The sequence below is a fragment of the Salmo salar genome, chromosome ssa27, assembly GCF_905237065.1.
Source record: "Salmo salar chromosome ssa27, Ssal_v3.1, whole genome shotgun sequence".
NCBI classification, from domain to species: Eukaryota; Metazoa; Chordata; class Actinopteri; order Salmoniformes; family Salmonidae; genus Salmo; species Salmo salar.
Window position 1 is genome coordinate 22043206 of NC_059468.1, and position 129295 is coordinate 22172500.

Consider the following 129295-nt stretch of genomic DNA (forward strand, 5'->3'; position numbering starts at 1 on the left):
TTAAATTTGACATGAAGGCATTTTATTCAAATTTATTGAAAGTGGCGTGGATGGAAAAACATGTGATGTCATCAAAGGAATGTATACAAATACAAATGTGCAGTCAAAATTGGAAATAAACATACACATTTATTTTCCCAAGGCCGTGGAATGAAACAGGGGAACAATTTGAGCTCGAGTCTATTTAATATATACATGAATGGATTTTCAAAAACACAACAACAATCAACATCTCCCGGGCTCACTATTAACAACACAGAAATACAATGCCTCCTGTATGCAGACGACCTGGTGCTGCTGTCCCACAAACAGAGGGGCTACAGCAACAATGACATCATCTGCAACAGTTCTGTTAGACCTGGGCCCTGCCAATCAACAAAATAAAAAACTAACTTTATGATATTCCAGAAAAGATCTTGATGTCAGTGAAACCAAGATACATTTTTACTGGGCTCCACTGATACAGAACAAACACTTACACATATTTGGGACAAAAAAAGAAGCTCCACAGGCAACTCCAACCTGGCCGTGAACTGAAAGACAAAGCAAGGAGGGCTTTCTATGCTATTAAAAGATCTATCAAATTAGACATACATGATTAATATCCGAAAAAGAGCCACCAAGTTTTAAAATAATTTATAAACACTCCTACCATTACAAAGCCCTCAACTGCCAAGAGGTGACCATAGAGAAGTGTCCCCTCAGACAGCTGGTCCTGAGGCTCAATTCACTAACCACTACACACCCAACAAAGCCTCAGGACAGCACTCAGAAAATATGGCCCAACCAAATTATCGCAAAGCAAAAATAAAAATATATCACCTATTGGAATCGAAGTAAACTTCAATGCTATTTGGCTCCACACAGACATTACATGGTGACAGGCTATCTGGCCACTTTGACTGATGCTAACTACTGTATGTACAGACTCATTCTGCCCTCAGGAGGAGGGTCAAATTGTGACAGATATTCTGACATAAGAAATACATTCTTCCCTAAATTATAAAACAATACGAAGAATTTGAAAACCTAAATTATAAAGACAATCTTAAATACATACTTGGTGAAAAAACGAAATGCTGTGTTTTGGCAGCCACATTTGTGGCCTCCTGACAACCTGAGGGCCAACTAGTGAAAAATACAGTGTGATTATTCATCTTTGCCTATTATTCCTAACAGTCTGGTATATTCCTGTCTTTGACCATGGTTGTTATATGTTTACTTTGACAATATAAGTGTTTTACTTTCCATGTCAAGAAAGTATATGAGAGACAGAGAGAGACAGAGAGAGACAGAGATAGACAGAGAGAGACAGAGGGAGACAGAGAGAGACAGAGATAGACAGAGAGAGACAGAGGGAGACAGAGAGAGACAGAGAGAGAGATGTGACTGCAGATTGACTTTGCAAATACGAGTTGAAACGTGGCCCATGACCTTTTGATCACTTTCTGTTTCTTGTAAGGGCGTTTCTTACAGCGTGTTTGTGGTAGTTACAGTAATAAATAAAGCTAGGTGGTCTTACTCTGCTACTCAGGAGGAGAATATGTAATCAGGGATAATTACAGAGAGGACGTTTTACAAGCCTTGTATTATTGTGTCAATGACGCCAGCTCCGTTCTGAGATTCACAGACATGATTTCCCTATGCTTCTCCCTCATGGAATGCACCACTCTGTACTACTCTGGTACTGTCAGGTGTAGAACCACTCTGTCCTAATACCAAAATGAGCTGTCATCCCCTAACTACAAATATCAAGCGTTCCCAATGCTCTTTGAGGAAAGCGTAACTTCCCCATAGTACTTGCACAGCAAGTACCAAATACATAGCTTTTACGATGATACAATGAAGGGATATCTGATACAATCATTTATGTTACCATGTAGCCGCTGACTGGAACAGGCCCAATAGCCTGGAGGAGAGGGGATTCCTGCAGAGTGTAGAGCTTGTATTAGACTCAATATAACATTTTATTATGCCTCTGTTGTTACTGACTTCCTGTTTCCTGTGAAGTTATAGCTCCTCTGTCTGTGGCCTTATGCTCAAAGCATTTCATTAATAATGATTAAAGCACAATTTATTGACAAGTAAAAAACATATTATACTAATTATTAAGGAAAAGTCATTTTTTATATTCAATCGGTGATCTAATCATAGTAGACACTATTTATTTCATTATCCTAGGCAAATCATTTGAGACACAATTTGTCCTGAAAGTGATTACATGGAATCTAGCAAATATATAAAAACATGAACTTATTTATATTTAGTTCAGTTATCCCCATACAAAAATATATTACATTGTCATAGTAATCCTTTACATACTTTGAAAAGTAACCCAGAGTATAGAATCACTATTTATATACATACTCTTGCATTTTCTGTTAATCTAAACATTATGATTTGGACAACATATTCAGCTGTTGAGAGAACTCCTCATCTTAGTTGTCAAATGCGGTTCTTGTGCGATTTGATCTAGGCTCATTCTGTCATACAAAAACACATACATTCACAAACACATCCACCGTGGTCAATATTTGCCAAACCAGTTGCACTGTCTGAGGAATCATTCCATAGCCTTCTCCATATAGCTGCATTAAATACAGCAAACACATTGGTGTCTTCTAAACAAAACTAGTGTCTGTTGGTGTTGTTTCTGAAGTGGGGGCACAGAGAGACATTCCAACCCCTCATAGATGTACAGAGCCCCCCTGGCCAGAGGGCTCAGTTCAGTATTTTTTAGGCTGTTCTTCTGCCCAGTCCTCCTGCCCAGAACGTCCATTCTTCCCTTCCTTTCCCTTCCTCCTCTTGGGCCCCTGGAGTGTGGAGCCCTGGCCCTGGGCCTGCCTCACCTCCAGCTCTGACTTCCCATTCCCAGAGTCATTGTTCTGCCTGGAGTAGCGTTTACACTTGCAGGAGGTAACCACAGTGATCTTATAGGTCCTGGAGCTTCCGTCCTGACACTGCAGGCTGATGCGCTGGGTCCGTGTCCGGTCGATGACGCAGCGCCACTCCTGGGCCTCCCGCCGGCTCCAGAACTTCCCGGTGTACCCGGGACCTGAGCCGATCCAGTTGGGCAGCAGGTGGGAGGGAAGACACTCCCCAGCACAAACCAGCTCCTTGATCGGGTTCAGGCTGGTGCACTGACCATCTGAGATGTACTTGGTGGAACGCAGCTCTCTGCAGCCCACCTGGCTCTGTGCCTGACCCTGCTCTGTGATGGAGAGGGGAGGAGAGAGTGTTACATTCTGTCAGATACATATTGCATGGCATTATCTACATGACATTGCAAATACTTGCATTTGATTTAGTTTGGAGTTTGCACTTTTGGATTATTCCATTTGCTGCTCATAAAGATTCGTTTTGACAGGAACTGCGGCATGATCAGGGTCATCTGAATGACTGCATGAGTTGACAAGAGGTCCAACACAATTCCAAATTCTGGAACTTCCTCCCATTCAAACACAAGTCTATGATTTATATTTCATTTTCATTTATTCCCATTCATGTCTATGGAAAAGGTGCCTACATAAGGAATTAAATAATTCCAACTGTCAGGATCGGTGCGTACAATGAATCTATATGAATCGTCGAATCAATACATTTGATATGCGCATAAAAATGCAATTCACCTTTCCGCGCAGCGCTGGTCAAACGCCTTCCTCCGTTGCGTGCTCGATTCATTGATACATTACTACTCGGTGTATCCTGGACCGTACTGATCAACTGAGGGTTTAACTTTTCCGTTGCGCTGTTCTTGGCAGCTTGACAGTTACTTATAATAAGGCAGAAGAGCGCGAGCTGGAACACGCACGTGGTAAGAAGCATCCCTGCAACTCTCCGCAGGCAGATAGGCAGACAGGTAGGTAGGTAGGTAGGTAGGTAGGTAGAGAGTGATGGAATGTATGTGCCGCGGTCTAACGGAGGAATTGTGTCGTTATGAAGTTACTTGTCGTTCAGTCGCTTATATACCCGCCGCTTGTTTTGGCACGACACAGCGCGCATGTAGTGCGTACATTTTATGAATCAACTAGGCGTTTTCACGCATAGCTACGCCCACTGAAGCAAAGGGTAATGCGTTTTGTTTTGTGTACTCCTCCAAAGTAGAGCCTAGTCAACACAGACAAGTAATATATATTTCTGTCAATATAGTTTGATGAATGTTGCTTTCCCTTATGGATAGGACACTGTCACTGGATAAAACTCGATCGAGACCTTTATAACGGCTTGTAATAGATAGTTCATTTTGGTTTGTTGACCAGTTAACGGTGTAAATAATTGATTCATGATTGCATTAATGTAAATTATAAGTAGACAATAAAAGAGTTTGCCAAAAAGGTTGTGGGTGCCACATGCCAGAGGCATATCCTTTGATAGTCTATTTCATAATGATTTGTAAGTTCAAGTTCATATTTTATTCAATTTCTGAACGGGTTGATTTGGTTTAGCAAGGGAGGTCAGCTGGAGACCCTGCAGTCAGACCAGGTGAGTACTTAGCTCTGGTCCAGGGCGATAGTGAGTGTTCCTAGAATGAACTCGCTAATGCCCTGGACCAGAGCTAGTGAAGACTGTCGATCTCATGTTGTGTTCTCGGATCCAGTGACGTCTCCATCTCTGCAGGACAGGTGCTTCAGGTGAGCTCACCAACACGATGTATGATGCATTACCCAAATTAGAGAACAATAGAAAGGTTCCGATCTCCTCCTTCATCCCTCCATGTATCCCTTCATCCTGCCGACTCTGTGCCCCTAAGAACCAGGGTTCTCTTTCACTCCTTTCCCAGGGATCCTTGACAAAGAATTCCCCCAATGTCTCCTCAGCTATGTTCCCTCCGTTGATAGCAGTGAAAATAAATCCACTGTAAAACTCTCCAGGCTCATTCCATATTGTTAAGCAGGTCGTTTTTCTTTGGGGGGGGGGGGTCGATGGAGAAACGGGGGATGTGGTGGATGGGGAAACATGATGATTGGTTGGATGGGGAAACAGGGTGATTGGTTGGATGGGGAAACAGGATGCTTGGAGTGGATGGGGAAACAGGATGATTGGAGTGGATGGGGAAACAGGAGGATTGGGGTGGATGGGGAAACAGGGGGATGGAGAAACAGGGGGATGGGGTGGATGGAGAAACAGGGGGGATGGGGTGGATGGGGAAACAGCGGGGATCAAATCAAATTTTATTTGTCACATGCACTGAATACAGTGGGGGAAAAAAGTATTTGATCCCCTGCTGATTTTGTACGTTTGCCCACTTGCAAAGAAATGATCAGTCTATAATTTTAATAGTAGGTTTATTTGAACAGTGAGAGACAGAATAACAACTAAAAAAATCCAGAAAAACGCATGTCAAAAATGTTATAAAATGATTTGCATTTTAATGAGGGAAATAAGTATTTGACCCCTCTGCAAAACAATGACTTAGTACTTGGTGGCAAAACCCTTCTTGGCAATCACAGAGGTCAGACGTTTCTTGTAGTTGGCCACCAGGTTTGCACACATCTCAGGAGGGATTTCTTCCCACTCCTCTTTGCAGATCTTCTCCAAGTCATTAAGGTTTCGAGGCTGACGTTTGGCAACTCGAACCTTCAGCTCCCTCCACAGATTTTCTATGGGATTAAGGTCTGGAGACTGGCTAGGCCACTCCAGGACCTTAATGTGCTTCTTCTTGAGCCACTCCTTTGTTGCCTTGGCCGTGTGTTTTGGGTCATTGTCATGCTGGAATACCCATCCACGACCCATTTTCAATGCCCTGGCTGAGGGAAGGAGGTTCTCACCCAAGATTTGACGGTACATGGCCCCGTCCATCGTCCCTTTGATGCGGTGAAGTTGTCCTGTCCCCTTAGCAGAAAAACACCCCCAAAGCATAATGTTTCCACCTCCATGTTTGACGGTGGAGATGGTGTTCTTGGGGTCATAGGCAGCATTCCTCCTCCTCCAAACACGGCGAGTTGAGTTGATGTCAAAGAGCTCCATTTTGGTCTCATCTGACCACAACACTTTCACCAGTTGTCCTCTGAGTCATTCAGATGTTCATTGGCAAACTTCAGATGGGCATGTATATGTATTCTTAAGCAGGGGGACCTTGCGGGCGCTGCAGGATTTCAGTCCTTCACAGCGTAGTGTGTTACCAATTGTTTTCTTGGTGACTATGGTCCCAGCTGCCTTGAGATCATTGACAAGATCCTCCCGTGTAGTTCTGGGCTGATTCCTCACCGTTCTCATGATCATTGCAACTCCACGAGGTGAGATCTTGCATGGAGCCCCAGGCTGAGGGATATTGACAGTTCTTTTGTGTTTCTTCCATTTGCAAATAATCGCACCAAATGTTGTCACCTTCTCACCAAGCTGCTTGGCGATGGTCTTGTAGCCCATTCCAGCCTTGTGTAGGTCTACAATCTTGTCCCTGACATCCTTGGAGAGCTCTTTTGTCTTGGCCATGGTGGAGAGTTTGGAATCTGATTGATTGATTGCTTCTGTGGACAGGTGTCTTTTTTAAAGGTAACAAGCTGCGGTTAGGAGCACTCCCTTTAAGAGTGTGCTCCTAATCTCAGCTCGTTATCTGTATAAAAGGCACCTGGGAGCCATAAATCTTTCTGATTGAGAGGGGGTCAAATACTTATTTCCCTCATTAAAATGCAAATCAATTTATAACATTTCTGACATGCGTTTTTCTAGATATTTTTGTTGTTATTCTGTCTCTCACTGTTCAAATAAACCTACCATTAAAATTATAGACTGATCCTTTCTTTGTCAGTGGGCAAACGTACAAAATCAGCAGGGGATCAAATACTTTTTTCCCCCACTGTACATCAAGTGTAGACCTTACCGTGAATTGCTTACTTACAAGTTGTTGTCCTGGCACCACACTGCCAGGTCTCTGACCTCCTCCCTATAGGCTGTCTCTTTATTGTTGGTGATCAGGCCTACCACTGTTGTGTTGTCAGCAAACTTAATGATGATGTTGGAGTTGTGTTTGGCCATGCAGTCGTGGGTGAACAGGGAATACAGGAGGGGACTAAGTACACACCCTTGAGGGGACCCATGGTGTTGAGGACCAGCGTGGCAGACGTGTTGTTGCCTACCCTTACCACCTGGGGGCGGCCCGTCAGGAAGTCCAGGATCCAGTTGCAGAGGGAGGTGTCCCAGGATCCTTAGCTTAGTGATGAGCTTTGTGGGCACTATGGTGTTGAACACTGAGGTGTTCCTTTTGTACAGGTGGGAAAGGGCAGTGTGATGTGCAATTGAGATTGCGTCATCTGTGGATCTGTTGGGGCGGTATGCGAATTGGAGTGGGTCTAGGGTATCTGGGAGGATGTTTAGGATGGGCAAACAGCGGGGATGGGGTGGATGGAGAAACAGGGGAGATGGGGTGGATGGAGAAACAGGGGAGATGGGGTGGATGGAGAAACAGGGGAGATGGGGTGGATGGAGAAACAGGAGAGATGGGGTGGATGGGGAAACAGGGGAGATGGGGTGGATGGAGAAACAGGGGAGATGGGGTGGATGGGGAAACAGGAGAGATGGGGTGGATGGGGAAACAGGAGGGTGGGGTGGATGGAGAAACAGGGATGGGGTGGATGGGGAAACAGCGGAGATGGGGTGGATGGGGAAACAGGAGAGATGGGGTGGATGGAGAAACAGGGGAGATGGGGTGGATGGAGAAACAGGAGAGATGGGGTGGATGGGGAAACAGGAGAGATGGGGTGGATGGGGAAACAGGGGAGATGGGGTGGATGGAGAAACAGGGATGGGGTGGATGGGGAAACAGGAGAGATGGGGTGGATGGGGAAACAGGGGAGATGGGGTGGATGGAGAAACAGGGATGGGGTGGATGGGGAAACAGGGGAGATGGGGTGGATGGGGAAACACGGGAGATGGGGTGGATGGAGAAACAGGGATGGGGTGGATGGGGAAACAGGGGAGATGGGGTGGATGGGGAAACAGGGGAGATGGGGTGGATGGAGAAACAGGGATGGGGTGGATGGGGAAACAGGAGAGATGGGGTGGATGGGGAAACAGGAGAGATGGGGTGGATGGGGAAACAGAGGGATGGGGTGGATGGGGAAACAGAGGGATGGGGTGGATGGGGAAACAGAGAGATGGGGTGGATGGGGAGACAGAGGGATGGGGTGGATGGGGAAACAGAGGGATGGGGTGGATGGAGAAACAGGGGAGATGGGGTGGATGGAGAAACAGGAGAGATGGGGTGGATGGAGAAACAGGAGAGATGGGGTGGATGGGGAAACAGAGGGATGGGGTGGATGGGGAAACAGAGGGATGGGGTGGATGGAGAAACAGGAGAGATGGGGTGGATGGGGAAACAGGAGAGATGGGGTGGATGGGGAAACAGGAGAGATGGGGTGGATGGGGAAACAGAGGGATGGGGTGGATGGGGAAACAGAGAGATGGGGTGGATGGGGAAACAGAGGGATGGGGAAACAGTGGGATGGGGTGGATGGGGAAACAGGAGAGATGGGGTGGATGAAGAAACAGGAGAGATGGGGTGGATGGAGAAACAGGAGAGATGGGGTGGATGGGGAAACAGGGGAGATGGGGTGGATGGGGAAACAGAGGGATGGGGTGGATGGGGAAACAGAGGGATGGGGTGGATGGGGAAACAGTAGGATGGGGAAACAGGGGGATGGGGTGGATGTGGAAACAGGAGAGATGGGGTGGATGGAGAAACAGGGGAGATGGGGTGGATGGGGAAACAGGAGAGATGGGGTGGATGGGGAAACAGGAGAGATGGGGTGGATGGAGAAACAGGAGAGATGGGGTGGATGGGAAAACAGGGGAGATGGGGTGGATGGAGAAACAGGGATGGGGTGGATGGGGAAACAGTAGGATGGGGTGGATGTGGAAACAGGGGAGATGGGGGGGATGTGGAAACAGAGGGATGGGGTGGATGGGGAAACAGGAGAGATGGGGTGGATGGGGAAACAGGAGAGATGGGGTGGATGTGGAAACAGAGAGATGGGGGGATGTGGAAACAGGAGAGATGGGGTGGATGTGGAAACAGGAGAGATGGGGTGGATGGGGAAACAGAGGGATGGGGTGGATGTGGAAACAGAGGGATGGGGGGATGTGGAAACAGTGTTATTACATTTACATTTTTACATTTTAGTCATTTAGCAGACGCTCTTATCCAGAGCGACTTACAGTAGTGAATGCATACATTTCATTTCATACATTTTTTTTCTGTGCTGGCCCCCCGTGGGAATCGAACCCACAACCCTGGCGGTGCAAACACCATGCTCTACCAACTGAGCTACAGGGAAGACCATAGGTCTTATTACATAGGTGGTGTTAAAGACAAAGTCTGGAAAATGTGCATAGCAACCAAGAGGAGGTCGCCAACGAAAAATGGAAACAATGGAGTAATTGGGAGATGTAGCCGTATTTGTTTATCAAGGACTTTTGTCTTTATGACTGGCTGATACATGAATAACAATTCAAGGTCACTGTCTGCACTGTGAGAATGTGTCATTAGAATGAGCTCTGTTTCATGCTCACTCTCTGTAGAGAAAAAGTCTGACTGCATATTGTATAGAACCATCGCTGTAGCAAAAAGACCATCACGCTTCAGTACCCTTTGAACACTGCCAACAGAGTGCAGTAGCTCTATTACCAGTCATCATCAATGCATGGATGGTATTAAAGGGGAAAGCTGCCATCTAGTGTCCAAAGAAATATGGGCATATCCCCATAGCAACAATGGACAATGAAGGAGAATTATTAAGGCACTCTTTATTGACGTCATTGAAAATGTAAAACTGTCAACCAACACAAAAGCCAATTAGCTGTAAAGGGTTTTCCAGCATTAAAAAGTCAGATCATTATTGGATCATCATTCTACTCTGTGACATGGAATGGTATTGATACATCACTGGCAAGACATCCGTGTCAAAGGGAACATAAAAATAATGATAATATAATGTTCAAATTATAACAGGAATACACAACTTAACAATAAAGCATAAAGAAGCCCTTAATATTGTGTTTTCTACCCATGGCCATACCGAAATAATAATAATATGACATGTATTGTTCAATAAGGTGGTCCCATTGCAACATGAGAGTGGATTTTTTAAATTACTACAGTGAGGGATGAAATTGTTATTTCAAGACATTAATTAAAGAATATTCAAGGCTTACATTTTAAATAAGAGAAGGAATTTGCTCAAACGACATACAAACAAGAAAAGAACACCACAGCTAATCCAAATACAAGTCAATGGCTGCATTTACACAGGCAGCCCAATTGTGATCATTTGCCCAATTATTGGCCAAAGATCTGATCTGACTCATTAAAAGACCAGTTATTGGCAAAATATCAGAATTGGTCTGCCTGTATAAATGCAGCCAATAGGCTGTACATCATATGCACACCCTGTATACTTCAGCCTCCCCTAGCCAAATAGACCTCATTGTGTCCATAGTAACAATCCTTCCTTAGGCTCCAGTCCAGCTGCCTGTTGGGTAAAGCATTCATCCTCACTAGCCACTTTCCCTCTAATCTGGACATCATGGCCAATCAGTAGTACTGCTGATTTGTTTTAATCCTTCTCCTTTAACCAGGGACTGATTCAGACCTCAGAAATCAGGTGAATGGAATCAATTCAGTTTAATATTCAATAAAACGTTATTATTAATATCACTGAACTCTGGCCAATAAGTAACATTCATCAATGAATCAATTAACTACCCAGTAGAAAAGAACACCAGCAGTCCCTCTCATTCCTGGTGGCAGGATGGTGGTCCCTCTGAGGATGTGGAGGGGCAGTGCAACTGGTCTGGTGCTGAGGGACCGGGACAACCTGATGACGCCATGCGCTCCTCTGCCTTCAAACACAGCTCTGCCAGGAAGCTGGCTGTCTCCTTCACCATGTCATTCTCCTCATCTGGACCCAGGATAAAGAGGAGAGGGGTAAAGCATGTCTGGAGCACTATAGTACACTGTAGTATAGCTGCAGTAGGTATATTGTATGTGTTTTCAACAGATAGGAGTGTGTAGTTTACCATTGAGCTCCCTCAGCCTCGGGGCATCCTTCTCCTGCAGTCCTTTACAGATCTTCTTATGGGTGAACCAGTGGAGTCGCTGACACATCAGGCCACAGTACGTCACCTGTAGTAGTAATTGGAAGCATTTATTAATCATTTTATAGGCATTCCTAATGGTGTATTCATGGACGTTATCATTAAGTGTAACCAAAGTAATAAAGAGGGAAACGATTGAGAGAAACCCTGTGCTTGTGTATCGGAGGTCGGAGGTGGTTTTCGTACCATTTTGCAGAGGGAGCATCTCTTCTCTGCCCCCCTCTCTCCACACGTAGCACAGAACTCTGCGTCTATGAAGGCCATCTTACCCGTGAGAGCCTGGGTTAGCACCGAGAATGCTGTCGGGTCGTTACCCTGGAGACAAGAGAAGCAGTGGAACATTGAACAGGAAACATTCCCATACAGAAAGGAACATCAATTGTCAATATAATCAGAATTCATTGAGCATGATCATGAACTCCTTAAAAAGGTCCAATGCAGCTATTTTTATCTCAATACCAAATCATTTCTGGGTAACAATTAAGTACCTTACTGTGATTGTTTTCAATTAAAATGATAAAAAATAAACAAAAATAGTTTCTCAAGCAATAATTTTGCTAGGATTGTTTAGGAGTGGTCTGAGTGAGGGACCTAATTGGGGGCGGCAGGTAGCTTAGTGGTTAGAGCTGACAAGGTAAAAATCTGTTGTTCTTCCCCTGAACAAAGCAGTTAATCCACTGTTCCTAGGCCGTCACTTTAAATAAGAATTTGTTCTTAACTGACTTGCCTAGTTAAACAAAGGTTAAATAAAAAAATAAAATAAAAATTGCAGGAGCCTAATGGAAGGGATTGGAAAGTATTCAGACCTCTTGACATTTCCCCAAAAGATTTACATTACAGCCTTATTCTTATCCTCAGCAATCTACACACAATACCCCATAATGACAAAGTGAAAACTGGTTTTTAGACATTTTGCAAATGTATATATTCTTTAAAACAGAAATACCATATATGCATACGTATTCAGACCCTTTGCTATGAGACACGAAATTGAGCTCAGGTGCATCCTGTTTCCATTGATCATCCTTGAGATGTTTCTACAACTGGATTGGAGTCCCCCTGTGGTAAATTCAATTGATTGGACATAATTTGGAAAGGCACACACCTGTCTATATAAGGTCCCACAGTTGACAGTGCATGTCAGAGCAAAAACCAAGCCATGAGGTCGAAGGAAATGTCCGTAGAGCTCCGAGGCAGGATTGTGTCGAGGCATAGATCTGGGGAAGGGTACCAAAACATTTCTGCAACATTGAAGGTCCCCAAGAACACATTGGCTTCCATCATTCTTAAATGAAAGAAGTTTGGAACCACCAAGACTCTTCCTAGAGCTGGCCGCCATGCCAAACTGAGCAATCGGGGGAGAGTTCCTCTGTGGAGACGGGAGAACCTTCCAGAAGGACAACCAACTTTGCGGCACTCCACCAATCAGGCATTTATGGTAGAGTGGCCAGACGGCAGCCACTCCTTAGTAAAAGTCACATGACAGCCCGCTTGGAGTTTGCCTAAAGGCACCTAAAGACTCTCAGACCATGAGAAACAAGATTCTCTGGTCTGATGAAACCAAGATTGAACTCCTTGGTCTGAATGCCAAGTGTCACGTCTGGAGGAAACCTGGCACCATCCCTACGGTGAAGCATGGTGGTGGCAGAATCATGCTGGGGGATGTTTTTCAGCTCAGGGACTGGGAGACTAGTCAGGATCGAGGCAAAGATGAATGGAGCAAAGTACAGAGAGATCCTTGATGAAAACCTGCTCCAGAGCTCCCAGGACCTCAGACTGTGACAAAGGTTGACCTTCCAACAGGACAACAATCCTAAGCACACAGCCAAGACAACGCAGGAGTGGCTTCGGGACACGTCTCTCACGTCTCTCTTTTGAGTGGCACAGCCAGAACCCGGACTTACAGGTGTGCCCAGCTTGTAGCATCATACCCAAGAAGACTCGAGGCTGTAATAGCTGCCAAAGGTGCTTCAACAAAATACTGAGTAAAGGGTCTGAATACTTATGTAAATGTAATATTGCAGTTTATCATTTTTAATAAATTAGAAAAAAAGTGTGTGGATTGATGAGGGGAAAAAAATATTTGATCAATTTTAGAATAAGGCTGTAACCTAACAAAATGTGGAAAAAGTCAAGGGGTCTGAATACTTTCTGAAGGCACTGTATATAACGTTCAAACTAGCTGTTATTGGCAGAGGTTTGAAACTTTATTTGTTGTTGGTCTATTGAAGTAACTGTCCAGTGTTTCCAGATTTCTATGAAATATGACCTATAATTAATTTCAATATAGTGAAATAGTTTTCCTTACAAAAAATTATAATTAAGTATGTTAAAAATCAGCTTTTCTGTGTTGGAATGGTGTGGGCGTACCCGAACTACAGAATGGTGTGGCCGTATACCGGTCATTAAAAATATTCATGAAACACATAACAATTACAAGAAAATAACAGAAAAATGTATTGGATAGTTACAGGTTAGAATGCCAGCAATGCAATCAATCACTCACATCAACCACTGTCAAGAGAAACAAGATGATGCACTGGGAGTCTACACGAGTAGACCACTGATTGGCAAGCTCATTGATATATTCTCAATCAATTTTGAAACGGTCTGTTTGAGACACAAGTTTGAGGTGCAGTTTTTTAAGTGTTTTTTTTTATCCTATTCATGCTTTGGACACAAATACGAGTACAGGATTAGTCAACAACATTATTTGGGTATGAGTGAACAGAATCTGAACTTTTAAAAGTGAGATTTTCACTGGACAATTACTTTACCTTAGCGTTTTAATGTAAGCTTGCGGGATCAGGTGGCTTTGCAAGGCTAACTTTAATTTATGTCACCTGGTGATGGGTGCCAGAACTCCACCCATGCAAAACGTGCTGAAATTTCAGGCGGTCTTTTCAAACAGCTCTTACACTAAAAGGGTATTATCATAATTTTCAAGAATTCACAGTATTATTCCAACCTCATAGTGTGGAAATGTACAGTATATAAAACACCGGAAAATCACGTTTTGGACTGCACTGCCCCTTTAATATGTAAATGTGACGTTTAATAAATGTTGCGCAATCCAATCAATCTTCAATTGGTTAATTTCCAGAGAGGACTAATTAAGTGAGTCCGTAATTGAGTCCATAGGAGGAGCCTTACATTGGATAAGACCGAAGTCAAAGGAAAGTTTGAATCAATGAATGACGGGAAGCTCACTCACAATCTCCACTGGTGCAATGCTCCTGACCAGCTGCTGTAGCAGTGCGGCTTCACAGTAGGGAAACTTCCTGATGCAGTCTCTAATAAACTTCTCCTGGTACTGAGGAAAACCATCTCCATCCCTCCCCTTCAACAGGCTGAGAGAAGAGACATACAAATTAAAACAATTTAAAGACAATGACACATTTTAATTGTCTAGGGAACTGTCTATACAGTTTACATACAATATTCATGCAATATACAGCACTAAAAATAAACTATGAAACACATAACAATTAGTCCCCAATGGTTAGCCTGGGAATTTTGTGCAATAACAGAAAAATATATTGGATAGTTACAGGTTAGAATGCCAGCAATGCAATCAATCAATCACATCAACCACTGTCAACAGGAACAAGATGATGCACTGGGAGTGACACACACACACAACACACACCTCTTGATGAGCACATCTAGCTTGTCATCACGGTCCAGAAGGAAGGCCATGCATTTCTGCAGCACATAGCTAATGTAGTGCATCTTCATGGCCAGGACTTCATTCATATCCTGCTGCTTCACACACTGCTCACACAGCAGGTCCATGACATGGTAACACTTCTCTAATGCTCCCACGTCCACCAGCAGAGGGTTCTCCCTGACCAGCATCACCAGCTAAGAAAGGGGGGAGGTGTGGAGGAAAGTGTTAGAGAGAATATTAGAAAGAGAGAGACGGAGAAAGAGTTAGAAAGACACAGTGGCAGAAACCATAGATTAAGTACTGACTGGTCACTTTGCAATGCTACTGTATAAACACACGCTCCTATGACTTCATAACTGTCTCGGAAAAACACTTGGAAATAACTAAGTTGCAATCTCATCTAACCGACATATGACAGCCACAAGGTGTGTGCAGTTGGTTAGACAGCCAAAACAGTTCGGACTTTTCTTGTACATTGGTGCACAGCCCCGACCGTAACATGACTTTAAGTAAGCATTTCGTTGGACGGTGTATACCATGTATATCCTGTACATACGACTAAGAAAACTTCAAACTTTAACCATGACTTTAGTCAACAGGCTAATATAGCAGAGGTCTGAGAGTGTTACAGTGGCACCTCTCTCTGTGTCCTGCGTTCACGTCCAGACAGATAGATATATTTAGACAGATCTAAAGTGGGCAGCGGCACCACGGGCGTGTGACTGCAGCCTGCAGCGGGTGAGGGTTGATCATGCAGAGAATGGAATTCAAAAGGACACTAGGCTATCCAAGCCATAGTGGAATTACAAAATAATAGGGGGACTTGGGGGGAAGGTGGTGGCAGCTGGGTAGCCCATAACAAATCAGCCTTCCATCCTACCCTCCAACAAAATGCTAATATCAAGTGTGCCCCCATCCGCACTTTCATAATTGCCAAAGATATCAATGTGCACTAAATAGGTGATATTGTGCCATTTCAGGGAAGCAGCCTTAGACTACTGGAGAAACTGAGTAAACCAAAGCCTATTGGGTTCCAGGAAGCTATAATGGCCATCTAAAGTGTCTTAACAACACGATCAAGCCACTCCACTTCCCCAGAGTCAGATGATCTAATATATACATACCATTTGTATGTCTCTGGGGCAGTTTGAAGGAAGTTGAAGGTAGTTTCTACTAGCTGCTCCTGTAGACTTTAAGTCATTGCGCTAGTTAGCGATGGCTTCAGAAACTATCTTCAACTTCCTTCCAACTGCCCACAGAGACATACAAATGTTATCCATGAGTTCATATGACTCTGGTCTCTTTAATGCATTTTATTCTCTATTTTACATAAACACTTGCACTAAAAGCAATCTCGTAGAGTGTGCAGTGCACAGAGGTTTAAGGAGAGGGTCGTTTTTGAAAATTTAGATAGGAACCATTTAGAATTCAATGTAGAATATAATATCTCCACCTTGACAGGGTTGAGGTTGGAGGTCATGATGATCTTGTGAAGCGGTCCAGCCAGTTTGGGAGGCAGTTTTGCTTCTCGCTCCAGCCCCTGAGGCCTAGTGTAGTACTCCAGCCGCGCTCGAGAGAAGAAGTTGTTGATCACTGTCACACAGTCATGCTGGCCTGAGAGGTGGGACAATCATCATCATCAAAATTATCATCACCATCATCATCATCATCATCTTAATTTTCATAATCATCATAATAAACCCAAAAGTTTGGGACAAGGGGACTGATATCAGGGCTGTGGTTAATTTGGTTTTCAATTCAGCTTATTCAGAAAAAGTCACAAAAAAGCTGTGTATTTGCAGGAAAAGACCTGTGTGAAAGAAGTTTAAGGCGATCACTTCTTTACCCACGAAAGCAGCCATCTGAGCAGCCGTGCGACCTACTGAATTGACCAGGTCTGTCTCTGCACCCGCATCCAGCATCATGGAGGTTATGTCTGTCTTTCCTGGGATAGGGCAAGTTATGGCAAAGTGTAATTGTTTATTAAATTCTTATATAGTGCTTATGAATTAGTTATTTATGGATTATGAATGTGTTATGAAGTCCTTTTGTAGGTACCCTTCAAATAAAATATTACCAATATCAAAATATTGGCTAAATTACAGTATATGCCATATGAAAAAGGATGCCTGCCCTGGACTAACCTGAGAGTCCAGCAAACATGAGGGCTGTGTATCCATAATCATGTTCATTACAGTTGACATCTGCCCCGTGCTGTAGCAGCAGACTGCACATGTCTGCCTGGCCCTTGTATGCTGCGTGCATTAGGGGGGTCATTCCATACTGAGGAGAGACAGAAAGGATCATACTATCATTTAGGGTACTGATTCTACTGGTATTCACCTGGTAGCCTACTTGTAACAGCTTCTTTGAATGAATACTAAAGAAACAAACAAGTAAATCATTGGTTATGCCTGTTTAATTACCATAGTAAATACCTGGTACTTTTTGCACTGTAAAATAAAGTGCTATGGAAGTAAGGCAGGAAGAGACAGTTACTGTTACATGTTTATCCACACAATACTCAAACGTGACAATCATGTCAGAGCTATACTGTATTGAGTTGATAGGCCAGGCTGAGACTGAGTGCGCATATACTGTCAAGCTCTGCTGCTCCATCTGATTTTGACAGACTGGACACTCTTGTGCCACCTTTTCTTTTTTTTTTTTACATCCTGCTCCCACACACACCCACACACATACACACATACATACACATACACACATATACACACCGACGTGGTCTGAAGTAGTCTGTGGGTTACATCTAGTGGCTGGAGTACTACGTCCTGCACTCAAGAGTCTCAGCCATATGTCTACATAACAATGGAAAACATATGCTGCAGGCCTTCACCCACAGAATGTTATATATATATATGTCTCCATGGCTACACCATCCCAATAACATCACTATTTACTTTGTGTCACTAACGCCCTATAGGTTTGTCAGACTATGTCAAAACTATTAGCGGTCATGCGTTGAGGATTTTTGTGAAATAGACTTTTAAGTGACATTTACGTGTTTTACTGTTCTAAACATCTCAGGGATATTGTGGCTAGTGTATGAATTGCTGTAAGCTAACTTGTACACAGATATATTGTGGAAGAGAATGACAAATCTCATCTTAGCATTGACTAATGACACAAACAACACAGGTAACTTTGCCAGAGTTTTCAACAACAAGACTCCCAAGCCCCCATCCATACAGTACCTCATCCAGACAGTTGACTCTGACGTCCTTGGACCCCAGCAGCCGTGCAACCTCCTGCACATCGCCTGGTTCACACAGAATAGAGACTTTAGATATAAAATGAAACATGCAATACCTCTTATTAACAATATATCATACAGTATCTATAAATGATCTGTGCAATCTCACTTTATCTCCCCATAGGTATACTCTACAATGAGGTTTTTGCAAGACACTGTGAATGTGAAAAACAGGTGCACTCCAGCAGTTTGGTATAAAATTATTTAATTTGTCATAATGTGTGTTGGTGATGTATGGGAAGTATTGGAATTTTTACTATAACATTATTACATCAAAAATGTAGCCTACTGATAATACATTAATGCCTGTGGAGAATTTGTTTGATCATATTTTCAGATTCAGAGTGTTTAATAGTCACATGTACAGGGTTGCAGGTGTGATTGCAGGGTACAGTAAAAGTCTTAGGCTTCGAGCTCCAACATGCAGGACTAAGTGAGAAGAAACAAATGAAAATAGCACTATATACATAAAGACAACTGTGCCAGTGATGACTAAATAAATGTCCATTGGGGTGGAGGCAGAATGTTGAGGGAGTGAAGTGGAATGACTATAACGGGAGCATGACCATTGAGTGAAATAAAAACAATAACATTTTTTTTTGTAAGTAACATAAAAAGTAATACAACAAGTAATATTTGTGTGACAACGGAAGACAGTACTGTAACAAAATGCATTGAAAAAAGGAAAATAACAGAAAAGTGTTTACAAAGTCAGCCAAAAAAATAAATAAGAAACTTACCTGCAGCAATAACCTGTAATATTTCTCGCTCAGCTGCTGAAAGATCTCCTTTCTTGGGAGCAGCCATTCTCTCTGTTGTTAAAATTGTATTTATATTTTCTCAATTCACAAGTGTTGACGAACAATATCTTGCTGTGGATGTGTGTTTATCCCAAAATCGTTACACCATTTGGCAGGCACAGGCGTGACGACAGTAAAAGGTGATGGACTTCACCAAATGTATAATATGTAATTGAAGGGAAGTTAAACCATCATTGGACTACACCACTATGTAAAGAAAAGAGGTGACAGATTGTCCACTCACTAACTTAAAATGCATAAATGTGTTCTTATTCCTCTTTACAATTTTAATAGCTTGTAATAAATGTATTTGGAGGAGAAATATGCCATATGTTAATGTTATAGTTTGGTATATTTAATTCTGTCTGGATTCCCCCTATACTGACGTCTTTGGTTTAATCCGGCTGTATTTCAAGTGTCTGGCCACTCTAAGGCGTTTTGATAAGTGACTGTTCTTGCTTGTCGTCGTTCATCTCAACTTGTTGTAGAGTCATCCACTGCAAGGTAAGTCCCTCAAATATTTCACATTATGAAATGTAATGTTTAGGCCTAAATGTTCAACTTTATGAGTTTGGCTAGGTTTGGTGACAAGTTTAGCCCCAGTTCTCTTAAAATGTTTGTTTGGCGTAAGACATTATTTACATAAGTACATTTTTGACAAATATATATTAACATTGGCTAAAGTAACGACGTGGATAGCTGTGATTGCCATTGCCAAGCTGGTTCTGCCCACCGTGCGGTGAGTTACAGGTGCGCCGTCCTCGCATCGGTTGGCCGGTTTTGGAGATGCCAACCGCCATGGGCTACTGTACGGTGTAGCCGCTAACTATGTATCATTTAAACAAGCTTCATAAACATTATTTGAGACATGATAGTGCCCACAGTCCTCCAAAGACATAATAGCCTACTGGAGAACGAGACTGGCATATTTGGGTATATTTGGAATTCGATAGTCTAATAACACGCAGCTCTCTCTGCACGTGCACAGATTATCAATGATCCAAGAATAACGATCGAGGTGACCGCTCAGCACCCTCCCAGCACCCTCTGCCGCTGAACTCTCTGGAGGGCATTAAAGAGGCTATAGGAGAGGATCTTCATTTCAGCCAGTTTGCTACAGCAGGAAAATAATCCTGCAGCAACGGGAAATGGGAATTATTATGTGGATTATGATTAATGAACATTTATGTAGTTGATACATGTTTCTTAAAGGAAAATCAAGTCTTAAACTATATATATAACGTTAGTATTTCGAGTCACTAAAATATCACCCATAATATTTTTGGGGATAGAAATGCGATTTTGTTTTGTTGCAAAATAAAACAAATTATTATGGCTAACTACAAGGAAATTTGAAAAGACAGTTCATGAGCTCGCCTTGACTAAGGCTTCTCAAAAAGCTTTATGTCAAGAAACTTAAATGCAGTGTTGCAGTAAAATCATCTAAAGCAAATTTGGTGATGGACAAAGAAAATGAGGCATTAATGATTTCAACATTTTTAATATTTATACATCTCTTGTGATGCGGTTCTGAGCAGCACTGATGGATGTGTTGACATGACAACTGCATCATAGTTTTGAGCGACCTTTCCCCGCCTTTTGTTCCATGCTGCCTGAAGACCTAGATAGCCTGTAACTTGTTAATACCAGATACAGATAAAAGTGGAGATATAAGTACAGTATCTTTGTCATAGATGAATAGTGTAAACTTTCTATTATAATTGCTGACAACCTACAGTCAAATTATGGCACCAGTAGAGTAGCAATGTATTTAAATAAATCACACCCCTCTGGAAACACGCATTCTCCGTTATTGGTTACAAGGCTGTACATATTTAAATTAGGTAAGAGAATATCATGTTTCTATTGGTGTATTAAAATGAGAGTTGGGGTGACGTCACCCCATCTCCTTAATAATTCCACCTCCTGAATACAAGTGTTTGACATGGGGTAGGGGACCAGTAACTTTATGATTAAACTTTATCAATGTAGAAGCAATAGTAATTTTTCATACTTTGGTCATCACACTTTCCTCTGGTTTCATCCAAATATCATAAAATCATGTTTTCCATGAAATGTGGACTGTTCATGGCCTTTAAATTTCAATGTGGAAATTCTACATTTTACACAAGTTTTACATTTCCTGCGTTGCAGGAAAGTTTTCCTGCAACAAGGTGATCAAATTAAGATCCTACATCTGTATTGTTGTCCACTATCATGAGGCTGATGGCCAGATAGGACGCGGGCACTCATTCATGGAAGTGAAGTCTCTTTCGCTCACACAAAAAGAGGTGCGTTCTTTTATACTGTAGTCTTGAAACGTAAAACTAGTCGCATTTTGTTGTCACCCTCTCGTACAAGCACACCCTTTCTGTAATTCTTATCAGACAGACTGAGCTCCACCGAGGCTGTTGAGTCTCCTCGTCACCATTCTCTGGCCACTGTTGCCTGCTTCCAGGAATTGTATTTATTTTGGGCATTGAATGTCAGTTGGATAGACCTACAAAGCCTGTGTTTGTGCGTCCGTGCCTGTTGGTGACAGGCAGCCTGCTGGGTGTGTGTTGGTGGCGGGGGAAGGGGTCTGTGTAACATGGCACTGGTATGTGACAATGCACATGGCTTGACATGTGAAATCATAAGGGGAGTTGTTGTTGAGAATACTGGTTGTGACTGACCATATAAAGCTGTGGTTATGAAACTGGTCAGATGTTACAAGTGCAGCCTTCCACATCAAATTGGTTCTGTCATGGAGTCTATGGAGTACAGAGGAAGAGTCTCTTGTGACCGACCATTACGCTGAGATTTGGCTCTAGGTGCCTAAATGAACAGAGGAGTAATATTGTGAAAAGGGGGTTGATTTTTGTCTATTTTCTTGTGATCAGACAGTGTAATAGGCCTTTTCACAGGCAACCTGTTTGTGAAAAGGAACATTATTCAGATTGATTGTCTCATCACAGAAATGTCAGATTTTCTTCTCCTTTTCACAATTTTACCTCGGAGGTGACACGTAACTCCATCTCCTCCTTAGCAGAGGTCTGTGTGGAGGTTAACATCAGGTGAGTCCTGTTGACAACATCTTCTACACTGATAATTGCTGTGGGATCACTACCACCATCCCCCAGGGCCTTAGCCCAGCTCACTGTGCTCTCCCCGGGGGCAAAAAGACTAAAACTGTGGGCATTGTCAGGTGTTCTTTAGAGGTCTTAGAGGTACAGAGTACACAGTGTGCACAGAGCTATAGGGAGACAAGAGGCTCACTCTAACCTAACTAACCCTAACCACCAAATATGATTGCACCTGCAGCTAAAATAATGCTTTATAGATTATAATAAGCATGTATGAGCCTTTACAATGTCTTAACACTTAAACTGCCAGGCCTTCCTTCCGCCGTTATTACGCCAATGAGAAGCCATTTTGACTGCAACATTCTAACAATCTAAACATTTCATATGCTGTCAAAAAAATGGTACGTGTTTGGAAACCTCATAATTGTCTCTTTCTGATGATACAATATAGAAATCCTATTGGTTAGAGCGTTGGGCCAGTAGCCGAACGGTTGCTGGCCCGAGCTGACACGGTGAAAATCTGCCGTTCTGCCCCTGAACAAGGCAGTTAACCCACACTTCCCCGGTAGGCTGTCATTGTAAATAAGACTTTGTTCTTAACTGACTTGCCTAGTTGAATAACAAAATAAAAAAAGTGACTTTGTAAAAGGATTTGGAAAAGTCACTTTTGCACTCCAGGGGAAAAAAGCCCTCTTAAACGGCTTAATACACAAATTATGTTTGTCATATCAAAATTTTAACAACATACATGTGTTAAATAGATGTAAAAAAAAAAGTCAAGGACGGAGGGTGGCATGAATTGTCAAATGTGACCGACCGCCTTGATTTCGGTGTTATGTAGCAAAATTTGAAATTGTGTTTTTTACATTGGATAAAAGTAGAGTCTCAGGGCTACAAAATCATACATCATACACTGCATTTGAGGAACAATGGGAAAGTAATTCTGCTTTGAAAGTTGATCAACTTGTAACCTCACTTTTGAGAAAATGGCCTTTGTATGTGTTGGTGCCTACTGGAGATCCTTTGTCTACACCCATCATCATTCACACCCTCTTAAGCTTCAGCCCCACCCATCATTTTAACCTCTATGGGCTAGGTGGGACGTGACCGTCCCACTCTATTCAACAGCCAGTGGAAGAGCGTGGCGCGAAATACAAAACATCAAAAATGCAATAATTTCCATTTTTCAAACATAGGACTATTTTACACCATTTTAAAGATAAGACTCTCGTTAACCTGTTATGGCTAGGGGGCAGTATTTTCACGGCCGGATAAAAAACGTACCCGATTTAATCTGATTATTACTCCTGCCCAGAAACTAGAATATGCATATAATTATTAACTTTGGATAGAAAACACTCCAAAGTTTCTAAAACTGTTTGAATGGTGTCTGTGAGTATAACAGAACTCATTTGGCAGGCCAAAACCTGAGAAGATTCCTTACAGGAAGTGCCCTGTCTGACCATTTCTTGCCCTTCTTGATTATCTCTATCCAATACAGGGCATCTCTGCTGTTACGTGACACTTCCTACGGCTCCCATGGGCTCTCAGAAGGCGGCAAAAAGCTGAATCGTGGCTTTGCAGGCTCTGGCTGGAAAAAAAGTAGCGCATTTGGATAGTGGCCGGTCACAGTACTATGAAACTCAGGCTCGTGCACGAGGGGATCCCATGCTTTTATTTTCTCTCTTTGTACGTATACACGTTTCCCGGTCGGAATATTATCGCTTTTTTACGCGAAAAATTGCATAAAAATTGATTTTAAACAGCGGTTGACATGCTTCGAAGTACGGTAATGGAATATTTAGAATTTGTTTGTCACGAAATGCGTCGTGCTCGTGACCCTTATTTACACTTCGGATAGTGTCTTGAACGCACGAACAAAACGCCGCTATTTGGATATAACAATGGATTATTTTGAACCAAACCAACATTTGTTATTGAAGTAGCAGTCCTGGGAGTGCATTCTGACGAAGAACACCAAAGGTAATCAAACTTTTCTAATAGTAAATCGGAGTTTGGTCAGGGCTAAACTTGGTGGGTGTCTAAATAGCTAGCCGTGATGGCTGGGCTATCTACTCAGAATATTGCAAAATGTGCTTTCACCGAAAAGCTATTTTAAAATCAGACACCTCGATTGCACAAAGGAGTTCTGTATCTATAATTCTTAAAATAATTGTTTTTTTGTGAATGTTTATCGTGAGTAATTTAGTAAATTCACCGGAGGTTTGCGGGGGGTATGCTAGTTCTGAACGTCACATGCTAATGTAAAAAGCTGGTTTTTGATATAAATATGAACTTGATTGAACAAAACATGCATGTATTGTATAACATAATGTCCTAAGATTTTCGAGTATATCAACCCAGACAGGAAGACCACGTCAGTGACTCAACCCACTCAAGTGACGCACCCCTCCCATGGACAGCATGGAAGAACACCAGTAAGCCAGTGACTCAGCCCCTGTAATAGGGTTAGAGGCAGAGAATCCCAGTGGAGAGGGGGGAACCGGCAAGGCAGAGACAGCAAGGGCGGTTCGTTGCTCCAGCCTTTCCGTTCACCTTCACACTCCTGGGCCAGACTATACTTAATCATAGGACCTACTGAAGAGAAGTCTTCAGTAAAGACTTAAAGGTTGAGACTGAGTCTGCGTCTCTCACATGGGTAGGCAGACCATTCCATAAAAATTGAGCTCTGTAGGAGAAAGCCCTACCTCTAGCCGTTTGCTTAGAAATTCTAGGGACAATTAGGAGGCCTGCGTCTTGTGACCGTAGCGTACGTGTAGGTATGTACGGCAGGACCAAATCGGAAAGATGGGTAGGAGCAAGCCCATGTAATGCTTTGTAGGTTAGCAGTCCCTTTGTCCCCAGGCAGTCCACTCATTGACTGAGCTCCTTTTTTCTGCCCGGTTACAGGAGACGGATGAGAACTTTCTGAAGGCTTTTGACAGCCAATTTGAAGCCTTAGGAAGTGCAACGTGACCCCACAGACACTGTAGTTTCGATAGGGATTAGAAAGAACTACAATTCTCAGATCTCCCACTTCCTGGTTGAATTTTTCGCAGGTTTTTGCCTGCCATATGAGTTCTGTTATACTCAGACACCATTCAAACAGTTTTAAAAACGTCTGTGTTTTCTATCCAAATCTACTAATAATATGCATATTCTAGTTTCTGGGCCAGAGTAGTAACCAGTTTAATTTGGGTACGTTTTTCATCCGGCCGTGAAAATACTGCCCCCTATAGCGAGAGGTTAATTTAAAATGCATTTCAGGTGACTACCTCATGAAGCTGGTTGCCAAGTGAGGTAGAATGCCAAGTGTGCAAAGCTGTCATCAAGGCAAAGGATTTCTACTTTGAAGAATCTTAAATATAAAATATATTTTGATTTGTTTAACTTTTTTTGGTTACTTCATGATTGCATGTAGTAACCATGTTATTTCATAGTTTTTGTCTTCACTATTATTCTACAATGTAGAAAATAGTAAAATTAAAAACCTTTGCATGCGGTGTGTCCAAACTTTTGACTGGTGTATAGTACAGGGTTGACAGACAGGACAAGTCTCAGGCAGTCAGAGCATTAAGTGAATTCTTTCTCTACCTCCCTGGCACTGCTAAGAGGGACTCACAGCTGGTAAGCATAGAGTTTTCAACTGACATCGAAAGATTTGCTGAAGGTTTGAGATTTACTGAAGCGTAACTATTTCAATTGTTTGCTAACTATTAGTAAACTGTCACAGTACATTTTGGGCACATTAACACAGGTATAAATAATTTTACCATAGGAAATGTATTTATTAAGATCTAGCCTAGAAATTATGTTGCAGACCTTTAAATATGGTATGTTGACAGAAACCAAGACGTTCTGTCATTAAACGGAATGGTTGTTGACCATGTTGTATATGGTCTACTCATTTCCGATTTCTGTATTTGTTTTCCTCAGGACTTTTATGAATACCGGTAAGCAACAGAAGCCAGTGCTAACAGGCCAGCGGTTCAAGACCAGGAAAAGGGGTGAGTTGTGTTACGACATCTGTCTACGTGCGATGTCAATGCCTAATGTTCACCACGTACAATATGTTGGCAAGACAACAGACAGTGTTAAGTTGCAATACCAGATAATTGAACCTGTTTCTTAAATCAACTGACTCTTTGAGACTGTGTAAAATGTCTTGATTATCTTTTGAAGTCTCACCGACAACCAAATTGTCAATGCACACTTGTAGCTCATATTTCTCCTAAGATCTGCTTCTTGGTAAGGGACCAGCAAAGGGACAGCAGTGTTCTCCTCTACGTTCCTCCTCTTCTCCTGTCTTCTGTCCTCTTCTCTCTCCTCTCCACACATAAACACAGACTATAAACACTCTTCACTTCTAGGGTTCTGTTTCATCTCTCTGTTGTGGCTTGACATTCCCTCTTACACAACACCTACTGCAATCCAGCCTGGCCCCAGACTGGCTCCCAGTCATTAAGATGTTGAAGTTTCTAGAATGTCACAGCATCGTTGTGTGACCATGTCACACCTAGTCTCAGCGTGAGTGGAGCATGTCACTGTCACTGACAGCAGTGACAGGGCAGAGCTGAACTAGCCTGGTCCCAGATCTGTCTGTGGTGTCTTGGCAACTTCCAGACATGACATCACAAACAGATCTAGGACCAGGCTATAGCTGAACTTCCTCCCAGTACAGTGGGTGTTGTTATGAACATTACTCACAGAACAGAAGGACATGTACTGTTGTAGGAACATTTCGTTCATACTCCATGAGGCCCCTTGTTGATTCTCTTGATCCGTGTGTTGATAGCCAGAGAGCTTTTAATGAAGAGGACATCGTTTGGACGATGTGTTCTTTGTGAAAAACAGAGGCTTAAATCAGGGAGGCTAACCCTCCCCCAGGCCAAGTAGCAGCTCGTGTCCCATCAGGGCAGTGTCCCTTGCCTCATCACACCTTGACTGGGGAACTGAAGACCTGTCTGTGACGCTTCCAAATGTACCACTGTAGCTATACAATATGTATTGACTTTTAGCCCGAGAGATCATTAACTAGCATGCATACGGCAGCGTTTCCCAACTGGCGGCCCGCGGGCCATTTTATTTGGACCCCAAGCTTTCTGAGCAAAAATAAATGAAGCAAGCATTTATTTTTTCTTTTTATTGTTGGACATAAGACTGTAACAACATCAGCAAATCCGCTCCAAGTTATTTACATTTTGGAAATTTGTTCCAAAGTATTCCCACGCATAATAGAGAGATCGTATTCAAATGTAAACAAGGTTTGACATGATGTAGTCAAATATTATATCTGTTTGGGCTTCTTGCGGTCAATTTTCAATCTACAAATGATTTGTAATTATGTTCTGTCCCCCGACCATCAGCTATAAAAATAAATAAAAAATTAAATCAGCCCGCGGCTGAAATCTAGTTGAGGGTCCCTGACATACGGTATATATTATGCATGGTTTACCAGACCTTATTTTCTGATGTTATCTGTGTACCTACAGTACAACACTGTCCTCCTCTGCCTTGTCCCTCCCCACCCAGATGAAAAGGAGAAGTTTGAGCCCACAGTTTTCAGAGACACAATCGTTCTGGGCCTCAATGAAGCAGGAGGAGACCTCGATGCTGTAGCTAAGTTCCTGGACGTTACCGGTTCCCGACTCGACTACCGTCGCTATGCCGACACCCTCTTCGACATCCTCATCGCAGGGAGCATGCTCGGTGAGTGGAGGAGTGTAGTGAATTTAGCAGGCAGTGCAACCGGGACTCAAACCCAGGTCCAAGGACTGTCAGTCCATCTTCTTAGCCATTAAGAGGTCTGCACCGCTTGATGTCGCTAGGTGTTATATTAAGGTAGCTACAGGTATGGTTATCTGCACGGTGTCAGCTCAGTGGTGGAACATCGTGGTCCTTTTGTATCAGTACTGTGCACGGTGTTACTGTCTCCCAGCGTCCTTCCATGAACCAGCTGATCGCAGTAACCAGGCTGTCCATTCAGGCAAGGACAAACTTACAAACAGATCACAGCTGGCTTTGTCAGATTATCAGGGTCATTTCCCATTATCAAAGACATCCGGGAGAGACTGTTCTTCAGTAGACTGCAGAAGGCAGGCACCTGCATGAATCCTACTGGGTACCATATCGCTGGATTAGAAAGGAGAACGTTTGTTAGAACATAAGGCAGGAAAGGAGAAATTGTACACTCACTGTACTAGGCTTTAGAAACGTAATTCATGTCCAAATACACACTCTCTTTCTTGCACGCACACATTCACACACGCTCATTCACTTCCTGACATGTTTAATCTGTGTAGAATTAGTTGCTGTCTGTCTCTGTCCAGCTCATACACACGTGCACACACACGCATGCAAACACACGCAGGACTCTCTGCCAGGCCTGTGTCAGTCTCTGCATGTCAATCCCCATTAGCGATAACCGGTTTACCCTGGTCCTATAGTCCTATAATAAGACCCTGGCAGGGGAGAGGCCGAGCAGCACAGAGGGAGACCAGGGATACAGATGTAGGATCTTAATTTGACTTATTTTGTAACAGCTAAATAATCCTGCAGCAACAGGATTTGACCGTTTTTTGCTTGATCGGTAATGTTGCTTGATCGGTTGTAAGGTTATTAGCTGGCCAAAAGAAGCTACAAGAAAAGTGGAACACTGTTAATATGACCATGTGTTAGTGTGAGTTTTCAATGAATGAATCATAAAGCTCATCTGCATTTCCTGCGACGTAGAAAAATTTTCAGCAACAAAGGAGTGAGCAGATTAAGATCCTACAGCTGTACCTGGTAATCCACCAAAATAAACCATCCTCTCAGGGAACCAGATTAGCCTTTAGTTTAGCATGGAGGCTCAGCTCCTGGTTCACACTTCACACACATGCACTCATGAAGGCAACGCATGCAGGAAGTTCAGACGCACACAAAACAGTTTATAGTTTGATTGTATTGTTAATCCACAACAGTCCTTAAAAATGGATTCAAAGTCAACAACGATTGTTAAAGCATTAGATACATGTTGCAGTTTGGACTCTAAGCCCTCAGATACTGTATCCTCAAACAAGAACGGATTAAAACACTGGACCAGGCTGCATCAAGACCCATCCATTTTACAACTAGATGACAGACATGTTATACATACATGTTGTTTTAGTCAGATTTATCAGACGGTCTTATCCAGAGCGATTTACAATCAGTGTATTCAACTAAACTAGGTAAAAACCACCTTACACAATCATTACAAGTAAAAGCTAGCTGTTAAGACCAGAGATGGGAAAGGCCCATGTAAACATGATTTAACCTTTAACCCTGGTGACTTGTCTGTCTCAGCTCCCGGTGGTACGCGTATTGATGAGGGGGACAAGGCAAAGGTGACAGAACATTGTGTGTTTACCACCGAGGAGAACCATGCCAACCTCCGCCGCTATGCTCAGGTTGGTACAGACACACAGACGGACGGACACACATACTCTCTCTGTCTCACCATTGACTTTGTCACATCCTCAAACGTTAGCCAACATTTCCTACCAAGGCCTGGGGGTGGAGGGGATTTTGGGCTTGAGACACCTGCAGTAAAGTGGTATTAGACCTGCTAATACCCACCAAACCCCCGGGAGTAACCAGTTTGTCAACGCTCCACGATGACATCCTTTTAATATAATCCTCCTTGATTAAACTCACTTACTCCTGCACCATCTGCTTGTCTGTCTTTCTTTTGCTCGCTCGCCGACCGACGTCTCGCTCGCTCTGGTATTTCACCCAGTAGATATGGGAGTTTATCAAAATTGGGCTTGTTTTGGAATTCTTTGTGGATCTGTGTAATCTGAGGGAAATATGTGTCTCTATGGTCATACATTTGGCAGGAGGTTAGGAAGTGCAGATCAGTTTCCACCTCATTTTGTGGGCAGTGTGCACATAGCCTGTCTTCTCTTGAGAGCCAGGTCTGCCTACGGTGGCCTTTCTCAATAGCAAGGCTATGCTCACGGAGTCTGTACATAGTCAATGTTTTCCTTAAGTTTGGGTCAGTCACAGTGGTCAGGTATTCTGCCACTGTGTACTCTCTGTTTAGGGCCAAGTAGCATTCTAGTTTGCTCTTTTTGTTAATTACTTGACACATTGGAAATAATCATTTTTGTTTTCTCATGATTTGGTTGGGTCTAATTGTGTTGCTCTGTCTCTCTGTCTCTCTGTCTCTCTGTCTCTCTGTCTCTCTGTCTCTCTGTCTCTCTGTCTCTCTGTCTCTCTGTCTCTCTGTCTCTCTGTCTCTCTGTCTCTCTGTCTCTCTGTCTCTCTGTCTCTCTGTCTGTGACTGAATCTCATGTCCCTCTGTCTCTCTGTCTCTCTCTCAGCCCTCTGTCTGTGACTGAATCTCATGTCCCTCTGTCTTTTTCTCTAGGTTTTTAACAAGCTTATCAGGAGGTACAAGTACCTGCAGAATGCCTTTGAGGAGGAAATCAAAAAGGTAAACTATTCATAGGGACTTAACATGAGAGTATTTCCTAACAGATCTACTTCAGTTTTTCATTCTCCTAAGTACTTGCGGTGATGTCATATCTTAAGGTGTTTAGACATTTTGTATCCTATTGTCTTTAGTTTACATAATTGTCTTGATTGATTAATTGATTTTATCATGTGTAGCTTTTGCTGTTCCTGAAGGCATTCAGTGAATCAGAGCAAACCAAACTGGCTATGTTGACTGGTATCCTATTGGCTAATGGCACTCTGCCCCCGCCCATACTCACCAGCCTCTTCAGTGATAATGTTGTGAAGGAAGGTGAGTGTGTGTGTAGGGGGGGGGTTGATTTCTTGAGGCATATATTTATAGCTATGGTTTTCTTCCAAGTTGTTCTCTTATTCTTGGTATCTTGCAGGTATCTCTGCGTCCTTTGCGGTGAAAATGTTCAAAGCATGGATATCTGAGAAAGATGCCAATGCAGTCACCTCAGCCCTGAGGAAGGCTAACCTGGATAAGAAACTCCTGGTAAGAAACCCTTTAGGCAGTTAGCCTAGAGCAGTCATTTCCAACCTGATGTATAAAAAAAAATCGGAGACTTTGCGAATGGTGGTCCTCAAGCATTTGACAGGGATTTGGTAGTCCCCAAAATGGAAAAGGTTGGGAACCACTGGCCTAGAGGTCAGAGAGCGTCTTTTATTGTGCTCCTATTCTATTTCAGCCACAAGAGCGAGCTGTTGAGTCAATTTTTAGGGTTGAAGGTCAATGGAAGTTGTTTGAGCCTAGACTTGTTGTTTCTCTAGGAGCTGTTTCCTGCCAGCAAGCAGAACGTGGAGCATTTCTCCAAGTACTTCAATGAGGTGGGGCTGAAGGAGCTGTCAGACTTCATGCGTGTGCAGCAGTCTCAGGGAACACGCAAGGAGCTGCAGAAAGAACTGCAGGAGCGCCTCTCTCAGGACTGCCCCATACGAGAGGTACAGTACCACATGCCAAGTCCTGCCGTTGTACTCTTGAACAAGCACCAATATAGCTGCATTGTGCCCTACCCTGTGTTTCCAACCCCTCATTGGAGTGTGTTTACCTCTGGGTTGGGTTATATAAGCAAAAATAATACATTCCGTTCTCCACAAGATAATGGACAGTAAAGAGTTATTATTCTGTGGTTCTAGATGGTGGTGTATGTGAAGGAGGAGATGAAGAGGAGTGCTCTCCAGGAGCAAGCTGTGATTGGTCTGCTGTGGAACATTCTCATGAATGCTGTGGAGTGGAACAAGAAGGAGGAGTTGGTCACAGAGCAAGCCCTCAAACACCTTAAAGTATGTTATCATAACATCAACCATTAATAACGTAAATCACTCCTATCCTAACTACTCTATAACAACATGAGAGCTGGTCACTGGAGGCTCTCAAACACCTCGAACACTAACATCAACCATGAATGAATGACTTTGTTTATGGGGTGTGTATCCTCTCCCCTCCAGCACTATGCCCCCCTGCTAGCAGCGTTCAGCACCCAGGGCCAGTCAGAGCTGGTGCTGCTACTGAGGATCCAGGAGTACTGCTATGACAATATCCACTTCATGAAGTCCTTCTCCAAGATAGTGGTGCTCTTCTACAAAGGCCAGTGTTATCTTATACAGGACACTGTTTCACACACTTTCTCTGTAGGAAAAGAAAGGAAGGGTCTCTTTCATTTGGCTTAGTAGTCAGGTTGCAGTCAATTCCATTTCAATTTAGGAAGTAAACTGAAATTTCAATATCACAGAGTGCATTTGGATTTTGTTACGTTACACCCTTATTCTGAAATGGATTTTGTTCAATCTACACAGAATACCCCATAATGACAAAGTGAACACAGGTTTTTAGAGATTTTTGCAAATGTAGAATAAAAATTAAAAAAATGTATTTACATAAGTATTCAGACCCTTTGCTATGAGACTCGAAATTGAGTTCAGGTGCATCCTGTTTCCATTAATCATCCTTGAAATGTTTCTACAACTTGATTAGAGTCCACCTGTGGTAGATTCAATTGATTGGATGTGATTTGGAAAGGCACACACCTGTCTATATAAGCAAAAACCGAGCCATGAGGTCGAAAGAATTGTCCGTAGAGCTCCGAGACATGCGTGTCGGCACAATTCTGGGGATGGGTACCAAAACATTTCTGCGGCTTTGAAGGCCCCCAAGAATACAGTGGCCTCCATTCTTTAATGGAAGAAGTTTGGAACCATCAATACTCTTCCTAGAGCTGGCCAAACTGAGCAATCGGGGGAGAAGGGCCTTGGTCAGGGAGGTGACCAAGAACCCAATGGTCACTCTGGCAGAGCTGTGGAGATGGTTGTCCTTCTGGAGGATTCCCCCATCTCTGCGGCACTCCACCAATCAGGCCTTTATGATTGAGTGGCCAGGCGGAAGCAACCCTCAAAAGGCACATGACAGCCCGCTTGGAGTTTGAAACAAGATTCTCTGGTCTGATGAAACCAACATTGAACTCTTTGGCCTGAATGCCAAGTGTCTGGAGGAAACCTGGAACCATCCCTACGGTGAAGCGTGGTGGTGGCGGCATCATGCTGTGGGGATGTTTTTCAGTGGCAGGGACTGGGAAACTAGTTAGGATCGGCAAAGTACAGAGATCCTTGATGAAAACCTGCTTCAGAGCGCTCAGGACCTCAGACTGGGGCGAAGGTTCACCTTCCAACAGGACAACGACCCTAAGCACACAGCCAAGACAATGCAGGAGGGGCTTTGGGACAAGTCTCTGAATGTCCTTGAGTGGCCCAGCCAGAGTCCGGACTTGAACCCAATCTAACATCTCTGGAGAGACCTGAAAATAGCTGTGCAGCAACGCTCCCCATCCAACCTGACAGCGCTTGAGAGGATCTGCAGAGAAGAATAGGAGAAACGCCCCAAATATAGGTGTGCCAAGATTGTAGCATCATACCCAAGAAGACTCGAGGCTGTAATGGCTACCAAAAGTGCTTCAACAAAGTACTGAGTAAAGGGTCTGAATACTTATGTAAATGTGATATTTCTTTTTTTTTTATGCACTAACTTCTCCTTGTGGCGCTATGCTAATTGTTCCTGTTCTCTCCTCTCCACCCAGCTGACGTTTTGAGTGAGGAGGCCATTCTGAGGTGGTACAAAGACACTCACACCACCAAAGGGAAAGGTGTCTTTGTCGAGCAGATGAAGAAGTTTGTTGAGTGGCTGCAAAATGCAGAAGAAGGTAAATTTAGGTACATTTAAATACAGGTTAAAGGTTACATAGTTACAGGTAACCTAATCAATTACTGAATAGAAAACCATAGAAAACCAGAAAATGATTGTTGAATCAATGAAACTGGACTATTAACATTCTCTAGACTTCCTGTTGTGCTGTAATGTGCTCTTAGCTGTAATTCCTGTTTTCACCACTAAGAGGAGCTGTTTAGTTATATCTCTTGTTTATTTTCCCCTGTAGAGTCTGAGTCTGAGGGAGAGGAGGACTAGAAGACCGACCCAGCAAGGAGTTTCTCTAACTCTGTAGTCTGCTGCATCCTGTGGCCTGTATGTCAGTCAGTCCCCATGTTGCATAGTACGTGTTTCAGGTTGTCTTTAAAGCATTCATGCTACCTATTTAGAAGATTTGCTAGGCTTTATCATATTAGTGGTGTTCCTGAGCCATTCAAGATAAGGCATTGTGAGAAGTATGAGACCGTGTGCAACATGACTGCAGTAAAGATGACCTGGAACACGCCTACTCATAATGTCCGACTGACCAGGGGTCAGACTCCTCAACCTCCTGCTCCAGGCAATCAAAGCACAACCCCCAGCAATAAACCCCTGGACCCCCCGACTCAACTTCACGAGGACAGGAGACTAGATTGCCCAATCTCTGATATTTTGAATTAAAGATTGGGCCTTTAATACAGGTTGAACACATCAGTCAGAGCAGACTCCCTTCACTAACGTTGTTCAGGCATAGAGAGGAAGTCCAGACCTCAATCTGCAGTAGATTGTCATACTTGTTTTATGGATACTCAAATTTGTATGTAACTTGGCAATGCTTTTATCTTTTTATTAATAAAGTGTTTTTATATGTATTTCCTTGTTTTGTTTCTGTATTGTGTTCTTAAATCAGTAGGTTAGTAAATAAGGGTTCTGTCCATGTGTCTGATGGTTAAAACCAACTTCCTTGGCATCTAACTGATTAGTTAGGTACTCAGAGCTGAATGAGAAAGTGGGTGACTGTGAATGCTATTATTGGGAGGAGATGAGAGGTGAAGTTCACTCGGTCATTGTGTAACTTAACCTTCATGCACCTGCTTCTGCACCTGAACAGGCCAGGTGAAGGAATGCCATTGACACTATTGTGACCTCTGTCCATTCCCTATTTAGTGTACTACTTGCCATTTTAGACAACATCTAGGGAGGTAATGAGCAACAGGGACCTCCACTGTAGATGGAGAATTACATCAGTGCCATACTGCTGCATCTACTGCAGGTTCTGTTTCTCAGAGCAGTATGTTGCCTCTAATATTCACTAGAGCCATAACCTGATTTCAGAAAGTTTTTCCTTTTCAATCCAGGGACAGAGTGCACACTCTTTGGGGTTGTCAGTTAATTGGTGCATTTAGGTCAAATGAATGCCTGAACAGCTTTCACTGACAGATATTGTGTTTGTGTTCCTGCATGTGTGTTTTTCATTTGAGGATCTCTGGGTCTCCCCCTTCCCCAACCTGTGTCCTTTTCCTGTCTAGGTTTAGGTGAGCAAGGAAATCCCAGTCATGCAGGGCTTCACTGACCCACAGAGGATGCTTAATTATTCAGGAACTAGGTCTGCCTATCTCTGTAATGTGATGCTGGTCTTACATGTACTTCCTCACATGCACTTTCAATGGTAACCTCACCTAATTAACCAGCTCCAGTTCTCATAAGGATATTTAGATATAGTGTATCATGTGTCCACATCAATATGATACAATGATCTTGTCATTTTTTTGTAGGCTATTTATCTGGAACGCGTACTCAACCTGCACCTGCTGGAGCTGTCTGGCGGTCAGAACGGTCTGAAAGGCGCTACCCGCATCTCTCCGCAATTATTTGCATATCAATGACAAACGTTAGCCTTTAACCAATCAGCTTACTGTGGAAGCTCCATAGCAACCTCCATTCTAGGCATGTCATCTCGCGACTAGACTTTGTAGTGGTGAAATTCATAACCGGCTTGTTTAGGGTATTTTAATTTTGTTTTTACAAGGAATTACTTTATCTTATTATTCGTTTAGACTATTCCAAAAAATCGCCAGGATGGGCTGCGCCGGATTCACCTGCTCCAAGCATTCTCTCTGTGCGCTCAATATCCTCTATGTTGTGAGTATACGGTTCAAGAATTTACCATATGGAGCATTATTCCACTGTAACAGGTTTTGGTTGTTGGGTCGGGTAGACTGACTATATGCTGCTTTTTATGCGGTCTGTACGGGTGTGTAAGCAACATTGTTACCGTGCAGCCTGTTGTAAACAATACATTGGGTCAGACCAGGCTCTCATGCTATTAATTATTCAAACTGAACCGTTGTCTGGAATAAGATCTGCGTCTCCAGTTTGCCAAAGGCAACCTCGGCACGTCAAAATATTAGAATTTATATTCAGTATTTAGGCTACTGAATATTTACAATAGCCTATATTCTTTCCTGTTCATTTCCTGTCTCTCCTGAGTCCTGACACTTTCCAATGCAAGTGTTCATCCTGTCTTTGCTCAGCTCAAACCATTCCTGATATATCTTATCAAGTGATAGTTACTGAAAACAACATATGGGCCATAGTGTGCGTGTGTCTGTAGACTCCATAGCATTCCTGTCCAAATCCTCAACATAGGGCCTCCAATCATTTTGCAGTCTGAGAAATATAGGAGTAATGGTGGCATCAAAACAGACCACAGTGGTGACCTAGATTTAAGATGAATATTCGTTTGCGGGCAAATAAATGCTGTCATGGTGGAAAATGATGTTCCGCTTTTGACTGTCGCTTCTTCTACCTCTAAAAACATGTAGTCTGAGGTGTAGCCTGTGTGCGCTTTAATGTCCTCCTGACCAGTTGTACCATTTGCAATTACATCACTCACTTTGTTTTATTACATAAGCCTATTTGATTTGTGGTCAACTTCTCTCTCTCTCTCTCTCTGTCTCTGTCTCTTTCTCTCACACACTCACACACACACAGACCATGTTTGACTGTGGAGAGTTCATACTTCATATAATGACCCAAAGAGATCTATTGCTTAGGGTCTTGGCTCTCTGTCTCCGTCTGTGCCTGCCTATCTATTTTTCACTGTCTGTCCGTCCGTCCCTCCATTTCTAGATGGTGAGTCTGCTGATGATTGGCATCGCTGCGTGGGGGAAGTGGTTCGGCCTGGTGTCCAGCTTCCAGGTGGTGGGCGGAGTCATCGGAGTGGGGGTGTTCCTGTTCTTCGTGGCGTTGGTCGGCCTCATCGGAGCCGTGAAGCACCACCAGGTCCTACTCTTCTTTGTATCCCAACCTTCCACTAAGGCAGACTTGACCTGACCCTAGACCCAAGTGTATTTGGGGTCTAGGATTTGAATTATGGCTTGGGTATAGGTTTGGGGTTGGTTTTCAAGTCCAGTAGATTGAGGCCTTGGGTAGGCTCCGTGTTAAATTCAAGAGAACTGAAGTTTCAAATAAGCTTTTCAAATAGCTTCCGCAGATCGCCAAAAGGGATTGTCTGAATGAGACAGTTCTCTACACGTCGTAGTCAGCCTGCATAGATACTGCTGACCCCTGACCCCTGCTTCTGGCTTTGTCATTATTACACTATTATTATTATATTATTACATTACGTTATTACAGTATTACACAGTCATTAATCGTGTATTTCGTTCTAGAATATTCCATACTACTAATACAGAAGGATAGAGAAATAAACAGTTGGAGCCCATTGACTATGGAAAATAATTATCCTCCGCCTTCGGAAGTGTGACGAACTGGGTTCAAAACTACAAAAGCTCTGTGTTGACAATGTGTGTATTGGAGTGTTATTCCTTGACAGTGGATCCCAGTATATGATCATCCTCTTCATGGTGTTCATCGTCCAGTTCTCTGTCTCCAGCGCCTGTCTGGCCATCAACAAGGATCAGCAGGTAGGAACACAAACTGCTGTCAATCACAACCTTCGGCTAGGTGCTAGAGGAACAAAACCAACTTTTCAGACAAAACCCAGAAACCTTGTGATGAAATACTGGATGGATACAAGACAACCTGATATCATGATACAGTGTGTCTATAAGGATGTGAGCTGAATTTTGTGGTGAAATCTTAGAGCTAAAGGACCTCCTGTGTCTCTTCTCAGGATTTTCTGTGTTCTGCACTGTGGTGTGTTCCGGTTCCATGCAGTATGGACTATATTTTTTAGAAGTAAATCACTATTTTATTCAGACTGACCTCCATCCGGTTCTAGAACAGCTGACTACCTTAGAGATGTCTGGTCCTGTGCATACAGGCATTGTAATACACTCATACACACAGATATAACTGCATCTATGGTGGTCAGTGCCTGCTGTTGTACCCGTTTTAGGAACACCTGTTGGAGGTGGGATGGAACAACTCGTACAGCACCCAGAGAGATGTGGAGAAGAGTCTCAACTGCTGTGGCTTCTACCACGTAGACAACAACGGGACCTGCGATGCCGTAAGCATTACCAAGCGAACCCTCTGTTGCACTGAATCTGTCTGTTGTCTTTGACCGCTCCTTCACATGTCCCATGTTCTGTTTGTGCATGCCAAGATATATAATTACAATGAAAGAACAAGTTTTTATGCATACAGTTTCTGATGACATTAGTTGCTGTATATTCAGTGTTGTGGTTGTGAAGCAGTTTTCCTAATTAACTGGTCCGTCTGTGTGGTGTTTCTGTGTCCCTCTACAGGCCTGTTTCCCCAACCACTCCTGTTCACCGTGTGCTGAGCAGATCCAGGAGCATGCAGAAGAGGTGCTGCGCTTCGTGGGCGGGATAGGCCTCTTCTTCAGCTTCACTGAGGTGAGATTGCCCTTTATATACAGTCAGGGGAATGTTCTGCTGTATCAATCAAGCAATCAATCAATTTAACTTATATAGTGTTTTAAAATAGTGTTTTTTTCTTTACAGTAAACTAGCCTATTTTGAGGTGCAGTTCATGAAATCTAATAGGTATTGAAAATGTAGCTATATACAGTAGGTGATCTATTTGTAGGTCAGCAGTATAAAACTGGGCCCAGTAATGTTTGTTATTTTGACCTCTGAATGTTTTATTCGTCCTTTTTCAGATCCTGGGGGTGTGGCTAACGTACCGGTACAGGAACCAGAAGGACCCTCGAGCGAATCCCAGTGCCTTCCTGTAACCGTTGGCAACTGCTGGCTTTGTACCCCGCTCTTGGAGTGGCCAACTTTCCTCCTGGAGAGCTACTGGTTGTGCAGGCTTTTGCTTCAGCCCTACTCTAACTGTAACACTAACACAGCTGATTCTAAACAAATTAGCTGCTCATCGGAGCCTTGTTCAGCTGAATCAGTTGTGTTAGTTAAAGCAGGGCCGGAGTAAAAGCCTGCACACCAAGTAGCTCTCCAGGTGGAGGAGGGCTAGCCGCCTGTTTTAGAGGCTGTGTTTGTAAATAAGCGAGTGACGTGTGTGTTTTCACTAGCAGAGCAAAGCAGCAGCCCTTTGTGTGGTGTTACATGAAGTGATTGTTTATCCAGAATGTGGTGTGTGTCTGGAAAATAACTGGATCATGTTCATTAGGCACCAAACGGAAGAAAACTGACAGAGACAAGAGGAACTAGCTTCACTTGTCGAATAAGAAATGCTCCTTTACACTTTCCGTTGCAAAATGTTTTCCGTGGTGTGCCCTAATGAACACGACCCTGCTGTATATTGAAGATGCTGCACGAGCCTATTACCCTAATAGGACACCTTAAACCACTCCCGATCAGAACCATATCCTGTATACACTGAGTGTACAAAACATTAAGAACACCTTCCTAATATTGAGTTGCACCCCCTCCCCCTTTTGCCCTCAGAACAGCCTCAATTTGTCAGGGCATGGACTCTACAAGTTGTCGAAAGCGTTCCACAGGGATGCTGGCCTATGTTGACTTCAATGCTTCTCACAGATGTGTCAAGTTAGCTGGATGTCCTTTGGGTGGTGGACCATTCTTGATACACACGGGAAACTGTTGAACATCAAAAACCCAGCAGCGTTGCAGATCTTGACACAAATCAGTGCGCCTGGCACCTGCTACCATACCTGTTCAAAGGAAGGCACGTCAATCTTTTGTCTTGCAAATTCACCCTCAATGTCTCAATTGTTTCAAGACTTAAAAACCCTTCTTTACCCCCCCCCCCCCCCCTTCATCTACACTGATTGAAGTGGATTTAACAAGTGACATCAATAAAGGATCATAGCTTTCACCTGGATTCACCTGGTCAGTCTTTGTCATGGAAAGAGCAGGTGTTCTTAATGTTTTGTCCACTCCGTGTCTATCCTCTCCTATACAGCAGCTCAGGCTTTGCTTCTGGTGACAAATCTCAAGAAATTAACATTTTCAGATAACACATTTGATATTTGATACACCCTTGATGGGCAAGCGTTCAGTATGCTCAGACCTGTATTAAAGCCTGTGAACTGTGATGTTGTGACTACTGAAGGACTCCTGTATTACAGATGATAGCTGACATGATGAAGAACAGTTAGCATTATTTTGTGCGCATGACGACTGAAGATGTCATTCAATATTTGTACATTTGATTTGATACACTCAATAACTGAAGGACTGAGGGGTGCTGTTGACAAGTGTATCCTGTAACTACATAACTACAACTATTTAAGCAGCTTGTTGTTGCCTTTACTTTAAGTCATTATGTTACACAGCATTTGCATTCTTTTGTGTTCTGAATGTTTATTTCTGTGTAAACATTCCTAATTATTTGAAATCGAAAAAAACAAGGGATACTTAAAGGGATTTTATCTACTTCCTCAGACTCAAATGAATATGTGTATATACCCTTTTTATGTCTCTGTGTCCATTATGAAGGAAGTTAGAGGTTGTTTTGTGAGCCATTGCTAACTAGCATTAGCGCAACGACTAGAAGTCTTTGGGTATCTACTAGCATGCTAGCAGATACCCATAGACTTCCAGTCATTGCGCTAACGCTAGTTAGCAATTGCTCTAGCACTAGTTAGCAACTTCCTTCAAACTGCACGCAGACACATAAAAAGGGTATCCATAAATTCATCTGACTCTGGGGAAGTAGATAAAAGGCCTCATTGCCAAACTCCTAAAGTATCCCTTTAAGAGTAAATTGCTTATGCTGTTTGAATATCATCAGTATGAAATGCTTGGGAAGACTGACATGAAAGAAGAGATGCGCTTTGTCCTGCTGATAGTGTTACAAAGCCTGGCAGTCGATTGTGTGTGTGTGTGTGCGTGTGTGTACATAGGTGCGCGTACTCATGCGTGTGGGTCTGTGCATGTCTGTTGTGTGCTGTTGTATCAGTTACCTTGGCTTGTGCCTCTTGCATGTCTCCTCTACTAGTGTGTACTGCTGCTTCCACCTCACTGGTGGTTCTGTGAACTACAACATACCTGAGCCTTTGTACAAGAAATCTCAATAAAATAGAAAAGTAAAAAATATATATTTCATACACTGTTTCTGTTCTTTAGTTTTCCTTTCAACAATGAGTAACTCAATTCCCACCAATGCCCAGTCAAGTTGACCTATTAGAATTCTTTTCCTGAAAGTTCACTGGGTTTGTTGGGCTGTTTCCATAGAAACCAGTGGCATTCAATGACATTGCAAAATGTAGAGCTCAGCTCACAGCAGTAGCCTAACCCTTTCCAAGAAACTCTAAAATCTCTACAGAAGTGGAATGACAAAATAATGCTTTTATTTGCTAAATGGCATATTAGATTCCCATGAACTTATTACATTACAATATTATAGTACTACATGACATAACTAAGAATAATGTGTGGGTGTGTCATTCCCTCACTGGCCCCGTCCATTCAGGATGTGACCAGGATGTCAGCACTCACTCCCTAGTTACACAAACACGGATTCATGCACACCCACTGTAAAAAAAAAGAAAGTTCAATAGCCCTTTTAACCTGAGTCATTGTCATGAAGGGTGAAAGGACTGAATGACATTGTCCAATGAGACACAAATCATTTCATAATTGCACTATATTTAATAAAAAGACATCTCAGATGTACAGCAATACATTACAAAGACAGGTTCAGGAAAAATAACAGAATTTAAAAAATGGAATTGCGCTTTGTGAAAGTGAAGACTAGCTCTTTCCAGTGCTTAGGTTTACATGGTGACAGTATGCCACTGGCTGACTCCTAGGCTCCAGAGAACGTTCAGAGAATGTTCGGAGAACCTCTGAAGTCGCAGGCCAAAGGTCATGGGGTCACATGATGAGTCAGTGCTTACAACTCAGTCTTCAGCAGCTTCTTGGCCTTCTGCATGTTGCTCAGTACTACAGGGAGAAGGGAAAATGAAGAGTAAGTCACTCAGGAGCAGGTTGTTTCTCACAAAGGTAATATTTTCTAATCTCTGAATTAATTATAAAACAATCTGAATACACTTAGTAATACCTTACATTAATAAAAAACATATACATGTGTATAAATGCTTAAATATTTACAATCTATTAAATACAGATTTATTAAAAGTATGTAAACCGTTAGCATGCAATCAAACAGTCAAAAGGGAGATAAGATCAAGTTGTACTCACAGAGTTTGATGTCAGAAGGCTCATAGGCGTACATACGGTTGGAGTAGCGCCCTGTGATGTCAGCTCTCACTGTCATAGAGGGATCTGAGGAGAGAGCGATTAAGAGAGAGAAAGAGAGAGAGAGGGAGAGATAACTATTGATTCAAATCTGTTGCTTTTGTTTGATGCCATCATAAACAAAATAATGACATTCCTTCTCATGTAATGCTGCTGGGAAAACGTGCCATTTTCACTCACCGACAAAGATGATTCTAGGGACGTACTGGCCATCAGGGGAAAGATGCTTGTCTGTGGTTTCATACTGATAACACAGGAAAAGAAACACATATCAATAATTTGCTTGTTAATACTAAAAGTCAGGTCAACAAAAAAAAAATAACAGTGCCCTAAAATGCTAATAAAAATCTAAACATCATAAAATCTAATCGATCAAAAGATAAGTAATCTATTCTGATAATGTTTTCCAAAGACTTCATTTACAACTCACCACCAGATTGAGGATGATGAAGTCTTCATCAGCCACCTTCTGGATGTCCTTGTCTTCAGCGAAGACCTTCTTCATGGCTGGATGCATGGAAGACATCATGAAAGATGTTATAAAAAGTGTTACATTGACTTAACTTAAGAGATCTCAATAATTGTTTTGTCCACTCCCATACATGGCAGCAGGATGTAACAGGTGTATTCCACCTTGGCAAACAGAGCCATGTTTGTTCTACTACGAGTTTGATAACGGCTGTTTAAACAAGTCCTGGCATCTAATACAACTGAATGATACATCACGATTTGGGAGAATACCTGGACGCAAATAATACTCATAAAAGCCAAGTGAGGGACATTGACCTGTGGTCTGTTCAGGAAGGTGCAACAGAGTGGCAGCTTATTTGCTATAGGTCAGGGGTTAGAGGTTAAAGGTCAGGGTCTTACATGCACTGTGAGGACAGTCCTCCAGGTGGAAGATGACCATCAGAGGCTTGTTCCTATGGAGACAAATTAGTTCTGGTTACAGAATAAAATAGAATAGAAATCCTTGAAATGTATTTGTTTTTTAAGTGTATTTGTCAGCCATCTAGATCTATTACATCAATGTGAAATAACACCTTATTCCCTATTTTGAACTTCATAAAAAGTAGGGTGCCATTTCATATGTAGCCATAAAAGTTTGTTCACTCACTGTGCCCTGGCCCAGTACAGAGCCTCCTCATAGGTCTGAGCCCAGATTAGTTGATCACCCCAGCCTATAGGAGACAGTCAGGAAGAACAGTGTCAGTGCAACAGTTTCAGTACAACATCAAAGAACATTCAGGTAGAGATTATCTCCGACCACACTGATCTTACAGAGCTTTGAGAATGAGGAAAAGGAGAATGTGTACTCATGAATTCATTCATTAACAACACTATACACTGTGATACGCTTTGGAAATAGTAAGGGGAGAGTGTTACCTCTGGAGAGAGTCTGAGGGATCCTCTTCCCCCTCTTGGCGATGTTCTTCTCAGGCTTAGCCAGAGATGAAGACACGGCTACGGCCACCAGGACCAACAGCACCGACAGCAGACCTCGGATCATGATTACTACCTTTCTGGAAGGAAACAGAGTTCAATAAGCATCTCAGAGTAGGTAGGAGTGCTGATCTAGGATCAGGTCCCCACTGCCCATATACGTTTAATCATTATGATCTATAAGTCAAAAGGGATCCTACATCAGCACTCCTATTCTGAATCATTGTGAATACGGGCCCAGATAACACGTCTGCCACAAAACTGCACAGATAGTCTACTTCTATTTGCATACTATTGTAACTCAACAGTATAGCTGAGGGAAAACATTCACATTTTAGTCATTTTCCAGACGCTCTTATCCAGAGCGACTTTCAGTAGTGAATGCATACATTTCATACATTTTTTCTCCGTACTGGACCCTGTGGGAATCGAACCCACAACCCTGGCGTTGCAAACACAATGCTCTACCAACTGAGCCACACGGGATAATATGAATAAGTGCCATACGGAATTACAGATAATTGCACATCTATTCAGATTTGTTCAAGTTGTTGAAGACTGAAAAAGTTCACAGAATTTCAAGGCACATTTACCAGACAAAGGATCAGATGGAGGGATAAGGGATGGTGAAGAGAGATGTGTGGTTAGAGAATAAGGCTTCCATTGTGGTGGAGGTAGAGATCTATTTCCTACCTGTTCTCTGTGGCACCTTTGTGTGTCTCCTGTGTTCTGCAGCTCCTCGTTCTGCTGTGTCCCTCCTCACTCACCTGGACCTGCTCTTATACACCGGCCCTAAGCTCTCATGCTGACCCCTCCCACCAACCCTCACCTCTCCCTCTCTCCTCCCACAGCTCTGATTGAGTGTGTGTGGACTGTAGAGGTAAGCAGCTCTGATTGAATGTGTGTGGACTGTGGAGGTAGGCAGCGTAATGGATTCTAGAACTTTCACTTTCTCTCCCTTCCATCGCTATCGGACACAGGCTTTTAAAGACATATTAAGCCTGATTAAAATGTTTGCCCTAAGTTGGATATGATAGTGTTGTCATGTACGTTTTCATGGAGTTTTACACAAAGAATGTGTAATGGAACTGTTGAATCATAATAGTTGGCTCAGATCCAAGGACAGGTCAGCATTAAATCGAGGAATTTGAATTCGGGACTACTAGTCAGTTCATGATTGGTTCAGGTCAGATCCGTGAGATTGACATCATTCTCAATAAATTAACTTTCCTAAAGTAAACAAAAATATTTAATAGGTTTGAAGGGGGAAGTGCATCCATTTTTACGTGGCCTTATTTTCACTCTTTCTGTGCTTGTAGTTGATCCCCCAAAACATTTTGTTTCGTTAGAGATAATTGTCTGTCACATTTTGTTATAACTATAATACAGTAGGAAAATATGAAAATGTGTCTAAAGCATATTAGAAAACATTCTAAAACACTCCACACCAACTCATATTACACCAGAATCCCATTCTGAATGATGTCTCTGCTCAAATTGTGAAAAAAATGTCTACTGTCCCATAAATCCATATTTGCATCTTGTTGTAAACACCATCATGCAAACATGGATTTAGGGCACAGTGGAACCTCTTATTGTGCAGAGACATCATTCAGAATGGGATTATGATGTAATATGAGTTGGTGTGGAGTGTTTTAGAATATGTTTTAGACACATTCTCTAAATGAATTGTAGTCAATGTCAAGTGATGACAGTTTAGGGCATCAAAAACAAGCACAGAAAGAGTGAATGTGTGAACTTCCCCTTTGGTGTTTGTACTTTTAGTGTAATATTGAATCAACTGTCTGTAGTGATGTAAAGGGATGCTATGGTCATTGTGCACCAACACCATGTTCTTATCACGTTTTAGGGAAGACCCAGATGCAGACAGTGTTGAAGTAATGAAAGTTTATTACTAGAACAGGGGCAGGCAAAACGACAGGTCAAGGCCAGGTCAAAAGGTACAGAATGGCAGGAAGTCTCAGGGTCAGGGCAGACAGAGGTCAATAATCCAGAGCATTGTTTAATTTTTTTATTTCACCGTAATTTAAGTGGGCCAGTTGAGAACAAGTTCTCATTTACAACTGCGACCTGGCCAAGATAAAGCAAAGCAGTGCGACAAAAACAACAACACAGAGTTACACATGGGATAAACAAATGTACAGTCAATAACACAATAGAAAAGTCTATATACAGTGTGTACAAATGTAGTAAGATTAGAGAGGTAAGGCAGTAAATAGGCCGTAGTGGCAAAATAATTACAATATAGCAATTAACACTGTAGTGATAGTGCAGATTGAGGATCTGAGGACCCATGCCAAATCTTTTCAGTCTCCTGAGGAGGAATAGGTTTTGTCGTGCCCTCTTCACGACTGTCTTGATGTGCTTGGACCATGTTAGTTTGTTGGTGATGTGGACACCAAGGGACTTGAAGCTCTCAACCTGCTCCACTGCAGCCCCGTCGATGAGAATGGGGGCGTGCTCGGTCCTCCTTTTCCTGCAGTCCACAATCATCTCCTTTGTCTTGATCACGTTGAATTGTAACTCAGTAACATATTTGAAATTGTTGTGTGATGCATTTATAGTTTTGTTCAGTATTCATTATAGCAATACTTTGTAACATAATATTCTGGAGTCAGTCTTGCTTTCTCAAACTAAGCTGTGAAATGTGCATTGTACTGCCTCTACCCAGAAGCCTGTTTACTTTTATTTTTGGGGGGTGGGGGGATTCATGCCTCTACACCATAGGAACTACAGTGATTACCCCTTACAGCTTTCATTCTCTCCTGCTAAGTTACTAAATAACTCTCCAGCTGTATTGCCTAACACCCTGAACACACAGATTAAAGTGGGTGAAGAAACAAACTGCCACATTGATTTTCTCTGTTGGTCTCATTAACCTTTTACTGCAGTGGGCTAAATCAAGGTCACACAGAGTGTATGAAATCTATTTTGTAACAGAAAAGTATACACCTCACACACATGGTTATGGGCTTAGAAAAAGAAGACGTCACATATAGAGTTGAAATGTATTCAATTTTGAGTTTGCATCCCAATATTACACTATATATATATGTTACAGAAGACTGCAACATAAAACTGTTTGACATAGAAACTGTTTGACATAACATTACACTCATGAAGTCACTAGGTCATTTGACTACAGGAAAAGGTTACTTAAGTAATGGTTGGGTTCGTTTAAGGAACCAGGAAGTGCCTAGACAAGAGGTTATGAATTGAGAGTGGTTATACTGGTGCCCTTACTGAGCCCTCTCTCTCTCTCACTTTGTGTTCTGACAGCACAATCCCCCCTCCATCCACCCCCATGCACAGACCAAGGGTAATGTGATCAGACCAACACCAAGCACCAGGATCAATGGTGGCTTTGTTCAAGTCTCCATCCAGACAGACTGGCCTCTTCAACTACTACTACACCTCAGACTGATTTATCCACTCAGTCTTTTTAACATGGATATGATTGGTTTACTTACACACTGAGTGTACAAACATTAAGGATCCTTTCTCGAATATTGAGTTGCACCCCCCTTTTGCCCTCAGAACAGCCTCAATTTGTCAGGGCATGGACTCTACAAGGAGTCAAAAGCGTTCCACAGGGATGCTGGCCCATGTTGACTCCAATTCTTACCACAGTTGTGTCAAGTTGGCTGGATGCCCTTTGGGTGGTGGACCATTCTTGATACAAACGGGAAACTGTTGAGCGTGAAAAACCCAGCAGCGTTGCAGTTCTTGACACAAATCAGTGTACGTGTTGTTCAAACAGCTGCTACTTTGAGGGTTTTACTTGCAGCTATAGATCTGGATAAGAGCATCTGTGAAATGCAGAAGGATAGGTCTATGTCGTTTATCGCAGCAGACACACTCAGGCCGACATGAATTCTAGTGTGGACGTTGGAGCAGCGGAACGCTGAGCTGTCCTTAAACCTCGCTCTCCCTTACTTCCCTCTCAGAATGCTGAGGTGTCCTTAGCTCCTGAGGCACCGTCTATCCTTCTCGCTGTTCCTTCGTGTGTTTTCCCCAAGTCAATATTTGCAGCGGAGGGCACGGTTAAAGCCACTCCTGATCACACATTGAGTTGTCAGCCACCCGGGCCACCTGTCACTAACCTCGCCCTGGGAACACGGATCTTCCGTACGCTACCATCGTCATAGGACGTAGGAGCTTGGATTAGGATGTGTAATGTGCTTAATGACGCTTAAGAATGTTTAAAGTAAACTGAAACTTTTGTATGTTCCTTAAAAGGGCTTCTGATTATCTGAAACCTTCATTGATATCCAAATATTAAAACATTTAAATAATGACATTCATCTTCAAAAGAAACTGAGAAGAATTCCATTCAACACTGAAACACTTGTTAGATAAGAACTAGAAACAAAACCGTTAATGAACGACATCAACACATAGCAACCCAGATATTCATTTTAGGACATTTATTAAGACATGTACAAAATACTCATAATATGTATATATGTGTATGAATGCGTGTATGCATTTACAGACACATGGATACATACATTTCTAACAAAACAAAAATGGACCTCATTTTGGAGAGATTCAACTCAATCGTATCAAAATAAACACAATAAATCCAACCAAAAACGACATAATTCTAGTCCCACAAGAGACGTGAAGGCCACTGTTTTCACAGAAAACACTTTGAATTAGTTGACCCAGAGAACGATTCCATAGTTTTACCCCGTTGGACATTTAACACTGACTGAACACGCGTCACCCAACTGAAGCCAATACAGTTGTGTGTGTGTGAAGAAACACTGATAGGGGACTGTGTTTCTGTCACGGGGCATACAGGGGGACATTTGACCATCATGTCGTCACATGAAAGACCAGATACACTCGGTGGTACCTATTATAAAGCTGATGAAATATAATCAGAAGCTTCCTGAACTGAAGTTCAGAAAGGAAAACCCTCATTCACTGTTATGTACCCTTCTTGGTAAAAAGGCTCAGTCAAATCAAGCAACACTTTGCCCTGTTGTTCCTTTTCCTGTGATATGCAAACCACTAACGCCCACCAGTAGAAAACAACATGTAGCCTGCAGGCAGCGCTCGTTCAGCGCGTAGGCCAATCATCTAGGGGCGGTTCTGTTAAGTGTTCTCTTCTTAATACTGTTTCTTCCATTTGTTCTGGAGGGGAAATGTTGGAGTCAGGTCTTTTTTAGAGCTAGATAGTAGTAGAAGATAGCACAAGCAGTGTGGTGGGGATGGAGGGACATTATAAATAACAGTTAGGTCCTGTCCTGTCAGTCAGGATGCCTGGTGAAAACAACTTGGATTTGGCCTCAATATTTCTTTTTAAAGTACTTCCTCACTGATAACTCTTGCCTATGGGGAACTTTGCAAATAGCATCAAACAATATTCTTATTATTTGGTCAACTTCACATTCATTGTCTTGTTTTCTGTTGAAATCCTACGGTAGAAAAAGTGGCATGTTTTTCTTGAAGCGCACTTGGCCGTAAATAGGTTTTAAAATGGTGTACTGAGCATTGTCATTTGGCCACGTCTGACTACAGTTTGAAAACTCGAGGGACCACAGTTGAACACAGTGCAACATTCATTCAGGAGAGAGGGCGGGGCTTAGACTCATTCAGGAGCTGAAGGTTGGCTACAGATCCTGTCTGTCTGAGGAACGTGGTCCAATAGGGACACCCAGGGAAGGGATGGCACTACACAACTACAGAGCATAATGATGGAAGATAGGAAGGATCATTTAGCTTAAAGAAGTCTGACTCAATACTTAGTCTGACTTAATACTGGGGAGATCCTGGAGATGTTTCTATTGATTTTCTACCTTGATCATTGCTCACCTCTTAGCTCAGCGCTGATAAATCAGTATCAGATAAATATATAGGAGCTTAGTGCATAAGACAGGGCTAGCTGATAGGCTATATGGGACAGTGACAGACAGCAACCAGAATAGTCATAGTGTGTGGTTACTGTACATCCTCAACCTGAACCAACAGTGTTAAAAATGATCACAATAAAACATCTACATAAACATATGAATGATCATCTCACAGCTATAGCAGTACCTATACTTTACAAAGCCGGGGCATGAGTGTGTGTGTGTGCATTCTTGCGTACAAGCAATGTCCTCCATCCCTGATCGAGGGAGTTTGAGCGAGCAGGGCAAACAAATGGACGTAGGAAATTGAGCATTTCTTGGTGGACATCTTAGGTTGGTGTGTGGAGAGAAGAAAAGGAAGTAGTACAGACATGTCTGATTCTGCCCTGTACATTCAGTATCTTCCTCTGCTACTGGGGAGTCCTCATATCAAAGTCCCAGTCACACAGGAGAACAGTAGCAGAGCTGCTTCTTCAACAGACCTGCACCTTGAGATCACCAGACCTGTGCAGAGCAACTGTTAAGGCAGCAGGACTGCCTTGTCTGTCTCTCATATCTGACTATCTATTGGCTTGTCTTTCACCATGTCTTTCTAGCCTGGTGGGTTGTCTGTCTCTCTGCACCCTTTGTCCCAGTGGTGAAACCAAGCCAGCAGCTCATTCATTCAGAGTTCTGCCACCTAGTGGTGATAACATGGTATTGTCACGTATTGGCGTCAGTGGTGTGTTAGGTGGTCTAGTGCCCGTGCTGCGGCCCGTGGTCGTTGTACTGGTTGTGGGCGGGGTGGTTGGGGGGCAGTGGAGGACCGTTGACGCCGGGGTGGTAGAAAGCACAGTTGCTCTCATAACGGCAGTTTCCTTTCATCATGAAATGGCGACACACCGGCCTTTTGGACATGTCTGGGAGGAGGAGAGATAAAAAATAACAGAGTTGGAACACAACTAGCCAGCCAACCAAACGTCTGTACTGACTGCATCAAGGCTACAAGATGGCAAACAGAAATCAACTTGGTCTTTACTTTAATTGCACTACTGTGGGGCGGAGCCCTACATGGACAATACAGGGCGCCGTTTCGGACTGGCCCTATAGGCATCTAACATAGAAACAGAATTACTAGAAGGGACATTCCCTTTCAATTCAACTCACCTCCCATGTTGTTGTGTCCTCCTCTAGGTCCTCCACGTCCCCTCCCTCTGAAGCCCACCTGTTCCCCTCCTCTCCCTCGGCCGCCGCGGTGGAAGTGTCCCCCCCGGTGTGGCCCCCCCCTCATCGAGTCGTCCCCCCAGTAGTTGCCGTTGTCTCCTCCGTGGCCCTGGGGCGGCGGGGGCCCCATCATGCGGGGGTTAGCGTTGAAGCCAGGGGGTCCGTGGTTGTGTGGGGGCGGGGGGTGGTTGTAGTGGGGTCCTCCAGGGCCCGGGGGCTTGCCTGCAGGAGGGTACCCCACTCCGTTCATGGGCATGCCCATGTTGAGGTTGTTCATGTTGGGCAGGTTGTTCATGCCTGGACCGTGGCCCAACAGGCCCTGGCTCACTGTGGAGGAAAGACATATACAAAGTTAATAATCATTCTACCACACATATCGTCATACACAGTTAAGTGTAGGAAGAAATGGAAGAATACTTGGTTTGTTGGCTTGAATAAGTGTGTGAGAACTGAAGGTGTGTGTGTGTGTGTTGTAAAGGTGTGTGTGTGTACCTCCGGGCGGGGGTCCGGTGGGGGGGCCCTGGTTCTGGGTCTGCTGTAGAGAGCCCAGCAGCTGTTTGATCTTTTCAGAGAAGTCTGGCTGCTTGATCAGGTCCTCAGTAGACTGGCCACCACTAGCTCCCTACAGGAGAGAGAGGGAGGAAGACAATAAAATAAACATCACAGATCAACTTGTTACAGGGCTTCTCCAGGCGTTCCAGAAGTTGTTTAAAACAGTTGCAGTACATAATGCATTAATCTGATCATAATGTCAAAACAGGATTAGTTCATGTTTTGACATTTTTTTAATCTCTTTCCCTTACCATGATGGAGGTGAGTAGCTCCTGTACGTTAACGGAGGGGGCAGCGGGGGCACCAGGCGTGCCCTGGGCGATGTTGCCTAAGTTACCCAGGTTGCCCAACAGGTTGTTGGCCCCCAGGTTGCCCATGAGGTTGGCGAGGACGGGGGGGAGCTTGGAGCCCTCCACCCCGCCGGGGCCCACGCCAGAGCCAGGCTGGGACGACGTGTCCATGGGCTCCATGTAGCTGTCGTCCATCATGGTGGAGTCCTGGAGAGGAGGGAGTTAGTGCACTGGACACAGAGGATGTTTGGAGCATTGTGTGTGTTCTATATATTATAGGTTACTTTTCAATCACTTTGGCGCATTTTTCAGATGCAAAAGTCTTCAAACAAAAGCCCAAACTGATAACACCTGTAATGCTTCTTATTTTATGTTCAAAACCTTTGGTTGTGCATTCATTGGAGTTAAACACATTTTTCGAACTGCTCCAAAGTGATTGACAGAAAAGGGTACATCTCACCTCGTCCAAAGGTATGAGGCGTGGAGGCATGGGTTCGTAGGCCTCAGGCTCTGGTTCATGGGGGCTGTCAGGAACACTGAGGAGGAGACAGGAGGTGAGTTTCCCCAATGTAATGCAAGGCACTTTGAGCACCTGGTAACCCACTAGGCTATAGGAATCCATACGTCTGTCTGTCTGTCTGACCGTCTGTCTGACCGTCTGTCTGACCGTCTGTCTGACCGTCTGTCTGACCGTCTGTCTGACCGTCTGTCTGACCGTCTGTCTGACCGTCTGTCTGACCGTCTGTCTGACCGTCTGTCTGACCGTCTGTCTGACCGTCTGTCTGTCTGACCCTCTCAGTGAATACGTACCTCTCCTTGGTAAGGAAAATCTCCTGCAGGATGCCAGTCTCACGGTCCCTCTGTGTGAGTCTCTCTGTGCTGTTGGCCCCGGCGTTGACCAGGGGGCCGGTGAGGGCCAGGGGCCTCGGGAGGCTCCAGGGTACCCGCTCCTCCATGGAGTCGTGGGACAGGCGTCTCGCCATCTCAAACGTGTGGCGGTCCATCATCATCTCGCGCTTCGCCGCTTCGCCAAAGTCCTTGACCTTGTTGACATTGACTGGAGAGGGGGATAAGAGGGAAGAGGAGGAAGGTGAGAGAGGTGGAGAAGGAGGAGAGAGTTAGCCTTGGCACCCAACATGGATGTGATCAGGAGAAAGGGATATATTTGATTTATATAATTATAAAAAAAATTATCTTGAGGATAAATGACAAAAGAATTGGGGGAAAAACATTTAACAGAACTTAGTAAAGAGTAGATCATGTATTTACTGTACAGTTAGCTAGCTACTGTATTGACAACTACCTAGTTTGACTATACAACCACAGTTTGACGTGCAATTACACACAACACCGACCAAAACAAATGAATTGAAGTTACCGTTAGTTTTTGTTCTCTCACCTCTCTCGGTCTCGTCCAGGTCGAAGTAGAAGTACTCTTTGAGCTGCTCCTCCTCGGCCCAGCGCACGCTCTTCTTCTTCTTGCCCTTTTTGGTCAGCTGACTGTCCTCTTCGCCGCGGGGCTCCGCCAGGGCGTTGGGCTTCTCGCTGCCCGTGTCCATGGCCTCGGGGTCGTCAGCAGGGACGGGTGTCCCAGGCTGCTCCAGGTCTACTGGGACCTCGTGGGGAGGGGTGGTGGAGACCGTCTGGGTCTCTGGGGACAAGGGCTTGGCACCGCCCTGAGGCGACAGGTAGGGGGGTTTACCCTCGAACGGACACGGCTGAGAGGAGGAGGAGGGAGGTAGAGAGATGGGTGAATACTCAATTCCATTTGCACAGCCTTCCATAGATTCAGGTGGTTGAGAGAGGAGTTGTCTGTCTGTCTACCTTGTTTGAGGTGGGAGAGACAGCTTTGGGGTCTCTACCTTCCTTCCCTTTCTTCTTCTTAATCTTGATGCCAGGCACGGGGGCGGAGTTTAGGGCATCCAGGAAGCCTGTACCCTCAAGGGCTGTAGAGAGAAAGGAAAGTCTCTTAGTGACATCAATAACAGTCAACATAATGTCGTGGTAGTTGAGGGGGAGATGGGTTTAAAAGTGTGTTCGATGCACAGCACACTTTTTTTCTGAGGAGTAGGGCACAAAATACATGGCATGTGAAAGAAACAGAAATGTTTGTTTATGCTCTGAAACGGTAAGCTCCCTTGTAGTTTACTGCAAGGTTTCAAGTTTGAAGAAGACCTTCCAGTTGAAACGTTGCAATAAATATAACAATATAGTGTAGGGGAACATATACAACAGTGTGTGGGTATCTACCAGGGTTGAGGAGGTCAATTCCTTTTCAATTCAGTAAGTAAACTGACATTTAAATGAAAACATTTTCTCAGAGAAGTGCTGAGGACACCTGGAATGGGAATTTCACTTCCAACTCACTGGAGTGAAGAGGAATTGACCTCAACCCCGATATCTACTTGTTGAGGGGTCAGATGTAGCCTACTCTACTCGTTGAGGGGTCAGATGTAGCCTACTCTACTCGTTGAGGGGTCAGATGTAATATAGTAAATGCAGTGAATGGGTCAAAAAGATGGGTACATACTTGTTTCTGTTGAGGACTTACGTTGTGCTGGGATGATCTTCACCTTGATCTCCTTGGTCTGGTTAGGAGTGGTGTTGAGTGGTTTGTACTTCTTCTCCACAGGGGGAGCGTCCAGAGGACCAAAACTGGTGGAGAGACCAGAGAAACACGGGTTAGGTTTTCCTCCTTAGGACACAGACAGTGTTTTTATTATGAGAGTTTGAATGAGTAATAATTCCAATATATTCATTACAAATGGCAAATACATGTGCCAAAGAGCGGTTTGATCAGTACTCGAGGTTATCCCATAATGAGGCAGCACTGAGCAGTGGTGTTATTCTGTGGTTATGCCATTTCTATCCTGTTATTGCCTGGTAAGCCGTAGGACGGTGACACCCATACACAATGTGGACATGGATGCTATTGTGTAGTATACCTGGGTCTCTTGAGGACTTGGGCTGGTTTGATATTGTACTTGTCCCCCAGCTGAAGGGCCACGGGGGGCTTCTTGACCAGGACAGGGGTGGGAGCATCCATCTCCAGGCCTGGAAGACAACACACAGGACAGGGTCAGGTCATTACATGGTACTACATCTAGCACTTCAGCCACAGCAGAGCTTCATCTCCACAGTCAGAAACAGAATGACTTTTTCAGAGTTGCATATTACTGTTTTCTACTGAAGGACAATAACCTTATACACAAAATCATATTTTGTAAATGAAAAACTTTTTGGTGATAAATTGTGACGTCAAAGTGTGAGTGTAGTTTGACAAGCGTAGTGTACCTATGGAGCGGATCTTAGCATGGCTGGGAGCGTGAGCTTTGGGCTTCTCCTTCTTCCTCTCCTCCTCTGCAGCCTTCCCTCCATCAGCTGCCTTCACCTCTCGGACTGGCACTTTCCCCTCCTCCTTCTTCCGCTTCTTATCTGAGAGAAAGAGAGAGACGGGGGAGTTACGTAAACATAAAGAGATTACAGTGAAGAGGAGAGTTAGACACATGTTTACATTTTAAACATTTATCAGACGCTCTTATCCAGAGTGACATACAGTAGTGAGTGCATACATTTTTGTATTTTTTCATACTGGTCCCGCGAGGGAATCGAACCCACAACCTTGGCATTGCAGGTGCCATGCACTATCAACTGAGCCACACAGGACTAGGGTCCGAGGTCGAACGTGAATGTGAGAGAAAGAGGGGAAAAGAAGGAACAGTGGAGAGCATGAAGGGAAGGGAAGGAGGAGAGCTACCTGCAGGAGAGGTGGTGGAGACACTCTGGGAGCGGATGGTAGCCATCCAGCCATCCACCAGCCCAGCGGACAGCTTCCTCAGCTCTGAGAGGGAGACACACCATTAGTTACACATCAACCTCAGACACTGTCATTCAACAATTTACATCTACTGCACAGATACCGCCACTATGGAACTCTATTGTCTTGGCCTTGGGTTTGTGAGAAAGCGAATTACAAATAAAATGCTAAATCATTTCCCCGCAGAGGTCTATTAGTCAGCTCAGTGTATTAGAGAGGGTGGAACCACCAGGGAAAAGAAAGTTGTATAAAAAACATACCCTCAGTCTCTCCAGTCTTGCTGAGCTGCTTGACCAGTTTGGCAGTGTTGTTCTGTTTCAGGTGGTCTACAGTGAGGGGCAGTTTCTGCAGCGTCAGCAGGATGAGCTGTAACAGGGGGGTGTTGGTGCTAGTCTTGGAGTAGGTCAGCCACGTATTCAGCAGCTTGTAGCCTCCCACTCGGATAAACCTGGACAAAGAGAAGGGACAGTCACTCAAATTCTGTTTAAATTGCCAATTTTTACAACGTATTTGTCAAAGTGCTTTACCGTAACCTGGCATAGACACCCAACCAACCAAAGAACAAGATGCAGCACAGTGGCAGAGAAAGCTCCCTAGTGAAGTAACTAAACAAGCCAGCCAGACCATAAGCCAATAAGGTTGATCAATTAAGAACAAAAGATGGGAGTAGAACTTACCGGTTGAGAATGTCGTGGGACTTGGTTTGTAGTAGGATATTCAGGTACATACACCTGCTCACCATCTTGTGAGAGGCCTTCATGAGACTGTGGAGAAAAAGACCAAGAAGGAAGCTGACAATCAGAACAAAAGATAGGAGATTGACAATGCTACCATTACAGTCCACACTCGCAACTCAAAATAATGTAAAAAATTATGAAAAACACCAAACAGTAAAAAGTAAATAAGACCAAAAGCACACCATCAATTATTAAAAAAATGGCAGTGTGTTAATTACCTGAAGACTTTGGTGACTCCCTCCAGGCTGCGGAGCTCTCCATCTTTCCCCAGAAGGTTCTCTACTCCCTTCAGGACCTCTCTGGGGTCCACTGGGCCCACCGCCATCTGTGCTCTGAGCGAGGAACAGACAAACACACTTAATATACAGGAGATCGCCTTACAACTCTGGCGCTTACTAAACAGTCATCATTATCATCTCTTTCAATATGCAGCGAAAGTGATGTTTGCACTGCATGGTTCTTCCAGGCATGTCAGATTACACTTTGTTTTGGGAGAGCTCCTTGGAACAGACACCATCCGTTCTTCTCTAGATCCTGCACAAAGCAACGGCTTACAGACAATTCAACATAGGTACTAAACCACAAGACCATTCCAAACTCCTCTCTACCACACGACTGGAAACAGACCGCAGTTTCCTGCTATCCACAAAGCCGAGAGCAACACCGCAGGGGCCAACGTCAAATCACCCACATCTTCAGTCACACTGAAATCTGTCAAAACATAGGGGGTAGTGACATTCCCAGCTAACCCCTCCAAATCTACTGTTCAGCCTCAGTGCTGCTTTCGCATTCCAAATTCCATACTGCAGTGAACACCATGACTCACTGGCTGATGTATTGCCTCATACTTCAAATATTTGCATTTATTTTTCTCTTGAGGGCCGGATCTGTCAGTTGTATGGATTATCCTCATAGCGGAGGGAGAAGGGAGGATAGACGTAGCCTACTGTCTTGTCTCTGTTCTCAGGAGCTGTTGTAAGGCTTCCTCTAAGACAGCTGGGTATAGCCTAATACAAAGAATGCTTATAGGTCATGCTGCTAGTTCATTTTCTGTGTCAGTAATTCAATAGAACACTTTTGAGAGAGACAGCGGGAGGAAATAGGCAAGGAGTCAGTTCAACACAACACATTAGAAAATGACAGGTTGGGCTGTAGTTTAGAATAGGTTCATGAGGACTTCCCCCAAAGGCAGCAATATATTCAAGTAACTGCTTTATTCAACAGATTGTTAAAACATTACAAACAAGTTTCAACAAAACCTTACATTTACGATTGCCTTAACAATATGTACAATCTAGAAAAGTTCATGGTAAGTGCAAATAAAAACAGATGAGTGATTAGGCTTGAATATGACAACCAGTAGGCTGAAAAACTAGTGGAGGGGAAGGTAGTTGTTGGTCTGAGCAGCAAACTTGTAAAACACATACTGGCACTGTACTGTTCTATTCTCTGAAAAATAATCCCATTGAGGAATCTATTGATTATTTTACAGAAATGTTTTTATAGAAATGTCAAAGGCGATGGGAGCTATGGAAGCTAGGATACTTTACTGATGCTGTAATGGTAACGGAACAGGATGTTACAGCCTACGTGTTTGTTAAGTGTGGGTGAATAATACTTTGGGTAGCTTCCCCCTCCACTAATAACAGACACATACTGGTAGCTAAACACCGAGGCGCACACACACACAGACGGCCCTCAAACTGAAAGCCTACCAGTATTCAGTTTCAGGCAGGCGGTGCACTAGACTGGTGGTTGGAATGACTGACCAGCTCCTTCACTGACAGAAGTCTGCAGTCAGTTTACCAGTAGTCTCAGGTGGCTCAGGAACCCGAGGAGTACAGTTGGTTGAATAGAACACAGAAAAAGCCTATTCTATGACAAATGCACTGTACTATTAATTTCAGTTAGCTAAAAGGAACATATTTAACTTCTTGCTTGTAAGTATAAATAATGATTTTAAAGTAATATTAAAGTTACTTGTATTGGTATTTTAAGTGATTGAGCTCCCTTAAAGTTTACAGGACTAGCACGGAACCAGTATGTTAATTGCCTATGATTAACATTAGAATAAAGGGAATATTTGATCTGAAGCATTATCAATTTCCCCCCCCCCCCCCACACACACACACACTACATGTCTACACTGTGGTCAAAAGAAATTCACACATTTCAAAAATATATATATATATATTTTTAAATACATCATAAATTCACTAGTCATTTAAGTTAGCTATTACTATGCCTGCTGGGGTGGCAGGTAGCCTAGTGGTTAGAGCGTTGGGCCAGTAACCGAAAGGTTGCTAGATCAAATCCCAGAGCTGACAAGGTAAAGAATCTGTCGTTCTGCCCCTGAACAAGGCAGTGTTCCTAGGTCTTTATTGTAAATAAGAATTTGTTCTTAACTGACTTGCCTAGTTAAATAAAAATGTATATATTTGAAATGTATGCTTAAACTGAGCAGGACATTGGCTCTAGTAGAAGTGTGTGGTTAAAATAACAAGAGTTAGTTAACCTGTGCTACAGTTCAATATAGGGAACACTTAACTAGTAGACCGAGATCAGTTGGGGATCCAGTGACTACAGATGGATCCTCTATGTATAAAAACGCAATATAATCTCCACTAAAATAACAAACCATCGCTGCAAATTATTACTTGAATTTTTTGCTTAGCCTTGTTCAAACTATCAATCTATGCGTAAATCATAACATTTTAGAGTAGGGGCGGGACTGAGGCTATCAACATGCTTTCCCCCCTCATTGTTCAATATATGTTAATATTTTAAAACTCATAATATGGTTCGACTATGTTCATTATCATATACTTTGAATTACTGTATCCAAGTATTACATGGATAATATCCAAGTATTTCATTTTGAAATGTCATGTGAGGAAATCAGTTGTCTTACCCGTTTAACTGTTGTAGTAGAAGTTTTATATAGTCTCAGAACTCCACAACACGGGACATAACACACAACTCCTGAAAATGTCACAACTGTTACACACGCACAAAGTCAATAGAAAGAAGTTATTGGGAAGACATGAGCTTAGTAAAAAACAAGTCAATGGAGGAATAGATGTGAAGTAAATTAATGTTCATACACACATACAATGGCTTTGGTGTATTAACTGAACTATATAGCAATGCAGTTGAAAACAGTAACACCTGTTATCATTTATCTAGAATGTAACAAATACTTCTGTCACAATAGCTCAAAGCCCTGCCTATACCAAGTGATTATTTTGTTTACATAACAATGTCCTTATCCATGGTTGACAATCACCATTAAATAAAATACTTTTGTTCTATGGGGGAAAATATAAATTGGGAAAGAACAGCCTGTAGATAATCAACTTAATTCATTTGTATATGCCTCCTTTCATTCATCGCACAATGTTCATGATGGTTATATAAGAATATCACGCAGCCGGCAGCCCTTTAAGACAAACTCTGCATCGGTCATTGCATTGCACGCCCTACCCTAGAATAAAGATCCTGTTCAATGACTAGTTCTGGTTAGGGTGACGTTAGGACGGAGGGGGGGAACTAACTACATCTAGGCCCTGCCCTCTTTTGTTAACGGCTTCGTGGCTGCCAGTCTCGAGAACATAAAGAACAATGTATGCCAGTTACATTCGCCACAACACAGTTAGCCTACTATCACATTAGCAGCGCTGGAGGATCATTTACTAGCTCAAAAGAACTAAAGGTGGCGAACCACAACGGCTACCGGCTACATCGAGACGAAACTCGTTCCGCTACTCCTGTCGCTCCAGAAAAACACATTGTTGCCTCGAGTGTTCTGAAAAGACAAAACTACAACGACCACGACATTTTGATGTAGTTCCAACAAAACCAGTCTGCCTTGTACAATATTTCGAATGAGCATTTCCATCTTGCAATCTTTATCCTCAGATTGCCGTATAAATATCGGACACCTGGGGAAATTTCCTGCTTTAACGATATCGACGATACAATGTCATGCGTAGAAAACCACAAATGACCAATTTTTCCAGTGAAATCCGTCATCCTCAAACTAAGCAATCTTTATGTATAGATTGCGGTAGGTGTATATTCCAAGGAGCTCCTATCAATTTAGCAGAGGGAGAAAAACATTCCCTTAACCTACGGCAATCTTTATGAATAGATTGCTTATGCTTAAATTAAACACTTATTATACAGTTTATTTTGATCCGTCTCACACACAAAGAAACGGAGCGTTTCCACTCCGCACTTTCCTGTGTGAGCTCATAAACTAACGCGTTAGCTTTCGCTACAAGTAACTAGCTAGTCCCGTACGGAGACCAGTTAGCGGACCTAGACTAAATCTAGCTACGACTAAACGATTTCTCATTTAATGAATTTAACGTTATGTTCAGATTGGTTTGAAAATCAACACTTACTATAAATACCTCTCCTCAGCGTCTCGGGTAACTATATTATATTGTGCTTTACAGCAACAGATATCTTGTTACATCAGTTTTAAATCGTTAACCGTCATGTTTTAACGTTAACAATCTTATGGCTGGAAAAACTGGTTTTATGGGCGGGGTTGTGGCAGCTAAAAACTAGCTTTTCCTTCTGGAACAAACTGGAGGCAAAAAATAGTAATCAAATGTCCATTACTTGAAGAAAAAAATAGATTTTTGAATTAGGATGTTCAAAGTCCTCGACGGTCACTCTTCAGAGACAAAAGACCTGAAAAAGAGCACACAAAACGAAAAACACATTTAAGATACATTCACTTATTTTCTTTGTGTTCATACAAACCTGAATCTTGGAAGACGTGTCTTATGATGGATTATGGTGAAAATGAATAATTGCGCAGTATTTTTTTGTTTGTTCAAAGTAGCACTGTTTCTTTAGACGTTACTCACCTCAGAACAAATCCAGGAATGAACTAGAAAGGGAGGGACTTGGTATTTATACCCTGTGACGTTTTTGACGTCATACGCGTTTTCGAGCATGCGCTTTCTGGGGTTTTCATGGTAACAAAATGGAGTTTTTGATCACGCGCAGTTGAAGAACGACCTTCATTGTCCATCAAGGACAGAAAGAGGGCGTTGCACACGTTTTGTACATTCTCTTTTCAATTTCTTTCACGTCTCAAGTCTATTGTTGCTTATCAGTAAAAAATTGAATCACTATCAGTGATAACTCACAAAATATGTTACTTGTACTTGGTTATAATATCACATTTGGGTATAAATTCGATTGTAATATTTGTACAAAATGGCTGCGACGCACTCGAGCACGTTGCCTGCCACACCCGCGGACACTATCAAAACCTTGCCCTTAAATTTCAAATGACGAAATGAATAATGAAATAAAATTCATAAAATAGGTTCCTTGAAGTCCAAAATGAGTTTCTTTGGTCATGCACACAAATAAATAATGTGCTACTTCACCTTTCACCTGTAAACTTTCAACCCTCAGCTGTGAAAGGCAAAATGGCAGCATCCATACGAGGCGTTGGAAGGGTTTTATGCCGCGTGACCCCTTTGCTTTTACAGAATATTCGGCAGAATAAGGTACTTCACAATTCATTATTTTCTATAGTGCGTCAGGTAAGCAAACGCTAGGACTTCTGCTGCACACCTACGTTACACATTTAGATCATGAAACAGTGACCGAACTACTGTCGGTAGTTCACTAGCCAGCAGTGAACTACAGCAGCTAATTAAGTTATAGAGCTAGCTAGTTAGAAACATACCTGTGCATCATCCAATACAACACCAGTCATATGTTTCACATAACCAGTCCATGCTAAATTATTAGCAGTATTGTCTTGTGTACAGTACACTGTATTTGCATGTTTCATACTTGACTGACAGTCACAATATTTGTTTGGTTTCTATCTTCCAAAGAGTGTACCTGTCAGGCTTTGCACCCAGGCTGTGTTTCCAGGTGTGCAGTCCAGCCTCTCTCTCTGCACTGCAGCCTCACCTGAGATCCCCAGTGATGCCGCTGAGGCAGAACAGGCGCTTGCCCGCTACAAGGACAGACCATGGGACTACCTGGAGAGCGAAGGTATGGAGATTAGACCTTGAATGTCTACTCTACACACTTTTTTTAAAGGGATGGTTCTGCATACCCAGACAAAGTATGCTCAATGGAGAATCTCCATGCAAGTAGTCCAGGACTAGTGTAATTAATTTGTTAATCCATCCATAAGTGAGCATTGACTTGGTGTCCATCCACCTCTCCTATTTGTAGAGTACATAGCGCTCTATGGAACCAGTCCAGTGTGGTCTGACTACAGGAGGAACCACAAAGGCGGGATTCCTCCTCAGAAGACGCGCAAGACTTGCATTGTACGTGTAACAGAGCTGGTTCTGTGACAGTTCTCTGAGCTATTACCCAGGCTTTGGGGAGTGCACAGATGTCTTCCATGATGCTGTCTGCTCTATAACCCCATATTATTATATTCTCCACTAAACAGATGTGATTGCAACCTCACTTTGTTTCGTTTTCAGAGAGGAGACAAGATATGTGGGAACCCCTGTCCAATCTGTCGAGACTCCAATGTCATCATCCACTATCAGGTCTGGTCTCTCACTCATGGAACACACACATTGTGAGCAATGGAATATTAGATTACATTTGATTGGTTTTGTTCAGTTGACTTAACAGGCTATTCAATTTTGTTTGTAAATCAATGGCCCATTGTCTTCCTGTAGAATGTGAAGCTACTGCAACAGTTCATCAGTCCAAATACAGGCATTGTGTATGACTCCACACGGACAGGTAAGATATGTTCAATTTACCTAATGTATACAATTCTATGAATGAATCATCCATGCTGAATTCAGCAGGTGTTATCTAAACGCTTGCTGGTGTCATCAAAATAAGTTATTTGATTGACAAACACAGTCGACACTGAGGCTGCCAATGGGTGTTTCAGTGACTTTAAAACATTTCTCCATGAAGTAAACAACCTTTTGCAAGGTTTCAGGTAACTAAAGTGCCACATTTTATATTATCTCCGTCTACATTTTTATCCAGGAGTGTGTCAGAAACAGCAAAAGCAACTCAATCAGGCGATTGGCACTGCAAGAGACCATGGTAAGTTCAGCCTCTGTGACTAAGGAGCAGAATGCTAGAGCGCTACAGTAATAATGGAGAATTGCATTTTTGTGACCAGCCCAGTGCTTCAACAAGGCCACCAAAACAGAAAATGTAGTTCTCTACATGACATTGTCCATATTTTTTCCAGGGCTTCTACCCTTCCAGGTTCCTCATGTGGACTTCTCAGGAGAGGACTACTCCAACTGCCATGACGCAGTGGGCTCAACCCCTCCTCCCCCCACCATTACCTCAGGTGATCCTTGGTACCGGTGGTACCACACCATACAGCCGGACAAGACTGAAGTGGCTAAAGTCAAGAAGACCTATAAGGCATATTTGAAATAGATGAAAGACCTACCTGAAATTGATGAGGGAGTATCAGAGGAATTATGGTGAAAGTTTGAGGATTTAATTTGGTGATTCTGGACAGAGCACATTTTGTATATAAAACAAATTAGTGTCAAAATATTCAGATTGTTAGACAGTGTTTTGTTTTTGGACCTTAGACTAAAAATATGAAAGGCAATTTAGCCTTACGCTAAAACACATCACAGATTAATTCCAGGCTACAATTTATCAGCTCAGTTACAGTACATGCTACTATATGGACCATCCATGAGTAATCTGTCTAATCTCATATCCATGGTTTTGTATTTAAAGAGCAAGTGGTACAATAAAAACATGTAAGATGCAAAATCATTTATTTCATTGCCTTTTTGTCTGTAGGAAATACTTGATAATACAGGTATGTTTATTCCCAGTTAAGAGCTCTGTTTCTACATGTATGGAGCCAGTGGTAATGTATTGCCATTTCCTCTATTGTAAGTACTTCAGCATATTGCTTTCTTCCTGTCCCATCGCCCCATGAGACATGCCTATTCGTTCAGTCAAATTCTGAATTCCAAATCACCCCCTTGCCCAAGACACTTCTGGATCCTATCTTTTCAGATCTACAGGTGTGTGTATATAGGGGGGCAAGGGGGCAAGTTGTAGTTCTGAAAATGTATCTCATAGTACACCAGGGGTGCGTCTGAATAATCCAACGTGGCTTCCTTGACTTCAGCCATGATGTTTCCAAAAAAGTTCAGAATGATCGAGGAGACGAGGAAAGGAAGCCACTTTAGACTATGAAGATGCACCCCAGCATCAGTGGTGGGTTATATTGCATTACATTTCTATTTCCTCCTGGGGTCTGTTCAAAATGGCACCCTATTCCCTACATAGTGCAGTACATCTGACCAGGGCCCATAGTGTTCTGGTCAAAAGTAATGCACTATATTAGGGAATAGAGCCCTGGTTCTGCTGTAGGTAGGTCACTCCTTGACCTTGTGGACCAGGGTCTCCCCCAGTGATTCCAGGACCTCCCGTTTGTAGTCCTCAAAGTCTCCGTCTATCTGGTTGACGGACCGGTCCTCCACCACCCACAGCTGACAGGCTGTCTCAGTGATCAGCCGGGCATCGTGACTCACAATGATCACCGCTGTGATTGGACAACAGGGAAGAGGATATAACCATAAGATATGAGAAACACTGATGTCCAAAGTCTCTACCAAAGGGCACTATCAACAGCATGCAAATTATGTGTTTGATGTTGACCGGCATTTTATTTATGCCATCACTACGCTACTTTCTGATCCTACATTTTAACAAAAATAAACATCCTCATACCTCCTTTGTACTCGTTGATAGCTTCTGATAAGGCATCGATCGACTCAATGTCCAGGTTGTTAGTAGGCTCATCCAGGATGAGAACGTCAGGTTGCCGACAGGCCAGCTCAGCAAACACCACTCTGGCTTTCTGACCACCTGTATGGAGAGGAACAAAGAGAAGACATTTAGAAGAACAGATCGACACACACTGGATGGTGTGTGGATGCGCGCGTGCATGTTTCTAATCCTAACCTGATAGCTTGGAGATCTGGATGGTGTGTGCGTGGCTCTCCAGTCCGAAGCGGCCCAGACACTTCCTGCTGTCCTGGTAGGGCAGGTTGAAGTTCCTCTGGAGGTACTCTGTAGCTGCCTCCTCCATGTTCAGCTGGTCAGCATACTGCTGGTTGAAGAAGCCCACCTTCAACCGATGGTTCTTTCTCATCTCCCCCTTGGACTGAAAGGCCAATCAACACACATTTAGCTTGACAGTTACACCCATCAGTACACAAACAGGTGCTGTATTTGTATATATAGATCATATGTATTGTTTGAAGGGAAACATACTGGATTTAACCTGCCCGTGAGAAGTAGTAATAGGGTACTCTTCCCGACTCCATTGGGTCCAACTATACAAACTGAACAAGGGGGGCAAAAAACAAAAAAAAGAGTTAAGGTATAGTATGGAGGCTAATGACCAGAAAGTCCAACGTGTCGCAGGTATGCAAACAGAAAGGATTTCTACTTACTTCTAGTCTCCATGTCGATACCAAAGTCCACATTCTTGAAGAGGGGTTTGTGTCCCTCAAAGGCAAAGTCTACACCTGAGACAGAGAGCAGAGGGTTAAACAGGGATATACAAAAAGTGAGAGGGGAAGAGGGGGAAAAAAAGAGGGAGAACTCACTGTGCAGTCCGAGGATGGGAGGAGAGAGAGAAGGGGGGTTGGGGAAGGTGAATTTGACAGTGTACTCTTTGGGTCGTTTGAGCAACTCTGTAGCTTCCTGACTCTCCTCCTCCACTCCTCCCTTCTTCTTTCCCTTCGCTTGCTTCCTGGTCAAGGCTTCCTTAGTCTGCTTCTCCTAGAGAGCGAGACAGAAAGCAGTGGATGATGGGAGAAGTACAGAGACAGAGACGGATCCAGGTAGAACCATGTCTAAACAGAGGTAGCTGTACTGTACTCACGGCCTGTTTGGTGGACTTCCCTCCAGCCTTGAGATCTTTGAGCTTCTTCTCCTGTTTGTCGTACTGTTTCTGGAGCTCCTTCTGCTTCTGAACGTACATCTTCTTAAACGTCACTGAGAAACGGAGAGAGAGAAGCTTCAATCTATAGAACATGGATCTAACTGCAAGTGGCTCTGGATAAGAGCTCCTGCCAAATGTAAATGTGTATAGAACTAGTCATATACATTCCTTTTTTAATGTGTTGTTTGTGGGGTAGGAGAAAGAATGTACATCGCTAATAAACTCACGGTAATTCCCTCTGTAGTAGTAAAGTTTCTGGTTGTCCAAGTGAACTATGTCAGTACACACATCGTCCAGGAAACTCTGGTCGTGAGACACGATGAGGAGAGTCTTCTTCCAGCCCTGAAGGTAGCTAGGAGAGATTAACATATTAGCCACTGCAGTGGTATCATTCACAGATCCAGGGCAGAAAGAAGACCCATTGAGTAAGCAGCTGCATGTTGTGTGGCCCTGTGAAATAAATTATATTTAAGTAAAAGACTGTGTGTGGTGTGCCCTTACTTGTTGAGCCAGATGACAGCGTTGAGGTCAAGATGGTTGGTGGGCTCATCCAGCATCAGCAGGGTGGGCTCCATGAACAGAGCTCTGGTAGGAGAGAGCCACTGGAAGCTTAGAATTCATTTTCACTGTTTTTATCTACGTTACACTTTCGTTCATTTTTATTCTCTGTAAAAGTGACTTTGTAAAAATGCACTTTGAATTACGTTTGACTTGACCTGCAGAAGTAGCTGAAGAAAAAAAAAATATTGAAGAAATTCCCATATTGCTAAAACCTCAAAATCAAATCCTTTCAGATGTATAGAATTGCCCTGGGAGGGCTAAGGGGTCAACAGATATGAGCTTAATTTGACCTATATTTTAACAGCACAATCCAAGATGGCAGCAAGTCGTTTGTGACTAGTAGTTTTCAACCTACTAATAACCTATTAACTAACAATGGAACAAATCTACAATTTCCTTGTTGTGTATTGCAAACTATTTAGTTTTGCTGGTGTAAAGATCGTGGGTCTCCCTCAACCTCGGATAACTTTTTTTCCACTATTTGCACTTCTTCACTTGAAGTTTACCAAAGTAACCCTCTCTCTGGCTGGTCTGGGTTCTATCCTCAGCTTTCCCTCTGCGGAGTGTCTCATCCAAGCTGCTTCTCTTCGCTCTCCACCTGGCTGTCAGAGGCAGCTCAACAATCCCCAAGCCCTTCTCTCAATCGACCCCCACATACATACACACAGGCCCTCTCTCACCTTACCTTTCCTTGGCCTCTATTTCTTACAGCTCTCAGAAAATTACAATTTGTGGTATTGCTTTGTGCACTGACTTTACTGAACTCTGGGTGAGTACATCTGAAAATGTGCTCTCCCGCCCATTAAACATTTTGTCTGCGGGAACTCGCTCTTTCACTCGGTCCACTCGTCCAAGTGCCGATGCATTTGGGGCATGATGTGAACAGTAAGAACTTGTGTCACTACCAAAGTCTAATGTTTTTAAATGACTTTTGTACTGTCTGGAAACTCACTTGTAGAGTTAGCTTGCAGTAGGTCTCTTAAAAAAAGAGAAGCCGTGCAAAGTTATTAAACAGAGGTGCCTAGTTATTCTTCTGTTGTTGATATCAGGTAACGTGCAGCCTAACCCTGGCCCTGATATGCAATGTCTCCAAACCCACTCTGATGTTAAATCTAGATCTGGTCTTGGTATTTTTCATTTAAAATGTACGCAGCCTGTTGTCAAAAATTGTTGGGGTTAGGATTTGGGCTAAATCAATAATGATGCAATTGTTTTTCCTGAAACCTGGCTCAGCAAGTCTGTTCTTGATAAGGATATTTGTATAAATGGTTACAATGTGTAATGCACTGATCAAGTTAAGGTGGGGGTGTGGCTGTATGTAAAGACTAAATTCGTTGTAAGTGTGGCAAAGTCTGAAACTATTTGGAAACAGTTGGAATTTCTTGCTTTGAATCTTGAGAATTCAAAGGGTCTCTTTATAACTGTGATTGGCTGTTATAGACCCCCCCCCCCCGCTCTTGGTGATGCTTTTTCTTCTCTGATGAACCTTGTCTAAACTTCTTTACAGTGTAATGATCTTGATTGGTGATCTCAACTGGTGTTGGTTAAAGCCATGTCTGATGAGTTTAAAATGTATTGTAATTCTCTGACTCTTACCCAGTTGATTAACTCACCCAAATCTCAAATGTCCAGATAAATCTACCCTGATTGATTAGATATTGACAAATGGTCCACATAAATATTCTGCGGTTGGTGTTTTTTGTAACGATTTAAGAGACCATTGTGCTGTTGCTGTTAGAAATACTAAAAGGTTACTAAGACAAACCCACGCTTTATTCATAAGAGACATTTCAAGAGTTTTATTGAGCAGGCTTTCTTTCATGATTTGTTTTATTTTGACTGGAGCAAGATTGAACTTATTCCTGATGTGGAAACTGGAAATTCTTTCATGATGGTTTTCTCCAAATAGTAAACAAACATGCCCCATTCCGCAGGTTCGGGGTTAAAGGGCGGGATAATGCATGGTTTTCTGAGCTGTCTTGTATTATTCACAAACCTCATCTAGCCTGGGCTAAAGCAAGGAAATCATGTTCTGATGCTGATTGGCTTCTTTTTAGGCAGCCAAGAAACAAGTGTTCTTTTCTTCTCAGGAAGTCCCAGTCTGAATATTTTATGTCTGTAACCACTGATAACCTGAATAGGGGGCAGTATTTGCACGGCCGGATAAAAAAACGTACCCGATTTAATCTGGTTACTACTCCTGCCCAGTAACTAGAATATGCATATAATTGTTTGATTTTGATAGAAAACACCCTAAAGTTTCTAAAACTGTTTGAATGGTGTCTGTGAGTATAACAGAACTCATATGGCAGTCAAAACCCTGAGACAAATCCTGACAGGAAACTGAAATCTGATGTGTGGATATCACTTCAAACATTTGCCATTGAAACACACAGGGGCTTGTGATTCATTTAGCACTTCCTATGGCTTCCACTAGATGTCCCCAGTCTTTACAAAGTGGTTTGAGTCTCCTACTATCAAAATTGACTGAAAGAGAGCCTGTTTATCTTGGTCACAGGGGATGGGCCATTACCATTGTGACGTCGGCGCCCATGGGTACTCTCCCTTTTCGAAACGTTTTGAAAGACAATGCAACCGTCCCAATGGAATATTATTGAAGCCCTGGTTGAAAAAGCCCCTAAAGATTTATGTTATACAACGTTTGACATGTTTGAACGAACTTACATATATTTTTTTTGCTCATTCCTGACGACAAGTCAGACGCACACGGTACATTTTCACTAGCCTTCGGAGCGCGCTAACACTATTGGGACATAAATTATTAACTTTTTTGAACAAAACTACATTTGTTATGGACCTGGGATTCCTAGAAGTGCCTTCTGATAAAGATAATCAAAGGTAAGGGATTATTTACAATAGTATTTTTGATGGTTGATCGTTCCAAGATGGCTCCAACATTTATAGCCTAGACTTTTTTTCTGGGCATACCACGTCGTTTATTGCAAAGTGTGATTTCCCAGTAAAGTTATTTTTAAATCTGGCAAAGAGATGGCATTCAAGACATGTTAATCTATAAGTCTTTGAATGACAATATTACATTTTAACAATGTTTTCGAATAGTAATTTTGTAAATTGTAGCACTAATTCATCGGAAGCATTTGCGGGAAAAGATTTTCTGAACGTCATGAACCGATGTAAAATGCTGTTTTTATATATAAATATGAACTTTATCCAACAAAAAATGCATGTGTTGTGTAACATGATGTCCTAGGAGTGTCATCTGATGAAGGTTGTCAAAGGTTAGTGCTGCATTTAGCTGTGTTTTGGGTATTTGTGATGCATGCTAGTTGCTTTGAAAATGGCTGTGTGATTATTTCTGGCTGGGTACTCTGCTGACATAATCTAATGTTTTGCTTTTGCTGTAAAGCCTTTTTGAAATCGGACAACGTGGTTCGATTCAGGAGAGGTGTATCTATAAAACGGTGTAAAATAGTCATATGTTTGAGAAATTGAAGTTATAGCATTTATGAGGTTTTGCATTTAGCGCGACGCGATTCCACTGGCTGTTGATTAGGGTGGGACGCAAGCGTCCCACTGGCCCAGACAGGTTAAGTCTGCCTGGTAACAGTAATGTCAATGAATTACCGTTGTGTATTGAAGGACTCTGTTGCTGTATATGACAAAACTGACATGCTGAATTGTATCAATGAGCACTTTGTATCATCTGGTAGGCTGTTTGATTCAGTATCCTCTGTCTCTGTACAACCCTGTGTGGATGAACCAGTGAGAGCTGGTCAAAGTTTGATCTTTTGCTATTCTGAGTGCAGGAGGTACATAAAGCCCTGAAAATCCTTACAATCAGAGAAAGCCTGCAGGTCCTGATCTTCTTGATCCCTGCTTTTTAAAACTGGCAGCTGACTTCATAGGTGAACCACTTACATATCTGTTCAATCTAACCCTGGAACTTAATGAAATTCCAAAGATCTGGAAATCAGCATTTGTCCTACCACTTTTAAAAGGGGGAGATCCAACTCTTAAATAATTATAGGCCAATCTCAAAGCTGTCACCCCTGGCGAAAATACTTGAAACCCTTGTTAGTGAACAGCTAAAATAGTTTTTATATACTAACTCTATTTTATCAATGTACCAAATCGGGCTTCAGGAAGAAGCATAGCACAATTACAGCAGCCATGAAGGTTTTAAATGACATCACTGAAGCCCTTGACAAAAAAAACAGCACTCTCTCTCACTTTTTATTGATCTCTAAGGCTTTAGTTACAGTTGATCATGCTATACTGAGGCAAAGAATGTCTTTCGGAGTATGCAGTTGCATGGTTTGCTAACCATCTGTCTGATAGAACTCAGTGCACTCAATTTGATGGACTCATGTCTTACATTTTCTGTCTGAAATGTGTGCCCCAAGGCTCTACTTGGTGCCCTCTTATTCACTATTTCTATAAATCATTTAAGACAAAAATTAGCAAAATGCGCCACTTCACTTTTATGCTGATGATACTGTTATTTATTGTTGTGCCTCGTCTCTCACAAAAGCTATCCAGAACCTTTTTATACTGTTCAACATACATTGTGTCAATTGAATCTTATCCTCAATACTGACAAAACTAAACTAATGGTGTTTTCTAAAACAAGAAATAGACCTCAACCTTTCACCTATTACTGCCTGTCAGGGCAATGAGATTGAGACTGTAACCGCATATAAATATCTTGGAATTTTAGTTGATGACGGTCTCTTAAATTGCATATTCAATAATATACAAAAAATGTTGGGATTTTATTTTAGGAATATGGCCTGTTTTTCTTTTGAAGCCAGAAGGAGGCTAGTATCAGCTACATTTATGCCTATACTAGACTACGGAGATATTTTATATATAAATGCTTCCGCTCAGTGGTTGAGATCAATTGACACCCTTTACCATGAAGCATCAAGATTTATTTTAAACTGCAAAACACTTACGCACCACTGCACTTTATATACCAGGGTTGGCTGGCCTTCTCTAGTCACTCGTAGGCTCAGTCACTGGTATTTACAAAGGCATTTTGGGTTTACTACTAGGGCTTTTATGTACTCTGAGCCATCGGCTTAGAACGCCTTACAAAATACTTCTCAACTGGAAAAACTTGTCCCTATTGGTGTTTTTAAATAATTGATGAATGATTGAGGCTGATTCCCTCACCTGTCAATGCTTTTAATTTGCTGTTTTATGATTTTGTTATGCTCTTGTGACATCTGTTTTTTTTACTAGATTACCTGTAGTTTTTCATGTCTGTCTAGTTGTGTAATGACTTGGTGCTGCCCATCTTGGCCAGGACGCTATTGAAAAAGAGATTTCAAATCTCAATGAGCCCTTCCTGGTTAAATAAAATAATTTGAACTTTAAGTCCATAGGGTTGCTTGATTGGTGGTTAGGTTATTAGCTGGCCAAAAGTATGTTACATGAAAAGCGCAATACTGTTAATATAACCATGTGTTAGTGTGGGTTTTCAATTAATTTATTTGAATCATGAAACTCATCTACATTTCCTGTAAATTCTCAGCAACAAAAGAGTGATCGAATTAAGATCCTACACCTGTAATTGGAATTCAGAAAAAAAAAAACATACCTGGCTAGTGAGACTCTCATCCTCCAGCCTCCAGAGAACTTCTTGGTAGCTCTGTTCTGCATCTCTGGGGTGAAGGAGAGACCAGCCAGGATACGACGGGCTTTAGCCTCCGCTGCTGCTGCCCCGATGATCCTCAACTCCTCATAGACCTGGTTGAGACAGACACACAATATGTACACATGCAGTGGTTTAGTCGATTGACAGATATTACATTACTATCTGAATGCAGGTTAAGAGACCATGACTCTTTTTCCAGTTACCACAGTCTGAATGAAAACCTGACCCCAGCCCTGTATTCAATAGACTATCATAGCAATTAGGAAGTGAATATTTTGCCTGGCAGATCTAAGAGTATATTAGGGTTCAATGTTGATGCTTCCCCATACCTTGTCCAGTCTCTCAGCCACACTGTCTTCTCCTTTCTCCAGCAGAGCCTGCAACTGTCTCTCCTCCTCTAGGAGCTTCAAACGCCTGGTGTCTGCCTTCAACACAGCCTGGACCGCTGGGGTGTCATCCGCCATCACCTCTATGGCGATATGGAGAGCACGACAGGGTGTTAAAGGGAGAAAAGACGGTGGGGGTGAAGTGAGAGGGGAAGAGAGAAAGGAAAGGAGAAGAGGGGTAGAGAGGATAAGGGAAGGAGACAGAGAAAGGTATGATGGGGGGGGGGGGGGGGGTGTTCTTTAGAGGACAGGTGACATACCTTGCTCACAGAGCAGCACGTCGATGTTAGGAGGGATACTGAGAGCTCTGTTGGCAATATGTTTCAGAAGCGTGGTCTTCCCCTTCCCGTTAGGTCCAACCAGACCGTAGCGTCTTCCTGCCACCACCAGGAGGTCTGCATTGACAAACAGCTCTTTCCCGTGAGCTGATATACTGAACCTCTCCAGCTGGAGGAAACAAAGAGCAGCACATTAAAACACTGAAACCACCACAGGTGAACTCTGATACCCAGAACTTTAGGGCTTCCCACTTGACATTCCATAAGGAATGGTTGAAGGGACTACCTCCTCATACTCACACTGTGTGCTTACAAAGAAACACAATACATAAAGTGCAATGTTTCAGTTACATAGACATTCAGCCATTTGATGAATCCCAACAACCATCCTCGTCCGTACAACCATTCTTCTTGTGGGTGATAAGACGTTACACTACATGAGCAAAAGTATGTGGACACCTGCTCGTCAAACATCTTACTCCAAAATCATGGGCATTAAGTTGGTCCCCTCCTTGCTGCTATAACAGCCTCCACTCTTCCAGGAAGGCTTTCCACTAGATGTTGGAACATTGCTGCAGAGACTTACATCCATTCAGCCACAAGAGCATTAGTAAGGTCAGGCACTGATGTTGGGTGATTAGGCCTGGCTCCCCAAGGTGTTCGATAGAGTTGAGCTCAGGGCTCTGCGCAGTCCAGTTCTTCCACATCAATCTCGACAAACTATTTCTGTATGGACCTCGCTTTGTGCACAGGAGCATTGTCATGTTGAAACAGGAAGTTCCCCAAACTGTTGCCACAAAGTTGAAAGCACAGAATCATCCAGAATGACATTGTATGCTGTATCATTAAGATTTCCCATCACTGGAACTAAGGGGCCTAGCCCGAACCATGAAAAATAGCCCCAGACCATTATTCCGCCTCCACCAAACTTTACAGTTGGCACTATGCATTGGGGCAGGTAGCTTTCTCCAAATCCAGCTTACTCCGTTGGACTGCCAGATGGTGAAGCGTGATTCATCTCTCCAGAGAACGCATTTCCACTGCTCCAGAGTCGAATGGCGGCGAGCTTTACACCACTCCAGCCGACACTTGTCATTGCGCATGGCAATCTTTGGCTTGTGTGCAGCTGTTCGGCCATTGAAATCCATTTCATGAAGCTCCCAACGCACAGGTCTTGTGCTGACGTTGGTTCCAGATGATTTTTATGCGCTACGCGCTTCAGCACTCAGCGGTCCCGTTCTGTGAGCTTGTGTGGACTACCACTTCACGGCTGAGCCATTGTTGCGGCTAAACGTTTCCAATTCACAATAACAGCACTTACAATTGACCATGACAGCTCGAGCAGGGCAGAAATTTGACGAACTGACTTGTTGGAAAGGTGGCATCCTATGACGGTGCCACGTAGAAATTCACTGAACTCTTCATTACGGGCCATTCTACTGCCAGTGTTTGTCTATGGAGATTGCATGGCTATGTGCTCGATTTTATACACCTGTCAGCAACAGGTGTGGTGGAAATAGCCAAATCCACTAATTTGAAGGGGTGTCTACATACTTGTTTGTGCCTGTGTAATATAATATAAGAGAAAGATAGAGATGTGTGTCGATTGAGTCGATTGAGTACTATTGAGTTTTTCTTCAGTAAAATAACTAACTATGTTCTATGTAGTTCTCTCAATTCTTCAGAATAAAGAAACACTAGAAGAGTTGAGAGGGTCAGGTCACCTTGATATCTGATGCGTTCTCCAGCATGGCCTGCCTGGAAGACAACTCAGCCTGGGACACGGAGAAGTCACCCTCAATGGCGTTGGCAGCACGCACACTGGCTACCTGCTTCTCATACTCAATCTAGAAACAGAGGCACAGACACACACTTCCAATTAATAAAATGCTTCTGTCTCTGGTTTGGCCCAAAGGCTCTCAAAAGGTCAATATTTGTAGTGTATATACAGTACCAGTCAAAAGTTTGGACACACCTACTCATTTGAAGGTTTGTCTTTATTTTGACTATTTTCTACATTGTAGAATAATAGTGAAGACATCAAAACTATGACATAACACATATGGAATCATGTAGTAACCAAAAAAGTATTAAACAAATCTAAGATATATTTTAGATTATTCAAAGTAACCACCCTCTGCCTTGATGACAGCTTTGCACACTCTTGGCATTCTCTCAATGAGGTAGTCACCCAGAATGCTTTTCCAGCAGTCTTGAAGGAGTTCACACACATGCTGAGCACTTGTTGGCTGCTTTTCCTTCACTCTGTGGTCCAACTCATCACAAACCATCTCAATTTGGTTGAGGTCAGGTCATCTGATACAGCACTCTTCTTCTTGGTCAAATAGCCCTTCTACATCCTGAAGGTGTGTTTTGGGTCATTGTCCTGTTGAAAAACAAATGGTCCCACTAAGCCCAAACCAGATGGGATGGTGTATCACTGCATAATGCTGTGGTAGCCATGCTGGTTAAGTAGGCCTTGAATTCTAAATAAAGTCACCAGCAAAGGACCCCCACACCATCACACCTCCTCCATGCTTCACGGTGGGAACCACACATTCGGAGATAATCCGTTCACCTACTCGGTGGCTCAAAAAGACACCGAGTTGGAACCAAAAATATCAAATTTGGACAGATTTCCACCGGTCTAATGTCCATTGCTTGTGTTTCTTGGCCCAAGCAAGTCTCTTCTTATTGGTGTCCTTTAGTAGTGGTTTCTTTGCAGCAATTTGACCATGAAGTCCTCATTCACGTAGTCTCCTCTGAACAGTTGGTGTGTCTGTTACTTGAACTCTGAAGCATTTATTGGTGCTGCAATTCGAGGTGCAGTTTTGTGCCGATTTCTGAGGCTGGTAACTGATGAACTTATCCTCTGCAGCAGCGGTAACTCTCGGTCTTCCTTTCCTGTGGCGGACCTCATGAGAGCCAGTTTCATCATAGCGTTTGATGGTTTTTGTGACTGCACTTTCAATGTTCTTGAAATTTTCCGGATTGACTGACCTTCGTGTCTTAAAGTAATGATGGACTGTCGTTTCTCTTTGCTTATTTGAGCTGTTCTTGCCATAATATGGACTTGGTCTATCAAATAGGGCTATCCTCTGTATACCACCCCTACCTTGTCACGACTGATTAGCTCAAACGCATTAAGGAAAGAAATTCCACTATTTAACTTTTAACTAGGCACACCTGTTAATTTAAATCAATTCCAGGTGACTACCTCATGAAGCTGGTTGAGAGAATGCCAAGCGTGTGCAAAGCTGTCATCAAAGCAAAGTGTGGCTACTTTGAAGAATCTAAAATATATTTTGATTTGTTTAACACTTTTTTGGTTACTACATGATTCCATGTGTGTCATTTCATAGTTTAGATGTTTTTACTATTATTCTACAATGTATAAAATAGTAAAAATAAAGAAAAACCCTGGAATGAGTAGGGGTTCTAAAACTTTGGTACTGTTACCATTTTCTTTTTCTTCTTCTTCTCCTTCTTGCTCATGTTGGCAAAGGGGTCGTCACCTTTCTCCTGCTCCTGCTCTGCTATCACGTCTTCAGCACACTGACAGTAGAGAGGGACAGAGGGAGAGACAGTGAGTTAGACGTTCTAAGGTGGCTCTACATGCCATGTATGACCCTTCCATACAGCAGACTCAGATTAGATGATAAACACACACCTTCATTGTGTCATCTTCATCGTCATCACCCTCTTCATCTTCGCTGCGCGGAGGGCGAGCAGGTTTGTTCATCCTCTGAATGGGACAAGTAACACAGCATTATGGTAATACAGAAACTACCCTGACAAGAGATAAAGTGCTACTGTGACCCATATACCCATATGCATTATATTGGCCTAGATAGTCACACAGTATAGTGCATTCAGAAAGTATTCACACCCTTTGACTTTTTCAAAATGTTGTGTTACAGCCTGAATTTAAAATGGATTAAATTGAGATTTTGGGTCACTGGCATACACATAATACCAATGTCAAATTATAAAAAAAATGTAAAGCTGAAATGTCATGAGTCAATAAGTATTTAACCCCTTTTGTTACAGCAAGCCTAAATAAGTTCAGGAGTAAAAGTTTGCTTAACAAGTCACATGATAAGTTGCATGGACTGTGTGCAACAGTGTCTAATATGATTTTTGAATGACTATCTCATCTCTGTACCCCACACATACAATTATCTCTTAGGTCCCTCAGTCGAGCAGTGAATTTCAAACACAGATTCAACCACAATGACCAGGGAGGTTTTCCAATTCCTCGCAAAGGGCACCTATTGGTAGATGAGTAAATTAAAAAAAACACACATTGAATATCCCGTTGAGCATGGTGAAGATAGTAATTACTCGTCAGATGATGTATCAATACACCCAGTCACTACAAAGATACAGGCTTCCTTCCTAACCAAATTGCCAGAGAGGAAGGAAACCACTCAGGGATATCACCATGAGGCCAATGGTGACTTTAAAACAGTTAGAGTTTAATGGCTGTGACAGGAGAAAACTGAGGATGGATCAACATCGTAGTTACTCCACAATACTAACCTAATTGACAGAGTGAAAAGAAGAAGCCTGTACAGAATAAAAATATTCCAAAACATGCATCCTGCAACAGGGCACTAAAGTAATACTGCAGAAAATGTAGCAAAGCATTCACTTTTTATCCTGAATACAAAGTGTTGTATTGGATTTGCCCAAACATATTACTGAGTATCTCTCCATATTTTCAAGCATACTGGTGGCTGCATCATATTATGGGTATGCTTGTAATCGGCAAGGACTGGGGAGTTTTTCAGGATAGAAAAAGAAACTGAATGGAGCCAAGTACAGGCAAAATCCTAGAGGAAAACCTGGTTGTCTGCTTTCCACCAGACACTGGGAGACGAAATCACGTTTCGGCAGGACAATCACCTAAAACACAAGGTCAAATCCACACTGGAGTTGCTTACCAAGTTACAGTTTCAACTTAAATCTACTTGAAAATCTATGGCAAGACCTGAAAATGGTTGTCTATCAATGATCAAGAACCAACTTGACAGAGCTCGAAGAATAATGGGCAAATTGTTGCAAAATCCAGGTGTGGAACGCTCTTGGAGACTTACCCAGAAAGACTCACAGCTGTAATCACTGCAAAAAGTGCTTCTACAAAGTATTGACTCAGGGGTGTGAATACTTATGTAAGTGAGATATCTGTATTTCATTTTCAATAAATTAGCTAAAATGTCTAAAAACATGTTTCACTTTGTCATTATAGGGTAGTGTGTGCAGATGTGAGATTAAACATTTGAAATTCACACCATAATAACGAAAACATGGAATAAGTCAAGGGGTATGAATACTTTATGTAGGCACTGTATGTTGCTAACCCATTATATTTCCTATAGAATGCCATCCCTACAATCCAGAAGGAAAACTGTTTTACACAAAGTTTGTGTCGTTACCACTGGAGCTCTTCACTCACCTTGGGCTGTTCCTTCTTGCCTTTCTTTGGCTGAGGCTTCTCGTCCTCCGCTTCATCCTCCTCAGTTGCCTACAATAATAAAATAATAATAATACAGTTGAAGTTGGAAATTTACATACACCTTAGCCAAACACATTTAAACTCAGTTTCACAATTCCTGACATTTAATCCTTGTAAAAATTCCCTGTCTTAGGTCAGTTAGGATCACCACATTATTAAGAATGTGAAATGTCAGAATAATAGTAGAGAATTTTTTATTTCAGCTTTTATTTATTTCATCACATTCCCAGTGTCTCAGAAGTTTACATACACTCAATTAGTATTTGGGCGCATTGCCTTTAATTTGTTCAACTTGGGTCAAACGTTGAGGGTAGCCTTCCACAAGCTTCCCACAATAAGTTGGGTGAATTTTGGCCCATTCCTCCTGACAGGGCTAGAGTAACTGAGTCAGGTTTGTAGGCCTCCTTGCTCGCACACGCTTTTTCAATTCTGCTCACAAATTTTCTGTAGGATTGAGGTCAGGGCTTTGTGATGGCCACTCCAATACCTTGACTTTGTTGTCCTTAAGCCATTTTGCCACAACTTTGGAAGTATGCTTGGGGTCATTGTTCATTTGGAAGACCCATTTGCGACCAAGATTTAATTTCCTGACTGATGTCTTGAGATGTTGCTTCAATATATCCACATAATTTTCCTACCTCATGACGCCATCTATTTTGTGAAGTGCACCAGTCCCTCCTGCAGCAAAGCACCCCCACAACATGATGCTGCCACCCCTGTGCTTCACAGTTGGGATGGTGTTCTTCGGCTTGCAAGCGCCCCCCTTTTCCCTCCAAACATAATGATGGTCATTATGGCTAAACAGTTCTATTTTTGTTTCATCAGACCAGAGGACATTTCTCCAAAACGTACGATCTTTGTCCCCATCTGCAGTTGCAAACCGTAGTCTGGCTTTTTGAATGGCGGTTTTGGAGCAGTGGCTTCTTCCTTGCTGAGCGGCCTTTCAGGTTATGTCGATATAGGACTCATTTTACTGTGGATATAGATACTTTTGTACCCGTTTCCTCCAGCATTTTCACAAGGTTCTTCGCTGTTGTTCTGGGATTGATTTGCACAAGTACGTTCATCTCTAGGAGACAGAACGCGTCTCCTTCCTGAGCGGTATGACGACTGCGTGGTCCCATGGTATTTATACTCGCATACTATTGTTTGTACAGATGAACGTGGACTTGTGGAGGTATACAATTGTTTTTCTGAGGTCTTGGTTGATTTCCCCATGATGTCAAACAAAGAAGCACTGAGATTGAAGGTAGGCCTTGAAGTACATCCACAGGTACACCTCCAATTGACTCAAATGATGTCAATTAGCTTATCAGAAGCTTCTAAAGTCATGATATCATTTTCTGTAATTTTCCAAGGTTTTTAAAGGCACAGTCAACTTAGTGTATGTATACTTCTGACCCAATGGAATTGTGATCCAGTGAATTATAAGTTAAATAATCTGTCTGTAAACAATTGTTGGAAAAATTACTTGTCATGCACAGAGTAGATGTCCTGACCAACTTGCCAAAACTATAGTTTGTTAACAAGACATTTGTGGAGTGGTTGAAAAACTAGTTTTAAAAACTCCAACATAAGTGTATGTAAACTGTGTGTGTATATATATATATATAAATAAATTTAAAAAAGAGTCTCATTTAGTTCAACATAATGCTGAATCCCAAATCAATCAAGCCCTAGGATCTACTCTGTACTCCCTAGATACTCCAGTAGATCTGAAATGACTAGATAGGCTAAGCAATATAGTGAAAATTCCACGAAGCCTATCAAAAGCCTGACCTTGGGTGCTGGTTTAGCCTCTGGTTTCCTGTTCTTTTTCACAGCTGTCTTTTCATCCTCGTCTTTCTTTTCTTCCTCATCAGAGGGAGCCTGGTTTTATGTAGGAAAAAGGAGAGTGAGGCTCCATGTCTGGGAACAAGTGAGATCAGTTTTATTGTGTTGAGTATTTCAGTGGGTTAGATCTGCAGATATGAGATCTATGAGAAAGAAAAAAGTAGTGAAATAAAGTGTTGTGAAATAAAAAGGGAATAGATTGAGAGGGGAATGTGTTAGTGAACAACTTCAAATGTGCTGCTTTCCGTTATCAACCCTGTTGGATTGGGGGGGGGAGAAGAGTGTGTAGTAGGAGAATAAATCCATTCCATCACCCACCTTGGCTTTCGGTTTTGGCTTATCTTTTTTCTTGCCCTTATGCACCTTCTCAACCTCCTGTGTTAAAGTATTAAAGACGCAAAGACAAACACACAGATACACCAGTTCCTTAATATTAGAGATGTCCTTACACCAAGCACAAAGTCGTTATGAAGAAAAATGACATGCTTAATTCAACTCATTCGATTCTAAGTGCCTTGCAAGCCAACACTTCTGGCCAATGTAAATTTGTCCAACACATGTAGATGAAATGCAATGAAATGTAGGAATAGGGCTGTTACGGTGACCGTATTACCGCCACACCGGCAGTCACGAGTCATGACCGCAGTCAAATTCCACGTGACCATTTAGGCACCGTAACTAGGCTTCTCCAAAACTCTGATGCTGCTAATGGTCATTAGTAGACTACTGAACTTGCTAACTGCCAGTCATTAATGGCATTGCCCCTCTAATCACAATGACATCTCAGAAATCTCATTTGCGTTGATCTCCATCCCCAACTACAACATTTTCCATCAAGATAGAACTGCCAAAGGGGGAGGAGTTGCAATCTACTGCAGAGATTGACAGAACTTTGCAGGCTTACTTCACAGGTCTATGCCCAAACAGTTAGAGCTTCTAATTTTCAAAAATAATCTCTCCAGAAATAAATCTCTCACTGCTGCCGCCTGTTATAGACCCCCCTCAGCTCCCAGCTGTGCCCCAGACTCAACAGCCTTGGTTTCTCTAATGACTGCCTCACCTGGTTCACTAACTACTTCTCAGAGTTCAGTGTGTCAAATCGGAGGGCCTGTTGTCCGGACCTCTGCCAGTCTATGGGGGTACCACAGGGTTCAATTCTCGGGCCGACTCTTCTCTGTATATATCAACGATGTCACTCTTGCTGCGGGTGATTTCCTGATCAACCTCTACGCAGACGACACCATTCTGTATACATCTGGCCCTACTTTGGACACCGATAAACCTCTAAATTAGCTTCAATGCCATACAACACTCCTTCCGTGGCCTCCAACTGCGCTTAAATGCCAGTAAAACTAAATGCGGGTGCGGGCAACCGTTTGCTGCCCGCACCCGCCCGCCCAACTAGCATCACTACTCTGGACAGTTCTGACTTAGAATATGTGGACAACTACAAATACCTAGGTGTCTGGCTAGACTAAACTCTCCTTCCAGACACATATTAAACATCTCCAATCCAAAATAAAATCTAGAATCGGCTTCCTATTTCGCAACAAAGACTCCTTTACTCACGGCTCCAAACATACCCCCGTAAAACTAACTATTTTACCGATCCTCGACGATGTCATTTACAAAATAGCCTCCAACACTACTCAGCAAACAGGATGCAGTCTATCACAGTGCCATCCGTTTTGTCAACAAAGCCCCATATATCACCTAGCACTGCGACCTGTATGCACTAGTCGGCTGGCCCTCGCTACCTATTCGTCGCCAGACCCACTGGCTCCAGGTAATCTATAAGTCTATGCTAGGTAAAGCTCCGCCTTATCTCAGCTCACTGGTCACGATAACACCCACCCGTAGCACGCGCCCCAGCGCGTGCTACATGTGGCTCAGTTGGTAGAGCATGGTGTTTGCAATCGAACCCACAACCCCCAAGCTGTGGGTTCGATTCCCACGGGGGACCAGTACGGAGAAAAACATTTATGAAATGTATGCATTCACTACTGTAAGTCGCTCTGGATAAGAGCGTCTGCTAAATGACTAAAATGTAAATCTCACTGGTCATCCCCAAAGCCAACACCTGATTTGGCCGCCTTTCCTTCCAGTTCTCTGCTGCCAATGACTGGAACGAATTGCAAAAATCACTGAAGCTAGGGTCTTATATTTCCCTCACTAACTTTAAACATCAGCTATCTGAGCATCTAACCAAATCGCTGCAGCTGTACATAGCCCATCTGTAAACAGCCCATCCAATCTACCTACCTCATCCCCATAATTTGTATTTACTTTTCTGCTCTTTTGCACACCAGTATTTCTACTTGCACATCATCTGCACATTTATCACTCCAGTGTTAATTTGCTAAATTGTAATTACTTTGCTACTATGGCCTATTTATTGTCTTACCTCCTCACGCCATAAGCACACACTGTATATAGACTTAATTTTTTTCTAATGTGTTATAAACAAGCGTACAGTCAATTCCATGTGTAACTCTGTGTTGTTGTTTGTGTCGCACTGCTTTGCTTTATCTTGGCCAGATCGCTGATGTAAATGAGAACTTGTTCTCAACTATCCTACCTGGTTAAATAAAGGTGAAAAAAAAGAAATATATAATCGAAAAAATCAAATCAAACACTTCATGAGGGCCCATGAGCTCATGTTGCGAAACAATTCCATGGGCTATGCAATTGCGTGAGAAAACAGAGTTGATGGCCTCAATTAAAGAGGATGAGCTTCCTATAGGTTATGCCTACTATATTTCTCAATTTATTTCCCCTGCCCCTGTTCCGACAGGTGCATGATAATGGTCCATCCTATATCAAAACTAATTTCACACATTATTTAGAATATCTGAAGACAAGATTAAATAAAGAATAGTCTGATGGGTGACATTACCACTTGTCAATGATGCACTACCACTTGTCAATGATGCACTACCACTTGTCAATGATGCACTACCACTTGTCAATGATGCACTACCACTTGTCAATGATGCACTACCACTTGTCAATGATGCCTAGCATGGGCAGTAAAGCAAGAAACGACACACATTTTTTGGTGACTTTTTCTAATCATAGTCTCACACATCATGTAGCCTAGCCCATAGCCCTATATGTTTTGATAAGGTTTGTATCACAACTAAAGTGGTCAAATAACACAATGCAAATAGTCCGGGTATCCATTTGATTACCTGTTCAGGAGTCTTATGGCTTGGGGGTAAAAACTGTTGAGAAACCTTTTTGTCCTAGACTTGGCACTCCGGTACCGCTTGCCATGGGGTAGTAGAGAAAACAGTCTATGACTGGGGTCTGACAATTTTTAGGGCCTTCCTCTGACACCGCCTGGTGTAGAGGTCCTGGATGGCAGGCAGCTTAGCCCCAGTGATGTACTGGGCCGTACGCACTACCCTCTGTAGTGCCTTGTGGTCAGAGGCCGAGCAGTTGCCGTACCAGGCAGTGATGCAACCAGTCAGGATGCTCTCGATGTTACAGCTGTAGAACCTTTTGAGGATCTCAGGACCCATGCCAAATCTTTTTAGTTTCCTGAGGGGGAATAGGCTTTGTCATGCCCTCTTCACAACTGTCTTGGTGTGTTTGGACCATTCTAGTTTGTTGTTGATGTGGACACCAAGGAACTTGAAGCTCTCAACCTGCTCCACTACAGGCCCGTCGATGAGAATGGGGGCGTGCTCGGCCCTCCTTTTCCTGTAATCCATAATAAATCTCCTTAGTCTTGGTTACGTTGAGGCATAGGTTGTTATTCTGGCACCACCCAGCCAGGTCTCTGACTTCCTCCCTATAGGCTGTCTCGTCGTTGTCAGTGATCAGGCCTACCACTGTTATGTCGTCTGCAAACTTAATGATGGTGTTGGAGTCGTGCCTGGCCATGCAGTCGAGGGTGAACAGGGAGTACAGGAGGGGACTGAGCACGCACCCCTGGGGAGCTCCAGTGTTGAGGATCAGCGTGGCAGATGTGTTGCTACCTACCCTCACCACCTGGGGGCAGCCCGTCAGGAAGTCCAGGATTCAGTTGCAGAGGGAGGTGTTTAGTCCCAGGATCCTTAGCTTAGTGATGAGCTTTGAGGGTACTATGGTGTTGAACGCTGAGCTGTAGTCAATGAATAACATTCTCACATAGGTGTTCCTTTTGTCCAGGTGGGAAAGGGCAGTGTGGAGTGCAATAGAGATTGCATCATCTGTGGATCTGTTTGGGCGCAGTGCAAATTGGAGTGGGTCTAGGGTTTCTGGGATAATGGTGTTGATGTGAGCCATTACCAACCTTTCAAAGCACTTCATGGCTACAGACGTGAGTGCTACGGGTCTGTAGTCATTTAGGCAGGTTGCCTTTGTGTTCTTGGGGACAGGGACTATGGTGGTCTGCTTGAAACATGTTGGTATTACAGACTCAGACAGGGACATGTTGAAAATGTCAGTGAAGACACCTGCCAGTTGGTCAGCACATGCCCGGAGCACACGTCCTGGTAAACCGTCTGGCCCCGCAGCCTTGTGTATGTTGACCTGTTTAAAGGTATTACTCACGTCGGCTACGGAGAGCGTTATCACACAGTCGCCTGGAACAGCTGATGCTCTCATGCATGCCTCAGTGTTGCTTGCCTCGAAGCGAGCATAGAAGTGATATAGCTCATCTGGTAGGCTCGTGTCACTGGGCAGCTCGCGGCTGTGCTTCCCTTTGTAGTCTGTAATAGTTTGCAAGCCGTACCACATAAGACGAGCGTCTGAGCCGGTGTAGTATGATTCAATCTTAGCCCTGTATTGACGGTTTGCCCGTTTGATGGTTCATCGCAGGGCATAGCAGGATTTCTTGTAAGCTTCCGGGTTAGAGTCCTGCACCTTGAAAGCGGCAGCTCTACCGTTTAGCTCAGTGCGAATGTTGCCTGTAATTCATAGCTTCTGGTTGGGGTATGTACGTACAGTCACTGTGGGGACGACGTCCTCGATGCACATATTGATAAAGCCAGTGACTGATGTGGTGTACTCCTCAATGCCATCGGAAGAATCCCGGAACATGTTCCAGTCTGTGATAGCAAAACAGTCCTGTAGTTTAGCATCTGCTTCATCTGACCACTTTTTTTATAGACCGAGTCACTGGTATTTCCTGCTTTAATTTTTGCCTGTAAGCAGGAATCAGGAGGATAGAAACCCTAGACTCACCCAATACCTTTTTTGCACTATTGGTTAGAGCCTGTAAGTAAGCGTTTCACTGCAAGGTCTACACCTGTTGTATTCGGCGCACGTGACAAATAAACTTTGATTTGAACATGTGTAGCTATTATTGTGAGTGTGATAGAAAAGGAACAGTACGAAGTGGGGTGGGATGAAATGGGGTGGATGAAATAGTAAACACCAACACAAACACTTTCTTAGAGCTCCCTGGACCTCTAAAACACTAGGTTAGTATCAATAGAATCCACATTCAGATTTAGAACACGACACACAAACATAAGACCCCACGCACCTTATTCATCAGTCTCTCATCATCACCATCATCATCACTGTCTCCCTGACTGAGAGCTGCAAAGATGTTCCCACCCTGAGACAACAAATACAATTTAAAAGTGGATTATAGTGTATTCTACCCCCAAAATGTAATAGAACGGAGTGATCAAGACTGTAAAGACGGCTGATATAGTGATCAAGACTGATGCACGCACAACATGCTCACCTTATTTCCCTTGCCTTTTCCAGGGGCCGAAACTGGGATGAGAAAGAGAGCGAGCAAGAGAGAGTGAGCAAAGTTGATGAAAGGCTAGCTAGGCTATCAACACTGAACATTTCCAGCTTGAAATTTAGACATTTGTTTGACAGACTAGGCAGTCAACTTACCTTCCTCTTCCTCGTCCTCGCTGGCTTGCACTGACAGCTTCTTCAGTTTCTCCATCATATCCTCGTCATCATCGTCTCCCTCGCCACTTCTACCTTTCCGCCGGTCTTTCTTTTTCTTCTGAGACCGATAGCAAAATCGATTTAGACAGGCATTATGGTTCACATGATACTACTTGGGCTAGGTATTAGCAGGGAGGGACCACACGATACATATCACAATTATATATATATATCTCACATATACATACATGAAAAAGTAAATGCATAAATTGGTCATCACATTTGATCTGATCTTCATCTTAAGTCACAACAATTGACAAACAGTGTGCTTACATTAACAACACACAAATATTTTGATTTCTTGTCTATATTGAATACATCATTTAAACATTCACAGTGTAGGTTGGAAAAAGTATGTGAACCCCTAGGCTAATGACTCCAAAAGCTAATTGGAGTCAGGAGTCAGCTAACCTGGAGTACAATCAATAAGACAAGATTGGAGATGTTGGTTAGAGCTGCCTTGCCCTATAAAAAAAACACACCAAATTTGAGTTTGCTATTCACAAGAATCATTGCCTGATGTGAACAATGACTCGAACAAAAGAGATCTCAGAAGACCTAAGTTTAATAGTTGTTGACTTGCATAAAGCTGGAAAGGGTTACAAAAGTATCTCTAAAAGCCTTGATGTTCATCAGTCCACGGTAAGACCAATTGTCTATAAATGGAGAAAGTTCAGCACTGTTGCTACTCTCCCTAGGAATGGCCGTCCTGCAAAGATGACTGCAAGAGCACAGCGCAGAATACTCAATGAGGTTAAGAAAAATCCTAGTGTGTCTGCTGAAGTCTTGCAGAAATATCTGGAACATGCTAACATCTCTGTTGACGAGTGTACGATACATAAAACACTAAACAAGAATGGTGTTCATGGGAGGACACCACGAAAGAAGCCACTACTGTCCAAAAAAAACCTTGCTGCACGTCTGAAGTTTGCAAAAGTGCACCTGGATGTTCCACAGCGCTACTGGCAAAATATTCGGTGGACAGATGAAACTAAAGTTGAGTTGTTTGGAAGGTACACACAACACTATGTGTGGAGAAAAAAAAAGCACAGCACACCAACATCAAAACCTCATCCCAACTGTAAAGTATGGTGGATGGAGCATCATGGTTTGGGGCTGCTTTGCTGCCTTAGGGCCTGGACAACTTGCTATCATCGACGGAAAAATGAATTACCAAGTTTATCAAGACATTTTGCAGGAGAATGTAATGCTATCTGTCCGCCAATTGAAGCTCAACAGAAGTTGGGTGATGCAACAGGACAACGATCCAAAACACAGAAGTAAATCAGCAACAGAATGGCTTCAACAGAAGAAAATATGCCTTCTGGAGTGGACCAGTCAGAGTCCTGACCTCAACCCCAATTGAGATGCTGTGGAATGACCTCAAGAGAGCGGTTCACACCAAACATCCCAAGAATATTGCTGAACTGAAACAGTTTTTTAAAAGAGGAACGGTCCAAAATTCCTCCTGACCGTTGTGCAGGTCTGATCCACAACTACAGAAAACGTTTGGTTGAGGTAATTGCTGCAAAAGGGTCAAACTGTTATTAAATCCAAGGGTTCACATACTTCTTCCACCCTGCACTGTGAATGTCTACACATTATGTTCAATAAAGACATGAAAACGTATAATTTGTGAATTATTAGTTTAAGCAGACTGTGTTTGTCTATTGTTGTGACTTAGATGAATATCTAAATTTATTACCAATTTATGCAGAAATGCAGGTATTTTCTTTCTTGCCACTGTATATATATACACACACAGCACATTCATAAAGTATTCAGACTAGAGGTCAACCATTTAATCGGAATGGCCGATTAATTAGGGCCGATTTCAAGTTTTCATAACAATAAAAAAAGAAAATATTTGTAATTTTTTTGTTATTATTATTTTTTAAATCGGCCACAATCGGTGTCCAAAAATGCCGATTGAAATTATATATATATATATATATATATATATATATATATATATTTTTTTTTTTAAACCTTTATTTAACTAGGCAAGTCAGTTAAGAACACGTTCTTATTTTCAATGACGGCCTAGGAACAGTGGGTTAACTGCCTTGTTCAGGGGCAGAATGACAGATTTTTACCTTGTCAGCTCGGGGATTCGATCTTGCAACCTTCCGGTTACTAGTCCAACGCTCTAACCACCTGCCTTACATTGCACTCCACGAGGAGCCTGCGTGGCAGGCTGACTACCTGTTACGCAAGTGCAGCAAGAAGCCAAGGTAAATTGCTAGCTAGCATTAAACTTATCTTATAAAAACAATCAATCTTAGCATAATCACTAGTTAACTACACATGGTTGATATTACTAGTTTATCTAGCGTGTCCTGCGTTGCATATAATCGATGCGGTGCCTGTTAATTTCTCATTGAATCACAGCCTACTTCTCCAAACGGGTGATGATTTAACAAGCGCATTCGCGAAAAAAAGCACTGTCGTTGCACCAATGTGTACCTAACCATAAACATCCTTTCTTTAAAAATCAATACAAAGTATATATTTTTAAACCTGCATATTTAGTAAATATTGCCTGCTAACATGACTTTCTTTTAACTAGGGAAATTGTGTCACTTCTCTTGCGTTCTGTGCAAGCAGTCAGGGTATATGCAGCAGTTTGGGTCGCCTGGCTCGTTGCAAACTGTGTGAAGACCATTTATTCCTATCAAAGACCGTAATTAATTTGCCAGAATTGTACATAATTATGACATAACATTGAAGGTTGTACAATGTAACAGCAATATTTAGACTTAGGGATGCCACCCGTCAGATAAAATCCTGAACGTTTCCGTATTTCACTGAAAGAATAAACGTTTTGTTTTCGAAATGATCGTTTCTGGATTTGACCATATTAATTATATAAGGCTCGTATTCCTGTGTGTTATGTTATAATTAAGTCTATGATTTGATAGAGCAGTCTGACTGAGCAGGCTCGTAAGCATTCATGCTCTGACTAGGCAGCAGCAGGCTCGTAAGCATTCATTCAAACAGCACTTTCCTGCATTTGCCAGCAGCTCTTCGTTGTGCTTCAAGCATTTATGACTTCAAGCCTAACTCCCGAGATTAGGCTGGTGTAACCGATGTGAAATGGCTAGCTAGTTAGCGGGGTGCGAGCTAATAGCGTTTCAAATCGGTGACGGCACTAGCTCTGAGACCTTGAAGTAGTTGTTCCCCTTGCTCTGCAAGGGCCGCGGCATTTGTCAAGCAATGGATAATGAATCTTCGAGGGTGGCTATTTTTTATGTGTTCCTGGTTCGAGCCCAGGTAGGAGCGAGGAGAGGGACGGAAGCTATACTGTTACACTGGCAATACTAAAGTGCCTATAAGAACATCCAATAGTCAAAGGTATATGAAATACAAATGGTAGAGAGAAATAGTCCTATAATAACTACAACCTAAAACTTCTTACCTGGGAATATTGAAGACTCATATGTTCTCATGTTCTGAGCAAGGAACTTAAACGTTTGCTTTTATACATGGCACATATTGCACTTTTACTTTCTTCTCCAACACTTTGTTCTTGCATTATTTAAACCAAATTGAACATGTTTCATTATTTATTTGAGGCTAAATTGATTTTATTGATGTATTATATTAAGTTAACCTGTTGGGGCTAGGGGGCAGTATTTTCACAGCCGGATAAAAAACGTACCTGATTTAAACTGGTTACTACTCTTGCCCAGAAACGAGAATATGCATATAATTAGTAGATTTGGATAGAAAACATTAACGTTTCTAAAACTGTTTGAATGGTGTCTGAGTATAACAGAACTCATATGGCAGGCCAAAACCTGAGAAGATTCCATACAGGAAGTGCCCTGTCTGACAATTTGATGTCCTTCTGTTGCATCTATCGAAAATACAGCATCTGTGCTGTAACGTGACACTTTCTAAGGCTTCCATTGGCTCTCTAAAGCCACCAGAAAGTGGAATGGGGTGTCTGCTGTCTCTGGGCAAAGTACAGCAGCTCTGTTTGTGAGTGGTCAGCCTGGGGACAGTGAGACTGAGATGAGCGTTCACGAGACTTCTCAATTTTTTTTCTTTCAGCCTTTGAATGAATACAACGTTGCCCGGTTGGAATATTATCGCTATTTAAAGAGAAAAATAGCATAAAAATTGATTTTAAACAGCGTTTGACATGCTTCTAAGTACGGTAATGGAATATTTTGACATTTTTTGTCACGAAATGCGCTCGCGCGTTACCCTTCGGATAGTGACCTGAACGCACGAACAAAGGTATTTGGTATTTGGAGGTATTTGGATGTATTTGGATATAACTATGGATCATTTGGAACCAAAACATTTGTTGTTGAAGTAGAAGTCCTGGGATTGCATTCTGACGAAGAACAGCAAAGGTAATCCAATTTTTCTAATAGTAATTCTGACTTTAGTGAGCGCCAAACTTGGTGGGTGTCAAATTAGCTAGCCTGTGATGGCCGAGCTATGTACTCAGAATATTGCAAAATGTGCTTTCGCCGAAAAGCTATTTTAAAATCTGACATAGCGTTTGCATAAAGGAGTTCTGTAACTATAATTCTTAAAATAATTATGTATTTTGTCAACGTTTATCCTGAGTAATTTAGTAAATTCACCGGAAGTTTGCGGTGGGTATGCTAGTTCTGAACATCACATGCTAAATGTAAAAAGCTGTTTTTTTTATATAAATATGAACTTGATTGAACAAAACATGCATGTATTGTATAACATAATGTCCTAGGAGTGTCATCTGATGAAGATCAAAGGTTAGTGCTGCATTTAGCTGTGGTTTTGGTTTTTGTGACATATATGCTTGCTTTGAAAATGGCTGTGTGATTATTTTTGGCAGGGTACTCTCCTGACATAATCTAATGTTTTGCTTTCGCTGTAAAGCCTTTTTGAAATCGGACAATGTGGTTAGATTAACGAGAGTCTTGTCTTTAAAATGGTGTAAAATAGTCATATGTTTGAGAAATTGAAGTTATAGCATTTGAGGTATTTGTATTTCGCGCCACATGATTCCACTGGCTGTTGACTAGCCCATAGAAGTTAAAATAAAAGTGTTCATTCAGTATTGTTGTAATTGTCATTATTACAAATAAATATTGGCTTTTTTTTGGTCCTCCAATAATCGGTATCGGCGCTGAAAAATCATAATCAGTCAACCTCTAATTCAGACCCCTTTACTTTTTCCACATTGTGACTTAAAGCCTTATTCTGAAATGGATTAAATAAAAGTTTTCCCTCATCAATCTACACACAATACCCCATAATGACCAAGCAAAAACAGGCATTTAGAAATGTTTGCACATTTATAAAAAACAAAATCTTATTTACATAAGTATTCAGACCCTTTCCTATGAGACTTAAAATTGAGCTCAGGTCCATCCTGTTTCCATTGACCATCCTTGAGATGTTTCTACAACTTGATTGGCATCCACCTGTGGTAAATTAAATTGATTGGACATGATTTGGAAAGGCACACACCTGTCTATATAAAAGCTCCCACAGTTGACAGTGCATGTCAGAGCAAAAACTAAGGCATGGGGTCGAAGGAATTGTCCATAGAGATCCGAGACAGGATTGTGTCGAGGCACAGATCTGGGGAAGGGTACCAAAAAAATGTCTGCAGCATTGAAGGTCCCCAAGAATACAGTGGCTTCCATCATTCTTAAATGGAAGAAGTTTGGAACCACCAAGACTCTTCCTAGAGCTGGCTGCCCGGCCAAACTGAGCAATCGGGGGAGAACGGCCTTGGTCAGGGAGGTGACCAAGAACCCGATGGTCACTCTTGACAGAGCTCCAGAGTTCCTCTGTGGAGATGGGAGAAAATTCCAGAAGGACAACCATCTCTCTGCAGCACTCCACCAATCAGGGCTTTACGGTAGAGTGGCCAGCCACTCAGTAAAAGGCACGACAGCCACATGACAGCACAAAGTACAGAGAGATCCTTGATGAAAACCTGCTCCGGGGCCTCCCAAATGGTGCAGTGGTCTAAGACACTGCATCGCAGTGCTAGCTGTGCCACTAGAGATTCTGGGTTTGAGTCGAGGCTGTCACAGCCAGCCACGACCGGGAGACCCATGGGGTGGCGCACAATTGGCCCAGTGTCGTCCGGGTTAGGGGAGGGTTTGGTCGGCAGGGATGTTCTTGTCCCATCGCACACTAGCGACTCCTGTGGCGGGCCGGGCGCAGTGCATGCTTACACGTTCGCCAGGTGTACGGTGTTTCCTCCGACACATTGGTGTGGCTGGCTTACGGGTTAAGCGGCATTGTGTTAAGAAGCAGTGCGGCTTGTGTTTCGGAGGACGCACGGCTCTCGACATTTGCCTCTTCTGAGTCCATGTGGGAGTTGCCGCAATGGGACAAGACTAACAACCAATTTGATACTACGGGGGAAAAAAATATTTAAATAAAGAATTTACAAAAAAAGAACCTGCTCCATAGTGCTCAGGACCTCAGACTGGGGTGAAGGTTCACCTTTCAACAGCACAACGACCCTAAGCACACAGGCAAGACAATGCAGGAGTGGCTTTGGGACAAGTCTCTGAATGTCCTTGAGTGGCCCAGCCAGGGACCGGACTTGAACCCGATCGAACATCTCTGGAGAGACCTGAAAATAGCTGTGTAACGACCCTCCCCTTCCAACCTAACAGAGCTTGAGAGGATCTGCAGAGAAGATTGGGAAAAACTCTCCAAACACAAGTGTGCCAAGCTTGTAGCGTCATACCCAAGAAGACTCGAGGCTGTAATCACTGCCAAAGGTGCTTCAACAAAGTACTGAGTAAACAGTCTGAATACTTATGTAAATGGAATATTTCAGTTTATTTTTAATCAATTTGCAAAAATGTCTAAACCTGTTTTTGCTTTGTCATTATGGGGTATTGTGTGTAGATTGATGGGCACACACATTCCTGGGTCGATCCTCTTTTCAGTTCGCTGCAGCTCGCGACTGGAACGAGCAGCAACCAACACTCAAACTGGACAGTTTTATCTCAATCTCTTCATTCAAACACTCAATCATGGACACCCTTACTGACAGTTGTGGCTGCTTTGTATGATGTATTGTTGTCTCTACCTTCTTGACCTTTGTGCTGTTGACTTTGCCCAATAATGTTTGTACCATGTTTTGTGCTGCTACCATGTTGTGTTGCTACCATGCTATGTTGTCATGTGTTGCTGTCTTGTTGTTATTGTCTTAGGTCTCTCTTTAGGTAGTGTTGTGTCTCTCTTGTTGTGATGTGTGTTTTATCCTTTATTTATATTGCATTTCTTTTTAATCCCAGGCCCCCGTCCCCACAGGAGGCCTTTTGGTAGGCCGTCATTGTAAATAAGAATTAGTTCTTAACTGACTTGCCTAGTTAAATAAATAAAAAATAAATAGAATAGGGGGGGAACACTAATCAATTTTAGAATAAGGCTGTAACAAAATGTGGAAAAAAGTCAAGGGGTCTGAATACTTCCCGAATGCACTGTATATATCATGGTTCTCTATGCATTGTAGATTCGACACGGCAAGCTAGCTACCACTCTGGCTAGTAGTGGCTACATATAACCAACCTCCCCAAACGCTTCAAGCTCATCTACTGTCTTTCAAGAGAGCAAATTGGGTGGGAAGGGGGAAGAAAAAAAAAACAATTATGCAAAAGGTAGATTTATTCATGTCAATATATCCCAGGAGACTGTGTTATTGATACAGTATTGCAAAAAGCATTAATCCACCAGAAAATAGCCTATATGATATCTCTGTAGTAGTTAAGGAATAGAATTACCTGCTTTCCTTGAGTCTCTTTCAGCACAGGTTCATCCTCCTTCTCAGTTTTGTTATCTGTGGCCAACTCATCAAAGAACTGTGTGAGAACAATGTTTAAACATTTTATTAAAATGTTCACATTGATGATTACATTTTCTTTCCCGCCACATTCAATTAGCTCAAAATATACACAAGAGGTATAACTACTCACACTCTTCTTCCCCTTCTTATCCTTCTTTCCTTTCTTTACTGATTTTTCTGTAGAGGGGAGATAAAATGTAGGTAGAAAGATGAGCAAGTTGGTCATCAACATATGGATCCACTGAATAACAAAAGAGAGTGGCCAAATGAGCCAGAGGGGAGGCAACGCCTTTTACAAGGGGAGCGTAGGGTGGCACATTTTCAGAATGACTTTTGGCAACACAGCAGTTCTTCAAACAATGCATACTAGCTATGACCTAGCGATCTAACTAGCTAGCCTTCATGACTTGAATGATAAATTAATAACTAGCTACGACCCCGAGTTTATTACTCTTCCTCAAACGACCCGTCACTATTTTAATTGTCGAGTTGTCTCTACTTGACTTTCAGATTACAAGGAATCATTTGTCTGACACATTTACATGGCATGTTGTGTTGCTACCATGCTGTGTTGTCGTCTTAGGTCTCTCTTTATGTAGTGTTGTCTCTCTTGTCGTGATGTGTTTTGTCCTGTTTTTATTTAATTTGTTTTATTTTTAATCCCAGCCCGCAGGAGGTCTTTTGCCTTTTGGTAGGCCGTCATTGTAAATAAGACTTTGTTCTTAACTGACTTGCCTAGTTAAAATAAAAAAAATATGGCACTGCATCATTTTCATAGTATTGATAGCAAGCTGTTAACTAACGTAGCTTCCAGCTAGCTAGTTAACCATCACTAATGTCACACTATGTTGTCAAAATACTCCATATCGCATGACAGTTTCTTGTTAATCAAAGATCACTGACTAAGGCACATTAGCTAGTTAACAACGTTTTATCTTAGCTAACAGTCTATTGCAACGCCTGGAAGACTCAGTTGTAACCATTAGCTTAGTTGCTGGCAGCAATTAGATACCTGCCACCGCTGATGGTGCTACTGCTCCCTCTTCTCCTTCCCATTCTGCGTCTTCTTTCGCTTTCTTGGGCATTTTCTGCTATTTATTTATACGGATATTAACAGAAAACCAACGACTTTGTCTTAATTTTGTTACTTGAAACCGGTGGTAAGAGTGGCTGTCAGAGAAGAGCAAGTGTTTTATCACAACACATGCGGTTTGAGATTTTTCCGTTCGATGACGTAGCGACAGCACCACTGAGTTTCAGTCGCCGGTTGACGTGTGAATAACGAGTAAAGCAATATTTCACAGCGCCACTGGTAGGTTTGTCCAAGAATTGTAATCGCTTGCGAGCAAAAAGGCTTTTAATAGTGAAATAATTTGTTGCATGCATAGGATAGGTCTTACAGAATTATATATTTTCTTTATGGCTTGAAAGTTTCATTAAAAAGGTAGTCAAGAAAAAGACCTACAAAACAAATGTACAGCAGATTTCAATTTATATAAAACAGTAGTAAAATCCATATCTATATATATATATATATATATATATCTGCATCTAATGAAATGCACATTTTCCACCAATCAGCGCTACGCAGGTGTATGACGTATGGCCGTTTTTTTCTTCTAGAAACGTTCCTACGCTAGCGTGAGGCTGCTGCTGGACAAGGACATTGAGAGATGGAATGACATTTGTGTAACGCTTGATAACTTCCCATTTCGAAACATTACGTGGGATATCAAAGTAAAACACCTGACTTTGAGGATTATTGTCTTACTATCTGGTCATTGCTAAACTGACTAATCGCAGTTTCGATCCAATTCGCTTCTGACACAGCAGGTATGCATGCTACTCTTAGATAGCTAACGTTAGCGAACCCAATATGCTAATCACGGGAGTGTGTTAAAATAACAATGGTGATCTAACTACTCGCATATCAACTAACTAGGTAGTGAGCTAACGTTAGCTTGTATTTTCTAACTAGATTGAGGGGTCCCTATATTCATAAATCAATTAATGTATTTCCATACATATCAACTTCAAAGTTGAAGTATGGTTAATTTTGTTTCTGGTCGTGCCTACAAGGTTGTCACTCAAACCAACCAATTCCACAGGGTTACCAACGGTTGGAAATCAGCTCGAGCTCATGTTATTAGTCTCAAATGGGAAAGGGTACGTCATAGTATTGTATATCATTGAAACTACGAGAAGGAACTGTGCTTAGTGTATTCTGTCTCTGTAATCATTAGTGAATATCGGTTGTGTAACCTTAGGACAAGAAATCAACAAATGTTGACACGGTTAACAGTACACTGCAGAGACTGCTTACGGTATATGTATCAAGATCACGGTTCTAAAGTTGTAGAAAAAACAAAACGATATTCGCTCCTAGTTATAGGTGGTTGTCGAGTTCAAATGTAGCAAATTACAGTGGCTTATTGGAAGGGCAAGACGTCTGAGTAGCAATTATGATCTTGTGGTTTGCTGTTTACACCACTCACTGTCATATGCTACTGGCATAGCTTTTTCGCGCTCCAAAAGAGTTTAAGTAGGGTCAAAGAAAAGGAGGGCTGACATGCTTCAAATCTGTTGCTCCTACACTCACAAGACAGTGTTTGTTGTGTTACTTTCTTCATTCAGTTAGAAGTTGAATAGTCAAAAACTGAATCTGAAGTGTACATTTGAAAATGTCTTGAATCATTACCACCTCATTGAAGTTTTCTTCCATATGACAATATTGTCTCAATAGAATTTGGGGGGTTTGTTTTCACTTTCACAAATTCTGTCTGACATTTCATGGCTGCCAGATCTGTCCTTTGTCATGGTATAGGCAGCGAATGATGGTAGTATATACACTACCGGTCAAAAGTTTTAGAACACCTACTCATTCAAGGGTTTTTCTTTATTTTTACTATTTTCTACATTGTCGAATAATTGTGAAGACATCAAAACTATGAAATGGCACATATGGAATCATGTAGTAACCAAAAAAGTATATTTTATATTTGAGATTCTTCAAATAGTCACCCTTTGCCTTGATGATAGATTTGCACACTCTTGGCATTCTCAACCAGCTTCACCTGGAATGAGCTTTCCAACATGTCTTGAAGGAGTTCCCACATATGCTGGGCGCTTGTTGGCTGCGTTTCCTTCACTCTGCGGTCCGACTCATCCCAAACCATCTCACTTTGGTTGAGGTCTGGGGATTGTGGAGGCCATGTCATCTAATGCAGCATTCCATCACTTTCCTTGGTAAAATAGCCTTTACACAGCCTGGAGGTGTGTTGGGTCATTGACCTGTTGAAAAACAAATGATAGTCCTGCTATGCCCAAACCAGATGGGATGGTGTATTGCTGCAGAATGCTATGGTAGTCATGCTGGTTAAGTGTGCCTTGAATTCTAAATAAATCCCAGACAGTGTCACCAGCGAAGCACCCCCACACCATAACACTACCTCCATTCTTTATGGTGGGAACCACACATGCGGAGATCATCCGTTCACCCACACAGCATCTCAAAAAGACACAGCGGTTGGAACCAAAAATCTCCAATTTGGACTCCAGACCAAAGGACAAATTTCCACCGGTCTAATGTCCATTGCTCGTGTTTCTTGGCCCAAGCAGGACTCTTCATATTGGTGTCCTTTAGTAGTGGTTTCTGCAGCAATTCGACCGTCTCCTCTGAACAGTTGATGTTGAGATGTGTCTGTTATTTTCCATATTGACTGATGTTCATGTCTTATAGTAATGATGGACTGTCGTTTCTCTTTGCTTATTTGAGTTGTTCTTGCCATAATATGGACTTGGTCTTAGCAAATAGAGCTATCCTCTGAATACCCACCCTACCTTGCCACAACACAACTGATTGGCTCAAACACATTGAGAAGGAAACAAATTAACTTTTAAAAAGGCACACCTGTTAATTGAAATGCATTCCAGGTAACTACCTCATGAAGCTGGTTGAGAGAATGCCAAGAGTGCAAAGCTGTCATCAAAGCAAAGGGTGGCTATTTGAATAACCTCAAATATAAAATATATTGTGATTTGTTTAACACTTTTTTTGGTTACTACATGATTCCATATGTGTTATTTAAAAGTTTTGATGTCTTCACTATTATTCTACAATGTAGAAAATAATAAAAATAAAGAAAAGCCCTTGAATGAGTAGGTGTTCTAAAACTTTTGACTGGTAGTGTAGGTCATATAGGTCTTGATTTACAGCCTAGCATCCTACACATGAACTCACAACTGTTCCTTGAGTAGCCTACACATGCACGCACCAGGCCATATGATCATATGGACATATCATTGAGATGATGGTCTAAAAATGACTGTTCACCCTCAACGGCCCACCCTAACCCCTTCTCTTCATCTAGATTTTTTTTTTGGTATCGAGAGGGGACCAAGAAGATAAAGAGCTGTTCCTTCCTTGGGGTTGCTTTGGAATAATGCCCCTGGTGATTGGAGTTACACATACCCCCTGTTTGTGAATGGCTGCTTGTAGAGGGGGCATCGCCTTGTGGGTGGGGTGTGTGAGGAGCCATGGCAACAGGCAACCAGTCAAGCAACAGTGCTGGAGTCTTGCTCAGGTATTGTCTTGACAGACAGGTCTACATTCATTACATATTTAAATGAGAGCAAGGCTGGATCCAGATCTGTTACAGATCTGGGACCAGGCTATATAAGAGCACCTTATTTAAAATCTTTACTTGCCTCGTGAATATGCAGGCGCTGGATGTGCAGTGGAGTGGACAGATCCGGTCGCTCAGCAGTGCATCATGGGCCCTGGTTCCCCCCAACAGTCTGAGGTACCAGAACATCAAGCATCTGGCCCTGTCACACCCCTTCCACCATGCCAGCCAGGGCCAACCCCACAGCCAGAGTCCCCCGGACCTGGACGAGGACTGGGAAGAGACTGTCAGTCTGTGTGTGCTGGTGCAGCCTGGCCCTGGGGAGTGTGATGGCCAGCACACCCTGGTGGAGGTGCCTCTATTTGGGCAGATTAAACTAGGTGAACTCCTGGCTCCGGGAGGACTCAGTAGGCCCATGGAGTTCCTCTTCCCCTTGACCACGGTGGACGGGAGCCGAGAGGATGACATCAGTATTGGGACGACTAAGGTTCAGGTGGAAGGTTCCAAGACGATGATGAACGAGGGAGAGACAAAAACAGAAAAGAGGGAGAGAGGATCATTCCGGAGCCTGTTTGAGACAGAAGGATGTCCAGCTCCATTTATGTATGGATCTAGGTTCTACTGCTTCCACTGTCCTGGGATGGAGCCGTTGCCTGGTTATGGGAACAAATCGGGCCATATGATTGGACTAGAGAAGGAGTTGTCACTGTTGCTCCACACCTCTCTGTATAGTAGCTATGCAGAGAGAAAGACAGTAGAGGGGGGTCACAGCGACAGAGAGAGGGAGGACGAGGAGAAACTGGCATTGATGTATGAAAAGCTGAGGATTGAGGTAAGAGAGGGGAAGAGGGGTTTGTTAGGGGATGGCTGTTTAATGGCATACACTGCTATTTAGTTATTAGTATTGATGATCATTTATTTGATTTGCAGCTTCCTACTTTCTTTATGAAGAGTCATGACTACACCATGTACACAAATGATATCGAGTTCGTCAACTGTATTCTAAATGCCAAGACCAGGTAAATGCTACTTTCTCTCTACTTAGCAGTTTCCTTCCTGAACTGAAATGGAATTGACCCGAACCCTGATATTTATACATATGTAACTACACACATATAAACTCCCATAGTAGGTCTATATTATAATACAGCTATACTGTCTCTATCCTCTAGGGGCAGAGTTCTGTACCAGCTGAGCCTGTCTCTGTGGAGGCTGCTGTGTCTCTGTTACTATGCTGAGGCCCGGTTAGAGGTACTGAAACTGACCAAGCACCCAGAGGACAGGACCATCAAGGCCAGGTGGAGTGTCAGAGGACTGCCCTTCCTCTCTCTGCTGCTGAGATTCTACCGCAAGGACAAAACTGACCTCTACAGGTACAGAAACCTGACTGGGATTTAACTTTACACAATGTTCAGACAGAAATGTATTGATTTGATTTGGTATTGTGTGGAACGGATAGTGTTTTTGGTCAATGTTCCTCTTCACTGTTAATTCTCTATGATCATTCATACTCTAATAAACACTGTCTTTCAACAGGTCATATGATGCGTTCTCTACCTTCTACCTTGGCCATGATGGACTCATACATTGTCACAAAGTGGAAAAAGTCAGTGGCCATGTGGTGTTCAGTCTCCTTTGTCTCTGAAATAGAAATGCCTACAAATAGCTAAGCAATACCCTCAGGTTCTGTGCCTTGCCTAAACTGATCACCTCAAACTTGCTGAGTATTGTTTTCCCGTCTTCCTCCAGGTGATGAAAGCCCAGCCACCCATCCTGCCCGGGGTGACCACTCTGTTAGCGGGAGCCCTCGTGTCCCTGGGGGTCCAGGAGCACCGGCCAGCCCTCAACCTCCTGCCCCTCCTGCTCTCCTCCCTCCGACAAGGCCGAGATTGATAGAGATGGAGGGTCTGGAGGAACGAGCATGTGTGTACCATGAGAGAAGTAACGGGGAGAGGGGAAGAGAGGGGGAAACAGGCAATCAGTGTTGTTGAGAAAAAAAATAGTTTATCCCTGTTCACCCGTACAATGCCTACTCTGAAAATAAATATAAAAAATTGTAAAAAAAAACAAAACATTTTCTCCTCCAAAACTATCCAAAACCGTTCTCTCTCTGGACTCACACAGCAATAGAATAGCAGCTACTACTTTAGTTGATATGCAATCCAGTTAATATGCAATCCAGGACTTCAGTTTATCCAGTAAGTCGAGTCGATACCTTGAGTCAGTTCCTTGTTAACGCACAAACAAACGATTGCACAGCGCTTGTGTGATGTTGAACAACCTTCTGGGCCTATACGCTCACACTACATAGCCTGCTACTCATAAGTGTCTGCTAAATGCTTCTTTTTTTTAAAAGCATTGTTTAAAAACAATTGATGCCGGATTAACATTTAAGTTAAATGGATTCATCGTTATTGAAATCAATCAATCAGTCATTTTGTGTTTAATGTGCCCTCAGCCTATGGGGCAGTTGAGTGTGCCCGGGAACTGGGCACACGTTTATCACTGGTTTCCTTTGAATACAGTTTTCACACAGCCCAAGGAACCCCGTATTGAGGCAAGGAGTCTTTATATGGAGAGACGAGACCACATTCTATATAGCCAGTTGGCCTGGCTATTATCTATGGCCTCCCACCATGATTCAATGTAGGCCTTTTTCCTAATAGACCCTATGATCTCAGTGTACCAGTGGAGTCATTGAATAGGTTGCTTTATTCCACATGGATGTTAATATGAATGCATGATGTCTGTCTGTCCCTGTACGAACTTCACAAAAATACTTCGATTTTGAAGTGTACATGTCAATCTCATAACTCTTATTTTGAAGGGCATTAAGTCTCATGTCCTCATTGTTGAGACGTAACTTTCACAAACAACCCCATCCTACCCTGGTTAAACTGCTATGGTCCGTCCTTGTTGGATGGCTAACTGGCTGTGAGGGACAGGAGAGGCAGCTGCAGACTGCCTGGCCTGCAGTAAGTGTTGGACCTGACCTCAGCTCAACCAGGGTTCATGTCCCTGACACTGAGACTAACACAGTTGCATGACATATGATTCAGGTTTCTAAAAATGTGAATTTGCCAGTTCGGTACTGACACTTTATTTTCTGATGGCTAACAAGTGGCACCTGAACAATACTCTTTATTGGAATGACTATTTACTTTTATGGTTATAAGTAGCAAAAAAATGTAATAATTGTAGGATGAGTATCTGTACGTGTCATAAGACTGCAACTCAAGCTTCCTCTATCATTGTTAGTGTGTTTCAGACTACGTGTTCTCAAACTAGGTGACAGCATGCCACGTGTTAGATCTAGCACTACCATTAATACTAACATTTACTTGAAGGGGGCATATATAACACCTGTTGAATAAATTAGTCATGAATGATACTGGAACACTTGTAAAGGTGTTACGACCCCTTTCAAGTAGTGTTACCTATGACTTCGAAAGAAAAAATCTGATCGAATTAAATCGTTCTTATCTAGTGCCGTGTTGCTACTTTAGGATTTCTCACTTATTTGCAATAACCCACATCTGGTGTGAAACCTGGCTTTGTCTGTATGTGTGAATAAAACAAATCACTGGTGTGTACCTGCTGCTGTGCTTGACTGATTCCTATATCATCCTACCAAACATTTGCACCTTAACACTGCCAGACTAATTCAATCTTATTTAAAGAGATCAGCAAGATTTACGCATTTCAGAAAGATCCGACTGGTCAGTCAGTCAATTGTTTAAAAAAAAAAATAATCCTATATTTCACAAATTTAGCTCTACAGTGCAGAAGTGTGGTTGAGGAATTTCCGATAGCATTTCTATATTGACTGAATGTTTATTTCACAGCAACGTTCAAGTTAGAGAATTCAACTTTTTTTTACAACAGTCAGGTTCTAGAAAAAAATACAATGGCATATAATCAAGGTTTACCGTTATCATGGTCCTGATTATGGCAGTTATTGATAAACAACCATTGAGCTCCGTAGTCATACACAAAATCTCACCAATGACATGAATCACCCCTAACATCCAAACCTCTAACATCCTATTTTGAAAGTAAATAGGTAATCCTATAGCCTGGTTACACCAGGCTGAATATGACACTCACCATTGTTTTACTTGTAAACACAGTTCAGTCTAGTTTAAACAGGCAAATTCTTCATTCACCTCTAGTGAGGATACCGAGCTAAACACAACAAAACAAAAAATCCTATGGAAAGGTTGCACTACTTTATTAACTTAAGAAATAGCTGTTGCATTATCACATTCTTAATACAATGTACAATTTGTGCTCATTTACAAGTTGAAGCCTCATAAGGACAACAGGACATGCAGATGACAACCAGTTAGGAACTAGTTTGTTGGAATGAGAAAGCATTGTTTTGGCCGAAGATAGACTGACATTTTCCATTGACAGATGACAGACAGGTGGTAAAGCTCTTCTCTGGTTTTCAATGAGTGGCATTTTCCGTGGCAGCCCAATGAGAAAGCAGGGTCTAAGCAAGTCATGTCTCTTGTGTTCTTTGCCCTTGTCCATACATCAATGTTGCAGAATGGAGTCTGGGGCACGTTACATGAAGATAGAAATGACCCGAATCAAGCTGACATGATGATGAACACACCCCTGGATACATCACATGGTTGAGAGTGATTGGCTAGATGTGGTTATTGACAGGTGTGGTAACCAATCAGATTAGAAGTCATCCAGGAAGAAAACTGATTGGCTAGATGGAGTTGTTGACAAGCTTAAGGACCAATGAGATTTAAGAGTCATCTAGAGAGAAGGCCCGGTGAGTGTTGGGGAAACGCTCAGAGCTGAAGTCTTGGTCATCCCTCACTCTCTCTTTGATGTCACTCCTCACCTGAGAAACACAAGGTTAGGGCCTGTTAGTCTCACGTTGACACACTTCCAAGTCTCGTTCACCCTGCTGTTTCAGAGTGAACATGAGCTAGAAATAGAGGTTTGGGCTCTGTTTATTTACTTTTTAAACTTTTGCCCTCTTCCTTACAAATGTATGTTTGATTGGATTAGGGATGACGTTGCACCCTCTAGAAAGCAACACTGGTCGTAGTTTACCTGTTCTTGGTAGGCCTCCTGCAGCTCTGGCTCCTCTAGCTCCCCCTGGAGGCCATCTGGGCTAGTGACATGCATGACTCCTGCAGCCCGGCTCACTGCCTCAGACAGGGACAGTTGAGGGCCCTCACCCTGGTGAGTCTGGGTGAGGGGGATAACAGGTCAACACTAACCAGAGGTGTGTTCAGTCGGTATGAAATGGGAGAATTTTCTTTGAAACGGAGAAGTATTACCTCAATTTGACTAAATGAGAAATGCACATTTTTATTTGATGTTTCGCTCTCACTTGCTTTAGAGACAAGTCAGAATAACCAGGAAAGTTCAGGCATTTGCTTCAAGAATGTTCCATGGGCAGTCTTAGGCCCCCCCACCCACACACTCACCTTCCTCCTCTTGGCAGGCATCCCGTGGAGGTATGCGTCAGACAGAGGGGGCTGAGTCTTCATCTTCCTCTGAGACAGCATGTCATGTCTGATGATAGGAACCCACTCCTGATGAACACAAACAAGTTGAAGAGGTGGGCCTGTAACCGTATAGTCACACGTTCAAATACTACGTCTGGTGGGATTCTAGGCATCCTAAATGCCATCTCTTGACTTTGTGCCTTGAGCAAGGCACTTAACCCCTAAACCAGCCATTTCCAAACTCGGTCCAGGTTTCCTAAGCTGATTCAAATAACCAAAGGTTGAGGAGTTGATTATTTGAATCAGCTGTGTAGTGTTACGGGGTCCCCAGAACAGAGTTTGGGAAACGCTGCCCTAAACAGTAAAGCCTAGTCCCTTACAGGGGGCACTGCAGCTGCCCAGGGCTCCACGTCTCCTACAGACTCCTCCCTTCTTCCTGCTGCCATGGCAACGGCTCTTCCGATCTCCCCTGATGCTCTCCACGAGGGGGTGGTCACCCCAGGGGACGCTCCAACTGCTTGTCTGTCCCCTGATGAAACTATGGCCTCCCCTGCTGTGGTGGCTGGGGCCGGAGACAGACCTTCAGCCATCTAGTGATAGGGAGAGAGAGAGGAGAAGGTTAGCTGTATGAAGATAACATGTCTCAAAGCTGTGAACTTCCTTGCTGATGTCATGGAATTACCAGATCTTTTTCTAGGTGTGCCCAAGCATGCAGTGTCCTTACAAGCCTCAGATAACACCACCTGGAAAAACTAACCTATGTACCTCCATACACAATCACTCACCTCCATGTTCTGTGTGTCTGTCTGCTGTCCAGCCTGTGCCCCAGGCTCTGCTCTCCGTGTGTGGATGACATAGTGCTGGATGTGGTCCTCAGTGACTGGGTTGTGCTCCAGGATGACGTGGAGTCTCATGGTCATCATACTGCTCAGCCAGTTGACCAGGCTGGGGTTGACCTCTGCTGACATCCTCCTCTGTGGACAGAGAAAACATAGATCTATACCATCCACACCAAACAGGACTCAACCCATAACCTAAACTACCAGATACAATGGGATTCAACTGATTCATTGACTCGTTCAGCAACTAGCTTGTACAGTAAGAAAGAACAAATTAAATGTATGTACTCGCTACTGAAAGTCGCTCTGGATAAGAGCGTCTGCTAAATGACAATGTAAATGTAGTGAAACAGGAGAATATGTGGAATGGCTATGGTCCTGAGGACCGGTGGGGGAGACACTAAAGTCCATCAAATAATAGAGTACTAACGATGTGGTGATTGATGACTTGGGTGAGAGCTCCCTGTTCCCCTCGGAGACAGTAAAGGTTGAGAGCCAGACACTCAAACAGACCCTGGGTGCAGAGCAGCAGCAGGCGGGGGCCAAACGTGTGGTCTGCAGAGAGGTAGAGACACAGACATCACCAGCAACAGATGTACAGTCATGCTACTGTTAGGTACTAGAGTAGGGTTGTCAGTATTCCAGTGAGGTAACAATGCGTAGGACCTAATATAGCAAAGCTGTATTTTACCTAAGGGGTTTGCGTGTTTTACCTGTGCAGCGTAGGATGTGCGTGGCCATACGGGTGAACTGCTGTCTAAGGAAAGAGACGGTGGTTTGAATGATGTCCACTCCCTCTCTCACTGTCACTGTGGCCTGAGAGAGAGACCAGGTACAGTATTATTACAACATCAACATATTTTGACAATTTGAGAGTGAGTGAGTCTTACGATGCTCTCTGTTATGTACTCCTCCAGGACATTGATGAGGTTCTCAGATGCTGCCTGCAAAGACAAGACAGTTTGATCAAATAAAGAACACACCCTTTGAGGTGAAATGGCACAAACGTTGGTCTTAATTAAAGTTCACTGCTAATGCAGAGAATACTGTGGCAACTTCATGCCATGATTCTCAGCAAAACTGCAGGTGGCAGTAGAGCAGAGTTACTCACGTTGATATTGGCATCAGTAGGCTCTGGACCCTGCAGGTAGTGCTGGTTGAAGAAGTCAGTGAGCTGGGGCTGGATGCGGCTGAGGGGTTGGGCATTACCGTGGAGTAACAACACCATGTCCACCATGGAGAAACTCTGACCCACCAGAGACAACAGGTCCCTGAAGAACCCTGCAGGTCAAAGAAGGTGTTCAGCAAAAATGCATTTCCCTTTTTCCCAAATGGGCCATCACATCACAGGTGGCAAGGCACACCATCAGGTCAGGTGTAGATTGATAAATGTTTAGCTTTCGTACATGTATATTCTAGTCTTTTGACCAGAGACACTTACAATACGTATTCAACTTAAGTAGCTAAGACGACCACATATCCCAATCATTACAAGTAAAACCGTTGAAATAGCCACAATCGTTTCTGTATGAGTGAAAGACCAGCACAACAGTTAAGTGTTACAAGGTTCTCTTTTCAGTGACTCACCGACTGTGTCCCCAGATCCAGGTGTGAAGAGGTTGGTGGTCTGAGACAGTCTCTGGATGAACTGAGCGATGCTCTCCCCGTTCCCATGCGGAGCCCCCATCATGGTGGAGAGGACCCCCTGGACAATACCTGTAAACAGCTCCGGGCTCAGGGAGGGGTCCCCTACACCCCCAGGGGCCACCTGAGAAGGGGGGGCAGGGGTGCCTTGGCCAGGGGGAGGCTCCAGGCCAGGTGGGGTTGTGGGTCGGGAGAACACGGGTTGGTTAGCCTAGAAATGGGAGAGGAACTATTGGGTAACACTGTAGTCATCTAGTTGTCTGGAGTTTACTTACGACTAATAATTAGCTAATTACAAAATACTTCAACTTCTGCTAATTGACTATGCAACTTATGACTACTTTAACTTCATTACAGCGTAATTACATGATTATATTACCTAAGTACTTTTCAGTCAAATGGATTATTAGAGTTCTCAAGAAGTTACCAATAGGGTTCAATAATTTCATCTCTCACCTGGATGAATTCTGACATGCCTTGGAAGAACCCTGGGACTCCAGGTACGGTCACAGTGATTTGTGGGTTAGCTCCAGAACCAGGGGCTCCTGGCCTGCCTGCTCCACCCAGCAGGGAGCCCAGGAGCTGGGCTAGGTTGGCCTCGGCAACCCCCTCAGGTGGCTGGCCCACAGAGGTGGTATTGGTGGTGGTCTGGCCAGAGGAGAGGTGGGGAGGGACAGGGTTGGAGGAGGCAGAAGAGGAGCTGGTGGATGTCTGGTCACCTGGAGGAACTGGGAAAAAGACAACTTGTGATTCGTTGTTAATTTTCACAAACCAGAAATGTGTATTTTGAAAGAAACATGGCAAATCTGTAGAAAGAATTTGATATCTGAATATACCACGCAAAATCACAGTGATTGCACTGAACGCTACAAAATAAAACCCATCATTCACTTAATACAATAATCAACCAATCACTCACCCTGGTGTCCAGGCATCTGGAGCTGTCCAACCAGACCACTGATCATCTGAGTTACGGGAGAGTGAGCCAGAGGTGTGCCCTGGAAGAAGAGATCAGTTGAATGAGCGCGTAAGAGCAGGGCTGCACACCCAGACCAAAGTCCTTCCACAGACTTCTCCATGTCTGCATCTCCTTGCCTCACCTGTAGGTTGTGTTGTCCGCCAGCAGGGGGCACTGAAGCCCTGAGGTTGATGTTGGTGACCACAGGTTGGGGGATGTGGGGGGAGAAAGAGGGGCGTGTGACCGCCACCCTGGCCCCAGGGGGCAGAGGGCTGTCAGGGTGAGGGGCAGAGGGTTCAGAGCTGGAGGTGGTCCCGGGGACACCCGCTCCTGGTCGCCCGGGGTGACCAGTCTGCTGAGAGATCTGGTGGACGATGGCCTGCATGAACTCTGGAGGAAGGTCTGGGATGTGGACCGGAGTGGCACCTTCAGATTGAGAGGGCACAGAAATATATACTTGATTAAACAGTCAGCAACATCCCAGGGACTGGTGCTTCAGAGACTGTGGTATAGGAGTCATGTAAGGCTGTCTGGTGTATATACCATAGTGAATATAATGTAGGGGTCAAAAGCACTCACCAGGCTGTCCAGTACCAATAGGGATCTGTTGTCCTTGGACCTGAGGGCTGCTGCCAGAATCTAATGTAGAGACAACCAGGGAGAAGACATTAGCTTACAACTCTGAATATACATACTGGGTATGCAAGCTATTGCTCCATTCCAGGCTTGCGCTAACAAAACTTTAAGGTTTCCTATAGGAGATCAACAATGACTACGGTCTCTCTCGGTTTGGATTGATTACCTAATGTATTGATCATTTGGTACGCATGAGAAACACAGGGCATGACAACTCGCCAAGCGCAAGAGAAAATAAAAATGTGTCCCCTCCCTCACCAGCCAGGTTCATCTGCATCATTACCACAGGCTCCATGGTCTGGTGGGTGATTCTGATCACATGCGGAGCCCCCTGGCCCCGACCCGGCTGCTGATTGGCTGAGTTGGGCTGTGGAGGGAGGGCCTGGCTCTCTGGTGGGCCAGGGGCCTGAGAAGGTTGGGCTTGGCCCTCAGCTGCCTGCCTCCCATTGGATGTCATAGTCACTGTGGTCCCCAAGTTTCCAAGGTTTCTCTGAAGACACAAGTCAAGTTAATAATGTAATGCATGTACCCAACTGGGCCTTAAATTTGCACCGGACCAACAGCTAAACACTGGTAAAAAGTACAAGGTTTAGTTAGTATTAGGCCATGATACTGAAATAATATAAGTAGAAGAAACTCTCCAAACAGTGACCTACCGGGACGTGGTGGTGCATACCACCCTGCAGCAGGACCGGGGAGCTGTAGTGGGACATGGGCCGAACCACATGGAGGTGACGGGGGGGAGGAGTGGCCAGGTTACAACGCAGGTCGCTAAGGGCAACCAGGGTGTTGCCAAGGAGACGGAGAGCCTCCCCGACCAGGTTGAGAACATGCTGGTCCTCCTCTCTCTCCTGGGTCTGACGAAAAGAACAACAATGTGGTGATTGATTGGTCTGTTTGGGGCTCCATTTTCCTCGTGCAAAACAGTACTGTGACTGACCTATAAAAAAAAACTCACTATACTCTGCGGCGCAGTTTATCATGTAACTTTTCTTCTCATGGACACCATTAAAGTTACCCGCCTAATGTCAATGTCTGCGCCCACGCTGAAATCTAATTAGCATAATACAAACATCCCCATAAAAATGTCAGTTTAAACTAGAGATCAGATTTTGGCATCAGATGCATCTCAATCCACTGCATCCACCAGTGTTGCACTTCCTCATCTGCAGTGAAAGAGCTAGAGTGGTGTTTGTCAGACCATGAGATATCGCAAAAATTGGTCTTCTCACAAAATCGCCTGTAGCATCCAAACGGTTTGGTCTACAAACTCTATGGAAAGATGACGCTCTCCAGTCAACAAGCTACTTGGGACTCGTTGAGAGTCGGTACAGCCGATCTGCCAACTTCTGTCTGTAGCGTCCAAACAGTTTGGGCTACACACTAATATGAAATGTCAGTTGTTTTCTCTAGGACGCCCACAGGCCTCACCTGAAGGTCCCCCAGTACCCGTTGAAAACAAATGAATGGAAGTATATATGGAGACTTATTTTTGGCACTAAGCAGAGGCAAAGAACAAAAAAAATCCTGATCTTTCTTAGATATGTACACACATACATTGTAATATTGTTGTATGGTGGTATTATACATTTTGTATTGTAGATATGCATGTGTGAAGTGCCTTAATGTGTTTTGACCCCAGGAAGAGTAGCTGTCTTGGCAGCAGCTAATGGGGATCCCTAATAAATACAAATGACAGACACCAGAAAAAAATTAAATAAATAAACTTCCTTTCAAAAATCAAATGATCCTTGCTACGACCTTAAAACAATTCCATACAGCTTAGTAGGCCCCCCCCACCCCGCGGCTTAGACACTTGAGGATGAAAATGTAACAGGAGTTTAAGGTTGAAGTAAAAAAAAAAAGTAAAAAAAGTGATGTGTTGCAATAGCTAGTTGCTGGGAAATGGAATGGAGTTGTAGTGCTTACGTTGTTGTTGTAGTCTGCTGAAGTGGCAGCCCCCAGGATGGAGTGAGTTCTCTCTATGAAGGGACGAAGCCTCTCCTCCACCCTCCTCACCTCTGACAAAACCTCCACAAGCGCCGCTGGGCTGGGGTGGCTGGGGAGGGAGAGAGACAGTAGGCATGGAAGAGAAAGCGTTTCAATTCTACTTGATTTTCCTTTTTTTTTATGCTACGCTGTTCCCTCCTGAGCACTTACTTGGGCCCGGAGTGGGGTGGTCCCTCTGTCTGGGTGGAGGTGGGAGGCTGTGGAGTAGGAGGGGTGTCGTCCATAGGCTGTGCTGCTCCTTCAGTGACAGCTGTAGAGGAAGAGGATGAAGAGGTGGACTGAGACGTCGCCGGCTCGGCTCGAGATGGCTCATCACTGGGCTGACCCTGCAAACAAACATGCTGACCTTTTTAGACAACTCGGCACTGAAAATAGATGTGTAGCATATCATAATAATAGCATAGCAAAGTATGCGAGTTGTAACTACCTCCAGTCTGTGGAGCAGAGATTGGGTTTCTCTTAGCAAGTTCTCAGCCAATTGCAGCCTCATCCTGGGCTCGCTCTGCACTGATTGGTCAACGTTGATATGCATATCCACTGAGCCATGGCGCTAGAAACAAGATGAATCATGAACATACCTTAATAGTAATCTATATAATATGACATAAATAAAAATACTTACTCCAGTGCTGGTGCTGACTCTGGTGTTCCTTCCTGCTTCTCCCACTCCTGCCATCATCTGCTGCACTTGCATCTGCCAAGGAATTCAGTTAGTACTACAACACTTGATACAGTCAAGTCATCTAGACACTAATTCTAGAAATACATCAGGTACCCTTTAAAACTTTTGGATTCAAGAAATGTTTTAGGTGCTTGAGATTTATTCAAAGAAAAATATTTTTCTAAAATTGTATTTGTCAAATGCTTCAGGTGTAGACTAACAGTGAAATGCTACCAGGTCTTTCCCAACAATGCAGAGTAAAAATAAAATGATAGAAAAACAAGGAATAAATACAGAATGACTAAGGATAACTTAGCAATGTACACTGGGTACCAGTACTAAGTCGATGTGCAGGGGTACGAGGTAACTGAGGTAGATACAGGGGGGGGGGGTTGGTTCCTATCATTTGATTTACACAACATGCTTAACACTTTGAAGAGGCGAAATACACTGCTAAAAAAAATAAAGGGAACACTTAAACAACACAATGTAACTCCAAGTCAATCACACTTCTGTGAAATCAAACTGTCCACTTAGGAAGCAACACTGATTGACAATACATTTCACATGCTGTTGTGAAAATGGAAGAGACAACAGGTGGAAATTATAGGCAATTAGCAAGACACCCCCAATAAAGGAATGGTTCTGCAGGTGGGGACCACAGACCACTTCTCAGTTCCTATGCTTCCTGGCTGATGTTTTGGTCACTTTTGAATGCTGGCGGTGCTTTCACTCTAGTGGTAGCATGAGACGGAGTCTACAACCCACACAAGTGGCTCAGGTAGTGCAGCTCATCCAGGATGGCACATCAATGCGAGCTGTGGCAAGAAGGTTTGCTGTGTCTGTCAGCGTAGTGTCCAGAGCATGGAGGCGCTACCAGGAGACAGGCCAGTACATCAGGAGACGTGGAGGAGGCCGTAGGAGGGCAACAACCCAGCAGCAGGACCGCTACCTCCACCTTTGTGCAAGGAGGAGCAGGAGAAGCACTGCCAGAGCCCTGCAAAATGACCTCCAGCAGGCCACAAATGTGCATGTGTCTGCTCAAACGGTCAGAAACAGACTCCATGAGGGTGGTATGAGGATCCGATGTCCACAGGTGGGGGTTGTGCTTACAGCCCAACACCGTGCAGGACGTTTGGCATTTGCCAGAGAACACCAAGATTGGCAAATTAGCCACTGGCGCCCTGTGCTCTTCACAGATGAAAGCAGGTTCACACTGAGCACATGTGACAGACGTGACAGAGTCTGGAGACGCCGTGGAGAACGTTCTGCTGCCTGCAACATCCTCCAGCATGACCGGTTTGGCGGTGGGTCAGTCATGGTGTGGCGGCATTTCTATGGGGGGGCCGCATAGCCCTCCATGTGCTCGCCAGTGGTAGCCTGACTGCTATTAGGTACCGAGATGAGATCCTCAGACCCCTTGTGAGACCATATGCTGGTGCGGTTGGCCCTGGGTTCCTCCTAATGCAAGACAATGCTAGACATGTCGCTGGAGTGTGTCAGCAGTTCCTGCAAGAGGAAGGCATTGATGCTATGGACTGGCCCGCCCGTTCCCCAGACCTGAATCCAATTGAGCACATCTGGGACAACATGTCTCGCTCCATCCACCAACGCCACGTTGCACCACAGACTGTCCAGGAGTTGGCGGATGCTTTAGTCCAGGTCTGGGAAGAGATCCCTCAGGAGACCATCCGCCACCTCATCAGGAGCATGCCCAGGCGTTGTAGGGAGGTCATACAGGCACGTGGAGGCCACACACACTACTGAGCCTCATTTTGACTTGTTTTAAGGACATTACATCAAAGTTGGATCAGCCTGTAGTGTGGTTTTCAACTTTAATTTTGAGTGCGACTCCAAATCCAGACCTCCATGGGTTGATAAATTGGATTTCCATGGATTATTTGTGTGATTGTTGTCAGCACATTGAACTATGTAAAGAAAAGTATTTAATAAGATTATTTATTTCATTCAGATCTAGGATGTGTTTAAGTGTTCCCTTTATTTTTATGAGCAGTATATTTTTTGTGAAACAAAAAAGAAATGACAAAATAAAACAGAAAGCTTGAGCGTGCATAACTATTCACCCCCCAAAAGTCAATACTTTGTAGAGCCACCTTTTGCAGCAATTACATCTGCAAGTGTCATGGAGCATGTCTCTATAAGCTTGGCACATCTAGCCACTGGGATTTTTGCCCATTGAAGGCAAAACTGCTCCAGCTCCTTCAAGTTGGATGGGTTCCACTGGTGTACAGCAATATTTAAGTCAGACCACAGACTCTCAATTGGATTGAGGTCTGGGCTTTGACTAGGCCATTCCAAGACATTTAAATGTTTCCCCTTAAACCACTCGAGTGTTGCTTTAGCAGTATGCTTAGGGTCATTGTCCTGCTGGAAGGTGAACCGCCGTCCCAGTCTCAAATCTCTGGAAGACTGAAACAGGTTTCCCCTCAAGAATATATCTGTATTTGGTGCCATTCATCATTCCTTCAATTCTGACCAGTTTCTCAGTCCCTGCTGATGAAAAACATCCCCACAGCATGATGCTGCCACCACGCTTAACTGTGGGGATGGTATTCTTGGGGTGATGAGAGGTGCTGGGTTTGCACCAGAAATAGCATTTTCCTTGGTGGCCAAAAAGCAAAGTTTGTCTCATCTGAGTACTTTCTTCCATACGTTTGGGGAGTCTCCCACATGCCTTTTGGTGAACACCAAATGTGTTTGCCTATTTTTTTTTTTAAGCAATGTATTCTAGCCACTCTTCTGTAAAGCCCAGCTCTGTGGAGTGTACAGCTTAGTGGTCCTACGGACAGATGCTGTGGAGCTTTGAAACAGCTTCAGGGTTATCTTTGGTCTCTTTGTTGCCTCTGATTAATGCCCTCCTTGCCTGGTCCATGAGTTTTGGTGGGTGGCCCTCTCTTGGCAGGTTTGTTGTGGTGCCATATTATTTCCATTTTGTAATAATGGAACGCCGTGGGCTGTTCAAAGTTTCTGATATATTTTTTTTTATATCCAAACCCTGATCTGTACTTCTCCACAACTTTGTCCCTGACCTGTTTGGAGAGCAGACTCTGGGGCCTTTCAGAACAGACACACACACACAGAGATCATGTGACAGATTGCACACTGGTGGACTTTCACCAATTATGTGACTTCTGAAGGTAATTGGTTGCACCAGATCTTGTTTAGGGGCTTCATAGCAAAGGGGGTGAATACATATGCATACACCACTTTCGTTTTTTTTTTAGTTTATTATTTTTTTTAAGTTATTTTTTCCATTTCACCAATTGAAACTATTTTGTGTATGTCCATTACATTAAAATCCATTTAAATTACAGGTTGTAATGCAACAAAATAGGAAAAACACCAAGGAGGATGACTACTTCTGCAAGGCACTGTACATATAGGTAGGGATAAAGTGACTAAGCAACAGGATAGATAATAAACAGTAACAGCAGTGTATGTGATTAGTTAAGAGTTATTGCAAAAAGGGTCAATGTAGTTAGTGAAATAGTTAACCAAAAGCTACCCGGACTAACTACTTAGCAGTCTTATGGGTAGAAGCTTTTCAGGGTCCTGTTAATAAATACTCTATGAAACAGCTGCACAGTGCACACCAACACACAACCTTGTCTCACCTGTATCTGCTGGGGGTCCATGTTGGCAGGCAGGTTGAAGGTTCCCAGCATGACGTAGCTGCTCCCGTTGCGGTCCTGGGGGCCTCCCTGGGAGGAGGTGGTGGCGGCACCTCCCTCTGTTCCTCCTGATGACACTCCTCCTCGCCCGCCAGCAGATCGGGAGGTCTGAGGAGGAGCACGCTCCACTAGGTGGATCACTTTATCAGCTACATCTGAAAGCAAGAGAGTGAGAAGGAGTGGATGAGAGTGCAGGGAAGAATGAGTGTGGAGGGGAGAGGAGAACAGCGGGTCAGAGGATACCAGAGCAAGGTGTTCTCATTTACAACACCATCAATATACCATTACTTATTTTAAAGGCAAAGTTTGTGAGATTTCCAGCAATCTCAACTGTTTTGCTGTTTTAAAACAGTGCAGAGACTATGCATGTAGTAAACTCAGCAAAAAAAGTAACGTCCCTTTTTCAGGACCCTGTCTTTGAAAAATAATTTGTAAAAATCCAAATAACTTCACAGATCATTGTAAAGGGTTTTAACACGGTTTCCCATGCTTGTTCAATGAACCATAAACAATGAATATGCACCTGTGGAACGGTCATTAAGACACTAACAGCTTACAGACGGTAGGCAATTAAGGTCACAGTTAGGGCACAAGAGGCTTTTCTACCAACTCTGAAAAACACCAAAAGAAAGATGCCCAGGGTCCCTGCTCATCTGCGTGAACGTGCATTAGGCTAGCTGCAAGAGGCATGAGGACTGCAGATGTGGCCAGATCAATAAATTGCAATGTCCGTACTGTGAGTCGCCTAAGACAGCGCTACAGGGAGACAGGACGGACAGCTGATCGTCCTCGCAGTGGCAGACCACGTGTAATAACACCTGCACAGGATCGGTACATCCGAACATCACACCTGCGGGACAGGTACAGGACGGCAACAACAACTGCCCGAGTTACACCAGGAACACAAAATCCCTCCATCAGTGCTCAGACTGTCCTCAATAGGCTGAGAGAGGCTGAGAGAGGCTGGACTGAGGGCTTGTAGGCCTGTTGTAAGGCAGGTCCTCACCGGCAACAACGTCACCTATGGGCACAAACCCACCATCGCTGGACCAGACAGGACTGGCAAAAAGTGCTCTTCACTGATGAGTCACGGTTGTCTCAACAGGGGTGATGGTCGGATTCGTGTTTATCGTCGAAGGAATGAGCGTTACACCAAGACCTGTACTCTGCAGCGGGATCGATTTGGAGGTGGAGGGTCCATCATGGTCTGGGGCGGTGTGTCACAGCATCATCGGACTGAGCTTGTTGTCATTGCAAGTAATCTCAATGCTGTGCGTTACAGGGAAGACATCCTCCTCCCTCATGTGGTACCCTTCCTGCAGGCTCATCCTGACATGACCCTCAGGCATGACAATGCCACCAGCCATACTGCTCCTTCTGTGCATGATTTCCTACAAGACAGGAATGTCAGTGTTCTGCCATGGCCAGCAAAGAGCCCGGATCTCAATCCCATTGAGCGCATCTGGGACCGGTTGGATCGGAGGTTGAGGGGTAGAGCCATTCCCCCCCAGAAATGTCCGGGAACTTGCAGGTGGCTTGGTGGAAGAGTGGGGTAACATCTCACAGCAAGAACTGGCAAATCTGGTGCAGTCCATGAGGAGATGCACCGCAGTACTTAATGCAGCTGGTGGCCACACAAGATACTGACTTTTACTTTTGACCACCCCCTTTGTTCAGGGACACATTCCATTTCTGTTAGTCACATGTCTGTGGAAATTGTTCAGTTTGTCTCAGTTGATACAAATTCATACAAAAATATTTACACATGTTAAGTTTGCTGAAAATAAAAAGAAAGAGTTGACAGTGAGAGGACGTTTCTTTTTTGCTGAGTTTATATTACTAACGGTGTCCATTGAATAGAAGAGTTGCTGGCTTTTTTACTCACTGTATTCATTCAGTGTCCTCTCGTCCTGCAACACTCTGCCCTGGTAGATTAGTCTCTGCTTGTCCGCTGGGATATTCACTGACGCAGATATGTGTTCTTTGAACTTCTTCAATGTCAACTGAAGGAGAAATAACAGGCTCAGTGCATCGCTAGTACAGGGCTGAATAAATGCATGTCCCATTCATAAGTGTACAGCATAAAGACTACAAAGAAGTAGCCTGGAATCCAAACGGATATACTCCGTTGGATTTCAGGCTAAAACAGAAGTCACAGCCTACCTCTCCCCGGACAGTGTAGCTCCTGTTCCGGGAGTCCAGGGTCTTCACTGTGACCTCTATGGTGCTTGCCGACTCCTCCATGTTTCTCTGCTAAGAGCACAGATAAATAGTCAGAAAATGTACTTTATCCATAAAATGTCCAGCCATGAAGACAACTGGGGTGTATTCATTGCAGAAACCGCTTAAGAACCAAGTTGAAGCAAACAAAAACACAACGAAACGGAAAGGAGGGACCTAACGTTACCCGAATATGTCCAATAGAAACTTGGTTTGAGTTTTCAGTTTGGAGTAAACGGTTTCTGTAGCAAAACGTTTTGCAACAGAATCGGTTTAATGATTACACCCCTGATGGTTATCCCATCACCCCTCGATTGGTAGCTAAATCGTTGAGTACAATACCTGTATTCTCACTTGAATCGAGGCTGTTATTAGCTTGCTAGCCAGCTAGCTAATCTACATGTATTTAAATCAGGAAGCCAGCTGACATTTTTTATTTAACCTTTATTTAACTAGGCAAGTCAGTTAAGAACACATTCTTAATTACAATGACGGCCAAACTCGGACGACGCTGGGCCAATTAAGCGCCGCCCTATGGGACTCCCTATTACGTCCGGACGTGATTCAGCCGTTAATCTCAATTATAATTGATTGTAATTGTCTTCGTTCAATGTCATAGCACGTAAATACACTGTTGATGAGATTGCAATGGCGTTACATGAGCAATTAGTTACTTTGTCTATCCAAATATTTACAGTTCACATTCCGTTGAATGGTTGCTAAAGTGCGACACCATGTAGTGCAAGGACCCATATGACGCACAAAATGGGAGTGTTCATTTTAAATGCCTGTTTGTTTTGGTACGAGTCTGTGTGCATAAACATATGTTCCCATGCCAATAAAGCCATTTGAATTGAGAGCGCGAACACAGTACAACTGTAGACTTGAAAACAATTTGTACAAATTATCAATTTACAGTTGGAGTGTAACATCAGTGTACTTGAACATCTAATGTACTTGAATGTTCGCTCTCACTCTCTGGACCTTGGGAATTAGATTTGGAGTGGTGTTCCCTTTAATTCATCCCGCTCTTTTTCCTCATCTCAATTTGAGCTTAATCTGGTCAATTTTTAGCTGACGCCAAGATGGTGTGTGTCCATGGGCGCAATTTTAACCTATTACCTTCATGACACAACGTTCAGAACTACACCGTTGAGTACAAATCCCACAGACATTGCTTTCACGCGTTCTCTTATTGGTGCAGATATAAGGCAGTTGGAGATAGGCCACTTGCCATAGGCGTAGAATAACCACCATCAAATCAACTGAATATCTATTTCAGGAGCAGAGCTCCTACTAGTGGAAATAAAGAACACTGCAGTTGTGGAAATGTCATGATTTAATTCTCAACATTAAAGGCAGGGAGCACTGCATAGTTATTCATAATTTCCAATCCACTTTCTTACAAAATGAATACTCAAAAACATTCAAAGATTTATATACCACAAATGTACAACATACAAAAGGTGTCACTTCAAAGCCAAACTGCAGAGAATTCCCAAAACAAAACCAGTACAAAAAGGCAACAGATTGATCGCTTATCATAAAGTCAGAACTGATCCCAGATCAGTTTCATGATTGCCGATGCTTAAAATGGTTCATGTTAGAATTTCAGCAAGGTGAGCTGATCCTAGATCTTTGCCTAAGGGCAACTTACTTCCAGAGTGATATGAGAGAGGCAACTAAAGAAAATGAGGGAAACCTCTTATCTGAATATTTTAACTGAGGCTACGTCCCAAATGCACCCTATTCCCTATATAGTGCATTGCTTATGACCAGAGACAAATGTGCGCTATATAGAGTATAGGGTGCCATTTGAGATGGATCCCAACTCTGGTTCTCTGTTCATCCAATAAGAAAAGAGAAAACAATAAACACATGTTCACCTGAAGACCCCAATCCTCATGTTTATGAAAAGAAAGATACTTATGCTGTTAGATGCTTCACTTAAGCTCAGACACCATTAAAATAACACATGTTTTTTTAATGGTTTAAAAAGGCAACAAGGAGCTCAATGTGAATGCGCAAGAGGCCCTGGTTTAAAAAGAAGAAGTTGAAGTTTGGTCCCGTATTCATCCATTTTAAAACCTTGTTGTGAGTTGCTATGGTCTACGAGGCAGGGAGATGCTTAGTTGAAGAATAGTTTGAGTCTGGATGTTAGCCCGTTTCAGCTCGATCCAACAAATCTCAGTCAATCTCGTTATGAAAGGCAGTGATTAAGCTGAGCTCAATTTGGTGCTTAATCACCTGATAAAACTGACCTTAAAAATAAATACAAATCTTACTGGAGTGTGCACAGTAGTCATAATAACGGACATAGATAGATTGATAAAAATGAAAGACAAATAAATACCTATACACAAGAAAAAAGTAAAACCCTTTTTACAATAAATAGCCAAAGTGTTTGATGAACTCCTGAAAACTTCAGGTGTCCAGTTCCTGTAACTCATGTTGGAAAGTTAGAAAGCATAAAGTCCTTGAAAACACTAGCAGACAAAACAAAGATGGAGTATTGGTGTGAGATGGTGTCCGGAGGAACGGATCGGCTCCACCCTCCCTCATATCCTCTCACTAACCAACTCTATCTATCTCTCCATCCCTACCTCATCCTCCTCTTCTTCTTTCCTTCAACATACCCAACCCTTCTCCACCACCATCTCTCCTTTTCACAGTCTCAATCTCCTCTATCCGTCTGATAGTTTCTTACTTCCCTCTCTATCCACCCCTCCTTATCCCGATATAAACTATCCCTCGCTCTTTCTCTCTGGTAGAACATACAGGCCACAATGACAGAGAAGCTATAGTAACTGTAGAACATAGATTTGTTTGGTAGAGGTCCAGGGCAACCCAGTCCTCCTCCTATCCCTCCTTCCTCCTTCCTCTCGGTCATAGGCAGTAGATGGATCCATTTGAGTGTCTCTCAGTCTTCTTTCCTCTTCTGTCCAGGGAGACCGCAGGTCGGCTCCTCTGTGTTGTAACGGTCCACACTGAACCCGTTGGTCAGCGGGACGGTGTGGGGGGTAGAGGGGGTTTCCCTGGAGGAGAGAAGGTACTCCTGAGCAAAGTCTGGATGCTGCACCACAAACCGACAGAAGTCATCTACAGATGGATATAGAGAGGGAAGGACAAACCGAGAGCGAGATTGTAATGGCAGGGTTGACCGTGATCCCGTTAGTTGGATTTCATTACATTTTAGTCATTTAGCAGACTTACAGTGCATTCAACTTATAAGTAGTTAGGTGACACAACCACATATCACAATCATAGTTGGTAAAACCTTTTCCTCAATAAAGCAACTATCAGCAAAGTCAGTGCTGGTGAGAAAAGACAAGTGCAAGTGTTAGCGCAAGAAAGGCAAGGGTGTTAGCGTGTGATATCACCATGTGTGATCTTCCCTGCGTCAAGTGTGTCGATCGCTGAGAACAACTCTGTAACGTCGACCTCTGCTACCCCCAACGCCGTTCTCAAAATGGACGCCAGCTCTTTTCCCACGATCGCCCTGTCCTCCTTCGCCTCGTACATCTGACCAGGGTCAGGACATAGGACAGTTATTACGCTTTAGAGCAGACAGTTATTTTATAACGCTTTATAGTAACAGGCATGGGGCTATTATAGTACCTAGTAATAGCAGTCATAGGGCTCTTATATAGTGTTTCATAGGAACTGTTATAATGCGTCATTGTCTTTCACTCACCCCAAAGGCCAGCCTGAGGGTGTCCATGGCTTTAGAGGGTTGACACGCCACAGACAGGGCTATCACATACTCCCTGACATCTATTTGCCCATCTCCATGCTTCAGAAAGAGAGAGAGGGAGCAGAAGAGAGAACAACACAGATGGATATTTATTTCTACAAATTTTGATTGCATGAATAAAAGTAGTGTGTGTGTGGGATACTTCTGGTATGTGAGTTATGTGTGGTGTGTATTAGATACCTACCTGGTTAAAAAGGCTGTGTAACTCTGTGAGCATGTCCGTCACAGGTAGGTCGAGGTACTGAGCAAAGTCCTCCAATCCCAGTCTGTATCCCCGAATGTTCCTGGCTCTGCTAGCCTGCTGCTGTAAGACTGTATCTGTAATCCCTGTTCTCAACCTGCACATAGAAAACACATGGTTAAGAACTACATTTCCCACTACTGTCCAGGGGTGCGGCTAGAAACGAATGAAGTGGTATTTAAAGTTGAGGTCACAACAGGGGAATTGCATTGGGGGGGGGGGGGGTTTCGCAAAATAAAATTATATACACACACAGTATATACACACACTGAACAAAAATATAAACAACAGGAACAATTGCAAAGATTTTACTGAGTTACAGTTTATATAAGGAAATCAGTCAATTGAAATAAATGAATTAGGCCCCAATCTATGGATTTCACGACTGAGAATACAGATAGAAGCATGGATCAGAAAACCAGTCAGTATCTGATGTGACCACCATTTGCCATTTCCTTCGCATAGAGATGATCAGGCTGTTGATTGTGGCCTGAGGAATGTTGTCCCACTCCTCTTCAATGGCTGTGCGAAGTTGCTGGATATTGGCGGGAACTGGAACACACAGTTGTAAAAGTCGATCCAGAGCATCCCAAACATGCTCAATGGGTGACATGTCTGGTGAGTATGCAGGCCATGGAAGAACTTGGACATTTTCAACTTCCAGGAATTGTGTACAGATGCTTGCAACATGGGGCCGTGAATTATCACGCTGAAACATGAGGTGATAGTGGCAGATGAATGGCACGACAATGGGCCTCAGGATCTCATCATGGTATCTCTGTGCATTCAAATTGCCATCGATAAAATGCAATTGTGTTTGTTGTCCGTAGCTCATGCCTGCCCATACCATAACCCCACCATGGGGCACTCTTTTCAAAACGTTGACATCAGCAAACTGCTCGCCCACGCGACACCATACACGCTGTCTGCCATCTGCCCAGTACAGTTGGAACCGGGATTCATCCGTGAAGAGCACACGTCTCCAGCGTGCCAGTGGCCATCAAAGGTGAGCATTTGCCCACTGAAGTCAGTTACGACCGCTAAACTGCAGTCAGGTCAAGACTACAGATTATTTTATGGGACAATACACAAACGTTATTGAGAAAGACAATTAGAAAAATATAATTGTATTGAGTGAACGCATTTCTCTTAGTTTTGATAGGAGAGATGAAAATTGAATGAAGGTTATTTGTTGTTTTGAAAATCTAAAGTGACAGATTTTAAGGTTGTAAAAGATTTGGCATGGGGTTGGCAGAATTTCTGGCAGAAAACAAATGGGGTCCTCGCTTAAAAATAGATTGAAAACCACTGGTTTAATGGCTAAATCAAGTACATCTCAAATACTTTCTGAAATAGTGTACTTTCTAGTATCTTAAAGTATTCAACATACAGTGCATTCAGAAAGTATTCAGACCCCTTGACTTTTTCCACATTATGTTACAGCCTTATTATAAAATGTATTAAATGTTTTTTTTCCCCCCCTCATCAATCTACACACAATACAGTATAATGACAAAGCAAAAACAGGTTTAGACATTTTTGCAAATTTATACAAAACTGAAATATCACATTTACAAAAGTATTCAGACCCTTTACTCAGTACTTTGTTGAAGCACCTTTGGCAGCGATTACAGCCTCGAGTCTTCTTGGGTATGATGCTAGAAGCTTGGCACACTTGTATTTGGGGAGTTTCTCCAAGTCTTCTCTGCAGATCCACTCAAGCTCTGTCAGGTTGGATGGGGAGTGTCGCTGCACAGCTATTTTCAGGTTTGAAACACACTGTTGTGGCTCTGGCTGGGCCACTCAAGGACATTCAGAGACTTGTCCCGAAGCTACTCCTGCCTTGTCTTGCCTGTGTGCTTAGGGTCATTGTCCTGTTGGAAGGTGAACCTTCGCCCCAATCTGAGATCCTGAGCGCTCTGGAGCAGGTTTTCATCAAGGATCTCTCTGTACTTTGCTCCATTCATCTTTCCCTTGATCCTGTCTAGGACTCCCAGTCCCTGCCGCTGAAAAACAACCCCACAGCATGAGGTTGCCACCACTGATTGGTGGAGTATTGCAGAGAGGATTGTCCTTCTGGAAGTTTCTCCCATCTCCACAGAGGAACTCAAGAGCTCTGTCAAGAGTGACCATTGGGTTCTTGGTCACCTCCATGACCAAGGCCCTTCTCCCCCATTTGCTCAGGTTTGGCTGGGCGGCCAGCTCTAGGAAGAGTCTTGGTGGTTCCAAACTTCTTCCATTTAAGACTGATGGAGGCCACTGTGTTCTTGGGGACCTTCAATGCTGCAGAAATGTTTTGGTACCCTTCCACAGATCTGTGCCTCAACACAATCCTGTCTCAGAGCTCTATGGACAATTCCTTCGACCTCATGGCTTGGTTTTTGCTCAGACATACACTGTCAACTGTGGGACCTTATATAGACAGGTGTGTGCATTTCCAAATCATGTCCAATCAATAGAATTTACCACAGGGGGACTCCAATCAAGTTGTAGAAACATCTCAAGGATGATCAATGGAAACAGGATGTACATGAGCTCAATTTCAAGTCTCGTAGCAAAGGGTTTGAATACTTATGTAATACATTTGCAAAAATTTCTAAAAATCTGTTTTTCACTTTGTCATTATGGGATATTGTATGTAGATTGATGAGATTAAAACGTTTTTTCTTTTTTAATTCCATTTTAGAATAAGGATGTAACAAAATGTGGAAAAAGTCAAGGGGTCTGAATACTTTCCAAATGCACTGTATCCATTTGACACAGAGCTGCCTGTTTCCTTAGTGCTATTTTCCAGTATTATCAGTAAACCCAGTAGTATTTCCCAGTATTATCAGTAAGCCCAGTGCTATTTCCCAGTATTATCAGTAAGCCCAGTGGTATTTCCCAGTATTATCAGTAAGCCCAGTGGTATTTCCCAGTATTATCAGTAAGCCCAGTGGTATTTCCCAGTATTATCAGTAAGCCCAGTGGTATTTCCCAGTATTATCAGTAAGCCCAGTGGTATTTCCCAGTATTATCAGTAAGCCCAGTGGTATTTCCCAGTATTATCAGTAAGCCCAGTGGTATTTCCCAGTATTATCAGTAAGCCCAGTGGTATTTCCCAGTATTATCAGTAAGCCCAGTGGTATTTCCCAGTATTATCAGTAAGCCCAGTGGTATTTCCCAGTATTATCAGTAAGCCCAGTGGTATTTCCCAGTATTATCAGTAAGCCCAGTGGTATTTCCCAGTATTATCAGTAAGCCCAGTGGTATTTCCCAGTATTATCAGTAAGCCCAGTGGTATTTCCCAGTATTATCAGTAAACCCAGTAGTATTTCAGTAATATTTCTCAGTAAGCCCAGTAGTATTTCTCAGTATTATCAGTAAGCCCAGTAGTATTTCCCAGTATTATCAGTAAACCCAGTAGTATTTCAGTAATATTTCTCAGTAAGCCCAGTAGTATTTCCCAGTATTATCAGTAAGCCCAGTAGTATTTCCCAGTATTATCAGTAAACCCAGCGGTATTTCCCAGTATTATCAGTAAACCCAGTGGTATTTCCCAGTTCGACCAGTAAACTCACTAGTATTAGTCTTAGTATTTCCCAGTAAACCCACTACTATTAGTCTTAGTATTTCCCAGTATTATTTTCCCAGTATGACATCCTTAAAAATGTCAGACAACGTGGTACAGGAGATCGCTCATACCCTACCTACGCATTCAGACACTTAAACGAAAATCGATTGTAAGACATTAGAATAAACATTTATAGAATTTTGAAATACTCTTTTATTCAACGTCAATCTTTTGTTATAAACAGCAAAACAAGTCAGTGTTCTTAAACTGTTAAGGACGTGTAACAATACTGAAAGACCGATAGTAAACTCACCCGAGCCTTCGCGCTAGTCTATTGAACTGCAGTAGGCTGCTGTTGCTAGGGACACGCAACGGGCCCTTTGCTAGGCTCAGCTGGCAGTCATCAAATGACAGGTCTGTGATGGGCAGTTCCAGGGCCCTATCAGAGCACAGAGAGAGCAGTCAGGCCCCGCCCCTGACATGTCAGATATACTGTATATGTGGCGGGCATTTCGAGAAGCACAAGAAACACAGATTGAGTTTACATCTATGTAAAAGCTTGATGTAAGGCCACACACACACAGTACTAACTTGGCCATGATGTGTCTGACATTGTTGGCAAACAGAGCAGGGTTGTTCTTCTCTTCTTCTGAAGGAGTGTACAGAGGTAGGTACTGGAGGGAGAAAAAAAGTGATATCACCCGTCCATCTTCCGTTTCTTTATTTCTTCACATTCTTTTGTCAATGTCTGTAAGCAGAAAGATGCCCCACTGTCTAATACACCGCCGTCAAATAACCCCTTACCTCAATCTCTATGGGGTTGTGAAACTGGCACAGTGTCAGCCACAGTATCTCAAACCTGAGTAGCGAGAGTAATCAGTTCATTCAGAAAGGGAAAAGGAGTTAGAGGGAAAGACAGACGTGGGGGGGGGGTTGAGATGAAAGAACAGAAAGAGAGGGAAGTTGTGCAGGGGGATATTGTGAAGATTAATGACAGGCCTGAAAACACAACATCCTCCTCTAATCTAAAACATATTGCTAGACCTCTCCACAAAAAACAGCCAGGGGGCGATAGAGGGAGAAGAGTAATAGAGAGGAGAGAGAGAAAAGCCAGAGAGAGAGAGCAAAATACATAAAAAAAAAAAAACGAGGAAGAGATACTCACGCTCCAGGGCCTTGCCATGTCCATGTGATGGTATCCTGTCAGAAGAGGAAGAAGAAATGGGTTACACACAGCAGGACTGGGGCCTACAGAGGCTGCACCTCCTCTGAACAGGGATCAAATCGTACATGATTGTCCGTTTTTTCCAAAAGGTCAACTCAAGTCAACTATTTTCGGACGAGTTGCATCCGTCAAAAGACGGACCATTCGTGATTTTTGTGTCAGACAATCATCTCCGTTGTCATTCATCCAACAACCGATGACTCCCATTTAAAAGCATTGGATCCATTCGAAACACTGACACAAAATCCCAGTGTGTTCATGGGTTACACACAGCAGGACTGAGGCCTACACAGGGGCTTCCTCTCCCCTCTCCTTTGTCTGCACTGGTCTGAAAACACTGGACAGCTGAAAGCAACATGGAGGATCGTCTATTTGAGACTTGCTTTAACTTTCAGTTATTTTGTGCTATTGCAGGTAAAGGAAAGGAGGAGATGAGGAGAGCAAGCCACTGTAGACTATTGAGATGCAGGAAAGGAGGCGAGGAAAGGAAGCCACTAGACAATTGAGATGCAGCCGGAGAGTCTCTCTCTACTGCACATGGCTTTCTAGTTCAAGTTAGAGCAGGTAGTCACAGGTTTATAATTAATGAGGGCATGCAGGGGCAGTGGAGAGAAGGACATGAAACCTGAGGGAGGGAGAGAGCACAAAGACAGCAAGAGAGAGGGGGGGGATTAACTATCACTCCACACGAGCATGAAGCCACTACACGGACACGGACTCACGCCGTGAGAAGAGAGAAACCGTCAACGGGTATGTAAAGGAAAGCAGTGAAGGGAAGTAGGAAGGGAGAGAGGAGGGAGGAGAGGAGGGAGGAAAGACAGAAAGGAGAGGTTAGTTGTGCGTTCACCATTTTGTTGGGGTAACGCAGGACAACTGGTTGAACTGGAACTGCTGGAATGAAGGCCCCTGAGGCGAGAGAAAGAGAGAGAAAGGTTACTGAATGAGTGCGAGTGTGTGTCTGTAGATTCTTTAAGAGGCATATTCACACTAGGCTTTAGCGGTATACCCTATAACGGTGTATTTGTAAATAGCCACGGGATGTTTTTTTAATACCGTCAATACCGAAAAAGTATTATTATTTTTTATTAATACATTTGAATATTTGTTGCTACTTTAAGTAAACACCTGCAGTCAACTTGTGTAATTCGTTAGGAGATGAAGCAGATCGTACTTTTCTTTTCACTGGTCACATTATTATTTTGATAATGAAGCTTACAAGCAAACAACGAGAGACAGGAGCCTTGTGAGTCACGTGCCAGGTGAATGTTTGCCAGCTAGACCTCTTATAACTATTAAGTTAACTAAATGATTTTCAGTTCTGCATTTGGTTTGCTAATTTAGGAGCTAGATAGTTATCTAGCTAAGTGGTTAGCTTCATGCAAAATTAAGCTTCTCTTGGTAACATCAGATAATCCCCCTTCCTGGATCAAGAGCCTTGCTGTCTAGTATTTGTTTTATGCGTGCAGCAAACTGAGTAGCATTTCTGAGTTACTTGCATGACTTTATGAGCTGGGATGTCTGTCCTGCAAATAGTTTGTCAGAGACTGTATAAAATGTTTGCAATATGCTAGTTAGCATTTAGCTTGCATTCACAATGGGATTTCACATGTACTTGTTAGCATTGCTAACCTTTGCATTACAGAGGCTCAGTGGGGTTGGAAAATAGTGCCCCTTGTGTTCATACAAGGTCAGTATGAAGGTATGACAATCTGGATACTGCCCAAGCCGAATTAATACTCGGTGGATGACTGACATTCTGTGTGTGTACGATGACTGACAACACTCCCCCCGGGGACACACAACATCACCAGCCTGTGATAATGAATACAGTAGTACAGCCTGGTCATCAGACTGCTGAAGGCTACCCTGACCTCTGGCTGCAATGGAACAATTACCACTAGGATACTGTAGGAGTTGAGACTCTGGATGATACAGCTGAAGTAGGAAGTTTACATACACTTAGGTCCTTAAAACTCGTTTTTCAACCACTCCTCAAATTTCTTGTTAACAAACTATAGTTTTGGCAAGTTGGTTAGGACATATACTTTGTGCATGACACAAGTCATTTTTCCAACAATTGTTTACAGACAGATTATTTCACTTATAATTCACTGTATCACAATTCCAGCGGGTCAGAAGTTTACATAAACTAAGTTGACTGTGCCTTTAAACAGCTTGGAAAATTCCAGAAAATTATGTCATGGCTTTAAAAGCTTCTGATAGGCTAATTGACATCATTTGAGTCAATTGGAGGTGTACCCGTGGATGTATTTCAAGGCCTACCTTCAAACTCAGTGCCTCTTTGCTTGACATCATGGGAAAATCTAAAGACCACAGAAAAGAAATTGTAGACCTCCACAAGTCTGGTTCATCCTTGGGAGAAATTTCCAAATGCCTGAAGGTACCACGTTCATCTGAACAAACAATAGTATGCAAGTATAAACACCATGGGACCACGCAACCATCATACCGCTCAGGAAGGAGACACGTTCTGTCTCCTAGAGATGAACTTTGCTGCGAAAAGTGCAAATCAATCCTAGAACAACAGCAAAGGACCTTGTGAAGATGCTGGAGGAAACAGGTACAAAAGTATCTATATCCACAGTAAAACGAGTCCTATATTGACATAACCTGAAAGGCCGCTCAGCAAGGAAGAAGCCACTGCTCCAAAACCGCCATAAAAAAGTCAGAATACGGTTTGCAACTGCACATGGGGACAAAGATCATACTTTTTGGAGAAATGTCCTCTGGTCTGATGAAACAAAAATAGTACTGTTTGGCCATAATGACCATCGTTTTGTTTGGAGGAAAAAGGGGGAGGCTTGCAAGCCGAAGAACACCATCCCAACCGTGAAGCACGGGGGTGGCAGCATCATGTTGTGGGGGTGCTTTGCTGCAGGAGGGACTGGTGCACTTCACAAAATAGATGGCATCATGAGGTAGGAAAATTATGTGGATATATTGAATCAACATCTCAAGACATCAGTCAGGAAATTAAATATTGGTCGCAAATGGGTCTTGCAAATGGACAATGACCCCAAGCATACTTCCAAAGTTGTGGCAAAATGGCTTAAGGACAACAAAGTCAAGGTATTGGAGTGGCCATCACAAAGCCCTGACCTCAATCCCATAGAAAATTTGTGGGCAGAACTGAAAAAGCGTGTGCGAGCAAGGAGGCCTACACACCTGACTCAGTTACACCAGCTCTGTCAGGAGGAATGGGCCAAAATTCACCCAACTTATTATGGGAAGCTTGTGGAAGGCTTCCCGAAACGTTTGACCCAAGTTAAACAATTTAAAGGCAATGCTACAAAATACTAATTGAGTGTATGTAAACTTCTGACCCACTGGGAATGTGATGAAAGAAATAAAAGCTGAAATAAATCCTTCGCTCTACTATTATTCTGACATTTCACATTCTTAAAATAAAGTGGTGATCCTAACTGACCTAAAACAGGGAATTTTTACTAGGATTAAAATGTCAGGAATTGTGAAAAACTGAGTTTAAATGTATTTGGCTGAGGTGTATGTAAACTTCCGACTTCAACTGTATATATAAATGAGATTGAGAGAGAGAGATATGAAGGAGACATATGAAGGTCTGTGTAAGAGTGACTACTTAGAGAACCATTTTAGTACAGCGGAGAGGAAGAGATGAGAGAGGGAAGAAGAGAGTCAGTGAGAGGACTAAACAAGAGGAGATGCATTGGCCAGAGACACCAACAACTAAGAGGGACAAAACTACACATACAATTCACATA

At 43.1% G+C, this 129295-nt stretch overlaps 11 protein-coding genes and 1 long non-coding RNA gene across 34 annotated transcripts in view; 5 read left to right on the forward strand and 7 right to left on the reverse strand.

The window, feature by feature from the left end:
- Positions 1-17: 17 nt before the first annotated feature.
- On the reverse strand, positions 18-3976 carry LOC106588689 (sclerostin domain-containing protein 1). Its single transcript, XM_014177933.2, has 2 exons — positions 3630-3976; positions 18-3211 (listed from the first exon to the last, which is right to left on the reverse strand). The coding sequence occupies exons 1-2, from the start codon at positions 3823-3825 to the stop codon at positions 2727-2729; spliced, it is 681 nt and encodes a 226-aa protein (XP_014033408.1). The 5' UTR covers positions 3826-3976; the 3' UTR covers positions 18-2726.
- A 6641-nt stretch (positions 3977-10617) lies between these two features.
- LOC106588710 (ankyrin repeat and MYND domain-containing protein 2) lies at positions 10618-18983 on the reverse strand. Its single transcript, XM_014177987.2, has 10 exons — positions 18773-18983; positions 17974-18038; positions 16906-17044; positions 16608-16706; positions 16215-16375; positions 14741-14955; positions 14306-14441; positions 11278-11406; positions 11014-11119; positions 10618-10895 (listed from the first exon to the last, which is right to left on the reverse strand). The coding sequence occupies exons 1-10, from the start codon at positions 18837-18839 to the stop codon at positions 10729-10731; spliced, it is 1284 nt and encodes a 427-aa protein (XP_014033462.1). The 5' UTR covers positions 18840-18983; the 3' UTR covers positions 10618-10728.
- Positions 18984-19241: 258 nt separating this feature from the next.
- On the forward strand, positions 19242-34428 carry LOC106588711 (basic leucine zipper and W2 domain-containing protein 2). 6 transcript variants are annotated; one of them, XM_014177988.1, is made up of 12 exons: positions 19242-19336; positions 25834-25904; positions 27430-27606; positions 29224-29327; positions 30290-30355; positions 30532-30667; positions 30765-30874; positions 31150-31320; positions 31516-31662; positions 31828-31966; positions 33450-33572; positions 33807-34428. In XM_014177988.1, exons 2-12 carry the CDS (start codon positions 25841-25843, stop codon positions 33833-33835), a joined length of 1266 nt encoding a protein of 421 aa, XP_014033463.1. In that variant the 5' UTR covers positions 19242-19336; positions 25834-25840; the 3' UTR covers positions 33836-34428. The 6 variants fall into 6 exon arrangements, with proteins under 6 accessions (XP_014033463.1, XP_045565753.1, XP_045565752.1 ...); XM_045709796.1 differs by lacking the exon at positions 19242-19336 and adding an exon at positions 21102-21123; XM_045709795.1 differs by lacking the exon at positions 19242-19336 and adding an exon at positions 25510-25524.
- Positions 34429-35421: 993 nt separating this feature from the next.
- On the forward strand, positions 35422-41012 carry tspan13b (tetraspanin 13b). Its single transcript, XM_014177986.2, has 6 exons — positions 35422-35698; positions 36689-36856; positions 37405-37485; positions 37920-38033; positions 38272-38382; positions 38649-41012. The coding sequence occupies exons 1-6, from the start codon at positions 35636-35638 to the stop codon at positions 38721-38723; spliced, it is 612 nt and encodes a 203-aa protein (XP_014033461.1). The 5' UTR covers positions 35422-35635; the 3' UTR covers positions 38724-41012.
- Positions 41013-41542: 530 nt separating this feature from the next.
- On the reverse strand, positions 41543-44418 carry agr2 (anterior gradient 2). 2 transcript variants are annotated; one of them, NM_001123597.1, is given in 8 exon segments: positions 41543-41859; positions 42118-42201; positions 42355-42418; positions 42605-42681; positions 43045-43097; positions 43292-43355; positions 43561-43697; positions 44311-44370. In NM_001123597.1, coding segments are annotated over 7 exon segments (516 nt in total). In that variant the 5' UTR covers positions 43685-43697; positions 44311-44370; the 3' UTR covers positions 41543-41809.
- A 3632-nt stretch (positions 44419-48050) lies between these two features.
- On the reverse strand, positions 48051-61187 carry LOC106588707 (serine/threonine-protein phosphatase 1 regulatory subunit 10). 7 transcript variants are annotated; one of them, XM_045709801.1, is made up of 18 exons: positions 60979-61187; positions 60505-60799; positions 57814-59080; positions 56317-56430; positions 56039-56125; positions 55622-55809; positions 55302-55385; positions 54839-54979; positions 54490-54598; positions 54075-54199; positions 53369-53490; positions 52923-53262; positions 52355-52601; positions 52005-52080; positions 51506-51751; positions 51195-51324; positions 50646-51029; positions 48051-50398 (listed from the first exon to the last, which is right to left on the reverse strand). In XM_045709801.1, the coding sequence occupies exons 4-18, from the start codon at positions 56421-56423 to the stop codon at positions 50235-50237; spliced, it is 2550 nt and encodes an 849-aa protein (XP_045565757.1). In that variant the 5' UTR covers positions 56424-56430; positions 57814-59080; positions 60505-60799; positions 60979-61187; the 3' UTR covers positions 48051-50234. The 7 variants fall into 7 exon arrangements, with proteins under 7 accessions (XP_045565757.1, XP_014033454.2, XP_045565756.1 ...); XM_014177979.2 differs by lacking the exon at positions 57814-59080; XM_045709800.1 differs by having other exon boundaries at positions 59010-60799.
- Positions 61188-61324: 137 nt separating this feature from the next.
- On the forward strand, positions 61325-63868 carry mrps18b (mitochondrial ribosomal protein S18B). The gene is made up of 7 exons (XM_014177985.2): positions 61325-61632; positions 61969-62131; positions 62318-62415; positions 62578-62646; positions 62782-62848; positions 63107-63166; positions 63318-63868. Exons 1-7 carry the CDS (start codon positions 61552-61554, stop codon positions 63512-63514), a joined length of 735 nt encoding a protein of 244 aa, XP_014033460.1. The 5' UTR covers positions 61325-61551; the 3' UTR covers positions 63515-63868.
- abcf1 (ATP-binding cassette, sub-family F (GCN20), member 1) lies at positions 63854-95270 on the reverse strand. Of its 4 annotated transcripts, XM_045709191.1 has the most exons (25): positions 95012-95270; positions 94130-94176; positions 93938-94015; positions 93726-93755; positions 86121-86238; positions 85960-85991; positions 85753-85827; positions 80595-80651; positions 80223-80312; positions 78384-78452; positions 76596-76670; positions 76385-76480; positions 74650-74772; positions 72908-73094; positions 72591-72730; positions 72205-72353; positions 66561-66644; positions 66287-66411; positions 66000-66112; positions 65722-65896; positions 65566-65640; positions 65384-65454; positions 65072-65273; positions 64838-64975; positions 63854-64649 (listed from the first exon to the last, which is right to left on the reverse strand). In XM_045709191.1, the coding sequence occupies exons 1-25, from the start codon at positions 95082-95084 to the stop codon at positions 64483-64485; spliced, it is 2589 nt and encodes an 862-aa protein (XP_045565147.1). In that variant the 5' UTR covers positions 95085-95270; the 3' UTR covers positions 63854-64482.
- A 338-nt stretch (positions 95271-95608) lies between these two features.
- On the forward strand, positions 95609-102217 carry cssa27h6orf136 (chromosome ssa27 C6orf136 homolog). Of its 3 annotated transcripts, none has more exons than XM_014177976.2 (7): positions 95609-95832; positions 98370-98582; positions 98722-99456; positions 99555-99643; positions 99797-99997; positions 100161-100230; positions 100374-102217. In XM_014177976.2, exons 2-7 carry the CDS (start codon positions 98484-98486, stop codon positions 100515-100517), a joined length of 1338 nt encoding a protein of 445 aa, XP_014033451.1. In that variant the 5' UTR covers positions 95609-95832; positions 98370-98483; the 3' UTR covers positions 100518-102217. The 3 variants fall into 3 exon arrangements, with proteins under 3 accessions (XP_014033451.1, XP_014033452.1, XP_014033453.1); XM_014177977.2 differs by having other exon boundaries at positions 95633-95736; XM_014177978.2 differs by lacking the exon at positions 95609-95832 and adding an exon at positions 95870-96165.
- A 621-nt stretch (positions 102218-102838) lies between these two features.
- Positions 102839-117499, reverse strand: LOC106588704 (large proline-rich protein BAG6). 6 transcript variants are annotated; one of them, XM_014177973.2, is made up of 24 exons: positions 117436-117499; positions 116705-116794; positions 116427-116544; positions 114485-114696; positions 110811-110882; positions 110616-110738; positions 110339-110514; positions 110108-110237; positions 108835-109035; positions 108437-108668; positions 108122-108181; positions 107685-107968; positions 107504-107582; positions 107041-107312; positions 106528-106795; positions 106052-106221; positions 105831-105884; positions 105654-105756; positions 105371-105495; positions 104887-105075; positions 104482-104691; positions 104081-104188; positions 103701-103838; positions 102839-103485 (listed from the first exon to the last, which is right to left on the reverse strand). In XM_014177973.2, the coding sequence occupies exons 2-24, from the start codon at positions 116783-116785 to the stop codon at positions 103387-103389; spliced, it is 3504 nt and encodes a 1167-aa protein (XP_014033448.2). In that variant the 5' UTR covers positions 116786-116794; positions 117436-117499; the 3' UTR covers positions 102839-103386. The 6 variants fall into 6 exon arrangements, with proteins under 6 accessions (XP_014033448.2, XP_014033449.2, XP_014033446.2 ...); XM_014177974.2 differs by having other exon boundaries at positions 117457-117472; XM_014177971.2 differs by lacking the exon at positions 117436-117499 and adding an exon at positions 117104-117422 and having other exon boundaries at positions 116705-116791.
- An 8648-nt stretch (positions 117500-126147) lies between these two features.
- The window catches only part of LOC123730929 (uncharacterized), a 14231-nt gene continuing 11083 nt past the window's right edge, over positions 126148-129295 (forward strand). The window contains exon 1 of the long non-coding RNA XR_006762369.1: positions 126148-126284. This is a non-coding gene — a long non-coding RNA (uncharacterized lncRNA). The remainder of the gene's footprint in view (positions 126285-129295) is intronic.
- Positions 126148-129295, reverse strand: part of pcat1 (1-acylglycerophosphocholine O-acyltransferase 1) — a 13206-nt gene continuing 10058 nt past the window's right edge. Inside the window, 1 exon segment of the mRNA NM_001165266.1 lies at positions 126148-126286. Within this exon segment, the coding sequence (NP_001158738.1) occupies positions 126278-126286 (9 nt within the window). The 3' untranslated portion in view covers positions 126148-126277.

What these genes read in the sequence shown, in the direction of transcription:
- LOC106588689 (XM_014177933.2), bottom strand. Translation starts at nt 3,825, where the DNA reads ATGCTTCTTACCACGTGCGTGTTCCAGCTCGCGCTCTTCTGCCTTATT. An exon ending in GACCAGCGCTGCGCGGAAAG is followed by an intron (nt 3,212 to 3,629) that starts GTGAATTGCATT and finishes TCTCCATCACAG; the next exon opens with AGCAGGGTCAGGCACAGAGC.
- LOC106588710 (XM_014177987.2), bottom strand. Translation starts at nt 18,839, where the DNA reads ATGGCTGCTCCCAAGAAAGGAGATCTTTCAGCAGCTGAGCGAGAAATA. An exon ending in GAGTCAACTGTCTGGATGAG is followed by an intron (nt 17,045 to 17,973) that starts GTACTGTATGGA and finishes GTCTCTCCTCAG; the next exon opens with TATGGAATGACCCCCCTAAT. An exon ending in CCAACCTCAACCCTGTCAAG is followed by an intron (nt 14,956 to 16,214) that starts GTGGAGATATTA and finishes CCCCTTTCTTAG; the next exon opens with CTGGTGATGCTGGTCAGGGA.
- LOC106588711 (XM_014177988.1), top strand. Translation starts at nt 25,841, where the DNA reads ATGAATACCGGTAAGCAACAGAAGCCAGTGCTAACAGGCCAGCGGTTC. An exon ending in ACCTCCGCCGCTATGCTCAG is followed by an intron (nt 29,328 to 30,289) that starts GTTGGTACAGAC and finishes CTTTTTCTCTAG; the next exon opens with GTTTTTAACAAGCTTATCAG. An exon ending in ACCTGGATAAGAAACTCCTG is followed by an intron (nt 30,875 to 31,149) that starts GTAAGAAACCCT and finishes TTGTTTCTCTAG; the next exon opens with GAGCTGTTTCCTGCCAGCAA.
- tspan13b (XM_014177986.2), top strand. Translation starts at nt 35,636, where the DNA reads ATGGGCTGCGCCGGATTCACCTGCTCCAAGCATTCTCTCTGTGCGCTC. An exon ending in CGCTCAATATCCTCTATGTT is followed by an intron (nt 35,699 to 36,688) that starts GTGAGTATACGG and finishes CTCCATTTCTAG; the next exon opens with ATGGTGAGTCTGCTGATGAT. An exon ending in ACCAGGTCCTACTCTTCTTT is followed by an intron (nt 36,857 to 37,404) that starts GTATCCCAACCT and finishes AGTGGATCCCAG; the next exon opens with TATATGATCATCCTCTTCAT.
- agr2 (XM_014177931.2), bottom strand. Translation starts at nt 43,684, where the DNA reads ATGATCCGAGGTCTGCTGTCGGTGCTGTTGGTCCTGGTGGCCGTAGCC. An exon ending in GGACTGTCCTCACAGTGCAT is followed by an intron (nt 42,682 to 43,044) that starts GTAAGACCCTGA and finishes CCATGCATCCAG; the next exon opens with CCATGAAGAAGGTCTTCGCT. An exon ending in GCCTTCTGACATCAAACTCT is followed by an intron (nt 41,860 to 42,117) that starts GTGAGTACAACT and finishes TTCTCCCTGTAG; the next exon opens with TACTGAGCAACATGCAGAAG.
- LOC106588707 (XM_014177979.2), bottom strand. Translation starts at nt 56,423, where the DNA reads ATGGCGGTGGGCCCAGTGGACCCCAGAGAGGTCCTGAAGGGAGTAGAG. An exon ending in CAAGTCCTCAAGAGACCCAG is followed by an intron (nt 54,200 to 54,489) that starts GTATACTACACA and finishes TCTCTCCACCAG; the next exon opens with TTTTGGTCCTCTGGACGCTC. An exon ending in CACCGGACCCCCGCCCGGAG is followed by an intron (nt 51,030 to 51,194) that starts GTACACACACAC and finishes TTTCCTCCACAG; the next exon opens with TGAGCCAGGGCCTGTTGGGC.
- mrps18b (XM_014177985.2), top strand. Translation starts at nt 61,552, where the DNA reads ATGGCAGCATCCATACGAGGCGTTGGAAGGGTTTTATGCCGCGTGACC. An exon ending in AGAATATTCGGCAGAATAAG is followed by an intron (nt 61,633 to 61,968) that starts GTACTTCACAAT and finishes TATCTTCCAAAG; the next exon opens with AGTGTACCTGTCAGGCTTTG. An exon ending in AGACGCGCAAGACTTGCATT is followed by an intron (nt 62,416 to 62,577) that starts GTACGTGTAACA and finishes TTTCGTTTTCAG; the next exon opens with AGAGGAGACAAGATATGTGG.
- abcf1 (XM_045709191.1), bottom strand. Translation starts at nt 95,084, where the DNA reads ATGCCCAAGAAAGCGAAAGAAGACGCAGAATGGGAAGGAGAAGAGGGA. An exon ending in ATGAGAGTCTCACTAGCCAG is followed by an intron (nt 66,645 to 72,204) that starts GTATGTTTTTTT and finishes CTCTCCTACCAG; the next exon opens with AGCTCTGTTCATGGAGCCCA. An exon ending in GCTGTCATCTGGCTCAACAA is followed by an intron (nt 66,412 to 66,560) that starts GTAAGGGCACAC and finishes AATCTCTCCTAG; the next exon opens with CTACCTTCAGGGCTGGAAGA.
- cssa27h6orf136 (XM_014177976.2), top strand. Translation starts at nt 98,484, where the DNA reads ATGGCTGCTTGTAGAGGGGGCATCGCCTTGTGGGTGGGGTGTGTGAGG. An exon ending in ATGAAAAGCTGAGGATTGAG is followed by an intron (nt 99,457 to 99,554) that starts GTAAGAGAGGGG and finishes TTTGATTTGCAG; the next exon opens with CTTCCTACTTTCTTTATGAA. An exon ending in ATTCTAAATGCCAAGACCAG is followed by an intron (nt 99,644 to 99,796) that starts GTAAATGCTACT and finishes TCTATCCTCTAG; the next exon opens with GGGCAGAGTTCTGTACCAGC.
- LOC106588704 (XM_014177973.2), bottom strand. Translation starts at nt 116,785, where the DNA reads ATGGAGGAGTCGGCAAGCACCATAGAGGTCACAGTGAAGACCCTGGAC. An exon ending in GTATGCACCACCACGTCCCG is followed by an intron (nt 108,669 to 108,834) that starts GTAGGTCACTGT and finishes TTGTGTCTTCAG; the next exon opens with AGAAACCTTGGAAACTTGGG. An exon ending in AGTACATAACAGAGAGCATC is followed by an intron (nt 105,757 to 105,830) that starts GTAAGACTCACT and finishes TCTCTCTCTCAG; the next exon opens with GCCACAGTGACAGTGAGAGA.